General features: G+C 36.6%; 1 protein-coding gene across 5 annotated transcripts; it reads left to right on the top strand.

The window, feature by feature from the left end:
• The first annotated feature begins 52,576 nt into the window (after window positions 1–52,576).
• On the top strand, window positions 52,577–113,770 carry LOC121419790 (protein c-ets-1-B-like). 5 transcript variants are annotated; one of them, XM_041614249.1, is made up of 9 exons: window positions 52,577–52,704; window positions 54,293–54,514; window positions 75,407–75,560; window positions 91,985–92,101; window positions 92,640–92,840; window positions 93,840–94,046; window positions 98,065–98,361; window positions 103,293–103,493; window positions 112,410–113,770. In XM_041614249.1, exons 2-9 carry the CDS (start codon window positions 54,377–54,379, stop codon window positions 112,745–112,747), a joined length of 1,653 nt encoding a protein of 550 aa, XP_041470183.1. In that variant the 5' UTR covers window positions 52,577–52,704; window positions 54,293–54,376; the 3' UTR covers window positions 112,748–113,770. The 5 variants fall into 5 exon arrangements, with proteins under 5 accessions (XP_041470183.1, XP_041470184.1, XP_041470179.1 ...); XM_041614245.1 differs by lacking the exon at window positions 52,577–52,704 and adding an exon at window positions 52,718–53,055; XM_041614246.1 differs by lacking the exon at window positions 52,577–52,704 and adding an exon at window positions 52,718–53,020.
• Window positions 113,771–115,671: the final 1,901 nt, after the last annotated feature.

Below are 115,671 nucleotides of genomic sequence, written 5' to 3' on the forward strand. Positions count from 1 at the left end.
TCTGCACCCTGCAGGGTGGTTAAAAAAGATAATTGCACCCTTAAAGGTGCAGAAATTAACATATTAGCACTCCTTAGCACCCTAGGAACGCTGCTATATACCAATCCATGCTGTTTAAATTTGAACACCTGTGTGTAACCCCCCTCCACCTCTCTCTCTATCTACACTATAAAAAAATATTGGGTAAAAATGATACTCCATGAAGGTAATTATGTGTCCGACCAACATTGGGCGTTTCCTTTAGGCGATATTTATTAATACAGTGTAATGAAAATTTTGCCAAATCTTGGTAATTGCTGCTTATTTTTTTTAACCTTACTGGACAATATGCTTGGGTAAAATACTGCCCCGATTTAACACATAATTACCCTCATGGTGGTAAAAGAATTTACCCAATATTTTTACAGTGTATCCATTTATTTATTTATCCATCTATCTATCCGTCCATCAATCTATCTATTCATCCATTCATCTATCTATTTATTTATTTATTTATCTATCTATCTCTCCTTCTTACTTACCTCCGATTCCTCTTAATTTGTACCCTTTCTCACTTCTTTTCCCTTTCTCCATATTCATCATCCTACTATCTCACGTGTCAATAAACTTTTTCCCCGACGAATATGATGTACCCCTAACTATATTTCTCCTATCTTTCCTTGAATGCATACACCTCGATATCACATGAACGCCAAGCCAGGTCCGCGGGGTAACGCGGCGTAACGCTGGTCGCTCGCACGTACCAAAACGAACGCAAAAATCGTTATTTCAACTGACCCTCCCCACCTTAGCAAGACAAGTATGCAAATCAATGAATTAATTTCAATACTGCCTCGCTTTTATGTTTCATAAGTGATAACCCTTCATCGGTGTAATTTGCCGGGGTTCACAGAACTCTGATATTCTACAAAAGTACAGACGGACCAAAGATGGTTATCGGTAGAATCCAGTGCTGTATGATATCATTGTTTTGTACATTATCTCCTCTCTCTGCTTACCGTAGACGTAACTCTAACTCTTATTCAGTCATTTCTTTAAATATCTTGTTTGTCAAAACTTTTACTTCAGATAAAATGAGAGAAAATATGAGAGGTCTTTCCTTTCCTCTCGAATACTGGGGCTACGTTTGGGGGTTTTTTATCCACTTTTACTTTAAGCTAAAACCCTAGATTATATAATCACTCTCAATGACAACAACCAAAAAAAAAGGAAGAAACCGAAGAACTCACTTTTTTCTAGAATTTATTTTTCTCGCTATTGTTGTTATCATTATCACTATCACTATATTCATGATATTGATGATTGTGGAGCGTTATGGCCCAGTGGATTGGTCTTCTGACTTTGAAACAGAGGGTTGTGGGTTCGAATCACAGCCATGGCGTAATTTCCTTCAGAAAAAAATGTATCCACATTGTGCTGCACTAAAACCGGGTGAGGTGAATGGGTACCCTTGAATGCACTGAGCACTGAAAGGCAGCTCGATCTAACGCCGGGATAATAATAATAATAAACAATGCCCCTCAGAATAGATTATTTCTAGATAGATGGCGCTATATAAACGCCTATTATTATTATTATCATTATTATCATTACCATCTTTTTATTAATTTGTCCCGCTTAACAATTCCTTCTTGCGCTATAAAATTCAAATGTCGGTTCTCCATCGGTGCTTTAAGGTTAAATGCATTAATAGTCCAGGATATAAGATGCATAACCTTGTTTTTTTTCATATAAACAATATTTTTTATGGTTTCTTGTCAATGAGGGTGTTCATTGCGAATCTAAACGACGCCACTTGTGTAACCTTGAGCATTTTCTGCAAATTGGCAAAATCGAATATGGCAGCCAAAATATAAGCCAATTGATTTGATTTGATTTAATTATTTACTTCTGCAATTACATCATTCGTATATAATACATTTTCCATAACATAACAAACAATTGCACAAGGAAATCAAAAATGGCCCGCACATTGGCTACAAAATGCATGAAATTGTGTGGCAGGAGTGAAATACTCTCTGAAAATATAATTTTTAACAAAATATTTATTTTCTTAAAGGACAAGTCCACCCCAACAAAAAATTTGCATAAAAAGAGAAAAATTCAACAAGCATAACACTGAAAATTTCATTAAAATCGGATGTAAAATAAGAAAGTTATGGGATTTTAAAGTTTCGGCTCATTTCACAAAACAGTTGTATGCACATCTCGGTCGGTATGCAAAATGAGGAACTGATGACATCACTCACTATTTCTTTTGTTTTTTATTATATGAAATATTTTCATTTTGTCGTCATTATATTGTAAAATGAAGTTTCATTCCTCCCTGAACACGTGGAATTCCATTATTTTAGCATTTTGTTCTTCAGGCAAGGAGGTCCTGATCGTCAAATTCGTAAAAATTGAAATATTGAATAATTCAAACAATAAGAAAACAAAAGAAATAGTGAGTGAGTGACATCATCGACTCTCTCATTTGGATGTAACTGGCTCGTTCATATAACTATTTTGTTGAAAATAAGCGAAACTTTGAAATGTCATAACTTTCTTATTTTACATCCGAATTTGATGAAATTTTAAGCATTGTGCTTGACTGATTTTTCTCTATTGATTCAAATCAACATTTTTCTGAGCTGGACTTGACCTTTAATATTCAAAATGGCGGCCATAGCCCCCTGTATACTATATTATGTACAATATGAATAGGGAAGCATAATTTCTAACAAGATATCTATTTTTTCTGCCAGGTAGGTAATAAATACTGTAAGTGACCGCTATAGGCCCTTACGGTATTATGAACAATGTGAATGGGGATAAGTGATTTTAACAGATCTTGGCTTTGCTTGACTAAATGGTGTTGTATGAGTGAATTATTGTCTGAAAACATAATCTATAACAAAATATATCATATCATATGTAATTTAAGTGATAAATGCTATGTTTCGAAATTCGAAATGGCCGCCATATGCCATTTTAAGTTGTGAAAATTATCTGTCCTCATTCAAATTTTACATAATACGATAAGAGCCTATGGTGACCATTTTCATTTTTAAAATGCAGTATTTATCACCTTGATTACACAAGATAGGATGTATCTCGTTAGAAACCATGGTTCTAGACATTCATCACATAAAGCTTAGGCAAATTCTGTCAAAATTATATGTCTAAAGTTCCAATGTACATAATACTTTTAGGACCTATGGCAGCCATTTTGAATTTTAAAGTACAGCATTTATTACCTCCATGACCAATATGTGATGTTTTTAATTAGAAACCATGTTATAAGACAATGCTTTTACTCATACATCACAGTCACATGACAGTTACATGTATTTTATGATCCTTACTCTACGCATGTTACATAATTTAGTTAGGGCTTGTAGTGGCTATTTTGAAGGTCAAAAATACAAATTTATCACCTACATGGCAGAACAAAACGTTTTAATTCATGAAAATTATGTTTTCAGATAATATTTTACTCATACAGCAGTATGACATGGATGTCATAGTCAAGCAAATCCAAATTCTGTCAAAATAATATGTCCCCAATTACATTGTAGATAATACTCATATAGGGGCCATTTGAATTTCACAATACAGCATTTATCTCCTGCATGTAAAAAAAAGTGATCTTGCCAGAAAACCTTGAGAACATAGGTCCTAAATATAGGGCCTATGGCGGCCATTTTTAATTTCAAAATACATAATTTATCACTTCGATGGCATATTAGATTATTTATTTCGTTAACAATTATGTTTTAGTCAGTATTGTGAATTCTTTGGCCCCTATTGCCATTGTACATAATACTGTTTTTAAATATCAAAATACAGCAATTTTCCCATACATGACTAATAAATAATACATCTGGTTAGTAATGATGATTTTCATACATTACTTCGTTCACAGAATGATCACAATTACAGTCTGGTGCTCATTTTTTTTTCAAAGTGATTTTTCCTTATTTATATAATAGAGTATACAGGAGCCTATCGCGGCCATTTTGAATATCAAGAAAGTAAATATTTTATCAAAGATCTTTTTTTTCAGAGAGCATTTTAAAATTTCATGCATTCTGTAGCCAATGTGCGGGCAGTTTTATGATCTTCCTGGGTAATTGGTATATTTTGGCGGCCTATTGGAATTAGCCAATTAGCGGAAAATGCGTCCACGAGTGGCATCATTCAGAATCGTAATCAGCACCCTCGAATTGACAAGAACCAACATAAGGTAAGGTATATATGAAAAAAAAAGTTTAGTCAATTTTCTTTGGGGCCTATCCTGGAATATTAAAGGTAATTGGTAAAAAGAAAAAAGAAAAAAAATAAAATGGGAGGGGGGGGGATAAGGTGAATGTCCCTCATTAAACTGTCCCACATGTTTTTCTGTGTCGACAATCTTCATATATATTTTTTCATAATTTCACACATTTTCATGTACACAAGATGCTATTGACCGAATCAGTTGAAAAGACATGATCAAAAAAAAGTAAAAAGCACTGGAAAGCATTTTAAAATCATTACACTTTGCAAAAAAGGGCAATTATAACCATGGAATATTTTCACGAATTTTGACGTTTTTTTCTTCTTTTATTTCACTTTCGATCCAACCCCCCTCCCCCCCATACACATACCATATGCAACATGGCAAAAGAAAGCCGTCCGACGCCACCGGTCATTCGGATATAATCATGTATTTTTCTCCACTTCAACAATCATCATGATCGATATAAAGCTATCGATTTCTTTTTGTATTCCTCACGTTGTCTTTCTTTCCTTCTCAGTGATTTCCATAAGAGACTAATCGGCGAGAGTAATCGAACTTTTTCCAAACATTTTCTACAATTATTGAGAGTTTTTTTTCCGTGCTTCTCACCCCCTTCATTGAGTACGACTACAACATGTTTTATTGGTGTTTTTTTTGCTGTTCTTTTATATCTCGAAAATCTGAGCGATTAAAGTTCTTACATACCCTCAATTCATGTTTTAACGGTTCATATGTAGTCTGCAGGCACAGACCCTGATTGAAACTTTGATCAACAAGTGTGTCTCCACCCAGAGACTACAAAATTTGCTTAGAGAGAGGGCCTTCATGCAGTACACAAGGGATGAGTAGGCTGCAATTCAGACCCTTTACTCGAGTGAAGGTTTTGCCCAGCAGACTAGTTTAGATGCAGCGTATAACCAGCAACCAAAAAACATTTCGGGAATTCACAGAAGATCTCAAAAAATAAAAAAAACAAGAGGCCAATAAGTTTTCTCTCTCTCTCTCTCTCTGTATGTGTGTTCTTATTTTGTGGGAGTGTGTGTGCGTATGAGGGGGGTTAAAATCACAAAATGAGTGGAAAGTAATCCCTTCAAATATGATTTGTACAAATATGATCCCCCTCCCTCTCTTCTCCTCCTTCTTCTTCTCCCCCAATCCCCTCCCACCCCCCCCGCCCTCCCCCTCCTTCTCTCTCTCTCCCTCTCCCCTCCCTTACTCCCTCTCTCTCTTTCCCTCTTTCATTAATGCTTCCCTTCTCGATTTTCCTTTACGCCTGTCTCTTCTGCATTATTCTGAAATAATTAAATGCCTCATTATGCTAACCTTAAAAATAAATAAAATAAAATAAATAAACAATCACACTAATTTACGTTCAATCGCTGACCAGAAGAAATCTATTTAGTCTCACTTACTATGCATTCACCGGCCAATTGAACTTCATTTTCATAATTTGAGGGGTCGTTCGAAAATTTGCATTGATTCTCGCTTTGTTGTCTTCACTTACCCTTTCTTTTCATTCATATCCCAGTCCAGGCAAGTAAATCTGCATGTGTATTGTAATTATTGAGGTATAGAACATTGGATACGTATTGTTTAAGATCGATTAAAGGGGAAGTTCACCCTGACAAAAAGTTTATTGTAAAAATAGCAGAAAAAATAATAAAAAATATTGCCGAAGGTTTGAGAAAAATTCATCAAATAATTAAAAAGTTATTAGAATTTCAATTATTTGATTTGTGACGTCATATGCGAGCAGCATTCCTACATAGCGAATGGTAAAAAATCAATGAAATGTCATTTTCTCAGAAAATTGAAAATGGTTTTCACTGTACCTTTTTTATATCAATAGACCAATCATTTCACACCCGATCATGAATGGAAAACAAAATTAAGTCATCAGGAACCATACAAAATTTGAAATTCATGCATTTTATATTACATAACACATGGGGCAGCTGCTCGTTTATGACGTCACAAATCCAAAACTTTGAACTCTAATAACTTTCTTACTCTTTAACGGATTTTCCTCAAACCTTCACCAATATTTTTTACAATTTTTTCTGCTATTTTTACAACAAAGTTTTCTTCAGGGTGAACTTCCCCTTCGATTAAAGTACTTGCAGTAAAAACACTGATTTTTATTCAAATCTGTAAATCCGTAATTAAGTGCCACTAAATCAACGTAGATCTAGATATGGTGGGTGTTTCATAAAGCTGTTCGTAAGATACGAATGACTTTACGCATGACTGGTGATCCTTTCTTATGCTTTGCGATATCCCTATCATGCCTATGTAATCATGGTAATTGAGTTATGACCGAAGAACAGGTTCCAGTCGTGCGTAAAGTCGTTCGTAACTTTACGAACAAGCTTTATGAAACACCCACCTGGTACGGTTGTATCAACTGTACTTAACTGTAACTGGACTCAGATAAACACTTATTATCATGGAGAAATGTAGGCCCTATAAGTTTTGCTTGGAAAAACGGCACGATATCGGGCTGGAATTTCATTTTCTTAGTAATTACACTTTTTTCCAGAATCAGTTGGGCAATATGTAGAGGTACTGTGGATAAGTCTTCGCACTATAAACAACAAGGTCAATGGTTCAAATTCCACCACATCACATGCGTCCTTTGGCAAGGGGTTTTATCTGCCACTCTCCACCCAGGTGTAGTAAATGGGTACCCAGTAGGAAGGAATTCCTTGAATGCTCAATGCACCCGATCAGGGTGGCCGAGCAAAAGCCGGGGTAATAATAGTATGCCGCGGATAGAGACATACGTATTAAGCGCAGTTGCATTATCTTCTTATGTATACATTCATACACTTACACTGTACAAAATGAAGTGCTAATTTAGCACTTAAATTGCTTGTATATTGACTGCACAACGAGTGCTGATCTTCTAGTTCAAATCTAAACTAGAAAATCAGCACTCGTAGTGCAGCACTTCATCTTTTGCAGAGTAGGCGGTCATTTGATTGGATTCTGTAAGAATTACCCCTTTTGAAATCGTTACCACAGCAAGCATTTCTCTTAACAAATCCTGAATATTGATTTGTATTGTATTCCTCCGTATTATTTATGCAGGCCAACACACTTAAAAGTGAAATGTTAAATCAACAGTTGAAAGGTGGGGGAATGACAACTTTCTTTTATTTTGCAGTTGCCGCCTTAAATCGTTCAACCCAACAGTTAAACTGTAGGATTCAGCTTTAGGCAACGTTGCATATGACATGTGGAAAGGTTATCACTCCTCCAAATTTGCAATTGCTGATTTTACATGTCATTTTAGAGTATAGATTTTTTTAAATGAAAAAAAAAATCATCCCTGACACCTAAAACATGTAGAAGGAGAGGAAAAGAAGAAGATGATGATGAAAACGACGAAGAAGATGAAGGAGAAGAAGAGGAAGAAGAAGGAGAAGAAGAAGAAACAGAAAAAGAGGAAAGAAAGAAGAACAAGAAGGGAAAGAGAAGAAGAAGAAGAAGAAAAAGGAGAAAGAAAAGAAGAACAAGAAGAGAAAAAAGCAAGAGGAAGAAGAAAGAAAGAAAGAAAGAAAGAAAAAAAGAAAGAAAGAAAGAAAGAAAGAAAAAGAAAGGCAGAAAGAAAGAAAGAAAGAAAGAAAGAAAGAAAGAAAGAAAGAAAAAAGAAAGAAAAAGAAAAAGAAGGAGGTGGACATGGTGGAGAAGAAGACAAAAAAATGATTGTAGAGAAACAAATTTTGAAGCAAAGAGGAGCAGAACAGAAGCATTTTTGTTAAAATGTTGGAACATTTTTGTAATCCAAACGTCATGAATATCCACTCCAAGCGAATTCCCTTGCAATGGATCAGGATAGGGCGACGAGTGATATTAAGGTGTCTTTCACGTGATAAAAACAAAAAGAAAAGACATGTGATCTTTGATGAGTCAGTGTCTGTGGATTCTAAACCAATACATCATTAAGCCGTTGCTTCCGATTTTACAGGAGTCTCTAGACCAGTCGCCAAACAGGGAGGCAACAAATCTAAAGAGAGTTTTCAGCATTTTGTTCCAGAATCTTAGAATTTTAGAAATAGTAATTCCAAAAGTTCAGGACAATGAGGAAAAGTGGGTGATATCATCGGTCACCTCATTTGCATACTGAGCAGCATGTGCAAAAATTGTATAATTAAGCAAAACTTTAAGATATCATACTTCTTTCAATGTTTTACATCTACTTTTGATGACATTTTCAGTGTTGTCATGGTTGTGCTTGTTTGATTTTTCCTCTTTTGATTCAATCCAACTTTTTGCTGTGGTGGACTTGTCCGACAATTGTCAGTGGAATATTTTTTTGTCAAACGTACTGAAGGGGTGGAATATTGCATACTGGAGCGAATTAACAATGGTCAGATGGCGAAGCGATCGAACAAAAAAAAGGTCTTTTTTTAATGAAAATCGACTTTGTAAAGATTTATACTTCATGATATGTATACTAACCCTGATTCCCATTCGTATCTTTTTTCCTCTCTCTTGCATTTTCCCATTTTCGTATTTTTTTTTCTCGTTTGGAAATGTTGACTCGGCCTCCTTGCTGATGTCGAATCCATCACCGGGGACCCGTAACATAAATCTTAGCAATGATCGTAAAACATGTTGGTAAGATTGATTGAATTGACTACAAAAACAATGTACAATTAACATGATTAATCGTTAAAATCAAGCGTAGGATTATTCGTTAACCTTTGTGTTACCAGACAGAGGGCTGCGATAAAAGGTAATCAATATCCCTTGCATTGGCATTATTATTATTATCATTATTATTTGTTTGGCATCACCTGTGCCTGGGAGGCGAAAAGCGAACTGAATCACTATGACCCGCAGGTCTCTCCTCCCGATATAACAGATTGAGGGGAATGCAGGTGGACCACTACACCGGGGTTTCCCCTACTCTTATACGAATAGTGCATTGGGTTCTTAACGTGCAAAGGTGGTGACTCTTCTCTCCACGGGGCCTCCATTTAACGTCCTATCCGAGGGACGGAGTGTTTTCCATTGTAACATAGCCTGCATCTATTCGTCCATATACACTCCATATGTACCAATCAGAACCAATCTTTCGTATTATTTTCTTCCGATCCATCGGCCCAGAAATCAAAAGTAGACTTCAAGAAAGAAAATACATATATCAAGCCAGTGGCGGATCCATGTAGGGGCATGTCCGGCTCGTGCCCCCCCCCCCACCCCCTTAACAAATATTTCTTAGGGGAACGTGTCGTGCATATGCTAGGGAGGACCGATTTTTTTTTTTTCATTTCTATTTTGGCTCGTCATTCTTCTCCTGACATAAATCACCATCTATTGGGAGTTAATACCCTTTTTGCGGGGCTTGTTCATTTTTTTTATGCGTACGGGATCCGCCCCTGTATACAAGTCAATGAACTAAGATGTTGTCATCAGATCTTTCCAGGCATGCATGGCGGGCAGTACACTTACGTTTTGTGGGGCCTTGTGGATTTATCTTACACGGGTTTTGATTATAATGATAGAAAGTAGTAAAATTGTATTCTTTCAACCATTTTGCTTTGCTGCCGCTTGCATTTTTATTATTTGTACTTATTTGTATATGTGGATTATTTATATCATCTATTGTCATAATCTAAATGTTACAATTCATAACTTGATGTTTTTTAAATCATTATATACATTTATGCATTATGATGACTGTTATGTTATTTTTCGAATTATTAATATATGCAGAAACACCTAAAAAAAAGAGAAGTTCAACGTTTCAAAAGTGGATTCAAAGAACACTTCACGGTTGCACGGTTCTGATTTGTGTGTTATATCGCATTATTGAACTTATTTATCATGTTTATCAGTTTATGTTAGTTACCGAAACTTTAACCGAGCTTAAAGTTAGTTGTCATGTTTCTCAGGTGTTGAGGTTGTTGTTGTTGTTGTTGTTGCTCTATGATAGGAATTGAGTCATGTTGAATTTACTGAAACATCATTGGTCCTTTCTAATATTCTGTTTAAAACAAAAATACGAACTTATACAATACAAGACATATAATCTGAGAAACATCTGAGGAAAATGAAAATAACACACAATTTAAAACAACGTATAGCATATATAAAATACAAGTAATTTTTAATGGAATGTAGCAATAAGCAGACGTGGACAAATCCATATGATCATGATGCTAGTGACATTATAATAATTTTATTTAATTTCACTACTTTAACATTTTTTATCGGTATATACATCATTTTGTCATGCAGCCTTTGCTGAAATCGCCAATTTTCAAATTGCATTGATGAATTACGATATACTAAGCAATTAAACAAAAACATAATTGCAGTGCATCTCATGACATATAGGTAATACGTGTAGGTAATATGTTCTCTATTGTTGTCAGTGATTGTAGTGCTAGCTTTTGTATACCTTCTTTTTTACGAGGGAGAGACAAGAGAAAAGGTGATTCAGTTTAATTCTGACAGAATATCAGGCTAAATTATCTGTCCATTTCCCATGGAAAATCACCTGCCATTTTTTTTTTTTGTACAGTGACCGATCTTCGCCCTGACAACATTTCCCCTTTACGTCGAAATCTGTCTGAACGTTTTGTCACAAAAAACACAACTCCAATTAATGCTATTGTTGTCTGTGCGAAAAAATCACGAAATGAGACGTTCCTTTAAAAATAGATCCCAGTCATCATTTTCGTGGACATTTCTAAAATTTAAGAACCTGGGCTAGCCACAATAATTGTTCTTTAGAAAAAAGGTATAGCCATTTAGATACCAAATGTGATTTCAATAAATTCTTGACAGTACAAAAGATATAAAAGTTTGGAATGAAAATTATTGATTCCTCCCCCTTATTTCAGCCTTCAAAAACATAATTATGTTCCATAATTTGAAATACGTTGACATCTGAAACATGTTAAAGCGCTGAGAAGAAGCTGCGAGGAAACTCGGACACTCCAAAGTTTCCACCTTATTAAAGGAATGGTCCAGGCTGAAAATATTTATATCTCAATCAGTCAATAAAAAGAATGAAATTCACAGAGCAAAATGTTGAAAATTTGATCAACATGATCAAAATCGGACAACAAATAACAAAGTTATTGAATTATTAATATTTGCATTATTCCGGCGAAACAGTTCTAGGCACGTCTTTATGAATATCCATAATGTGGGCTGATAATGTCATATCCCTACTTGTTCTCTTGTATAATTCATTATTATATGAAATTAGGTTTCTTCATTTTTTTTCTAACAAGAACTAAAACAATTGGATTGACAACTGATTAAGTGCATTAGTTATTTATTGCCACAACTTATTTCTTCATAATGGAGACACATCATTTTCACATTTATGAAAAAAGGAAACATTTATGATTTCATAAATGTAATAACATAAAGAAAAGGAAAGTGAAGATTAGCCCCCCTAATGAATATTCAGGACAATGTGCATATAACTGTTTTTACAAAATATTGATAAACTTTAAAATTCAATAACTTTGTTACTTGTTATCCGATTTTGATGAAATTTGTAGCATTTTGCTTTTAAATTTTACTCTATTTATTTAGATATGAATATTTTCAGCCTGGACCATCCCTTTAAGCAGTTTTAGGTAAATGTATGGGTAAGCGCCCCCCCCCCGCGCATTGACCACCCCGTTCCTGCACACCTCGTTTCAGGTGTCAGTTCTTGAAGACCCCTGACAAATTCTTGTTCCCAATACCCCTATTTGAAGAGGCCCCTCTTTTCATAAAAACTTTAGTTTTTAAAGGACAATTCCACCCCAACAAAAACTTGATTCGAATAAAAAGAGAAAAATTCAACAAGCATAACACTGAAAATTTCATCAAAATCGGATGTAAAACAAGAAAGTTATGGCATTTTTAAGTTTCGCTGAATTCATTTCACAAACAGTTATATGCACATCTCGGTCGGTATGCAAATGAGGAACTGATGACATCACTCACTCACTTTTTCTTTTGTATTTGACTATATTTAATATGAAATATTTTTATTTTCTCGTCATTGTCATGTGAAATGAAGTTTCATTCCTCCCTGAACACGTGGATTCCATTATTTTAACATTTTGTGCTACAGGCAAGGCGGTTCTAATCGTCAAATTCGTAAAAATGAAATATTGCATAATTCAAACAATAAAACAACAAAAGAAATAGTGACTGAGTTACTTCATCGACTCTCTCATTTGGGTGTAACTGGCTCGTTCATATAACTATTTTGTTAATAATAAGCGAAACTTTGAAATGTCATAACTTTCTTATTTTACATCCGATTTTGATGAAATTTTTAGCATTGTGCTTGTCTGATTTTTGTCTATTGATTCAAATCAACATATTTCTGAGGTGGACTTGACCTTTGAAGGGAATTGTTTCAGATTTTTGGGCACCCCCCCCCCCCTGTCCCTACCACCCTCCCCCTCCCACCCCTCTCTCTCTTTCCCTCTCTCATTCTTTCCCTTGCTCTCCTCATCCTCGCCATCATCATCAAGGTGGAAGGGGAAAGCTTCATCTCTCATTCACACTACAAGGTCTTCTATTTATCGCCTTCACACCTTTCGTTTCCTGTATTTTTCGAAGGGGTAACATGGATACGCCCGCTGAGTGAGACATCTTATCATAAACATGAGATTATGCAAGGGCGGTGAGTGAAATGAGCGATCACTTTACCAAGCCATTTGCCCTCCGTGATCTATGGTGGCGTTAGCGTTGGACAGAGTGAGTGGAAAATAAAAATGTTTGAATCATTTGGACCAAACATGCGAAGAAAAGATTAACTGTAAAATCATGGAGCTATTAAACACAATAGCTCCACGGTAAGATACGTCAATTTCTCTTATTTTGCACTGCCCTACAGCGGGAAAAACGGGGGGATAATGAGATGTAGAAATCAAAGCTGTGCATATCAAAAAAGTGACGAAAATTTGCCTTATTTATCAAACCTGTTAGGATTGTTTATCACGGATTTGCCCAGCTTTATCTGCAGATATAAAACTTAGTTACAGTCTTTGTAAGAAATTTACAATTTTTAATAATTTGTCCTATATATGTTTAAAAACAGGCAGTGTGATTTTCAGAACACTGAAGAGCCAGAAATGGCATTTAAAAATAGTAGTTTACTGAAAGGTGAGTTTTCACTCGATTTTTGTTTGCAGGATTTCACAAAATGGAGGTGACTTTCAATTCATATTAGTTCGGAACTGAGGCATATCCTCTACAGAGTGAGTAAAAAAACGCATATCAATTTGTTTGCGCTCCTTTTTTGCAGTGCGTAGCGTGTTAAATTATTTCCCTATGGAGAATAATAGAAAATACGCCGTTTTTGACGGATTTGCTAAGATATCTCCCAAACGCGTCAACAAGGTGATCTATCAAAACAGAATAGAATAGAGCAGATTCTCACCTTGAACATGATATGATTTTCATTTAATTTTAGTCAAATTAAGTTCTGTCACTTTTGAGGTTTTTGGAACCTTTCTTGATGATTTTGGAAATCCATTTGTACATGAGCCAATGGGCAAGTGCTGGAAACGAAACGTTTGGTGCAACTTCACATTGTTGTAAAAAAAATATATACGTCACAATAGACCCTATCAAAAAAAGACATTTTGCAGAAAATGCTGTAGATTGCGAATACCTAAGAATTATTTTGATTGGATAAAAAAAACCTCTGTCACTTTTCACATTTGCAAAAGCTTTTGCAATAATTGGTCACTATAGTTTGGCGGATTCAGCCGATGGCATTGTGTGTACACAGTACACACGCATAGCTATGCAACGCAGCGAGTGAAGAATTTTGCAAGTTTTCATTATTCGTAGTACAGCGACGACTTGAGTGTATGTTGGATAGGACCGTACCATTTTTGACCGGGGGGTGTGCCAATGAATGCAAGTGATCAAGAAGAGTTACAAAACTGAAGGGAGTGAGAAAACAAGGAAAGTGAGAGGGAAATTTATGAAAACAAGTAATGCGAGGAAAAATGACAAGAAAAGGAGAAGTGAAAACACGCAGCTGAGTGCGCTCACGATATGTAAGTTGAACACCCCTGCACCGCAATGTAGCAGCCCGCCACTATACACGTAGACTGCCTGCACGATGCGAAGACAGGGGCGCGTATTAGTGACTGTGCGTTAAACGTCCCATTTCTATGCCTTATAAGAGGAGCGTTTTTTGTACACAACAAATTGATATGGGTAGTAATAGGGGGAACCGGTGATTTTAAATAGTTATTTTTCCAAATTCACCGTTCACTGATGTCACTATTGCAATTTATTATAAGCAGGGTGATCTTTACATTGATGGAATTGTTGATGTCATTTTATTTTATTTCTCGTTGCACCTTTTCATGTGTTACCTCTTGATAAATATGTCCAACTAAGCCGGAATTAGTTTTCAATATTCCTTTCATTGATTTTAGTTTATATTTTTGCATGCTTGTTCATTTTGTAAACATTCCCTACGCAGCTTGACTATTTATTATTTAGAGTTTATCAAGAGAGAGAGAGAGAGAGAGAGAGAGGGCAGTCACAACAAAACATCAAGAAACATTCATATTAGCGCAAATGCCGCCCTCTTGTGTCACATTTCGAAAATGGTTTGCAATGACCAGATCACCGGGGCATTTTTTTTTTCATAATACCTATTTCTGTATTCGTGCAGTAGTAAATACTCTTCTCCTTTACTTAGTGTTCTTTTTTATTACTCTACTTCTGAATGAGAGCTATTGATAATTATTGATGACTATTAGAACCAGTTTTTATAGGCGCATAAACACAATATGGATTTGAAGAATGAAAAATGGTGAACCAAACTTTATCATCAGAGACATCAGTGATTCTGTAAACGACTATGAATGTGTAGTTGTTCTAAATGATAATAATTAAATAGCGGGATATCTCGAGGTGGGAAAAGACAAAATAAAGGAAGGTATCATACAAGAATAGTAATGATAATAAGATAAATTTTATTTTCTAACAATTTTAGCATTGCGTTTGTTTGTATTATTTCCATATAAATATCATACCGAAATCACATTATCAAAATTGACATCTATACGATGGATAGCCATTTCAGGGGACATTAACATAATGGCATTGTTTTCCATGTTTGAATTATTGTCAATTTCGTTATTAATAATAATAATAATAATAATAGGCATTTATATAGCGCCATCTATCTATAAATATTCTATTCCGAGGCGCGTTGTTATTATTATTATTACCCCGGCTTTAGCTCGAGCTGCCTCTCAGCGCTCATGCATTCAAGGAATTAATCCTGCCGGGTACCCATTCACCTCACCTGGGTCGAGTGCAGCACAATGTGGATAAATTTCTTGCTGAAGGAAATTACGCCATGGCTGGGATTCGAACTATTACTACATGTTTCATTATTATTATTATAATTATTGTCATAACCATCACCATCATAATAAGACGGGCATTATTCTCAGATCAGATCTCTTTATTATTTCATTCGCTATCTCCCCCAATAAATAAAATTTGCGAAAAACACAAACTGCAGATAAAGATAATGATGAAATATAATTATCTAGAAGTCCTTCGTTCCCTTTTCCATCCTAATAACATAGCAATCATCTCAATTTTTCGTGAGCGACCCTTAAGTGGTGATAAGGGGTGCAAATACGGACCTCTGACAAGTTCAATCAGTCACGTCATTAGGTTAAAGACGACTTCCGGAGCCAGGAGGGGTGCAAAGAGTGGACGTATACCAGTCAGTCAGTGGTCGGAGGGGTACATGGGTGTGGTGAAGGGGGCACGCGCTGCAATTAGCATGGGGTTTGTTAGGCTATTGTAACGATCAGTTCAGGAAGTGGAGGTAAACTCGATGACGTATGTACGCTAATACGGTCGCGTGGCTATGAATTATCATCTCATTAACAGCCATAAAGGAATATCAAAGCGATAAGGCAGTACCAGCAAATCTACCGGTATTTTCACTAAAAACATTAACAAATGAAGAGAGTTGACTTATTTTTCAGGAATTGAAAGAATTCAGCAAACAATACACAAGTGGAACGGTCTCCTTAATTGCAGAGCAAAAATACTCTCCAAAAACAGTTGGTGAAAACATCAAAATGTGCTTGGTAACAGGGTCCAGGACAAATTGTTAGTGTATATTGTCAATTTTAAGCTCATTGTATTGTTGTGATTGTTTTTTTTTGACAAATGCCTTAAGTCGTGCGAAGTGTGCTGAAAGCTACTTCAAGTGATTGAAACAAATGTTCAAGAAAACGATAGTTAGGACATACTAGGAATCCTTGGATCAATGGAGAAACTTATAATAGTCCACGTATCTACTTCAATAATTTATATTTAGAAGGAGCGCGTTTTGTGGTTTTGTTATGAGTTGGTTTGTTCTTTCTGTCGTCATCCTCCGTGATAGGGTCCATGAATGCGTGCACCAAAATAATGTTTGGACATCGCATCGGGCTATGACGTCAGATAACCAATTTGGCACCACTTATAGGAACTAAACTTGACTACTTTTGTGCAAACGATTGCATTATAATAAGTGAAAAGGTAAACATTACAACGACGGATCTAAACTAGTGTTCCGAGGAAGTTCAACGCCAAGTGCGTCCACTTAACAAATATTTTGCTAAGAATTAGCTTCGTATTATTTTGTCAACATGCACCTTTAGAGATAAAGTCCATCCCAACAAAAAAATTGATTTCAGTCCTCATAGAAAAAAAGTGTAAATTAGTATTTTACTGGCAATTAATGTCAGAAAGGTCGATGGGATGTGAAATTTTTTTTTCACAAACTGACAAAATTTTCACAAATAAAAATAACATTTCAATTTATACGCACTGTTTCGACGTGGGTAATGTGCACGTGGAAAGCCGATGTTGTATGAAAGATGAATAGTTTTTTTGCCTGTCAAGCCCGTAGCCAGGTTGGATATTAGATTTAGATTCATACTGTTTGAATTTAAATATAGATAGATAGATAGATAATAGATAGATAGATAATTATACTTGCTTATATAGCGCTTAACACTTTGTCAGAAGTCTCTACAGTATATGCAGCATAATTTCCCTGGCTTTAGTTGTGCAGCTGTTACGCGCGCTGCGTTTCAAGGAATGAATTCCTGCCAGGTACCCATTTACCTCACCTGGGTTGAGTGCAGCACATTGTGGATCAATTTCTTGCTGAAGGAAATTACGCCATGGTTGGGATTCGAACCCACGACCCTCTGTTTCAGAGTCCGGAGACTAATCCACTGGGCCACATCGCTCCACAATATATAGATAGAGAGGAAGAGAGAGATATGGGGAGGGGAGAGGAGAGAGGGTAAGGGGTAGAGGGAGAGAGAAAAAGAGATAGGGGGTGTACAATAATGAAAAAGGAGATGATTTGCTGGGGTGTGTCTTCTTAATCAATTAAGGTTAAAGGCCTGGAAATAACAATGGCCGAAATTATGATTGCGCTGGTGGTGGTGATGGCGTCGCCGAAGATGACGATGATGATGATTATTATTATGATGATAATTATGATGATGATGGTGGTGGTGGTGGTGGTATTAGTGGTGGAGGAGGTGATGATGATGATGATGACAATAATGATGACGACGATGATGATTATGATGAAGAGGAGGTGGATGATGACGACTATTGTGATGATAAGGAGGAGGATGTTGATGACGATGATGATAGTAATTATAATGGTGATGCGGATCATAATGATGATGATAGTGGTGATGATTATGACGAGAATGATGATGACGATTGTGATGATGATGATGATGATGGTGATGATGATGAATACGATGACGTTGATGATGGCGATGTTCATATTGACGATGGTGAGGTAGAGTGAATCATGGGAGGATCTAGTCGATGATGACGAACTTGTCAGCCTAAATCACAGGTATTCAACAAGTTAAATCCAACGGATATCTGTCTCATATTCATTGCCCTAAATTTTTAACATGATATTCACTATAACAACTTCCTATTTCTAGGTAGAGCTACGTTATAAACAGAGACAAATAAACAATGACTCATATTGGCCAAGTTCACGACGAGGATGACTAAAAGTAAAAGTTTCACGACCACTTTACAACCTTTACCGTTACGTCATGAATGCCCCGCTAAGTGGGGTTTTTTTTGTTGAGCAATAAAAGAAAAGAAAGAGGCAGAAATAGGGGAAGTGCATTATTACGAAATTTTAAATCTTGTGAAATCGTGTGCAATTAGCCCCCCCCCCCACACACACACATACACAATTTATTTGACTGTTTGAAAAATAAAATCGATTCAATATCACTTACAAGTGTAAAAATAGACCATGTGCATTACACATCAAGATTACTATTTTAGAGATAAACTATACCTATATACGAAGATGATTTTAATCATCATAATGCTTTGAAAAAAACACAGTGACGTAATGAGTCACACAATTTGAGAGGCAAGATATAGCCTGTCGGACAAAATTCATAAAAAAAATTATAAGCGAGCGAGCAAACAATTCGATATTTTTATTACAAAAATCGAATCTGTGACAGATTTTGTTATAATATTTCACACTTCTCTCTTTCCTTTCCTTTCCTTTTTTTTCTTGGTCGTGAAAAAATGGGGCGGGGCAAGCGCCCCCTCAAGTCCCCCCTACTTTTTGTACGCCACAGTTAATACGTACATTGTGTTGATCTATCAGAACTGTTTTATTTTAAATAAGAAAGAGAAATGGAGGATAAATCCAAGAGAATTTTTTTTGGCGTGTTTTAGATGACGTCGAAGAGATCAGCACATTTTTTTTTTTGGGGGGGGTAAAAAAAAAGCGGTGATCTTAAAAAGATCGACCAAATTAGGCAATTAGCTGCAATAATTGGACCAATGTCTGAATCTCTAAGATTGCAAACTAACAAACTAAAGTTCTAACTTCAAGATTGTACGTTTTGATGAAACTTAACCCAAATTCAGAGAACAAAACAACGCACTCAGGTCGGAAGTGGGTGGTTACACGACGCCGTAAATTGACCTCGGCCGGAGGAGACGTTTCCACTTCCACAAAAATCTTGAACTGATTATTTCATCGGCATAGTTCGCATTCACTTTCACGACTGTACTGTCTTTTCAGTGTTGAGCTCAAGAGATGAGTACGTTCCCCACATTAAAAATGCGGCATGTGTGCCTTTATGGGAACGGTGCTTTTATCTGATGTACACACGCACGCGTAGCGCAACCACCCTGGCACACGACATTGTAATTGAGTTTCTCTCGCGAATTTACAAGAGTGGACCTGACTTTTGAGATGTCACGTTTCTTTCAACACCTTTGTGAAAGTAACAAAAATAATCGACCCCATCTCTCCCCGTCACCCCCCCCCCCCCTCTCTCTCTCTCTCCCTTTCACTCTTTCTCTCCTTCATTAATTCTCTCAATTTTATCAGATATGTCAGACAATGATGTTTGCCCTTTTTCTCTCTTCTTTTTATAAGGAGCAATATTTCGTTCGAAAGTAAGTTTTGCTTACGTTGAATATTAAAAAAAGATGTGATATTCCACAGCTATACACGACCGAACCAGTATCTGTTTTATAGACACTCTCTATCATGTCTGTTCTCATTTCTTTATTGCTTCCTCTGCAGGGGCGGAAATATCTCCCAATTGCTAAGGGGACAAGAGGCTGGGTAATTTGACAAGCAAAAAAAGTTATCATCCCCAAAGTAAGGTCACCTCGTCCTAAAAAACATGTTTAATTTCGATTTTGAATGATGTATTTCTTACCATCATAAAGGACCACAAATAGTAGGGGGACATTTGATACTGTGTTCCCGTAAAATTTTGAGTAGGGGGGACACGCCCCCCTGTCCTCTCTGGGATTTCCGCCTATATTCATCTGTATGCCTCGTTCCCCCTTGTTAACTTTTGAATAGATCTGAGGATGGTCGTCCTCTTTATTCCTTTCATCCCTTTCTCTTGTCTCTTTTTTTTTCTTTTTTTAGCACGTGCGGCTACCTTAGAGGGTGTTCGCCTCTGTCCACTGTTTTCTCTGTGTGCAAAGAGAGAGAGAAAGTTTTTCGCGGGCTTCGTTTTCACATTTTGGCCCCTAAACATGTTGTCTCCAGAATATGACCCCTAGAAAAGTTTTGTCTACTTGCTAACAATAAGCTTGAATAGAAAAAAAAATGGTATTCATGCTGGGTATTGCACCCCCCCCCCCCATCGCGAAGAACCCGAACACTTTTCAGAAACGAGGAGAAAAAGGCCCGGGGTTAGTCTGCTAAGCAGACTCTGAATGGCTCGTATGGTGGGATCGCAGCGCGCTGATGCTGGTTCCACGAAGCAAACCAGTCTGAGAGGGCGAGCGAAGCGAGCCATTTGTGCTATGCAAACTCGTTGAATCAGCTGTGGTGCACACACTGCAGATGTGGGTCTACATTATTTTGTAGACTACCCTAAACATGTTTGGCTAGTCTTGTAAAAATAAAACTTCGAAAAAATACCCTAAATACGTTTGACCCCGCAATTGACAATTGACCAGACTTTCAAAACCACCCGACCTCCCTTTTTTGGAAAATCGATACTTTGATACCCTTAACGTGAACACCCCTTTAAACGTGGTTTTTTTTTTTTTTTTTGCTCACGCATGTGTACAGCAATATATTAGACCCCCCCCCCCTGGGCGTATTGTGATATCTGCTTTAGCTTTTAAGGAGTTGCCTTTAAATTCAACATGTTTTTGCTGGGGTGCGGGGAGGCGGAGAATGTAATTGTCGACGAGAACGGCTTCCTCGAAAAAAAAAACTTGTTACTTAAATGTTAAGTAGTACAAACGTCACCAGGTGCACAAATAAAACAATATATACTTTATGGATTCATGGACTTTACAGTAATTGCTTAACAGCTTGAGCAAGTGTTTGAAACTAAAACAACAAATTTGTTTTTATATTCAATATTTAATGAATTAAGCATGGCTATTTAAATTTTCAAACCATACTACTACCACTAACACTACTACTACTACTGCTGCTGCTGCACTACTAATACTACTACTACTACTACTACTTCTACTACTACTGGTTCTTCTTCTTCTACTACTACTACTACTACTACTACTACTACTAATAATAATACTAATACTACTGCTACTGCTGCTGCTACTAATACTACTAGTACTACTACTACTACTACTGCTGCTACAACTGCTACTACTGCTGCTGCTACTACTACTACTACTAGTACTACTACTACTTCTACTAATACTACTGCTACAACTATACTACAAATACCACTAATACTACGACTTCTCACACTTCCACTTCTACTTATTACTACAACTACTAGTGCAGCTGCTGCTACTACTACTTCTATATTACAAATAAAAATGAATTACATGCCTACGTGTGTAGACCTACTTCTGAAAATTCATTCCAATATCAGGATTAAGCCAAGCACCTTCTCGCTGTTCATCCCAATACCCCGCAATCGTCACCATGATCTAAAATTAGCAACCCATTCCACGTACGGCCCTTCAAATATTTGAGCTGTTTTATCTACTTTCTTTTACGCGCAAAAGTTGTGCCAGTATTAATCCCGTTTGCTTTAATCACAAGCATTTTTAGGAACCCTGTCTGATCTGAGATTATCGATTGCTTCCTCTCACTCTAGATGATTTTTATCATTCAATCACGGGGAAAGCGCAGCTGCAGTGAAATATAATTCCTCATCGGGTTCTCAGAGAAAAAAAAAAAGAAAAAAGAAGAAGGGAGGGATTAGACAATTGCATTACAGCAAGGTTTATCATGTTTGTGTTGGCTAGAATGCAACAGTTCCGATATGATTGATGATGATTTATTCATTCATTTATTTATTTATTTATTTATTAATTAATTAATTAATTAATTTATTTATTTATTTATTTATTTATTTATTTATTTATTTATTCATTTATTTATTTATTTATTTGTTTATTCATTTATTTATATCAAATTTATTTATTTATTTATATATTTATTTATTTATTTATTCATTTATTTATTCATTTATTTATTTATTTTCTTATTTATTTATTCATTTTTATTTGTTTAGTATGTATGTATTTATTTATTCATGTGTTTATCAATGTATGAATTAATCAAATAACTTGTATTAATTAATCAGATCATTGATTAATTGATTTATTAATCAATAAATTGATTGATTAATTATTATTTTTACTTTTCATCTATTCATTTATTTAGTTATGTATTTATCCATTTTTGTTTGGGTTTTTTTTGGGGGGGGGGGCTGTTTGCTTTAATTCAGATTTATTTTATTTTTTCTATTAATTTTGAAAGCAGAAGCAATGGATCCAGAATTGTGGTTCACAGTCAATTCAATTAAATCTTCCACTTAAAAATCCCACACTAAATGGCTTATTGAAAATTACCCCTTGTGACAGCAAGTCCGGAGATCATAGGCGGCGGAAGCGGGGGGGGGGGGACATACCCCCCCCTAAATTTGAGGTGGGGGACGATCCTCCCTAAATTTGTTGTTTATAACCTTTTTCTTTCTACCTGTATCCATCACAAAATTTCAGGTGGACCCCCCTTAATTAATTTTGTTTGGCTTCCGCCGCCAATGCCGGAGATAATGAGAAAAATTTCAATCAACAAGTTTAAGTTTATAAATTATATCCAATGAGCGGTTGTAGTGGCAAATGACAAGAAAAAAATAAGGGGGAAAACGTGATGAATGGAACAAACTTTCTAAAAAAAAAAGAACAAAAAAATAAGCCGCTAGTGAGCGAAGCGAGTGGGCAAAAATTTGACTTTTTTTTAATATGATGAATATTGTGAATTTCTTGATACATTTACGTAATAAAATATATTCAAAATAATTACAGTATGCCAGCCTTTTTCATTTTTGTATTACCTTTTCTATTCTTTGTATTAAATGGTCATGGAACTTTCGGGGCACACACTCTCACACCCCGGCCCTATGGCAAGCCGTTTTAGCATTTATTCTATTTTCTTGATATCAAGAAATAGGATTAAATGATAAAACGGCTTGCCATACGACCCCTCCATCTATACCCAAGTGTGGTCAAATTAATCAGTCATGATTCTGCGAAAATGTACATTGATGAATGTGATGGGTTCTTTCATCACACACCGCAAAGTACCCAAATGAGGTGAGAATTGGCGATAAAGGTTTATTCTAATTGTACAAATTTATCACCCAGCGGACTAATGACTTTCCCATTCTTCGAGGCTAATTCACAATCAGAATCATTTTCATGAATCCGTGTAATGCAATCGGACACCAAGACCAACTAAATGGTGTGAAACGATCTAGATCACATTATTTTTTATTACTATTATCATTATCGATAATATTTATTTTATATAGGTTATCTTATTTGTATTCGTTTATTTATTAATTCATTCATTTATCTTTGTTATTTATAAAAATGTTTATTCATGCCGTGTGAGTAAAAAAGAATGACACCTTACAAATCCCCAATGTATGGAAAATATATGTGATGAACTCATATATATGACCCGAAAGAGTATGTTCTCCCAAATAATTTGATACCATATTTATGTGTTAGCGCTTGGATGACCAGGAGGTATTCTTTGCAGTGATGTAAATTTAGATTTGCTCCAAATTAAGGCATGACTGCTAGGATGAATGAAACCAGATGTTAATAATGTGATAATCCCATAAGGGTTGTATTAAAATCCATTTCAAAACACCTTTTCAGTAGGTTTGAATTAAAATTGTTTGAAAAACACATTTTAGAATCAATTCTCAAGCTAATTTCATTGAAAATGGATTAGCAAATATGTTCAGTAACCTATGTAGGATTTGACATCTTTGGCGTCATAGGCGGCGGGGGACGGGGGGACAGGTTCCCCCTAAATTTGAGGTGGGGGACGGCCCCCCCCCTAAATTTTCAATTGATAACCTTTTTTTTTTTTGCTTGTCAAATTATTTTTTACCTGTGTCCATCACAAAATTTCAGGTGGACCCCCCTAAATTTTTTTGGCTTCCGCCGCCAATGATTGGCGTCTGGATTCATTCATTGCAGTCATGCCTTACTTGGCATGGCGCAAGTCAAAATTTGCATCACTGCGAAGAATACCTATAATACTGATTATCATTGCGTGAAGACTACCACATAAACACGGTAACACATTATCTGGGAGAAAGGACTCTTTCAAGCCATATATAACGACTATGCATTCATGACATACTTTTCCCTTAAATTAGGGATTTGTGAGGTGCCAAGTTTTTATGTGTTTTTTTTTGTTTTTACTCACGCTAAAGTGGAGTTCAAAAGTTAGTGAACCCCGCCACAAAATGAAAATATTCAAAGTGTGTAGGTTCTGCCATGTTTGAGATATTTTAGATTATTTATTATATATGTATTTATTTATTTATTTACTTATTTATTATCTATCTATATATTAATTTTTGTTAATCTATTTATATATTTATTTCTATTCATTTATTTATGGTTCTGCACAACTCACATCTCTAGACATCTTTATTTTCTTATTGCTTTGCGGGGTAGGACTTGATTACTATATATGAATCTGCGAAGTGTTTGTTTTTTCCTTCCTCATTGTTCAAATCACTTGTTATTTAATTTGCCCTTTTTCCTTTCTACCTTTATATTTGACGCCATTTTCTTGTCTTGAATCATACCGAGTTTGATCGTGTAGTTATTTGCTAACGAAATGTAGCATACATCATATAGGCTTACTTAAATTACTGCAAATTAATTATGTAGCGAACAAGTAATAATTTCAAGGAATTGTCTATCGATACAAACCATAAATTTCTCTTTTACCCTCCTACACCTCTTTGGAGAAGGTTTTAAGTTGCACACACAGAACAGGGGCGGATCCAGGATTTTGAAATAGGGGGGGCGCCAGCGGCGAGGGAGCGAAGCGACCGAGCGGGGGGAGGGTGTGGGAGGGGGGATACCCCCCTCCCACGGCAAGGACTTTTTCAAAAAATCATGTCCAAAAGTCGTATTTTGAGAGCACCTTTAGAAGAAAAATGCACACTTAAATCACTGTAACTTCATGAATAAAAGACACATACTGACTCATTTAGGAGCTGGTTTCCAGTCACACACCGTACCGTATAAGCGGTCATTCAAAATATACATTTGGCAAAGGCTCTTCACTTGCTTGCATCGTGTGATTGAAACGTCAAATTTAAATGATACGAAACTGAGACTTGTAATCGATAAGTTCCGAATAATCCATTCTGTTTATTGTCATTTGTGTATTTACATTGTGTGTTTCAAACAAGAATTGTTTAGTCGTATGGCAACATGCATAAAATTTGGTTCTTTTTTCCCCAAAATGCACAGTAAATTGTTACAAACTACAGAAAAAAACGACATCATCTTCTGGTAATCAACCTTTTCCCTCGTATTATTTTCAAATCATCTTCAATAATCCAGTCATTCTGCACAACCTCAAAGTAATATAATGCTTCTTAAGGGGATTCTCATCATTTTTATTGTTTACGTTCAAAGTCTCTCATCGCGTTGCCATCTTAACTTATGACCAGCCAGGATGAAATTGTATTTATATTTATTTTAACATAAGATAATCAATTTTTTCGAAGCACTTGTTAAAACTATACCACAAATAATAAAATAAGGTCAATGATAAAATGCTAGAAAATACATGTAAGGAGCTTTGATATCCAGTCCATAATTGTATAAGTTATAAGTTACTTTTAACAATACACAATGTGTCCTCGAGACGTTTTTCCCCAGCACGAAAGTATTTTTATTCTCCCCCCCCAACCCCCACCCCCCCCCCTGTCACATAAAATCTTCGCTCCTTACGCTGACATATAGCTGCCTATACACAGCAAACGCGGAGTGGGGTCGACTGGTGATTGAGAATATACAATTTTGCTCCTTGATAATTCGTTGGAATGATTGCTTCGGCGAAACTTAGTTGGGGCGCCCTGGATAATATGCCTCTGAATCTACCAGAAAGTGTAAAAGTTAGTTTACATTAAATACAAATATGTCTGACCAGTGGCGTACCGTGGGTCACGGCATTGGGGGGGCACCAGCAAAAATTTCGGGTCACTTAGGGAGCGCGCGAAGCGCGCTCAGTTGTCAGGTATACTGACCTAATAGAGAAATTTTAAGGACATGCAGTGCCATCAAACGGATATGTATCTCACTGATTAAATAATGCGAGCGCGAAGCGCGAGCTGAAAATTTTTGATATTGACGGCTAAATATTGACATCATAAGCAAATTGGTTTGTAATCATGATACTTATCTGTCTCGCTAAACAAACAATGCGAGCGCGAAGCGCGAGCTAAAATTTTTGTATATATTGACCCTAAACAAGAAAATTTTAAGGATTATATTTTAGAATCCATTAAGAGTATAATTATCTCACCATAGTCATCTAATGCTATTGCCATCCTTTGCTGATTTTGTTAGAATTACTTGAACACAGTCATGAAGCACCTTTTGTAGTCATGTAATCATGATTATCATACGCATCTTACTAATCAAATACTGCAAGCGCAAAAGCGCGAGCTGAAAATTTAGGAAATATAGACCTGAAGAGGGGCATTCTAAGGGTTGTTTGTAGGAATTCTCTAAGACCCTACGTATTTGACTAACCAAATGATGCGAGCACGAAGCGCGAGCTGAATTTTTTTCTATATATTGACCACAAACATGGATATTTTAAGGACTATAGTTACGAATCCATTAAGACAGAGTATACATATCTCACCATAGTCATCTAATGCGAGTGCCAAGCGCTTGCTGATTTTGTTAGAATTACATCTAAACACATGGAGCACTTTTTGAAGTCATTGTAATCATGATTATTATACGCATCTCACTAATGAAATACTGCGAGCGCGAAGCGCGAGCTGAAAAATCTAGGAAATTCAGACATGAAGAGGGGCATTCCAAGGCTTGTTTGTAGGAATTCACTAAGACCCCACGTATTTCACTAACCTAATGATGCGAGCGCGAAGCGCGAGTTAAAATCTTTTGATATTCAGATCAGAAAAATTGACATTTTAATGACTGATTTTAGGAGTTCATGAAGAGCAAAAATCTCACCAATCCACTAATGCGAAAGTTAGCACGGACAGGAAATGTTTTATATTAAGACCTTAAAATAGGGCAATAACTTTCAGTAGTCATGAAAAATAAGAATATATCACTACTTAAAACAATAATAACTCTAATTGAGAGGAAATATATTATTTTGTTGTATATTGATTTGAAAACGGGAGGCTTTAGTACAGCAGGTTTATATATCTCGTTAAAAAGTCTATGCGAGCACCAGGAACAATGAAGACACAATTAAGCAAATAATGTTTCATAAAGTTGTGAAAAAATGCTTCGTATGTTATATAATATAACACTATGATAACAACAATTTCTTCTTTCCCCCACTACGTTTCTCTTCCTTTTTCCCTCTTTTTCTCCTTTTCCCCGTTTTTTTTTTTGGGGGGGGCCAGCCGATTGGGGGGGGCACGTGCCACCCATGCCCCCCGTAGTTACGCCACTGTGTCTGTACATTTCAGTGAAAACGTACATGACCAAGGCAGAATGATAATGCTGCGCACGTGGCGCCCGATATACGGCTTCATCTTTGAGTGAAGAATAATCTCGGGGATAGACATTATCATTCGCATCGTTGACACTTTCTCTCGCGATCTGTTACTTACAATTTACATGTATTTGCCATAAAGACGGACAAACGCATGTTACAAAAAACACAAAATTTCGGGAAAAAATGATATCCAATCCAACATCTTCACACTGGTCACTGCACTGCAACTCCCGATTACAAGTGGTGCAACTTTCCAACCAATCGACTTGCGCGCCCTGGAATTCCGGAATTTACATATTGCAATACAGTATGACAGAGGTGCATTTGTGCGAACACAAAGGCCATGAGCGTAAGTTAAAATATAGTTTTGACTAGATCTAGCCCTTGAAATTGACTACATTGTACCAATCCAGTAAATATAACCATCAAAAAAAAAAAAAAAAAAAAAATCCGGCGAAAAAAGGGGGGGGCGCGCGCCCGGGGCGCCCCCCTCTGGATCCGCCACTGCAGAATATAATGTGACAAGAAATAGGGGTTTGCCTAATATGGCGTAGGGGCAAACTTTCTTAAAAGTCGCGGTCGAGCATAGCGAGTCAGCAAAAAAAAAATCAAAAATAAAATCTAGCTATGTTAGATTTTGACTTAATATTCAGAAAATGGCTTCATACCCTATCCTTATCCTATTCCATTTTTTTTACATATCTTGACCAAAAAAGTTAATGCTATATTCGGGTTCTTTAATTTCTTGTTTTCTGATTTCAAGTTGATGGGAAAGATGTTTGCTACAAAATACAGCTTTAATCATAATCTCCACTGAATCTGAAACACCTGCAAAAATCGTACAGTAGGAGGGCAGGAGAATTTTGGGGACCCAAATCACATCTGATAATTGAATCCAATCATAAAAAATTGCACCCAACTATCAGGAATCAATTTATCTGGATAGTTACCATTTAAAGGCACAAATCTCCTTTAACATGGACACTTTGCTGCACACTGAAATTTACTGTTTCTTTTGATATTATTTCAACTCGAAGTAACATTATTTCTGACTTTATCTATACGCAACAGATTTACTTTATTTAAGTTTCAATCACTTGACCTTTGCGTCAACTACACCACTCATTTTCTGCCTTTGTTAACTGTTGTTCATTAAGCCCTATTTGTTTGTAGCTGTATTTCTACCAATTGCATTTGACATTTTACCAATGTTAATTCAGTTTATGTTTTATCTCTTATCATTGTATAATTATACTATCTCTGTTGATTTTTTTTGCTGCCTGTTTGATATTTGTTTTCAATAAACAAACCATAAACCATTTACCAACACATAACGGGCAGCGAAACTATTTCTCAAAGTGGAGGAAGGGGGGGGGGGGGGGCTGAACACTCGAATTATCGGAATCCGATGGTAATTTTTTACCATTTTTAAACACGAAAAAGTGGAGGGGCTGAAGTTCCCCCGATTCCGCGGCCCCTGTAAATGGTACGTAAGTCGAAGGTTTCATAATTTTCAACGTACAATGAAATGAGTGGGGCGGCCCTCAATCCAAAAAAGGCATTCCCCACCCCTACCCCCACCGCTACAGTGTTTGCATGGCCATTAGATTAGATGTAGGCTATATTCATACTGCATGTGTCCACTTTAATTAAGATCAGAGCAATACGTTTTAGTTTAGTTGCCTTTCTGCCTTCAACTCTCTCTCTATTCTCATTTTTTTTTTACACAGCAATTATTTTTTTAATGACTATAAGATTTCATTTCCCGTTAGTATCTACTATAGAATGCATGCTTTATTTCTTATGAAAACAAAATCAATGTAATTCTTATATTAGATGTGAAGGGGGCTTGCGCGCATTCGTCATTCAACGAAAGAGCTCTCGATGAATAAGACTGGTATTAACGCTTTTCAAGTCCGGGGCTTGTCGCGGTGTTTCACGCGAAAGGCGATGAAAGATCTCATGTGTAAGCACTCGATTGTGATCACCAGTTCCATGCTATTTGCAAGTCGATCGATCTACTCTCAATTCTGATTTATGAGGGGTTGCCCGTGTGTTTATAATTGTGTACAGTTCTGATGGGTTCGCATACATACAGATATATTTATGGGACTATTGTCGATTTTTAATCCCCCCCTTCTTCTGTACATAAAGCAATGAGTCAAAAATTTCGACGGGCCGAAGACTTGGCTTCTTGGGGGCAACATCTCTAAAGAACTGCGAGCGAGCGAAGCGACCGAGAAAAAAATTTCGAACTTTAAATGCAAAATAATAATAATAAGATTGTAATACATTGTGGCATAATGCTCAGATAATTACATCTAATTGTGTGCAATTTTGTTGGGTGTAAGCATGAAGTTAGATTTATGTGACTATTGTCAATTTTGAACCCTTCCTCCCCCTTTTCTTGGTCGTGACTTTTAGGGGGGTCTATTTGAGAACCCATTACCCCCCCCCCCGAGCCCTCCCATCTGTACGCCAATGTTCCCCTTACCATTGAGAGCCAATTTGTACTTAATCATTTGCTAACCTTTTTTCTCATTATGCCCTAAATCTTAGTTGTATATATTTTCTTTTCCTATTCCTTCATAAGTATAAGTAACTGACTTAACTCACTTTTCGCGATTTGCCCACCCCTCACCTCCCCCCCCCTGTCTCTGTCTCTTTCTCGTTGGAATATATGTCGACTAAAAAATCCCAGCACTTAGAACTTCGCTTCGTCAGTATATTAATTGGCCTATAGTACAAATATTCTTGTTTTCCGAACAACATTATTTTCTAGATTACAGATACAATATTTTATCTGATCGGCGGTAACTCTAAAGCTCCGAGTCTGAAAAAGGTATCTTATTTATCTATTTTTATATTCATTAAAACAAATCGGAAATTTGGCATGTTTGGTGAACTGTTACAAGTTGTTGACTTCTTAAAAAAGTTGGCCTCCGAGTCTCAACGAAGATCATTGGGGCTTACATGATGTTGAACATCGCTGAGCCCTCGCGGCGCCTTGCTGCTGAAAGAAAGAGCCCATGTCTTTCCCGTTGATGAATGGAAAAGGGCGTAAGTATATGTGATGAAAATAAACAGGGGTGCTGAACAGGGAATGGGGCGGAGGGTGGGGGCTCTATAAGTATGTAAAAAACCCTTAAATTACTTTCTGATTGTGTGCGGGGTTTTAATACATATGTTTTTTTGCATGGTCAGCACTAATGCACACAAATTCAAATTCAAAAGTTTATTGATATAAAATCCTGACATTGAAGGATCATCATAAAAAAAACAAAGAAACATAAGAAAACAAAAATAATATAACATAAGCATAACATAGTAACAGCGAGGGATTCAAAACAAAACCAAAAAATAAATAAAAAAATACAAATCTTGGATAACATGTTAGATGCGAGATAAATTTACATAATATACCTGAACATAATACACTCATACAAATATAATATCTTTTTCTTTCAAGCATCCTCATTCTCTCCACGTACATATAACTCATTCCTATAATACATATTTTGCTGATATCCATGTCATTGCTATCTAGTATCAATTGCAATTTGTTTTTGTTAGTTATTCTCATAATATTTGGCAGCACCTCCTTTAACCTGTTGAATTATTACATGAGAGGATGGGGCTGAGGTCGTGCCCCCCCCAAAAAAAAAAATGGTTCATAATTAAGGAAGAAAGGTGAAAGGAAAGACGGTGAAATATGACATTATTTCACCATTAAATTTTTATATTTTATATTTTTCCATTAAATTAATCCCCACTGGCATGCCTGCATGCTCTCTTAATAATTTGGATAATTCCTTGTTGATGGTCAGCAAATGATATACTAGTACCTTCTTTAAAAGGTTTTTTTTTCAAGCGTTCATTTCCTTTTTTTTTTCTTGGTCGTGAAACATTTGAGGCCATGGTCCCCAGCCCCCCCCCCCCGCATGCTTCCGATATTACTTTTAGAGATTTACCAAATCTTAAGATAGGCTTTAATTACATAATATCTATTTAAAGAAAAATACTTTTGTATAATGGTATTTTTAATCATGATTTGTTTCTTGCTCAAGCAAACACATTTTCATATGTCTTTTTTCACTATTATTTCGTGGTCCTGTGGTTATGACTCTCGTCTTTCAATCTGAGGGACGTTGGTTCGATTCCCATGGCCTGTTGTTCTTCTACAAAAACTTTACCCACATTCCGCTGCACTCAACCCAGGAGGGGTGAAGAAAGAAATTAAGCTTGCAGCACGGCTCTAGCTGGGGTTATAATGATGATATTATTCTAAATCGCAGTTGAGCATATAGAAATTGCGAAATATGTTTGTTTGTTTATTTATTTATTTATCTATTTATTCATTTATTCATTCATTCATTAAAATATCTTTATACAGGATAACAAGCTCAGATTGACTGTTTTTCAACACGGTCCTGTTACCATAAAATAACAATATATACATAAAAGATAAAAGTGTAACTTGGGTTCTGTACAAGTAATGAGTGAATTCAATAACATTTAAAATCAGAACTATTACTAATACAAAATTGTTCAAAGATAACATACACTACCAGTTACAATTCCCAGACTTTCCACTACCTGCCTCAGCCATGTACAACTATCATTATTATTATTATTATTTCAAGGGGGAAAAGAAATGCAAAAGTTACAAACAAACAGACAAACAAAATGGTTGGGAAATAGTGTTTCATTCGACCTTAAAGTCCGATTTCCATTTTCCTGATTTTTTTCCAAATGTCACTGCGATAAGGAGATGGTTTGGGAAGATTATAGTACTCACACAACAGAAAATACACCTACTAATAATTTTCCAATCAACATGATTAAAGGTTAAAAAAGTAAGAATCTTGAAAAAAATAACATTTCAAGATTAACAAGTCTCCTTGACTTGTCCTGGGGTCCTAATATGGAAAAAAAAGAGATAAGATTTAGCAGGAAATCATATTAAGTGTGTGTTCACAATGTGGAACAAATGTGAAATCAACAGATAATGTATTTTGTAAAGCCCATGATCATGATGATCAATGCGACCGCGAAGCGCAAATTTGAAAAATTTCAAATACTGACCTGAAAAGGGACCTGCTTAAAACTGTTTGAAGTGAACCATGAGGAGGATTCCTTTCTCACCAGTCGAATAATGCAAGCGCGATGCGCGAACTGAAAATATCCGATAATTCAACCTGAAAACTTAACTTTTTGCATTCTAAGTACTTTTTGTATCAGTGAATAGGATGGTTATCTAACTAAACAATTAATGCGAGCCCAAAGGACGAGCTGATTTTTATAAACTTTTTAACATGTAGAATAAAATGAACAAGCGCAAAGCACAAGCAATAAGAATTCGATTCAGGCCTGCTGATAGTAGCGTACCTAGGATTTTCCACAGGGGGGGGGGGCAAAACCGTCCAACGAAAATTTAAAAAGCAAAAAAAAAAGGTCTTCAAGCTCGTCAGGGGGAGGGCAAAATAGGTATTCAAGCTCGTCAAGGGGGGGGGGCAAAATAGTGTTTTCAAGCTCGTCAGGGGGGCAGGGATACGTCCTTTGCATGGGTTGTGACTCGTCAGGGGGGGGAGACTGCCCCCCTGCCCCCCCCCGTAGGTATACGTAGGATACGTATCTCGCCAATTAAAAATACGAGCGCGTATATTCTGCACTTTCTTTAAATCATAGACAAGATGGGTGTCTCGCTAAGAAAGATAATAATGAAAACTCGAATCTCGGGCAGAATAATTTGTGCATTCTAACTTAAAAACGCAATATTTTACGCTCGCTGTTGTTCTCTTGAGCGGATTATCACCCCACTCAAGGCAATTCGAGCGCGAAGCGTGAGCGAAATTATAGCGACCTACTTTTGTTTTTCTCAATCACTATCCTCACCATGTTTCATTCACTTTTTTCTCCTGTTATCTCTTCTTCCTTTGGTTTTCTTTCCTCCCTTTTTCTTTGCACGGTCAATGAGGGGGGGGGGGGATACCGCATGCCTGCTCCCTAAAATAAAACTAAAGTGAAAAAGAACAATAATTGTTTCCTTCCATTACATTTATTTTGACCGGTGACATAAAAATGGTTAAGAAAAATAAACAGAGAAATGGGGATTAAGCTTTAAAGTCGATGATGGATGGTCCCCAAGAAAAATAGAAGGGACCCTCCCCCTCGAATAGTTGTCTTTACTATTGAGTAAATCAGTGAAGTACGTAATGTTCTTCTTGTTTCAGCCCTGTGTAAACTTACGTCGAGTTGCTTCCTTCTTCCAATCAAGATCTACATTCTAAGAAAATTTTAGAATTGAATTTATGAAGGATATGATTTTAGAAAGAAATAACATTCAACACCGTGTAGAAACTAAACAGTTTTTTATTGTTATATTTGCTTATTTATTCATTTATTATTTATTTATGTATTTATTTATTTATGTATGTATGTATTTATTTATTTATTTACTTATTTATTTATCTATTCATTTGTTAATTCATCTATATATTTATTTATTTATTTAAAAACATATATGCCTACTCTAACAATGTCTAACGGATAGAATGTCAAGTTATGGGGGGGGGGGTTACTCAGCAAATATGCGTAAAAAGCAGCGTAATTACTGTTGCCTAGTCGATCTGTACTCTTTTTTTGAAGAATGAATAAAATGGATGGGTCAATTTCCTGACCTTGACAAAAGCATACAGATGGCGAGGGGTGGGGGGATAGGCGTAAATACGTGACGTCATGCTACCCAAGTGGGGGATGAAACAATAGAACACCCCCCTCCCGAACAATGGGTTGCCTGCTCTTATTAACGCCATTGGGGGCGAGGGGTGCTTGCCCCCCCTAACAAAATAATAATAATAATAATAATAATGGTAAATGAATGAATAAATACATAAATAAATAAATGAATAAATGAATAAATCAAAATAGATAAATGAACAAAAATAAAAATATCATATTTACAATCCTTTTTCTCAAGTTTACTTTCATTTAACGATAAAATTTGATTAAGTCAGTGTTTTGGTATTTATGCTATGATGTTATTTTGTGTTATTTTATGGACTCCTAATTGATTACATTGTGCATAATTTTGGTATAAACCTGTAACGTCTAATTTGCTAAATTAATTCCGTCGATCACGATTTTTTTTTCTTTTAAAGAATATTAAACAAATTGTTACACTATCTATAAATATAAAGAAAAATGCGAGTTGAGATAATGATATTCAACCGGAGCTCGTACAAATTCCATGGTCGTGGGAAGCGTGGGTGTTGAAGCACCTCAAGAAATCCTTGGGGGTGCTGCGTGTATTATTCTCCACAGGCAGCACCACCAGGTGTTCTGGAAAATCTGTAAAAAATTACAAGACAAGTCCACCCCAACAAAGAGTTCAATTGAAAAAGGGAGAAAAATCCTACAAGCAAAACATTGAAAATTTCATCAAAATCGGATGTAAAATAAGAAAGTTATGACATTTTAAAATTTCTCTTAATTTCACAAAAGAGTTATATGCGCATCCTGGTCGGTATGTAAATTGGCAGACTGATGACGTCCCTCACTCACTATTTCTTTTGTATTTTATTATATGAAATATGAAATATTCTAATTTTCTCCTCCGTGTCATGTGAAACAAAATTTTATTTCTCCCTGAACACGGGGAATTACCATTATCTTAACAGTTTATGGATAAGTTAAGTTGGTCCTTATTGTCAAATCTGTAAAATTGAAATATTGTATAATTCAAACAATAAAAAAAAAACTAAAGAAATAGTGAGTGAAGGACATTATCGACTATCTCATTTGCATATCGCTTAGTTGTGCATTTAACTGTTTTGTGTAAAATAAGCAAAATTTAAAAATGTCATAACTTTCTTATTTTACATCCGATTTCGATGAAACTTGCAGCGTTATGTTTGTTTGATTTTTCTCTATCGATTCAAATCAACAATTTTCTGGGGTGGACTTGATCTTTAAAAATGTAGGCCTAACCCAAATGACGTCAATATTTTTTAGTGAAACCTTTTATTTTCCTTCTTTTTTTTTTTTTTTTCAAATTCCTCGGGACCAATTACTTCCCCATTTTGAATTGAAAACTTTTTTTTCTGCTTGTCAAAAATTTCGGAACGAAGTTGATCACCAATTTGAATTGAAACCCCCCCCTTTTTTTGTTGCTTTTTGCTTTTCAAATTCACATCAGCAAATTCAGCAAAAAAAATCGTTCCCTGGGCCCTGACAGATTCCAATCAATTGGCCTTCTCCTGTGTCTGCATCTAAAAATAATGAATAAAAATAAATAACAATACGTATACCAAAAAATCTTGAAGAAAATAAGTAATACCTGAGAAATTAGCAAACTTTTAGCAAGAAATTCAAGCAAGTCGGATCACTCATTTTTTCAAGCAATAAGGATACACTATATGACATATGCTTATCTGTTTTGGGGATATCTAATATGGCCGATTTTTTTTTTGTTTCAGCCGTTTGGATCTCATGATTTCATAATAGGCCTATATGTTCAGATTAAGTGTAACGGCACCCGATCAAGATCCACGAATATCTAGTTCGTCTTTATTTATCCATATTGAAACTTTGTTTTGTTCACCACTCAAAGTCAATAAACATTAAAAAATGCCATATTTATTATAAAGCCATTAATAGTAATACATTTATAAGAATTATATAAAGTGGAAGTAAATACCCGTGGACATAAAGACTAAAATATCGTGACAGTTAAACTTTGTTTTACAGATTTTCTCATGATGAAACCGGGATGCACTGCAACTAATTTACTTTAATTTATCATTGACATGACGAGACATTGTTATTGTTATTGTACACGTCATTTTACTTTTCTACTGCTGGGAGGTGAACCCACAGATCAACTTCCGAAGACGAAATAGAGTGATCAGTGGGAATCCCCCAATTTTCTGTTGCCAATTTCCTAAATTTCCTGTTTTTATGAAAGTCACCCCAACATAACTATCCATAGCTATCACGTGATCAGTTTGTTACATGTCTGCATGTAGGCCCTATATGCCTTGCCGTCATTTTAGTAATCGACTACACTCTAAAAACAAATCAGTCAAAAATGACTGGTTAATAGGGTCAGTTGGGAGCAACTGTTATTCTAGTCATATTTGACTATTTTCTAGTCATATTTTACTAGAAAAGAGTTATTTCTGACTAGAATATATGTCAGAAATGTGAATATCAGTGATTGCCATATCAGTTGCTCCCAGCTGACTACTGGTCTAGTCAATTTGACTGATTTGTTTTAAGAGTGTATGAAGCGCATAATATTATGTTCTAAGTATAAGATTGATACTAAACCACAGGGGCATCCGGAGGAGGGGGGGGGGGGGTGGAAGCCGGCCAGTCCCTCCACCCCCTTTTGAGAGGCACAATTAAAATTTGTAATGTAAAAATGCTGTTAAAACAGAAGTGTGCCCCCCCCCCCTTGAAAAGTGAAGACCTCTTTTTTTTCCTCGGGAAAATGTCCCCCCCCCCTTTGGAAAATCCTGGATAATAACGTACACAGTAGGGCAATTATCAGTAACATTTTGAGGTGTTAACCATTGAAAATATTGGCCGAAAAAAATCTTAAAACTATCGCGAGTGAGCAAAAAATGTTAACATTTTAACAAATGACATGGTTTGACATGATGTGTTCAGAAAATAATGTAAAATTTTACTATATTTCCTTCTTTTTATTTACTAAATGTCTTTCTGTTTCTCCTTTGGTTTGGCGGTGGATTATTGTTGTTTATTTTTAGTGTATTCATTATCAATTGATTAATTTCTTTGTTTATTATCATTATTATTATTCATTCATATATTCACTTATTTATCTATCTATTATTATTATCCTTTTTTTTTGGGGGGGGGTCCATTGTTTTTGCTGAGTGTTTGGATGGCGGCCTGTAATTTGAAACACCTCTATTGTTGGACTTTTCTACCCCACCCCCTTGAACATGTTGATTTAATTCGAAATAAATAACGGGGGGGGGGATTCCTTATCTGCCTTATCATCTTATCATGCAGCTGCGTGATGATAAGCCATTAGAAGGAGCAACATGGCGTATGGTGGAAAATGTTGGTATCTTTAAAAATATAATTCTATTTTTTGTGACGGATCTCGCTGTAATATCTTATCAAAAAGATAATTTTTTCTCATTTTCTTTTCAAGTTGCCGTATGCACGAGGGCCGTAAGGGGGGGGGATCTGTGCCAGGCGCTGATCTGTATACAGGGCAATCGAACGATTTTTTTTTTTGACTTGGGGTGCTCATGTAAATTTGAAAAGCAAAAAAAAAGTTTTCACTACAAAATCAATGTCAATTTGGTTGCATCTTTCATTTTTTTTTCACATCCTCTAGAAAACCTGGGGGTGCTGCCTAAACGCAGCACCCCGTTTCACAGGACCATGTCTGTATTCAATCTAGAGTATTAAATCAGACATGTCAGAGGCGCCTAATATCTTAGATATTAGGCAACAGTTGTTATGGGCTAATAAAAACATTTTGTAAAAGAATAAGTGTGTTTTTTTGGAAGCATTGGGTATGCTCAGACATTTTTGTTATTGGAGATATTATTAACAGCGATGGACTATTGGATATACTGTGTATTCATGCAAAATTAAAGAAAAAGGAAATTATTCATATGAATCGAAATTGATTTGGAATTGTATGCCAGAAAAATGGAAAAACACTTTGGTTAAAGATAAACATTGCTCAAATCATTCAATTGTTAGCTACTTACAATTGAAGGCCCATGATTTAAATATAAAACAAAGTAAACATTTATCAATTACACTTTTCTAAAAGATTATACAATTTTCTTGTGGATAAAAAGTTTATAACCCCAAATGTTGAAAAATATTGGTCACTTTATTTCAAAGAAAATTTGATTTGGAACAATATCTGGCAAGAAAAAGTTACTTTCATTGAAGAATTTCGTTTAGCTGAATTCAATTTTAAATTTTTGTATAAACTTTTGATGTCAAATGAATATTTGTTTCGATTTAAATTGAGGGAATCTCCACTTTGTTATAAATGTAAAACTATTGACAACTATTATTACTTATTTTGTGATTGCCATCATTCTAGACTTTTGGTTAAAATTCAGTAACTTTTGTGTTACCATGGTTACCATTAATCTGAATACCAAAAATGTGGATATAAGTTATACAGATATTGTGATTGGTAGACACGGTGGTAACGGACACAACGTTATATATTCCTCTAATGTATTAATCAATTTAGCTTCTTATACAATTTTTCAAAAAAAAAATAAAATTTTAAAGAAATATTTGAAATATTCTTAGAAGAATTAAAATGAAGAGCAAATTTCAAATACAGTATTTTTGGAAAATTGCAAAACAAAGATTGAAAAGTCAATTTAGGCATTATGTTTGCTTACTATTGAACATGTTTATCTAAATTCTTTCTTGCTATATTTATATAATGTCAATTTTTATGTCGACTTCTAATGTATATCATATTGTTGTTTTATTTTTGTTTAATGTTAGTGACGATGTAAATGAGAACATACAAATAAAAAAAAATCAGAGGCGCCGGGTATACCAAGGAGGTTTCAAATGAGATGGAGTAACAGCAAACAAAATCTCTTTGAACAAGGATAAAAGCCGCCAGCAGAAAGTATGTCAGGCATGCACTTTGCTCAACATCTCTTGCAATTGTGTAGACAAAATGATTCCCGCATGACTCCGCAGCTATAGGTCATACATAAAGGGAAATGTGCTTTTGTGAATTACTTTTTCGCCGCATCTTGGTCTGGTTATAATTGTAGTACATAATTTGGAGGCATGCGAAAATAAACTATGCAACATGGCCTGAAATATGACTCAAATTTGCTCATCTGGCATATACAGTAATAATGAAGAACAATATTCCACCGACCACATTTGAAATTTTCATTCGCCGCAAACGATCGGAAAAGTGTTAAAATCTAGTTTCAATAAAGGTCAAATTCTTTCTTTTTTCACTAATTAAAGGTGATTGATATAATCTCGGCAAATATCTCGTCATAATAGTGCTTGGTTATTGATGTGTTGTCATGCATTCAAATTTCAGTTTGTTTATTAATATGAAAGATGGAAAAATGATACAAAATGGATATTCGTAAAATTTCACCCCTCGGATTTCTTCACTGAAACTGGCGTCTTCGAAGGCGGACATCATAAGGTCCTTATTGCCGTTTGTTCTTTCGTGCTTCTTTAGAAATGAACAGCTGCTTGGATAAATCTGTTTGGACTGTTGGAACTCCAGTCATAGAATCTTCTTGTGTATACCGATTTGGTTATGCAAGACAACACTCTTAAAACAAATCAGTCAAATTGACTAGACCAGTAGTCAGCTGGGAGCAACTGATATGGCAATCACTGATTCTCACATTTCTGACATATATTCTAGTCAGAAATAACTCTTTTCTAGTAAAATATGACTAGAAAATAGTCAAATATGACTAGAATGACAGTTGCTCCCAGCTGACCCTATTAACCAGTCATTTTTGACTGATTTGTTTTTAGAGTGAAGAGGCGAACAATCGTCGCGTGCCGTTCCTATAATATAGGCCTAAATGGCAAGAAAATAAAGTCCGGAAACTCCATTAAAATCACGAAATTAAGTCCCATCTTGCAGCAAAGGATTACCAGAAAATAGACCCCATATAATAAAAGGACGTAATTTTAAGATGCTAAATGGAGCTCGCGTGCAAATAGCTCCAACACCTTTTCATTGTACTGGAATGATCCGCTTTCAATAAAGAGGGAGATTTCTCGCAGACATCTTGGTGAAGGCATGAATAGGATGGTGACGTCACAATGATTCATAAAGTATTGTTGTCTTTGCTAAATCATGGATAGGGGCCAGTGTTAGTTGAATCCTCAAGAGGCTATGACCGTTGCGTGAAAAACAGAGTAGCCATGCTTTTTGAATGTATAGATGTGAATGTGAACATTACCGGATTCGGGCCGGATTCCAAATAGGGCCTAATGCATTCCTGGAGTGTATGCTTGCACGTCATAGTAAAGAACTTCAATTAGCAGAACTGCTCACTATATTCAAATTCCACGCATATTATATGTTTTAACCCCCCCAAAAAAAAATGGGGGGGGGGGGTGTTCTCACAAAGTGGAAGCCACTGGGAGTTTGCTTTACATTTAGTCCAGGATAGAAGAGGCATAACCTTGTTTTTTTATATATACAATATTTTTTGATGGTTTCTTGTCAATTCGAGGGTGCTGATTACGAATCTGAATGATGCCACTCGTGTAACCTTGAGCATTTTCCGCAAATTGGCAAAATCCAATATGGCCGCCAAAATATGCAAATTTCCCATGAAAATCATAAAATTGTCCGCACATTGGCTGTGAAATGCGTGAAATTGTGTGGCAGGAGTGAAATACAATCTTAAAAAATAATTTTTGACAAAAAAATATTTTTCTGATATTCAAAATGGCCGCCATAGGCCATTGTATACACTATCATGTACAATATGAATAGGGAAAACTAATTTTCACAAAAATGAGCACTAAACTGCAAAAAATCGCGATGTATGAACGAAGTAATATATGCAAATCACCATTACTAACGAGATATAGCATTTGTAATGTCATATATGGGAAAATTGCAGTATTTTGATATCTAAAATAGCCGCCACTGGCCCAAACAGTATTGCGTACAATGGCAATGGGGGCCAAAAAATTCTCAAGAGTGATCACTAAAATGCTTATTATGAAGATTAAACAGTTGAAATACTGACTATAAACATAATTATTAACGGAATATATTACTAATATGCCATGTATGTGGTGAATGTTGTATTCTGATATTCAAAATGGCTGCCAAAGGCCCTAAAAGTATTATACAGAAATGAGAAATGGGAGAAAAGAAATCACAAGAGTGAGCGCTAAAATGCATATATATGTGATAAATTAATTGGATACTGTCTAAAAACTTATTTTCTTACGAAATATATCATTCAGGTTTTAAGTTTGTGTTAAATATTGTATTTCGACTTTCAAAATGGCCGCCATCGACATTAACCGTATTATGTACAATGCAAAGTGGGAAACTAATATTCACAGGAGTGAGCACCATAAATGCACGTAATAGTGATCTATGAGTAAAATATTGTCTGAAAGCATAATTTCTATTAAGATATATCATTTATTCTGCCAGTTAGGTGATAAATACGGTTATTTTTAAGTTAAAATGGCCGCTACAGTCCCTTACGGTATTATACACAATATGAATGGGAACAAATCATTTGAACAGAATTTGGCTTTGCTTGGTCAAATGGTGATGTATGAGTGGAACGTTGTCTGAAAACATTATTTATAACAAAATATATATATCTTATGTAATTTAAGTGATAAATACTGTATTTCAACATTCAAAATGGCTGCCATATGCTCTTTTTGTGAACATGATTTGTCTCCACCCAAAATGTATATTATACGATAAGTGCCTATGGTGGCCATCATTACGAAAATGTCCCGTTTGATTCTCGACCTCACTTCGGACTGCAAACTGCGGTTTTATACCCCGATTCGCGTTTGGAAACTTTTCCAACCCGATAAACCCATCTTGGCCAGGTAATCCCCTTGTCTCGATTTCACCACCACGGGCCAGCTAAATGAGCGTTGAGCCAAGGACGAAATGATAAACAACGCTGTGCTATTACGTAAGACTTGTCTGCCTGTAGAAGGATCTTCGGAATGAAATTATTGTATTCGATATTAATCACGTTTTCAAAGGCATATTACATTCAGACATCCAATACTAGTCCATTTTCAATTTCGAACGAAGAAAATCGACCTTGAAATAAGGAAAGTAAGCGAATAAAAATTACGGTATGCTTAGCATGCAAGGACCGCGATGCATGCATAGTTTCTGTCCGTCCAGCAAGAAAATGGGTTCACTCGCGCAATGATACAGTCTTAACGTTCGAAAAATAGAAGTAATGGCATACCAACATACAAAGTATAATAATCATGCTGCTGACATGCACAAAAATATGAAATCATTATTTTTTTTTACCCCAAAGTCTTATTCATAATTTAAATACAAACTATGCCTGTAACTATTTTTTAATCGCAAACGTATTATTGCACCATACGTGGTTCTCCGGTAAACTGCCCATGTGCGCTGCATCCATTCCACCGTTTGTTTTGGGTCGTTTATACTTTTAGTTTCCACCATTAAATGTCTAACTTAGATATGTTGTGCTAATTTTTTTGTAAGTCAAAATGTTCATCGTTGGAGAGCGAGTTCAGGCGATTGATGAGTTGGGAAGATGGAGTGTTGGAAAGATCGATCACGTGTCTTAGTTTACAAAACCGCGTGCCCGTTGAACCCCGATCCCTTCAGTGCCCATTTTTAATATGTTCCCCTTCCTCAAGTACATCTTGTTGAATAATCACTTTAAAAAAAGTTGTTTTTTTGCCCCCCCCCCTTAATTAGCCCCCTTTTCATAGTGAAAGTTCCTTTGCAGTGTCCTTTTTTATCTTTGATCAAGCGACCCATTTGAACATGCCCATATTTGATTGTGATAAATGTCTGTTTTATTTTCTAGTTCAAAATTTATCATTCTGCTAATATGAGGTGATTAAAATTAGCGCCCTGTCCTTTTTGTCGGGAGAAAGAGAGAGAGAGAAATAGAGATGGGGTGGAATTTCCACCCCATCTCTATTTCTCTCTATATATCTTTAACAAGGGCGCCGGAAGCGAGGGGGGCAGGGGGCACTTGCCCCCCCCAAATAAATTTTTTGGGGGGCAAAACGAGATTTTGCCCCCCCCCATGTGCCCCCCTGAAAGTAGAAAAATGATAAATTTTTAAATAATTAAAGGACAAAAGTATACGATGAAGGCACTTTTATGCCCAAAAATTGTCATTTCTATTGTCAAAAATGAACAATTTTGCCCCTGACGGAGCAATGACATTATCATAGTAAGCCTGGCGTCTTTTGACGAACAGTTCCTCTGTGAAACATACCTTTTGTCACATGGAGACTCAAATAATAAAGATTCAACACATGCCATTTACCATAATGAACAATCATCAGGGTTTATTTAGCACAATTAGCATTAAGTGAATATATTGTCTCACTATCCATACATTATATACCTCACTCCAACAATGATGGGATTAGGCCCTGAATTAGCCTATCTATCCTTCACCATTTGGAATATAACTCTAGTACCTGTAGGAATGTTTAGATATCACTTGAGTACATAATTATTTCTCATAGCATCCTGCACTGTTAGTCAACTTTCAATTCGAATATCATAAGTTCTCTACACCCTTACTAATCATAGTGAGTTGTGACGGACACCAGAACTGTGTCGAGTTTGAACTCCTACAAACAACTTCCACAATCAGCTTCTACAATATGTTCAGTGCACGAACTCAACACATAGGCCTACTGGGCTACTCGCCATTCAACAATGAAAACATCGACAAAAACACATGTCTTTTCTGAAAATCAGTTTAGGTTTTCTTCACAAGATTGCCATCCTTTCTCTGTATAACAGTTTCATTTCAAGCATTATCTCGCTTTGATACAGCTCACCAGTTCAACGATTGATGACAGTCGGCCTGCAAATCGAAGGTTTGGAACTGCTGTGCGGGTGACTTTACTTCGATGTAGTTCAAACCGCCAACTCAGTCATCCAGATTGTGTATTTCGTCCTAAGTCCCAAGATCACGTGCCATCGATGGCTTGAGTTTCACAGGCTTGAAAAAAGTGTTAAGTTACACTGATGTAACAGGCTAACTCTTCTGCCTTTGGATTATAAAAATAGGTAGCTCTTGCATAATCTTAGCAAGTTCAGGAAGAAAAGTAAAACAAATTATCTTCAACTGTGTTTTTCAGAGCAGCCAAATTCGACTCTCCCTTCCTCATGGCGTTCAAGTTGAGGTGTGTCCACTCTCTGTACACCAGCAAGCCACATACAATGTATAAAACCCAATTAAGTGCATTGCTATGTCTCCTATTCAAAAGCCAAAATGCTAAACCAAGACAGGTATGTCTTGCACGGCTGAATAACTCCTCACCATCAATGGCACACTCAATAGACTCTCTCTCTCTCTCTCACTGACTTTGATTCAAAGATATTGCATTTTCAACGTGACACCTTTGAAAAGCCCCTTTTCCATCTTATTACAGTGTGATAACGTTTAACCTTTTAATGAATACATTTCAGACTAAAACGAATGGCAAGCTAATTTTCTTTAATATCTAAACCTACAAATTATGAAAAAGATGGATATCTTCTTAGATAAATGATTTGATTTTATATATTTCGATCCAAAAAAAGTGAAAAAAAATCAAGCACGTTTTGAAATAAAAAGATGGCTGTGTATTTATGCAAAGCGCAAGCAATTTTATTATTTTTATAACATGTCCTGAAAGTTTTCTTTTTTCCCAATTATTCACCTCCCTTCCATCATTCAACTTTCTTCCCGGTCCTATCTTTCTTCTTATTTTTCGCCTCACCTTCCGCCGCTTCGCCCCTTGATCTACCTATGATGACCCCTCCCACGGCAGGAATTTTGTGTAAAAATGGAGTATAAGTCTCGTTAATAGAGTGTTTAAAAACAAATTTGGGGGATAAAGCATAGTTACAGTTCATTGTGAAGGATTAATCATAACTCATGAAAACTATTCTTTATACTGAGTACGCAAACAATGAAAATATTCTCAGTATATTCCAAGTAAATTTGGAATAAAGGGAAAGTGAATTGGATTAACAAAGGTATGATTTTACTGGGTATGGAACATTCTCGTCTAACCGTCTATGCACTAAATTCAGAGGCGATTTTCTTTTTTCATCATTTTTATTAGTTATGAAATTGACAATGGCCATAGATGTCATCAATGTCATCACTCTTTGGCTGGTATAAAGGGCTAGATGAGAGTTGGAGAATAGTTGGGCCGGTATGCCTTTTCTTTTCCTAACCAAGTTCTTAACAAAAACTATCTGTTTATATATATTTCGAAATTCGAGGATATAATTTCGATTTGAAATTATGTATTTTTTCCATAATAAAAGAGCACAAATAGTAGGGGGACATTTGATATTATGTACCCCTTTCCAAAATGGTAGGGGGACGCGTCCCCCTGTCCCCCTGGGATTTCCGCCCATGGTGATGGGGGAGCTTTTGCATTTTCTAGAATAAAATTGAAAGATTTCGTGCACACTTTGGGTGAATTTTGCCCTCTCGATCGGTGGCCCCCGGATGCATACGGTCATGCATGTTTGTCATCTTAAAGTCTTTAAAAGGCCTATATTACATTGGTTTAAAACAATAGAGTTTGCAATAAGGCTCGTAATTTGCTGGAACTGCGACCCTGATCATGAAGAAACACCAGTCTGGGTCAGAAGGGAGGAAACAGGATCAAAAAGAACCCCAAGACTGTTTAATTCTCAAGAAATTTATTTTTGAATGCTCTTAGAAACGCAACTTTTACACTCAATTTTTACACCCTCAACCACACCCTCTCCCGCTCGATCGCTTCCGTATCTCACGCTTTCAAAAATATTGTGCCCCCTTCGGGATTTTGCCCCCCCCCCCAAAAAAAAAAAAAATGAAAGTGTTCCGGCACGCCTTGGTGGAAACAAATCTGAAAGAAAACATGAAACCAAGAAAGGTATTTCAGAGGGAGGTTTACCGTATACACAGGCTATAGGCCTACAAAATAAGAACAATAATGGGAGATAAAGAAGATCACCTGCTAATAACGCATGTGAATTAGAAAACGTTCTGAATAGATATGAATAGAACATTGAAATGCTATCCAAACATTGTGATTCATAATGCTGGTCTTTGTATTTTAATGTTCTATGTATAGGCCTACACCTCAGCTTTGAGAAAAGGACATTCATAGGCCTTACTACAGATATGATTGGCAAATGCACGTTCTTTAGAGGTGTAGATCAAAAGGGGGTGGATGAAGAAAATAAGTCTAGAAAGAAAAGAATTAGACAGCCAGACAGAGAGAAAGAAGGAAAGAAAGGAAGGAAGAAAATAAGTCTAGAAAGAAAAGAATTAGACAGCCAGACAGAGAGAAAGAAGGAAAGAAAGGAAGGAAGAAAGAAAGAAAGAAAGGAAGGAAGGAAGAGAGAGAGAAAGAAAGAAAGAAAAAAAGAAAGGAAGGAAGGAGAGAGAGAGAGAAAGAAAGAAAGAAAGAAAGAAGGAAAGAAAGAAAGAAAGAAAGAAAGAAAGAAAAAACTTTCTATCAACGCGTGTATACATCCATGGCCATGCGCTCGCCGGAACTACACACATTGCAATCCATCGTGTGTGGCCCCCTGCTGTGACCGTAGATGCTGGGGTGAATTATCTTCGCGGACCGAGGTCAAGAAACAGGTGTTTCTATACTTAAATTTAATCTCTTGAGGGCAATAGGATTTGTATTACTGGGAGAAGATATTTGTTGATAAGGAAGAATGGGGTATACAGCCCTCAAACGAGAGATTTTCGTCATGATTTTCAATTTAAAAATGCAGCATTTATCACCTTAATTACACAACATTATGATATATCTAGTTAGAAACCATGGTTTTAGACAATTATTCACCTTTACATCACAATTCACAATTATATGCAATATTTAGAGTCAAGCAAAGCCAAATTCTGTCAAAATTATATGTCCCATGTTACAATGTACACAATACTTTTAGGACCTATGGCAGCCATTTTGGATTTCAAAGTACACCATTTATTACCTCCACCATGTCCACGACCCATGTGATGTATTTAGTTAGAAATAATGTTTAAGACAATATCTTTACTCGTACATCACAGTTATATGCATTTTATGATTCTCACTCTTGTGAAAATTAGTTTCCCTGTTCGCATGTTACATAATTTAGTTAGGGCTTGTAGAGGTTATTTTGAATGTCAAAATACAGTATTTATCACCTATATGAAAGAAGAAATGCGATGATAAAAAAAATGTTTTCAAACAACGCTTTACTCATACAACAGGATTATATGGATGTCATAGTCAAGCAAATCCAAATTCGTACAAAATTATATGTCCCAATTCAGATTGTAGATAATACTGTTAGGGCCTATAGGGGCCATTTTGAATTTCATAATACAGTATTTATCTCATGCATGACAAAAGAAATGATATGTCTTGCTATAAAACATGTTGTCAGACAATATTTTACTCATAGATCACAATTACATGCATTTTATGTTTCTTACTCGTGTGAAAATTAGTTTCTCTATTCGCATTGTACATGATGAATATAGGGGCTATGGCGGCCATTTTGAATTTCAAAATACAGCATTTACCACATAAATGGCATATTTACAACTATGTTTTTAGTCAGTATTCCACTCGTTTATCTTAATAATATGCATTTTAATGTTCAATCTTCTCATTTCTTTGGCCTCGGTCATTGCCATTGTACATAATACTCTTTGGGCCAGTGGCGGCTATTTTAGATATCGAAATACAGCAATGTTCCCATATTTGACATAATAAGTAATATATCTCATTAGTAATGATGATTTGCATATATTACTTCGTTCATACATCGCGATTTTTGCAATTTAGTGCTCATTTTTGTGAAAATTAGTTTTCCCTATTCATATTGTACATGATAGTGTATACCATGGCCTATGGCGGCCATTTTGAATATCAGGAAGATAAATATTTTGTCAAAAATTATTTTTTAAGATTGTATTTCACTCCTGCCACACAATTTCATGCATTTCACAGCCAATGTGCGGACAATTTTATGAATTTCATGAGTGTTTTGCATATTTTGGCGGCCATATTGGATTTTGCCAATTTGCGGAAAATGCTCAAGGTTACACGAGTGGCATCATTCAGATTCGTAATCAGCACCCTCGAATTGACAAGAAACCATAAAAAAATATTGTATATATAAAAAAACAAGGTTTGGTCAATTTCCTATGGGGCCTATCCTGGACTAATTGCATCCAATCTGTACCTAATGTATTCCATTCCATTGAAACAAAGCGGTAGTGTTAAAGGGGGGAAAAGTATGCATAGTACTTGTGATAAGCTTTACATCTTGCATTCCTGAAGTGTTACCTATAGCGCCTATAGGATCTTCTATTAGCAGAACATTTTACTAAATGTAGACAAATTCCATGCATATTTTTTTATTAAAAAAATGAACTGGGAGCAAGCATGAGTTGCCATACAGTGCACCAATGACTTGATACCACAACCTGGACCCAATATATTCAGTCCATTAGCCAAAAATTGTAGGAATGTCTTATTCGTGTGTTAAATGAAAAGACATCGGGTTTTTTTTATTCTTTTATTTTTTTAAGTAGAACCAGATAAGAAAGTTTTGCTAGGGCTTCAAAATCAGGTACAGACCCTGATTGAAACTCTGATCAGCAAGTGTGTCTCCACGCAAAGACTAGCACATACAAAACTTGCTGTTTGAGGCTTCAGTACACAAGGCATGAGTAGGCTGCACATTCAGACCCTTATCTCGAGTGAAGGGTTTGCACAGCAGACTGGGGGGGGGGGGGAGGCTGGCCATGCAAAACACACAATCAGGTTGGCATTTTTACGTGTTTGTTCACGGTTGGGGAGGGGGATGTGGAGAGGGGGCTGAAGCCTGCCGAGCCCCCCCCCCGCTTCCGCGTCCCCTGATAACAACAGTTGTATGTTACAAGGGTGGTGAATGCTTTCTCAGATAAGTGTCGTCTGTACATCATTTATTAATGGTCTAGTCTGTTCAAAATCACTTTTAATAATGCCTACTTGTTAGACCTGCATTAGCTTCTCCGGCATCAGACAAGAAACAAAATAAATGAATAAAATAGGTTCGCAAGAGGCACCATTCAGGAAACAACTTTCTAATTTGAAATTAATTAGCCATTCAATTGATAAGTTGGCCAATAATAAGTTAATAAATCATATATAAAGGCTTGAAAATATGTATGCACAATTGTACGATGCTTGATCCATCGTTGGCATATTCTCCGAAAGAAATACTTAGGTTAATTATCTCATGGTATATATTCCCTTTGATATTTGATTTCCACAAGTTTTTAGACCAGAATAGCAATTTGTTTGTCTTTTTTTTTTAACTGGCCGTTTTGTATAGTGTTTTAGTATTATTTTCGTGTGATTTTTAAAAAGTGATTACCAACTTTCTGCTGGTTAGCTTAGCTTTGAATGTAACAAGGGGAAAATCATGATGACATCGGAACACGTTTTAAATAATATAGATAATGATTAATAATAAGTATAGTAACGAAACAAGTTTCTAAATAAGCCAGTTCGTAGTTCCTTTCTGCGCATGATCAAAAGATTCTCCGCATGATCAGAAGAAGGTAATTTGTACTAATGTGACATGGTGCTTTAAAATCTAATGAGATAAGCACCAACTTTGATGTCTTGATTATTCTATTCTTTTGAACTGTCGTTTTCATTTACATCCAAAAAAAAAACAATGCTTCCACGAACGACTGGTATTTCAGTTTGTCAAGTACATTGTGCAACATGCTAAGATATGCATTCAAAGTAGGAATGCAACAAATACCTTCATTAAGTGTTCATTTGTGTGCTATTCTAGTCACCTGGTCTATTCAATTTCTTCATCCTGCTATGTAAGGCAAGCTTACGTAATATCTTGCTTTGAAATCTGCCTATCATGATGAAAGAAATGAAAGGTCATTTGACCAAAATTGCCTATGAAGTAACTACGAACTGGTCTATTCATGAACAACTCAGGCTTGACGCTGAGACTACGATTTATCTTTGGGACTGCTTCCCCGATAGGAATTGGATGTCGCAACGTCATCGTTGCCATGGAAACTGATGAAAATCTCGAAAGTGAAGATGTAGATCAGATGCCAGAGGACAAAAGAAAGCGAGGGTGAAATCTTATATTATATCATATATGCTGTGAGGGAAAGCATGCAACAACAAGTGCACGCTGATACATATTTTTTTCTTCTACGCTCTTTTGCATTCATCATGTTCAGATTGATATTTCTCATTATTTTAGTCCTTCTTACTCTTCTTTAAATCATAAACATTCTTCATCTTATTAAAGGACAAGTCCACCCCAACAAAAACTTGATTTGAATATAAAGAGAAAAATTCAACAAGCATCCCACTGAAAATAAATAGACAGTGCATGAAAACCTCATCAGTCATGCCAGTCCTCTCATTTGCATTTCGACCTGGATGTGCACAACTATTGACTTTTCTGTGAAATTATCTAAGCGAAACTTTAAAATATCATAACTTTCTTATTTCATATCCGATTTTGATGAAATTTTCAGCGTTATGCTTGTTTAATTTGTCTCTTTTTATATTTGCTTGTGTTGTTTGGGTGGACTTGTCTTTAAGCAGAAAGTCCTCTCAAATACAAGACCTTGTTATGCCTCCTGTATAAACATGGTAATTTGTACCCTAAATTTACATCGTTTTTATCGAAGTAGAAAATTATTAAAAGTTTGGCGAAAACAGGGCCCCGCAGATATTCGATCTTTTTTATTCACGAAATTCATACAATTCTGAATAGACATACATAGTAAGTTCTGAATGTGTGAACGATGAGGTGATTTGGAATCGACCCTGCTTTCCAATTTCCAAATTCTAAATCAAGTGGGCGAAATATAACGTAAAAAAATATATCTGCCGCTATGGTGGGTCGTTTATGAATCGTATGATATGTATTTCTTTGTAGTGTGGGATGTCGGATGTTGTTATCGATATCATGAATATATTAAAATGCATTCGTGATGAATTCATTTTTCCTGTTTGAACGTTACTTTCATTTACATTTTATTGTCATAAATGTAATAGTATCCAGTAGGCGGTAAGCCAGATAACTATGATACCAATTTGCTGATCAGGAATTTGAGGTTCGTGTGGTTTATTTATATGGGCCTAACTTACTTTATTGTACTTGATAATTTCAAAATATTCCATGTTTATTCGAGTTTCATTCTACTTTACGTTTTTATTCAATTCATACAAGCGGGACGTACAGTAACCGCCGCTGTCCGCCCCCCCCCCGATCCACACCAGGGACAGCGGATTGGTTTTGAAAGTGTGTGTGGGGGGGGGGGGCTGGCCATGCAAAAAAACACAATCAGATGGCCATTTTTACGTTTATGTGCACGGTTTTGGGTTTTGGAAAACAAAAATGTGGGGGGGGGGGAGGGTGGGAGGATGAGGCTGAAGATCCCAGCCCCCACCGCTTCCGTTGCCCCTGCACAGTACCATATAATGGCCTTTGTGTCTATTTCGCACTTCTGAAAAAACTTTTCATAGCATTAATTCATTAAGAAACATAATTGTTGGATTTCTTTTAAAAAATCCATGCAGTATATTTTTTCATAATAGTATTTAATCAATATTATTCGGTGAATAAGAAAAAAATGAGTTAGGCCTACATGTTGGTTTTGATTTTGTGCAAATCAAATAGAATCTACTGTGTTCAGCTAATTAAAGCAATCAATTATGCATCGAACGATGATTGGTCGTATCGCCGTTTTATTATGACGTAGGCGTATTCATCACGTTGTTATCCAATGAGCGCACCGGAAAAAGACCCCAGCAAAGCATGTCGAGAGAAATTTTAATGAATGAATGAACTTGCGTGAGCTGAGAGCTCGCGCTCCTGTACTGTTGACTGTACATAATAGCGCGTGCATGCAAGATCAAGACTCGCCAATTGTTTACATCGCTACCGGCCGGCTACACAGCGAGCACCCTGCATGCGGTTTGGAATGCAAGTTTTGTGAAGAAAGATTTTTTTTTCGAACTTCTCAAGACAAATGAAGCGTAGCATCTCTTATAAAACGTACAGGTGAGCTTAAATTTGATCCATAGTGTAGTGGTGATTGATGCTTTTACATGCCTCCGGGGACCACATGAAATTCGCGTGGATTTTTTTTTGCTGCTTTTGAAAATGATGCAGCAAGTTTGTCCTTGTGCATCTTGACTGCAGCCGCCCGCCGTCTGCCGTCTTCAACTTGTTGCGCTGGATTGACTGTTCCTTCGCAAGCTTCGGCAAGTTGACTTCTCTGTACGTTGTGGAAGTCTTTATATTCAGCAAGGAAGTCGATTTGTTTCCTTCAGACTTTAGCCTTAGAGTGGAAGTTTTCTCAAGGATATAAACATTTGTGAGATTTTTATACATTTTCGTCGACATTACGAGGTTGAATTTTCGCTTCCTTTTTTAGTACTTAGTAGGCCTAGTCTTTTAAGTTGAGCTATGTTTTTAATCAATGTTTGATTAAAAAGTATAATGTCTCTCTCATCTCGGTCACGTCACTGTGTTGCGTGATGGTATCACTCTGTTTTTATGCCATCTTCATTCATTCATGATGTATTGATGGAGATGTGCATGCCGTTGGTATATATAGATTAGACTAAGTTATGGCATGTTAAGGAAGGGGGGGGGTAGCATGTGCCATCAACACAGGCAGGGTGATGCAATTTGGTGTGCATTCCTGACTGCGTTTGCATTGTGATGCAAAATCCAAGAATTTTTGAGATGGAGATGAATGCGGGGCCGGGATTGATGTGCAAAAAAGCGCACTTGGAACAATGACAAATGGGCATTATCCTGGTTTAAGTCGCCACTCCATTCACTGCTGTTCATTTCGTCAGTGGCGATGACTTCTTTCATCTCCCATTGACTTTGTACACAACGAGAGCACACACACGAGAAGAGAGGTGACTTATTTCAGGATAATGCCGACAAATGTTTTCATGTTTATTTATGCATCTTTCTTTATTCACAAGTTCTTAAGTGTTCAGGGAAAATATATACACAGGGCTGTCGCCAGGGGGGGGGGGGTGCGGAGGGTGCGAACGCACCCCCCTTCAGAACAAAAAAAAAAACACACAGACACCGAAACTGCATTGAGGAACAATAGGCATGTTGACCAGTATGTACTTTCTATATCCATTCTGGCCGGCGGGCTATATAACTGCATGAAATTGAGTTAATACGTTGTTTTTGTGTTTTTTTTTCATAAAAAGCACCCCCCTAGAAAAAAAGCTGGTGACGGCCCTGATACATGTAGCTCTTTCTCATTCTTAAGGTAGGCCCACAGGCTACAGGTACAGTAACTGCCTAAAAATAGTTGATTCCTCTCGTACCACAGAAATCTGCCCATCCTTTGGCTTGAGAATAGAACTCTTTGGAAGGGGTATGGTGGCCCTTAATATAAGTTCTAACACGTGTTGATTATTCTGGCCTAGAAACTTGCTGTGAGTTGGGCGAATTGTGAGTTGTTTTTCTGCTCTGAAGCGCCTTGAGCATCTAATCAAGATGGAAAGTGCACTTTATAAATTTTATGTATTATATTGTTATTATTACTTGTACTAGTTATAATGCAAGTTGAAATCACCCTAGAGCATCCCCTCATTTTGTCTCCCTTTTCCAGTATTACACCACGACCCACGTACAGAAGAAGTCAGAACTCTGGTCGACGTTGAGTTCGACCTCGAACAAGAGCCCGCAAGCACCAATGGCATCTATGCACTGTTCGTTTCCTGTGGATCTCCATGAACTGCAGCCTCGTCCCAGCATGCATCTGGATGAATGCTGTCAAGTTCCTGATGTGATGAACCACAAGAGGAGACCCCAAAAGCTTACCATACAGAAGGTGAGTTTCTTTTTGACACCAAAACTTTAAAACCTTAAAATGACAAGTCCGTCCCAACAAAACATTGATTTGAATAAAAAGAGAAATCCAACAAGCATAACAATGAAAATTTCATCAAAATCGGATGTATAAGAAATTTATGACATTCAAAAGTTTTGCTTAATTTCACAATTGACAGTTTATGTATTCACTCCGTGGTCGGTACCGGGCATGCTAATGGAGACTGATGACGTCATCCACTCACTATTTCTTTTTATTTTATTATGAAATATATTCTAATTCATTCTCATTGTCAAGTGAAACAATAATTAACTTTCATCCCTGAACATGTGAACAAAAATTGTAAAGTTGCTAATGACATTGCCAGAGTTTTTGGGACATAGCAACAAGGAATACTGGATCATTCAAAATTCTATTATAACTCGTTGAATTCACGAATGAAATATTTACAATGGGGAGTTTATGCATGAAGAATCCTCTCACTCAATGATTTTCGCTGGTCTTTTGATCTCGCCCAATCAGATGGAAGCATTTCAGTATTTAAAACAAATACGGTACTAGTGAAAACTGCTTTTTCTTTCATGAAATCTCTCCTGGTAATGGACTGTTCAGTCTTGGGGCTCATTTCATAAAGCTATTTGTATGCTACGAATGACTACAAAGGACTGACTTTACAAACGACTGGTTACCCTTTCTTGTGCTACAGTGTATATCCCTATGTAGCTGACTTAGAACATCTTCCAGTCGTATGTTAGGTTGTGCGTAACTTTGCAAACAGCTTTATGAAACACCCCCCTGTTTCAGCTTTCTTCACATCCTTGGGGTCCTTAGAGTCATTTATTTTGAAGAAACCAAAGTATTCAAGTTATTCCTTTCATGAATTAACCTGCAGGGATAAACCAGTACTGACCATAGTATACCTCTTGCAAGCGTAGAATTTAGTAATTGCACATTGTACAGTTCATTGTATGACAATTTCCATGGTGGAAATGTCTGTTTATCTGGAGTTCTGGACATTATTTTTTTTATCAAGCACCACTTCAAAAAGAGGAATGTCAATCAGGTGTCTGAAGCCTTGCAATTGAATAAGATGGCATGCTGAGACACAAGTCTGCTGGTATCTGAAGTGCAAGAATAAAATAATTTGGTTGTACATGTAGTTTTCGTGTATGCACAGGTGGTACATGTCTTTAGTATATGTAGGCCCCTTGCTGTAAATAGCTCCTCACTATTATTCAGCATAATCACTCGCTGCCTTTTAAAGTGGATTGAGCTTTATGCATAGAATTTGAACTGAATCGCATTTTATGCATTCAAACAAAGAGTCGGTTGCATTTTAATGTACTTTTCTCTATCACAGCAGAACTATGTGCTTCTTATTAATAGGCATTTTATAACAAAATTGGCAAGGAAATTGCTCATCCTGCACAATATACAAAGAGCAGGGAACTGTTTGTTAAATACAGTGCAAGCAGGATGAAAAGTCTTCAATAAAGTGTCCTGCTTTAGAAATTGCCAGGCTTTGGAAGTCCCCCCCCAATTTTCAAATTTAATGTACTTTTTGCATGGATTATGAATCCCTAATGACATTTTAATAGAAATTCTATGGGATAGAACAATTTCCCAGTTTCCAAGCTGTTTGTTCGCAGGGAAAAAACAAACAAATGCATTGAGAATCAAACCAGAAAAAACTCTTGACACACAAACCCATATCATTGGTAGCCATAATCTCCATTTTCACCATAACCCGATTTAACAATGCAATTTCTAGAGGTTACCGAGTTCATAGTCGGTTGAACTTTAAATGGCTGGTGAGGAAAATTGTACACAAAAACGTTGAGTTCAATGCAAGGTTTGTCATTAAAAATAGTTTTGTGGTAGAGGTGCAAGGGTATAGTGAGTTAGCGAGGCAGCGCATTCCATTGTTAATATCCCAGAAAAATAACTGCTTCTATAATTTGTGAGGCGCCAGCTTTTTAAGCAGCTTTTTGCTTGAAATTCATTGTGATGTCATGTTTTCTACTTGCGTTAAGTGCATGGTTTTGTTTTTATATAGCGTACATGTATTTTATTCATGGCCTTGTTTTTACGAGTTTACTAACGAGTTGCATTATTGTTCACAAACAAATATGGAGTCATTGGCTGTTTGAAATTCTAGTTATGCGCAAAAATTAATGTATTGTACATTTTCATAGATTTAATAGTTTTTTGGGGCATAATTTGCCTACTTTTCTTCTATACATTGTTGAAAAGTTTGGGTTATTTTACAGTTCTTCAGTCTTTTGTCAAGACAACTTGGTGTAATGACCGTATGGGTGGCGAGAGTTCCATTTTTTGTGCTTGGCATTTCCAACTTAATAGAGGTTCAGTCAACAGATTTGTATCAAGCACTATTGACTTCTATATGGTTAAAACTTAAAAGTCCCTCGAAGAACTTTGTCATAATAAAGAAATACATCTCTTTAATACTCCTACATGATAAAAGAGTGTTATTTGGGGGCCAAGGTGCACAAACAAATCTTGTGATTTGGGTGGGGGAGGGAGGGTAGCAGATCTTGTGGCTGGTATATATCCCTTATTGCCATACTATTACATGTGGGCAATTCCATAAAATATGTACGTCCAACCCCCTATTTGGGGTAGTTGAATTAAATTTTCTGTCTCTGATTTCTTGATCTCTTCATGCTCTCAAATGACCATGACATGGTTAGTTTATGAAAGGAAGTAAAAATTGAGAAAAATGGGGGTTGGACGTACAAAAAGGTTGACCATTTTATGGAATTGCCCATGTATTTTAACCATTAGAAAGGTGACAAAGTTTCATCCTTCGTATCTGTATGGGAATATCAAATTCATGTATGTACATGTATGCCTACTTCGTATAGCCAAGAGGCAGAACTCCAATTTGTCCTACACATGAAGGAGTTGAGATTATCCTCTTCAGATATTTAGTTTATTGTTGCAGTTTAAACAAGCGTTGAACCTTATCAATGGGTAGGTGTTTGAGTGGGGGAAGTGAATGTATTGATACAAACAGGGATTAGACTATGTAATCCATTGAGAGTTAAACATGCCACAGAAGGGGCAAGCAAACAATGGATAGATTTGGAAGTACAGTCAAGCTTGGTATGATCATGACTCCCCTTTCTTTTCATTCTTCTCAGCTCTTGAGTTGGGATTTTTTTCCCTGTTTGCTGAAAAGGAAAAGCTTTCGAAAGCTAACTGTGCCATTTATAGCGCTAAGCTGGTCATTCAACTTGGAAGCTTTACAGTAGTCATGACAGTTTTGTGCTGCAAAGGACTGTTGGATTCTCATGTTCACAGCAATAGCATAATTAATCTTTAAAGAGTGAATGATTTCTTAGCATCACTCAGAGAATGATATCTTATAGAAACATTTACTTTTCCTAGAACAAGTAAAGGCCTATTTACTTTTCGCTTAATATTCTGAGCAGTGCTGCAGTCCCCGTAATGTTTTTAACAAGTTTTTTAAAGCTCGAGAGTGGTCCAATTTTTTAGACTTACATGGTTGAAATATATGGTCCTGTCCCTGACCATTGGCCTAGTACTGGTAGGTCCATGCCCTGACTGAAACTCTACCCCAGGTAGAACTTTTGCTAACTATTTTCTTGACCCAACTTGAAGGCCTAATTTAATGTTATAGACAAAATACAAAAATAAAAGGGGAGATATTAATATGTACATGGATGCCTTTCTATCAACTTAAAAACTCTGAACCCCCCCAAAAAATAAATGCTTTTGATACCGTTATTATCAAAGATTTTGTGTAATTTCTATCGTGCTGATAATAATAGAACACATTGTGTACGTGATGAAATTAAGATGGTGTTTCCAGTGACATTGTATTTCACTTTTTTGAAGCACTAAATGATTTTCGGATGCGATTCGCTCTGGGCTTCATTTTTGTAACATATCACAGACACAGGCGACAAGTTGGACCTTGCAGCTCAGATTTTTAAAAAGTCGGATCAATGTTAGCCAATGCCTTTAGGTTGACTAGAGGATTAGGATCTTTGCTTGCAGCTTATTTGGTGCATTTGCTTTTATGTTGAGTATTTAAGCATGCAATGAGTATCGGCATGATCATGAATATTGGCCATAAACTTGGCCCTCTGCATAAACTCGTAAGGGTACACACTGTACACGTTTTTGGGTGGGGGAGGGGGCATACTTACAATGTACGCCAGCCCATGCACATGTAGGCCCTGTATGTAGGCCTATAAAAGTAGGCCTACATGTAGGTCTATGCATTGGATGCATTACATCAAGTGTAGTCCAAGGCTATGAGTTGGGGGTTTCAAGTTCATATTGACTGAGTAGCTAGCGTAGGAGTCCAAGGCGGGGGAAATCATTTCCTATTCATTTCCATAAAGAGAAATTGAGAAGTATCGAGAGAAACTAGGTAAGCTACTTTCGGCTACTCCATAGAACCCTTGGGAGGATGTATTGCATAAAACGTGTCAAGCACTGGCAACTATTAGTTTGATAAATCTACTGTAGGAACTCTCAAAACACTTGCTCAGTTTTGAATAGTTGATCCTTAGGATTTCCTTCCCCTGCTTAAGATTCAATTTCATGTTGTTTTTTCTCCAGCTTTGGGAAGGTCTAAAAATTAGCTCCTGTCTGTAAATCACAAAATAGCCCTTATTAACAAACATTTCTGTAGGCCTGCTCTATCCTCTAAAGTTCACCCTGACAAAAAGATTGTGGTCAAAATAGCAGAAATTGTTATTAGAATTTTACTTATTTAATTTGTGATGTCATATGCAGCTTTCTTACATTTATCATACTTATGGAAAAAAATCGATGAAATGTCATTTTCGCATAAAATTAATTTTTTTTTTTCAATACCTTCAGTATAGCAATAGACAATTCATTTCACACCCATTCCTAGAAGAAAAGAGTTATAACAACCCATTCAAAAATTGAAAATGCTCGCTTATGACGTATCACAATCCAAAACTTCAAATTCTAATAACTTTCTTAATCTTTGATGGCTTTCTTCATGCCTTCAATATTTTATATGATTTCTTTTCTGTTTTTACAACAAACTTTTCTTCAGTGTGAAGTGTGAACTTCCCCTTTAATCCTGAAATGAATGAAAGGATTCTAGAAGTAAATACTAATTTGTTGCCTTTCTTGACGACTATCGTGATGAATGCCTGCCCGACGAGCCTGCAATGATTTGTCAAGAAGACTTGTCTTGATTATTGCGACATCATAGTGGCGACAAGTCGTCACCGTGGGGATCACAGAGTCTTAGCAATGTAGGGATCATTCCTCATTAGGTAAACCTTTTAATCAGATGCTAGCTTTATTTTAGTGCAATATCCAGACTTTGTTGCTCATTTAAAAAAACAAAACGACAATTTGTTTTAATATGCCCGAGAAAGCAGGAATGAGAATAGAAAACCTAAAAAGAATGTTGAAACATGAATAGAGAAATGCCCCCCCCCAAAAAAAAATCAAAACCTAGTCTGCAAACACAGACTCATATTTGATACTTCAACCAATAATGGGTCTAGAGTGAAGACTAGACATGAATCTAGTCTCACTAATTCAGACTCTTCATTCCAAATTGTGAAAACTATTCAAGGGTCTAGACTACTCAACTGTCTAATGGTTCTCGGCAGTTTTTCAGCATCAAGTTGGAGAGGAGTACTACCAAATATACATAGTAAAAACAGAAGAGAACAACTCCAAGCTATGATATTGCGATGATTTTCAAATAGAGACCTTTACACTACAGTATGTGTTAGCCTTGCATCTATGTGAAAGGTTGGTCTGAAATGTTAGACTAATTCAGGAATATGTGTGATTGCAATCATTTTCTTCAAGCTGGCAAGGGAGTATAAGGACAGCTGTGCGATTTCTGAACGATAGTTTCCAATGGATTTCGTGATTTTTAACTCTGGCGTCATCTTTGAGATGTTGTGATTTGAGAAAGACTAGTGCGGTGGTGTATCATGCACAGCATTAGGCCTAGAAACACTCCAGAGCATGATCGGTTAAGGGTTCGCATTGAGGTGAAAAATTTTTTTTAAGGTACTTTTATCAAATTTGCTTTTAAAATAATCTTTGTTATCTCAGGTTTCAAAAAACTAAGTTTCATGAAGATTGATGATTCCGAAAGTACCGGAATAGTCCATTTTATTCATGGGGGTGCTGCTACCTCTCATCACGGACGGACATTTTTACTCAAATTAAATTCACTCTAGTTTTATTGTTTTTAAAGTTACTCTAATTTGGTTTGGATGTTCTTGCACTCTGAACATTTCTCTATTATCAGACATAATATAGTAGAAAAAAAATATTGGGAACTAATTTTTTTTGGTAGGTGTTAACATTTCCATTTTGAAATTTCCGTCCGTGATGGAAGAAAAGATGAAAAGTTTTTTTATTCTTTATCAGAGTAGAAATAAAAAATAAAAAGGTTTAGAGGTATCTCTCTAAACACTGTACATTATTTTATTTGAACATGGCTAAAATCCATACAGTTTATCCATATCATAAAGTCAGTCAAAAATGATCACGGACGGACATTAATTTGATCACGGACGGACAAAGTTAATTCACTCAAATTCATTTCACTCTAGTTTTATTGTTTTCAAAGTTACTCCAATTTTTTTAATGGTCTTGCTCTCTGAACATTAATCTATCATCAAACATAAATTAGTAGGGAAAAAATATGGGAAGTAAACTTTCCTTGTAGATGTTAACATTTCCGTCCGTCCATGATGAAATTAATGTCCGTCCGTGATCATTTTTATTAGGATAATGTCTATGGACTCAGCTTTTTATTCTTAATCAGAATAGAAACAGAAATAAAAGTGTGTAGAAGTATTTCACTGGACACTGTTCATCATTTTATTTGAACATAGCTAAAATCCATACATTTTATGCATTTAATAAATCAATGAAAAATGATCACAGACGGACATTAATTTCATCACGGACGGACGAGTGAAATACTTGTGGAAAGATTCATATATGCAAATGAGAAACTTTGCTGAGCAGATTATGAGTTTAATTTTAGCTTCTAATTGCAGTGAAAAATGGCTCTGAGAATTATTCAGAACTCAAATGGAATAAGCCTACAACTCTTCACAATTTTTTGTGATATCTTTGTTTGGCCGTTATTGGGGCTATATTGTTGTCAGGAAAATTGTTAAGCATTATTGGAATGCAGATAGAGTTGAAAAGCTGCATGTACATGTATATGCCAAAAAAGCGGGAAACAAAGTATGGCAAGAACAAGTCCAAAGCTGTAGATTTCATCAATTCAAGCTTGCAGAAAGTGATGGAGAAGAAGTAGAATGCAATGCATAATCTGATAAGCAGAAAAATCAATTTTTCCATGTTCAAACTTATGGATTCACAATGCTTCTAACAGAACATAGGTTTATGAAAATTACATGAATACCTTTTTTTCGAAGTCCATTTTGGAGCTAATTTTAAGCAAATCGCTTATCTGGTAAACTGTGAAAATGCATAAAGCTTGCAATGTAGTGTTTAGAAGTTAAGCTTTGGATTGGAATATCAATTTCAATTTTGGATTCGGTCAGGGCCTAAATACATGAGGGCTGTTGATGTTATGGGGTGTCTCCGCTTTGATATATGCAAAAGATGGATTTAAAGAGAGCCCCTGACAAGTGTTGATCAAACAAGCATAAGGATCAGTGACCTGTTAATCTTTTAGATTTAGTTTTTGGACCTTAAAAAAACATCTTTGCTCTTGGAAAATTAATGCCTAAAATCATCATGATCATAAAAATACTTGTATCAACATGATCAATAATGAACTAGCTGTTGATTTTGAACCTACTTGTATTCTACACTTTAAAAAGACAATAGGGGAAGGCGGGGTAAGTTGTGACACTTTTTGCATTTTGCACGTTAGAATTGATATGACTAGTAATATTGTAGAAATAAGTACCTTACCTTTAAATTTGATTCTTGGGAAATATTTTTCACTTATATATAACTTTCTACCCCACGCTGAATGTCATTGTGACCTTTGAAAAAAAGGATGTCAAATTGCTCAACTTGCCCCATCTGTGGGGTAAGTTGTGCCATCGTCTGGGGTAAGTTGAGCCACAAAAACTATGTAAAAAATGTGTGCGGGAAGAACCAGGATGTCAATTTTTCATTTAAAGTCTTTTCACTTGCTAATTCTCTATGAATACTAGCATCTTCTGAAAGTAAAAGGACTGTCATGTGAATTTGCTCCTTTCTGCCTGCATATCAATGGCTTTTTACGTTTTTTATTTTTTTATTATACAGTTGTACATCACCTATTCTTTACGTTCGATTTTGACAAGAAATGTGTTAAGAGCAATCGTATGTCTAGATTATACTGTGCGTCTAGCATAGAAATCAAGTTGCTACATCTTAAATCAAGTTGCAGCAACTTGATTGAAGTTGTAGCAACTTGATTGTGCAACTAATACTGTTTAATATTATTAAAATATGTACAAATCATCAAAACAATTGCATTTGTTTACCAAAAAAGTACTAAGAACTTTTTACAGAGTACTTCCATTGTATTTTAATTGTGTCCGTCCGTGATGTCCGTCCATGATGTCCGTCCGTGATGGAAAATATTTGCAATTCTCTCGGAAGTTTGATATTGGTTAAGAATTCAATATGCTGAACATAGAAGCTAACATACCTGAGTGTTAGGTGCATTAACAATAATTGGTCCATGTAAAGCTGTTTAGATAGAAACAATAAAAATGTACAAAAATTCTAAAAACCACATTTCTATCTTGTCCGTCCGTGATATGGCACATTTAGTGGATACCTGTGTTTGTAGGTAACCATGGCAACAAACTTTTTTAATCATTCAGCATACTATGTCCTACCCTTCACTATAAAACACAAAGGAACCTTGTTCATCTTATTTCTAATTTGTTACAAGCCTTCAAAACTTTCAAAATCTATCAAATGTCCGTCCGTGATGAACCGATCATGCTCACCAATGTTCATTTTAACTTTTATTGGGGGAAAAATGACTTGCACCGATTTGTAACCGGCATACTGTACAACCATGGCTTTATACATGTAGTATGCCACAGATAATTATCACATAGTGTTATGCTCAAAGTTATTGTAATATACATGTAGGTCTGATTAAAGAGAAATGCCAGTAGTTGCAGTAAACGCTGATTTCATGAGAAAGTCTGTAAAACCAGGCTTAATTGTCAGAATATAATCGAGGATCTAGCTCTGGTACAGTTTAATACATAAACTGAACTTTGTGAAATTTTGAAATCTACGCTGAAAAACGTTCACACTTAAGATTACCAACACAGATAGGCACACGTGGGACAGTGTATTATTATTGCTGAAATAAAGACCCGACGGAAGTGACCGAATCCGCGCTTATTTTGCTTATTTCTCAGCAATTACACAATTTCTCCCAGAATCCTTTGGCACATATTTTTTATTCATACAAACAGACACTTGAGTGGTCATTATATTAGATTCTGTAAAAAGTCATTTTGAGATTGTTACCAAAACTGGAATTTATCTTTAACAATATAGGTTTTATAAAAATGGACCATTTGTAATTCTTGGCCCTCCTCTTGATAAAGGTATTGACATAGGGTTTGGAATTTACTTTTTAATATCAATATTGGAATTTTTTCAAATTTAAATACAGAAAGTTAAATCTGCATAACATTTGGTCATGGGCTTCCATGTATTTGGTTATTCTGCAGTCACAGACCCTCATTAGAACTTTGATCAACAAGTGTGCCTCCACGCAAAGACTAGCACATACAAAACTTGCTATTCCAATACGGCCTTCAGTACACAAGGCATGAGCAGGCTGCACATTCAGACCCTTATTTCGAGTGAAGGGTTTGCCCAGCAGACTAGTATTTGGTCTACGTTTGCTTTCAATACATATTGATTTTAATACCAAGGACAAAACATTTAATGGCAAATTATAAAAGGAATATTGTATCCCACAGACCCACCCACCTATATACATGCATCTCTGAATTAAAGTCTGAAATTTATGAAGAATAAATACTTCCGCTACTATCGATCATGGTGTAGGTGGGTTGGTTGGCTAGGTCTATTTCACCTTTTGTCTGAAATGGGCCTAATCAATAATCGCCTATTGTGTGCAAGGGGGTAGGGATCCAAGCAAATCAATTTGAAAGAGCAGTTAAACTATTGGAGTCAATGTGGTTCTATTGAAAGGGATTCTTGCAAAGGATTAGGCCCAATGGTTTGACATCTATACCTCTTGAAGTTGATACATCTAGCTGTTGTCAAAGAAGATGGGCAGTATTGTCCCAAAGGCCCATTTACATTGCCCAAAACATGTGTTGACCAGGTACATGTAGACCCACAAGTAGTAAATGTTGACTTTTGAGCAAATCTAATCTATACATTTCTTGTACATTTTCACTTTCAATCACTTGAGTTTGTGGCTTTGTGTAATGATTGTTATTTTGCTTGACCTATTTTGGTATTTTGTTTTGTAATTATGTATTTGTGTGATTTTCATTCAATGAATCCATTCAACTTCCAATTTCTGCACGTAGGCCTAGATACATACAGTAATTGAAAACTTCTTTGTTTTCATTTCCCTTTAAAGGTTTTCGTTAAAGTCAACTTTCATTTTCAAGCTTAATCAATGCTTTGATTCTTAAGTTTTGCTTGAAATTCTTTCAATAATATTGCTGGTTAAATAAATCAACAAAAATATTTAGTGCACATAGTGTACCCCCATTATAGTGTGAATGAACCCAGCAAGAACAGGAAAGGGTTGAGAGATACAGAAAGTCGAGAAAGTGTATTGTGGATCAATGTGATGGAGCGTGACTTGTACTATTGTATCTTTGATCGTTTTGATGAATCACTTTCAAACACGTCTATGCCAAATGGAAGTATTTGTCCATTCGGTCAAGAATTCTTCTCTGCACTTTTGCGGTCATTCACCTGAAGATGCTATTCTTAGCACTTTGAGAGGTAGCAGGGCCTCTAACACAGAGGTTAGCGAGTAATCGTACGCTTGTTTTTCCATGATTGATTGTACATTGTAGTCAATGCAATCATTCGTAGAGAAATGTTTTACGATCATTGCTATGCTTTGTGTTATGGGCCCGATCTACTAATAGCCTATAGGCCTACATGTATGGATAATTTGTCTGTATTGAAATTTGAAATGGTTAAACATTAAATGTAACCCCCAGCCCCCATTTTGTTTCTTATTGATTTGTAGAATCAGGGCCCTCCGCCCAGCAAACATTGATGGGGAAAATGTGGGATAGTTTATGGAAAATTACATTAAAACATTATATGGAAAATTACATTACAACATTATGCTTTTCACACTGTACTTTATAACCCCGGGAAATTGGTAGGCCTAAGGGGGCCTTAGCCCCACAAATTTCCCGGGGTTAGGGCTAGCTCGGTAAATAGTATGGTACTATCTGGCCCTGCAAAAAGCAGGGTTAGCCGGCTTATTGTGGTGCTAGCACTACAATTGCGATTCTGAGAGATGTAGTGTGAAACGAAACTGGGCCAAGGAATAGTGGGGCTAAGCAATAGCCAATCACAGAAGTCGAAATTGCACGTTGATCATGCTCTGTATGGTAAGATCATCAATATTCATGAGCTGTGGGATAGTCCGGGGTTACAGCATTAACCCCGGCAAGGCAGATAGATGGGGTTTATAAGAAAGACGGTGTGAATCAAAAAACGATACTATAGGTGGTTTCAGACCGCCTCGAAGTTCGCCAGTTCCAGGTATTCTCTGATCGGGAAATTTACCCCGATCAGAAAATACCAGGTATTTTGGTAATGTGAAAGCAAACTACGCGTAATCTCCCCGAAAGAAAATACCCGCTAAATAGTAGGTACTTGGTGAAATTACGAGAAGTTTCGTGGGGATTTTTCCAAGGTCGCAGGTATTTTGGCGATGTGAAAGCAAATTACGGGAACTTTTATCCCAGCGTGTCGTTGGGCGCGGCGGCGTGGGTGGCTGCTGGGCTAGAGATTTTGAATCTCCCGCCATGCCTGCTTATCAGACCACACTGCGCATGCTCGTAACTTCGGGAACTTATCCCGAAGGATGTGTTTCGGGGCGGTGTGAATGCAGGAATAATTAACGGGTATTTTTTAGCCTTAAAAAGTTCTCGTAATGTAACGGGGATTCTTGTGATCGAGGCGGTTTGAAACCGCCTTATGGGGTAAAGGATAGTCCAAAGTTAAGGATAGTGTGGGGTTAAGGAAATGCGGTGTGAAGAGCATACTAGTTTACCCTGTGTACAATGTAGATTTTATGTCCACAATGTTCAATTTGAAATAGCATCTCCCAGTTGGGAGTCCAATATCACATGTTACTGTTTGTATCCCACTGGGCCCCACATAGCAAAGATATAACTTTGGCATAATTATAAGGCCTTAGTATTGTACTACAAAAATCAATGACAAAAATAATCATCAAGCTAAAATGACAGTAAACAAACAGACGAATAACGATAATAAAGGTACAGTGATTTAAAAGCAAAACATAAGTTAGAAAAAAAAATCCGTAAGGATTTATTTTGTTGATGAACACAGTATATAGTGTCTGCCTTTGTCTGCATAATTTAATTATGAAATGATATTGAGCAAGCCTTCATCATGCGTTATTTGCACTCAGGCCCAACCAACCACTTAACTTGGTCTCTTTATTTATAAAGTAGAGAGACAAATGTTGTAATATAGGCCTAGTATTAAACTACTGATTACCTTACTGCAATAGTGTTTCCCCCAATACCACAGAATACTGTAGTATGAAATAGTGGGGCAGCATCGATAATGAGTCAGTGTTTTCTGAAAAGTTCAGCAAGTTCATGAGGGGTCCCACAGAGGCCACTGCATTTAAAACTTTTTTCACTTTGTTTTCCAATTATTTTGTTTCTGAATTTTTTCTAAGTATACATGTACATGTAGACCCTATTCTTTTATTTCCTCTTGTGGTCTAATCCGGTTTTTTTTCACCCTTGACTTGTGCAGTTGAAGTGGTTTTTATCCAGTTTCAATTTGAATCCCATTAGTGTATGCTACACTTGATCTGGAAAGGGGGAGGCAAGGGGGGGGGGGCAGGGGGGAGGATAGGGGGGCGTAGAGAGGATAGGAGGGGCTGCGGGGAAGGGGTAGAGATTGGAGGGGGTAGACAGAAGGGGAAAGGCCATAAAAAAGGGGTTCGAAAGGAAAGGAAGAACAGGGCAGGGGTACAAGAGAGAGAGAGAGAGAGAGGGTACAGTAGTAAGTAAAAAAATATATTAGAAACCAGGACAATTACATGAAAGTTGCAAAAAAAATATTAAAAGAGGATGATAAAAGGGCAAAATAAAAATGGGGAAAGAGAAAAAGGAGATAGTACAATGAATGTTTGTGGGGGTTGTTCCCCATTTCTAATCTCTGTAAAGGCTATGTTGCACAAAAGTATTCAATTGTGATTACTTTTAATATTATTATTGCACGACATTCATGGAAAAAGGACTGGTATATACATGTATGACCCTGTATGTTTTCTCACAGGTCCTACATAGTATGTATGCCTATTCCCGGCCACTCGCTATTGACATTCAGAGGAGAATGCCAAGAGCAATTGCTGACTTTCTGTCAATGAAATATCCAATATTTTGACATTTTCCAGGAAAATTTACCTCCTGTGGCTAAGAACTGTTAAAAATAAAACATCTGGTCATGCTGTTCACGTGTGAAAAATTGCTGTGTGCTTTGTTTTGTGTGACGATGGGAGAGGTTCGCTGAACTTTTGTGAAAATGGTTAAAAAAAAGTGTAAATGGCACTCCAACAAAAAAAAAATATTAATGGTTCAGTTTGGTTTATTTTCATTTCAACTCGAGTCAATTTAACAGTAAAAGAAATAAATGAATATACAAATATATATAGTATGACAATACATGTATGACATACATGTAGATAAATAAATATTTACAATAGACACTAAACGATATGATAATCATATTTATACTATGGAGTGGAAGTTCTCCCGGAGATTAGGTTGGTTTTGATTAAAGTAAAAATCCCAGAGTTTTGGCTGAATTATTAAGAATTGAGACCAAATACAAGTACCGGTAATAACAGATTTCATGAGATCATTCATGCAGTTCACATTCCAGAAAATACGTGTACACCCTTTCTCAGATAATATTCCATGATTTAGGCCGTGTTTATGCTTCCACTTTTCAGGCCAAAATCAGCATTTCCAAACGTGATTAGTCGAAAACATGGTTGCGTCCATGCTTACTTTCATTTAAACGCTGTTTCAAAACGCCGATCGTAAACTCACAAAAGATGCGTTTGTAAACGTTGTTTGACCAGAATCATGCTTCCGGTGAGATGAAAATCCGCTGGCAAATACAGTCGCAGTGCTCCATGTTATCTCCATGTAATAACATCACTCGGGGGAAAAAAACGTTCGAAAAAAGGTGCTTTCCTTCTCAATGAAAATTAAGATGCAAACCCAGCTGGAGATCGTGATCTGAAAAGTTAAGCATAAACGGGACTACCAGAACCACGTTTACGATCAGCGTTTTGAATCGACGTTTGAAAACGCTGATTCTGTCGTCGCAATCGAAGCATAAAAACACCCTAATATAGGCCTATATACCTTTTTAAAAAAATATTACCAGTCTTCTGGATCCAATAAATATGGGAAATAATGCCATACATTTATGTAGCTGTAGAGCTACGGCTTGCATACTGTACACATCCAATACAAAACAAGATTTAGATGTATCTTTTGATATCTTTTATGCTTTCATCATAACCCAAACACCTTATCTTCAGGGTGAAATTTTAGTTTTAAACTTTAATTACATTTTCATTCTGTAGTCTGTACCTATAGATCTATAGTATTGGAATGGTTGTTATAGAAAATGAATAGATGTTAAAATGGAATTTATTGAAAGTTTACTGAAAATTCTGTCAGGCACTTGTTCTGAGCAGAAGGGTGTATGTGCTAATGTAGTCTGTAAACACAGACCCCTGGTTTTCACATAGTGAATAATTCAATCTGAACAGGGTCTGAAGTAGTGAGACTACATGTACATGTAGATTCAATATGTACTGTGGCTGGCTCTACCTAGTCTGCAGGCACAGACCCTCAGAACTTTGATCAACAAGTGTGCCTCCACGCGAAGACTAGCACATACAAAACTTGCGAGAGAGCCTTCAGTACACAAGGCATGAGTAGGCTGCACATTCAGACCCTTATTTCGAGTGAAGGGTTTGCCCAGCAGACTAGGCTCTACCCATTAATTGACACAGAGCCTTTGGATGCTAGTCTTTACTCTAGACCTGTTATTGGTTAAAATGTCAAATATTAGCCTATGCTTGCTGACTAGCCTTAATTCCATTTGAAAGGATGTGCAAGACTATTGGAGGCATTTTTCATGTTTTTACCCCCTACCATTCACGCTCAAATACCATTAACGGTTCAAAATGTACTTTTAGTAGTGACCGATATCAGCTTTTCTCATTAAAAAGTTGTTGACCGAATTGACAGAGTGTATGTGCTTTGTTCGATAATGAGAAAGAAATGCAAGTCTATTGGATTGCATTTGGCAAAGGGCAATAGCGAATTTTGCAGATGTTATATTATTTATATTGCATGGTGTGAAATTTGTATTGAATTATGTAGGTAGGAATTGGGTGTAGGTTAGCTCTGTAGATTCTGTGTGTGTAGGCAAGGAGATATCACCTCTAATCTCCTTGTACTGTAGAGCTCTAGGTCTTGCCCGTATGTAGCATGTTGCAACATTAATTTTGGTTGAAGTGAGTAATTGAGAGTTGCTGAAGTCGTGAGCCGCAACTATTCTACGAACAGGGGTTTTCATCTTGTTTGTGAATCGCTCATTAGCGGTTTAGGTGAGCGATGCAAAACAATGCTGGTCTGGGTGATTTGTAAGTTGCTGTTGACTTCTGATGTAAGTTGTTGTTATTGGGCTTGCTCTGTGTCTTTTATGATCATGGTTAAGGTATTGTGTAGGGTTGTCCTTTCTTGTTCTTGATGGGCTGCTAAGGAGAAGTTTCCTGTAGATAAATGGGCTAGTGTAAATTAGGTGAGATCACAGGAAAGTGGCGATTTCCCCCCTGGCTGATCAGCGCACAAAAGCCTCCCCTCGAAGTCCCATTGTCTAGCTCCCCCCTCTGTGGTAACAATGGAGCAGTCCTAAAACAGTTGGCCTCATTTGCATACAGGCTGACAAATGCCAATTAAGGTTAGACCAATGAGAAGCGGGGGTGATTCATGCAGGGCTGGCTTGTTTGAGGGCTCTGGCTGGATCAAGTTCTAGAGGTTAAAACTGTAGCAAAGTTTTATCAGAGCCACATGCGTTTGACCCCATTGCCGTGCTATTTGAGATAGCCTTTTTGATTTCTCCTTTGGGAATTTATAAAAAGGATTGCAAGCATATATGGTTCTCGGCGCGGGATCCAGCCACCGTTTTCGAAAGTGATTCTATTCTCAGTCTTTTCTGTATTTGATATTGGAGAAGGTTCTTTTTCAATCTTTGATCATTAAGTGGATACTTTGGATTAAAGAAATCGTCCTTTTCTTGTGTAAGAGGTAGGTACTGTAGTATCTCATTTATTTGCGTCTGTTCGGTATTGACATTTTGTATGTCTGTTAGGTCTTCATTGACCATAATCACATTCAAATACAAATTAGACATTTCTATTAACCTAGATCCAATACAAATAATAGAATTTAAACCAATGTTGTTGATGGACAATGTAATGAAATGTGTTTGCAAAAGACAGGCTGCAATGTATGTAAACATATATGCCTTAATATTTAGCGCTGATAGTTTCTACATGTACATGTACCTTTGGTGCAGAAATGACTACCTGTTGCATACCGACTTTCTATGTACATGTAGCATAGGTCATTTGCCAATAGTGTGTATTGAAAACAGATCGTATATTTTAATAATAAAGGCAATTCCTGGTTGCCTGGCCTGGCCAGGTCACTGATTTCCACTCATGATGGCAAGGGGGATGGGGGAGGGAGAGAGGGAGGGGGAGGAGGGTCGGGTGTGGTGGGGTTGTATATATTGCTATCCACTGTTCAGTGTTCAATTAATGTAGGCCTACCTGTATACATGTAGCCTACAAGTAGTCCTTCAAAGATTATTGCTATTAGGCTACATGTATGTCCACGGCTATACGTGTACAGTAGACATAGGCCTATGGTGTGTACCGTACAATATACAAGGTTTGTCATCATATCAATACAAAGAAACCAATGCATAGTAAAAGTGGGAAATACATGGAGGTCTACCAAATTGCAGCCAAGCTGTGAATGGCCTCTTATGAAAGGTCAAGTCCACCTCAGAAAATTGTTGATTTGAATCAATAGAGAAAAATCAGACAAGCACTATGCTGAAAAATTCATCAAAAGCGGATGTAAAATAAAGTTATGACATTTCAAAGTTTCGCTTATTTTTAACAAAATAGTTGTATGAATGAGCCAGTTACATCCAAATGAGAGAGTCGATGATGTCACTCACTCACTATTTCTTTTGTTTTTTATTGTTTGAATTGTACTATATTTCAATATTTATGAATTTTACGATTAGGACCTCCTTGCCTGAAGCACAAAATGTTAAAACAATGGAATTCCACGTTTTCAGGGAGGAATGAAACTTCATTTCACATGACAATGACGAGAAAAAAAAATATTTCATATATCAATTTTCATATAATAAAATACAAAAGAAGTAGTGAGTGAGTGATGTCATCAGTTCCCTCATTTGTGCATATAACTGTTTTGTGAAATTCAGCGAAACTTTGAAATGTAATAACTTTCTTATTTTACATCCGATTTTGATGAATTTTTCAGTGTTATGTTTGTTGAAATTTCCTCTTTTTATTCAAGTCAAGTTTTTGTTGGGGTGGACTTGTCCTTTAAGCAGGGGTTGTTCAAGGTGTTTATAAATTAAGTAGTTTGATTTTATGTCTATAATATGGACTAGTCTGCTATGCAGACTCGTTGAATCAGCTGAGGTACACACACTTCAGATGTGGGTCTACATTTGTAGACTAAATATGGACTGGCCATAAAGTTGTTTTGTGCTCAGAAATTATTTTGCATCATTATCCTGTGTTATTGCCCTTTTGATCAGACCACTTTTTTCCTCTAACTAGTATTATCCAGTCATCTGTTTTTTAACACCATTTGTGCAGCTGTGATGAGAGACATGCGCAGGTCTAATCCATGTTTGATAGTAGGAGTGTAGTCTACACTTTCAGACTTACATTGAAAACTCACTTCCATCGCAATGTACACTGTACGCATGGACAGTTTTGTTGTGAAAACTGTTCACTGGAGGAAAGTGGTGTGAATTTGTAGCCTACAGTACCTGGCAATGACCTGTGCGCAGAGGGTCCCTCCTGTAGTATGAGCTAGTTTTGTGCTATTAACTTGTGAAGACCCTCTTGTTGATCAATCGGGATCTGTGCAGGCCTGCAGAATACAACAACTCTAGGCCTATATCATATCATAGACAATGTTTTATCGGGAAATTAACATCCATATTTTTATAAATGATATTGCCCCTTGCCTGACAATGTGACACCTAAGGAATGGCAGACTGTATCCTAATTATTGAAGTTCAGATTTAGCCCATCAACACTTGTAGCATTGAACCAAGACTAAGTCTAGAGCTACATGTAGCTGTAAATGTTTTATGGAAATTAAAATGTTTAGGCTGCACCAAATTTATCTGTGATGTTCCCTGGTTGGCTGGTATAACGTGCATGCATTAATATTAGGATGCTTTTTTTTACTCTCCCTCCTCACACGGCTGGTCTTATCCTCCCTGTCCTCCCCACCCCACTTCATCCCTTCCCCCTCACCTAGGGGGGGCACTCGACCAAAAAAGTGGTGGGGGTGTGCTGCGGGCGAGACAAAAAACGGGGGCTTTGGAGCGGGCTTATTGTAAAAAGGAGGGTCCTCGGAACGGGCCTTGGAACGACAAATGTTTGTGAAAACGGGGGTCCTTGGAACGGATCGCCGGTGTGTGAGTGCGTATGCATCCCTATGGAACGGTCATACAGCTAGCGGGGCCTCCGCTGGGTGAGCTCTGCGGCCGCTTTTCACCAAAATTGCAGCTCATTGTAGCAGATCGATGCGATCGGAACGGCGTAACGAAAAAAAGGCGATGCTTTGGAGTGGATTTCTCTCTTTTTTCTCGATAAGAAGAAAATGCTATGCCTTGGAGCGGCTTTCTTCTTTTTCTCAACAAGATAAAAATGCTATGCCTCGGAATGGAAATTTGAGTGTAAAAATGGGGGTCCCCTCCGCGGCACATACCCACTATGCATTATACACCGAGTGCCCCCCCCCCTCCATACTCCTATCTGTCCTTCATCTTGCTTTCTGTTATCTAGTTGGTACATGTAATATTGTTTTTTTTCTTCAAATTTTCTTGGAAATCATATATGCATATGACTGCCAGTGATCATTAGACATCAAACAATCTGTAATTGTCCCCAAGGATGAAAAGTGCATTGACACTGCACAGATGTTGCTCTTCAGGGGTTGGAGGAAGGAGAGCCAAGTTATTACATCACTGACTCAAGCACACATAACCAGTATCGTGTCCACAGTAATACCACTTCATGTACATTACATTATCTACACGAATGTCAATACATGTACATGGGTCCATTTTCCAAAGACTTGAATCAGGACACCCTGGGCCTCAATAAATAACAGATTTGTTTCTTTCTTAATATCATTAAACTCTTAGCAGGCCTCGGACACATTTTCGTACAAATTGTTATCCATACAATCGTAATAAATCCTTTTCTCTTTAATGATATCTTTACTGGCTTTTGAAAACAATCTTTCCTGTATTGTGTCTGTGGATTAATCTCCAGTCATTAGCACCAAGCATGGCTTATGATTATCCATGCTTTCTAAAATTACAAAAGAAAATCCATGATTTTTCAATACAAATTAATGTGCCGTGTTTCGAGTTTAAATCAACTTACATGTAGCTTATCCAAACAGATTGTCATTTTACCCCACTTGCTTGGGTTGGGACCAGCACAGCGTAGAGTGAATATTGTGCTGAGTGAAGATTTGGATTCAAACCCAAATTCTTCTGATTGCAGGGCAAGGGTTAAAACCACTAGATCACAGCTCTTCACTATAACATCAAATAACTTGAAAACGTAGGATGGTTTTTCATTTTCAATCAGCTTCCTAAACAGAAGTTTAATTGAAGGAGTTTATAATTGACTTTTATCCAAAAATGATTTTGTTTATTCAACATTACCATGGAAACTATGTTATTTCTTCGTTTCTTCTTCTCCCTCCATTCATATCTTCGACCACAAGATTGTCAATGTCAGCCCACAGAGATGTTATTGCCATTCTGTAAATAAATTTGCCATGTTAATTGAACAGGATACAATTAGAGTCTTCATGTGGGCAGAGTGTACATACTTGAAGATTTAGTTACTGTATTTAATTAAAAGTAAATATTTCTGAAATTTTATTTATTAGCCCCATGCAAGAAAAAAAATTAATGTGCCACTTTTATGGTCGTGCAGTATAAACTGATACAAGTTAAGTATTCAAAATTAATGGTTTTGAGCATATCGAGGCTTGTCTATATTAAAAAAGTAATCACCTATATACATGAATTTTGAGCTGTGGATATAATTCAGGTATAATATGTGATATGACAGTTGAAGGAGGCCTACGTATGTTTGTTGCTCATTTGCTCCCACATAGATCAATGTTGAATAAAGGAATATTACGGTATGAATATACCAGTTATCAATGTAATAATGTTTTAATTAAAATTTCTTTCTTCTGACAGCTTGGATACCCCGACGGTCTGCTATCGAAAGATCTGACGAGGTATAACATTATGATTGGCGGTCCGGAGGCATTGAGAATCAAGACAGAACCCAAGGCACAAGAAGTTCCCACAGGTTTTGAGCTACCAGACGAGCTTTCGGGGAGTCCCATAGGTAGGTGATCTGTTTTTTAATGGTACCTGATTCTTCAGGAACATTCCTGACACAAAAAGTTGTGCATGGGACCAAAGAACATACCCGACACAAAAGTCAGTATGTGGGACCGATGTCTTTAATAGCTCCATGGTACATACCCTTGTCACAAAAAAGGAGTAAATAGGACATTTTAATACTGACACAAAATGTAGTATATGGGACCAAAGCACCCGCTCATATGTGACAGGAAAGTCAGTGTATGGGACCACATCATACCGTAAGAATGTGTCAAAAACACAAAAATTTGCCCGTAAAAAAATCTGGAACTGAACCCATTCTAGCTGCTATGGAGGATTGAATACAAGTGCGGAAAATTCCCAAACAGTTTGTTTCATTCAGTACTGCTCCCATCTACGAATTAAGAAATTCATTTGTTTCAGTATAAAAAAAATGAAATAAAAATAAACCATTAAAAAGGAGGAATACAAATCTACATGAATTTTGCCACAAAATTATTTAATGTAAGGTGTACACTAGATACATTCAGCACAACATGGATATGTAGGTTTCTGTAATCTACATATATCAGGGAGGGTTTACATTCACTGCCAAACGACTTTAATCCACTGTGATTTGATACTAGAGACATGTGATGGGCAACCGCTGCTGAACTAATTCCAATGCCATAACAAAACACTGCTTCCCTCAGGCACGCTGCCAGCGGAATAGAAAAGCAATTTGGCTAATGAACTCTTGCGTGTTTTGACCTAAAATGTATTAGTATACTAAAATAAACATTTTACTGTAAGAAGAATATCTTTTCTCTGTAACGTTTTTATTCAGTGTACATGTATATCAGGAAAAATATGCATTGGGCATGCAGGGTATTCACCCCTAGCTCCTAACGTGCCCCCCAAGCCCTTAAAAACTGCATAATGTATAAAAAAGAGAGAATTCCATAGGATCCAATTTAAATTGTACAATATAATATTTTTAGTGACGTGTAACATTTTTTTTGTTCTCCCGAGTTATATAATCAAGAGAACCATCTTTACGTCTTAACCTTGAATTCTCTCATCTTCTGATTAGTTCTTTTTGATAATAATAGTGTCCATCTGATTAATTAGCGACATCAAGGGAATGTGATCTAATTTCAGTTTGTTATATCACTGTGCACAGATTTCATTTTATGGTGGTTTTAATTTCATAATGTCAGAGATACGTGTATTTGCAAAATACACTAAAAAAAAGAAGTTTATTGACCAGATTAGTAGCCTGGCGAGCTTGGTGAAGCTGATACATAGCCTATATTAAAGGTCAAGTCCACCTCGGAAAAATGTTGATTTGAATCAATAGAGAAAAATCAGACAAGCACAATGCTGAAAATTTCATCAAAATCGGATGTAAAATAAGAAAGTTATGACATTTCAAAGTTTCGCTTATTTTCAACAAAATAGTTATATGAACGAGCCAGTTACATCCAAATGAGAGAGTCGATGATGTCACTCACTCACTATTTCTTTTGCTTTTTATTGTTTGAATTATACAATATTTCAATTTTTACGAATTTGACGATTAGGACCTCCTTGCCTGAAGCACAAAATGTTAAAATAATGGAATTCCACATGTTCAGGGAGGAATGAAACCTCATTTCACATGACAATGACGAGAAAATAAAAATATTTCATATTTCATATAATAAAATACAAAAGAAATAGTGAGTTAGTGATGTCATCAGTTCCTCATTTGCATACCGACCGAGATGTGCATTAAAACTGTTTTGTGATATGAAGTGAAAAGTTCTTTAAAATGCCATACATGTAACTTATTTTACATCCGATTTTGATAAAATTTTCAGTGTTATGCTTGTTGAATTTTTCTCTTTTTATTCAAATCAAGTTTTCGTTGGAGTGGACTTGTCCTTTAAACAACAATCTAGTCATCATATTATTTTCTATTCAGAATTGACTCTTCTGGCCAAATTTGACTACTTTAATTACCAGTGCATACTCTTTACAATTTTTTTTAATCTGGCTAACTTAGATTAAAACAAATCTGCCATTGCCTTTTAGGAAACTATAAGTTTGTTAGAACATGATTTATAGATCTATCATTTGATATCATTTTGTACAGCCCCGAAAGTCATTTGAATTTTAGAGTAATTCATTAAATTCCCAGTTCTTGGAATATAGAATGGTAATTTTGTCATCAGTGCATGACAATGTTGATTTTGATTGGCTGATGTCAATTAGTTGCTATCATATACTTATAGGTTCGTGCAGGTCTTCTCATTATCAAAGGACAAGTCCACCCCCCAAAAAGATGATTTGAATAAAAAGAGAAAAATCCAACAAGTATGACATTGAAAATTTCATCAAAGTCGGATGCAAAATTCAAGAAAGTTTTGACATTTTAAAGTTTCGCTTATTTTTCACGAAACATATTTTAATATGGTTCATTAAAAAAAGGTGTGGCAATGTCATCTTAGATATAGAAAAAAAATGTGCATTTTCCTAAATGCGCCTACTGTACATGTGCACATGCCTAGCCCACGATATACAATACACATCCACAAATAAGAATGCGTAGAAAAACAAGTACGCCTATAATGCAATAAAACTATAAAAGGAAATATGGAATAAAGTTGAACAATTTTCCGAAAGACCATATGTTTTTTTATTAATATTTGTCATAAATATTACGCCAACGTAAACATGTACTATTTATATGCATGTGGATTTTTTTCAGTTCATCAAAAAGTAATAGCTCAAATCTAAAATAAACTTTTTTTCAGGCATTTGTCATGTCCAGGTAGAAGTTAAAAAAACCCCTCAAATTCAGTTGTCCTGTAAGTTAATGACCACCCCCCCCCCCTGCAAAGTGCACTTCTCATGCTGAGTGTTCAATGTAGACCATAACGAGGGAATTGAACACTGCAATGTATGGCAAGCCCAGAAAAATAAACTAATTTATTGAATGTCATATTATGTCCTGACCTCCCAATTCACTGCATGTATGTAAAACATGACAGAACTTGATAAGTTCATTTTCTGAAAGCAGCGTTCACTAACTTTTGAGCACCACCGTATTATATTACAAGTGTGTACTAGGATGTGGTGCTATCATACAAGAGTCTGGATATTGCAGACTAGCTAGCATTTGCTCTAAACAGGGCAAGAAATTGAAAGCGTCCTCTGAAAACCTGCGATTAATGACAGAAATCATTGCGAGGCCGAACAGGAGGAATAGAGACGTAAGTCACTATCCGTTTTTGTCTCTATCTGTAGTCCCGATCAGACAGGGGGGCCCCCTGCTCTTGAATTTTGAACAGAGAAATAGTCACAGAATCGTGCAGCAGCAGCAGTATTAGTAGTATTGCATGTCCTTGTTTCAATTGCTTCAGAGTTTGAGGATGTTAACACTGAGGGCAGGATTTTGCGTGGATGCATTCAATTTGGGGCCGAATTCGATACAATATCAACTGCGTTGAGAGATGAGATTTTAACACACTCGTAGGGGTCTGTGCATAAGAACGTATATAGGCCCTAATAAAGTGGCCAAGAGTCGGAAATGATTGAAAAAAGGATGAAAACATCCAAATTACATGCACCATCAGATAACATTAAATGGCCTATACATGTACTATCTGTTCATTGTTCTTTAGAAAGGGCGTGGGGGGTTTAAAGTAACTTCCCAGTAATAACGAGTCTACTCCATTATATAGCCTCTCTACATGTAGTTCATGTTCTGTTCCATGCAGGAAAGACATTTCAGTTTGCAAACTGCAAGACAATAGAGCAATGGAAAAACAACATTTGATGAATCTTCTAATTTTTTTAAAAATTGAATTACACGTACTATACATCTGCTTATTAACAAACAAATTTGAATTGGGTCAAATTCATCAAAAATTCAAACTCCAACAGGGCAAGAGGGTTTTTCATTAGACCTTTCATGTACATCGATGTACTTGCAAGTCTCAGGCTCAAGATAGTCAAGTTTGGGGTCATTAAAAGGGGAATAAACCGGTATTTTTAGAGATAATCATTTGGGGTTACCCCAGGCCAAAGTTAAGTTCAAGGGTAGATTAAAAAACCATCTGTTTGTGGTGACGAAAAAAGGCTGGAATCTCTTGTAAATCTTCCTGATATAGACATATGAGTGAAGCATATCCCAGACACCTGCTCAAACACTTAAAATTTGTAAATATCTAATAGCAAGTCTATCCCGTTCCAAAACATCCTCTTCGCGTGGAGTGACAATGATACTCGGTGTTAAATGTCATGTTTCTGGGTAGAATGTTGGCCTAAAATCTTGCTAAAAACCTTCAATTCAATAAATTGCAATAAATTAATTAAGCTTTTATATTTAATGTCTGGAGATATAATTCATGTTTCTGGGTAGACATGTATACTGAAATTCATATTGTAAACATCTTTATTTTAGAAAATAATTTCAGGTCTCGCAACATGGTTTTTTCTGAATACTGTGAATTACACATTGTTCATGATAATAATGCCTGTAATTCTTAATAATCTGGATGCGCATTGATTGTATAGATTGGCATAAAATGTTCTAATAATCTGACCCAACATGTTTCATAAAGGGAAATGCATATAAGATTTATTTCTACTTATTTTATATTTTAGCTCTGGATGTAGGATATTTCAAAAGGGGTTCATTTTGTCACCCCCCCAAAAAAATGAAAAAGAAAATGAAAAACAGAAAAAAGAAAAGTTATGACTCACACAGGAATGGCATTTCATCTCCAGAAGAAAAAAAATGACGAGCATAAAAAAATACAAATAAAGTCATCACTCCCAAAGCAAGGCATATTTGCTTCTTTTGTTGCACTTTGCAGACACCTTCCGCCCCCCCCCCCCCCCCCCTCAGTCTGTGCCCGATATTCAGTGTCCCTATGAAACGAGGCACCTCTTGCTTCACCAAAATTAATTAATGTCTGATGAGAAGACTACCCTTATTTAAATTTGAACCTTGAAGTCAATGAGCTTTGTCTTAATAGCTTTGAGTCATTCAACTTTCATTGAGTTATTTTGTCATAAAAGCAACCTACATTATACAGTACATGTAGTTGGCTACATGTATTACATTACAGGTTACATGTGCCCTGTTCTTCCGCTTCACTGTCTGCATCCAAGACTACAAGTTGTCAGAAAGTTTTGGCTGGGCTCATGGTGAACCTGTAGAGTGTAGTCTACATATTCATACCCGGTAGCTTATGTTTACAGCACTGTGAAATAGTAGAAAATTCACCATGGTCCTAGAGGTAGGCCCATGATCACACAGACCACAGATCATCTACCGTTTCATTCCCCAAGACAATTGTGACCATGTCACTGAAAGGAGTCTACTGATAATAGGACATGATAAGAGCCTTGTTTGTTAATGGTTTAAAAATAGAGTCAGGACAAAGAGACTACCAAACTTTGGTGAGGGTGAAGGCAGTGACGTGATTGGTTGGTTGTTTTGGCCTGATGTGGTCTGCATGTAGAGGAGTGAGGGAATCTGATAAGTGTGCTGTGGATAACTGGGTGGTGGTTCTATCTTAGCGGCACACCTGCTTCCGCCAAATCCTGTTTTTGTCAGCGTTGCCAAAGTCGGAGAGTGACAGAAAGAAGGAGAGAGAGGAAGATAGGCTGGTGGAAAAAAGTAGGAAGTAGTTTATCAGAAAATGGGGGGGGGGGGGTGGTGTTGCTAAATGTGGAAGAGGGTTTGATACATGAAGAGGATTGAGAGAGGGGAGGGGTGGGTTGGAAAGAAGAGATGAGGAAATAATGCTAGAAAAATTGATTAATGGCATTCAGAGTTCTGAGGTAGGCTTAGTCTAGGTGCTATGCAAACCCTTCGCTCAAGATTACATGGGTCTGAATGCAAAGCCAACTATGGTGACTTGTGTACGAAAGGCTAGACTTTGTGTGAAGTTCCACTTGTTGATAAAAGTTTCAATCAGGGTCTGTGCCTGCAGACTAGGTTTAGGCTTCATTGATACTAAATTATATCTTTATTTTTTAATTAATTGAATGAGAGGTGTAATGCGTGTAAAAATAAGGTGGTTTGTGCATGGAAGCTCTCGTGAAAAAAAGCAACAGTGAGAAAGAGAGAAAAAGAGAGAGAAATATTGATAGAGAGATATGACAATTTTTATGGGGGGGGGGATGAATAAAGCTCTGACCTTTTAATTCTAGAGTGTTTTGGAAAAGTTATGACTGGTTTGGGGAAAAAACAAAGTGATTAATATGAGTGGTTCATTCATAAAAATTTGACCTTTTTAGTTTCCCTTCTCTTCCAGGCTGTGTGCCTAGTCTATTTCTTAATTTTGTACTTGCATGTATCATTTCATCCCATCTACAATACAGGCCAAGTCCTCCAAAGTAATATATTTTTTTTCAAATGTCATAAAATGCACATTGTCCATATCTATACTTGTATGTTCTGTCTGTAGGGAAAAATGTAAATATCTCTGAACTGACTATTTTCCGCCTTATACATTTTTTATTCAACTTTTCCTGTTTGTATTGTACATGTAGGTTACTTGTTTATTACAAAGCGACAAGTCATTTAAATGTTTAAACAACTTGTTTAAAAGTTTAAACGACCTTTATCTCGTTTAAACATTGAAACTATTCAAAGAATTTTGAACAACTCGTTGAAAGTTTAGTAACTTGTATTGCAGTTTAAGCAGTTTGTTTAAAAATTTTACAATGCTCTTAGATATTTTAACAGTACAATGTTTTTAGTCTGATTTTTAAAAAATACTGTTTTCACACTGCCGAAACTGAATATCCATGCCGTTATATTTCATGACACTCGCTTTCAAAACGCTTCCAAAATCAGCGCTTCTGGTTTCTGTTCACACTGAACCAATGAAGTCAGTTTTTAGTGAAAGCTTAATATTACGGTGTGACAGAGTGCGGAAATATTCCATTACCCATCATGCACTTTGCTATCTCTTAGCTGTATTCAAATTCGGTTTAATATTGTGGTGATGGCATTTTCCTTTACGATGCTTAATATGTTTCTGAAGATGAGAGGTCAGTGTTCATACAATTGCATTTTTTTTCTTCCAAAAAATGTTTTTGTTCTGTCATTTGTTTGGTGTGAAAGTGGTATATTAAAGTCATTGCTGAGTCATAGAGTGGTAAGAAAATTAGCCTGTCTTTTTATATCTGATGTCAATCTACCAAGGGTATTTGCCTTGCTTCAATCTTCATCAATCTAGTCAAGTCATTGTCATGGAAAAAAACTGACATTTTGAGACATTGATGCTGGAATAAACTCTTCCAGCCCCCCCCCCCCACTCCCCCATCTCCCCCTGTACATAGGCATGTGCCTATATTCTTAACATTCATCAATAAAAAAAGAATATAATCTATTAATATGCAACTAACATAATAGGTCTTTGCAGGCGCGGATCCAGGGGGGGGGGATACGAAATCCCCTTAATCTGTGGTTGAAAACCTTTTTTTTTTTTTGCTCATCAAATTTTTTCGGGTACAAAATATCCTTTTTTTTTTTTTTGGGGGGGGGGCTTGTCAAAATTTTTCTTTAAAGAAATTGCCCCCCCCCTTTCGGAAAATCCTGGATCCCCGCCCCTGTGTCTTTGTGTGTTGTACAATTATGGGGAGGGTGAAAATTTTATCTATAATTTCTCTGAATCTGATTTCCATATTCATATTGCAAAAGTGATCCTGACACTAGCCATTCATTATATTCTCCAGTATGAAATTATTTAAAGGTAAAAAAAAAGTGTTCAAAATTTTACCATAACATGTTTTGCGGGCTCGTTTTGACGGGGGGGGCTGGGATCTAATGTTCCAAGGGCATGGTAGTGGTACAGGTATGTTTGGCCTCGCCTTTCTTTGAAAATTAACTTTTTTCTGACTGAATGTGGGACTTTTTACGAGATATATCCATGCCGATGTTGCAATAAATTATTCATCATAGATGATCTGTAAAGAGCTCGTTTACAGAATTATACAGATCTACCAGTAGGAATACTCTCTGTGTAGCTGATGTGTTACGTACATTGTACACCAGAAATGATGACGAATTGGATACGTTTTGAATCAACAACTTTGATATAAATCATTGTGGTTTTTAGCCAACAAAGAGGGGGAGTTATTAACTTGAGCAACTGTAGGACTAAAAGGGAAATGATTGGCACTTTGAATAGGCCACGTCCCAATTAGAAGGTGGTGATCAATCAAAACGCGTCATTCACTATACTGAGACAAGGAGAGGATTTGAAGCATCCAAAAGGGGATATCTTCGATAGTGGAGTGTAAAATGGATTTATGATTTTTGTGCACAAGTTGTTCATTTTTTTTTTTTTACTTCACTCCATGTTTGAGAATGTGCTATATACAACGCCTCTCCCTAAAATGAAAACCTGAATTGTTATTTTGACAATATGCAATTTTACATTGATGATAAATTTTACCACTGATGTTAGATTTTAGATTTTGGAATTTTTGTATGATTACACTACTCCCAATTAAGTACAAATGATAATTAATGAAATATTTTGTGGTATGCGCACACACACTTCCATTTATTTTCTACAACAAAGATTCAAATTAAAAATACGTTTTATTTGGATTTTCCAAGACTTCATGCAGGCATTGATGTAATTGATTGATTCGGGTCAAGCGTCGGGCCGACATTCAAAGCAGTAATAATACACTGTCCCCTGTGCGCTTATCTGTGTTGGTGATCTTCAGTGTGGACATTTTCAGCGTAGATTTCAAGATTTCACAAAGTTCAGTTAAACTGTCCCAGATCTAGATCCTCGATGATATAATGACAATTAAGCCTGGTTTTACAGACTTTCTCGTGAAATCAGTGTTTACTGCAACTACTTTTATTTATCTTTAAGGTGTGAAATGCAACAATTGGAAAAGGTTGTCACTCCGACATTTCAAATGTTGATTTGACATTTCATTTTTGAGATTGTACAGTAGTGATAAATTACAGTACAAGTTGGATGTGAGAAAAAGGTTCTCTAGGGCCCTGTCTTACAAAGAGTTATGATTGATCCAATCAATTGTGACTCTATGGAAATCCATCGGTGTGGAAATGTTTTTTTTTCTGCAGGAAATTTGCAAAAAGTCCTTTGTAAACAAAGGAGAAGATACCATATTGTCAAGAAATCAATGAATTTACGGATATATGTATACATTCATTTTTTTTTGGTGAGCAAATATGCATTTTATATGTTAACTTTGCTGGCTTTCCATACTTGCGATTGATCGGATCAATCACAACTCTTTGTAAGACGGGCCCCAGGGTTGTACAAACTAATGCCACATGTTGACTGACGAATTCGAAACAAGCACTCTTATTTGCTGATAATTGGTTCTAATGTGCTAGGAACGTGAGAGATACCCCTCCAAAATCGCCAACGGCGCAGAATCGATAGCCTTTACAATGCTTTGAGAATATCTAGGGTGTGTTCCATAGATTTTTTCGAAAGCCGTATTCACAATAATCACAAAGTTTTATGTGAGTACAAACTGTGTTCAAGCAATGTTTGAGTAACACTGTAATTTACTTTTGTGAAACCCACATTAAAGGTCAATAAGTGTGGCCGAGGAAGTACAAGCCAACTGGGGATGTAGGCCTACTTTAAAGGAGAATGAAACCTTTGGAACAAGTAGGCTTGTGTCGAAACAGCAAAATCAAAGAATAAGAACAAAGAAAGTTTGAGAAAAATCGGACAAATAATGAGAAAGTTATGAGCATTTGAATATTGCAATCTCTAATGCTATGGAGATCCTCCCATTGGCAACGCAACAAGGATGTGTGATGTCACACATGAACAACTTTCCCTTTGATGGACTATGAAATACCCTGAAAATGTGTCTTTTTGCTTTTTCGTATGGTGATACAAACTCTTTATCCATGATGTATTCTTTAATATTCTGTATTACATGCCCTCCTATAGAAAGAATACATGTTCTACTGATAGATGTAATAAAAGAGGCAATTTAAGTGAAATATATACTAAAGTAATGGGGAGAGTTGTTCAAGAGTGACATCACACATCTTTGTCGCATTGCCAATGTGAGGATCTCCATAGCATTAGTGATTGCAATATTCAAAAGCTCATAACTTTCTCATTACTTGTTCGATTTTTCTCAAACTTTCATTGATCTGTTTTCTTTGATTTTTCTGTTTTCACACAAGCTATCTTGGTCCAAAGGTTTCATTCATTTCATTTACCACAGTCATGGTAGTGTACAATCAATGGTAAGAATTGATTATATGATCAATCAGAGCGTTTCTAATACCCCTTTCATACTGCCCTCTTCATTTTTCACCGGTGAACTTCCCCGGCGAAGTTCTCCGCCTCGCATTCCTCACTTCACCGGCGAAGAAAAAAATTTACCCTTTCGCACTGACATTTCTTCCCCGGCCATAGAATTCAGCTGAGCTTGCAACTTATCGCGTGCGGAATCTCGGTAAAGGGGACTTCGGGAGAAAAAGAAAGACCTCTGACGTCATTAAAGAGAAGTTCTCCGGTTTCCTTTCATACTGGCTGTTTCACCGGTGAAGTTCGCCGGTGAAACTTTTCACCGGCGAAGTTCTCCACCTCTAGAGGTGGAGAAGTTCGAACTTCATCGGTGAAGTTCTCCTGTGTACCTCTCATACTGGACACTTTTCCCTTCGCTGGCGAACTTCGCCGGTGAAAAGCGCAATATGAAAGGGGTATAAAGTAATAAAAAGCTTGTTGGTTGAAGGCAGTATAGACATAGTTATAAATCGATCTCTTAACCTGAGCTGCTTTAGAAATCATTGGTTACAGTCAACCCATCAATCTAGTTTTTGATAAGCTTGTTTTGTTGCAACTCTTTTCCGGATTGTGGTTAATATTTCATAGCCCTCTGGTTATAGTGACCTCTATTAATAGGTAAACGTCTGCCCCCTTTTGGTCTCAATGACCGAGTGCATAAATTACCCCCCTCTCACCCCTGAAGTGAGGATTAAGGCCATCTTTTCTGGCATTAGTAAACCAAAAATCTTGTTGCAGCCCAGTTAAAAAACTAAAAGAGGCAAACAAGATCATTATGGCCGGTTGCAATTCATAATTAGTGTACATGTAAACTGCTTCTATTTTCTTTAGGTCTACATTTTTGCTTAAAGGCAGATGTTAAAGGCAAAGTATTTTGCCTGGACTTAAAATACACTAATTGATTTTGTAAGTGCACAAACAGGATGAATTCTCATGAATAACTCATGGTTTAATCATACTAATGATTATTCAATCATGCCTGAATTGATTTGATTTTTTTGGGGAAAATATGCAGATGTTAGAATTGTTGCAAAAACTAGTAAACCCTAGCAGAATGATTAAAAAGAATTATAAATAGAAATAAAACCCCAGGCGAAAACTTGGAGAGATTTTCAAAAGTGAGTGATCATCCTCATACATGTATTCAATTTTACAATTAAGCTTTAAATTGGGCTTTTTTGTGACTATTCATACGATAGGGACTTTCACACTATTCAATCTTACCCCTTATGATCTTTCACTTATCTTTATTTTCCACTCTTTATCTCCTTTTCTTGTGGTTGAAGATGCCCTGTTCCGCATGATAGCCCCTTACACTGAAATAAATGAACCAAGGAGACACATCAAAAGAAGAAATCGATAGTGTCCTCCCACTGGTCACAATAGAAATAATAGAAATAATAGCATTTGTGCTGCTTTAATTTATCTGGTTGTGTGTCCTGTGTAGTCTGTTAAATAGTTTTTAGTTGTCAAGTAAAAGTTGAACTTTTTAAAAATGGTTTAAATTTTATTCTCTTTGCTCCAATATGGATTTATTACTCTCAGTATCTCATTATTTATAGAGACACTATCTGGTCCATTTTCTTCCTACGCTAACTTCTTCTAAACCATTTTTTCTGGTTTTATTTTTTTACTTTGATTGAGAAATGGGTCTGGATCCATAGACTAGGTATTTAACAAGCTTTGAAAGGGTTTGGGAGTCATGGCTCATGATTTTGCGCTTAGCGTAGTCGGTGTTGTGAGCGTTATCCCACAAAGGCCAGTGACCTGGAGTTCATTATGGTCAAAGGCGGAGTCCAGATGGAGCGGTTACCATGGCGAAAGAGGAAGGTGTGGTTTATGGCGTCACCGAGCACAATATTGAATAACACAGTACATCTACATCGTACATGTGTCTTTCTCTGCAGTGTTCATAAATGTAGTAGTGTTTGCTATTTTTTTCATGAGCAATAAAGCCTGCAGTTATATACATACTTCATAAGCTGTGAATTCTAAAGGCCCATTCCATTCCACGTACAGAACACATTCATGCTCATCCCATTAAGGTCTTATCATTCTCGTCCCCTACCCCTCGGCCCCTCCTAATAGTAGCAAGTTAACGCCTGTTTTATTGATTAAGTATTGTCTTGTTAATCAATCACTGTGATCATTATCATGTAAAATTATCTACTTCATTCCATAACTCTTTCATTAGTTGATGAAATAGTTTTGGAATGGAGATGCAATCAGGGTGTTTTTTTAGGACTGTTTATTTGTAGGACTTTCTTGTTAGCCAACCTTGAACTTTCCAGATTTTCTGATCTCCAGAAATAGTGCAGAATGTAAAAAAATGCCATTATTTGAAATAGGCCTATAGTTGAAAGACGGATGGATAAGCTAATGAATCGAATCCATTAATAGAAAATATTCAAAGTGAATTTCAGAAGGAAGGATGTGTGGAATAAGTAGCTATCATACTTAAATTTACCCCCGAAATAACGTTTACTTTCATACACAGGATATGTTTCCCTATTCAAGTCAATGCACTTTGTTTTCAAACTGCAGCTGTTTGAATTGCCTTTTCAAGAAACACTTGTACATTTTCTGCGTTCACAATACATGATCAACATCGGTGCCTGGTCTTACAAAACGCAACAACCGATCATGCAGTTGATACCTACAAGCGATTGCACATTTTGGTCACTGCACTCGATTGTCCAAGTTGATTCTACATGTACATTGATTGTTATGTTTTGTGTAACAAGCCCCCGATGCACTAATAAGATAGTATTATCCAAGGAGAAACATCTAACAGCTGTTTAACATGTTGGACGACTCATGAATGCGTTCATTCTGTTTATCTGTTTTCTTATTACTAGAAAATCGTTTCTCTCTCCCTTTCTTATCAAGCAAATCTTTTGTTATTTGATATTATGGCTCCATCCATATTACATGCAATTGCTGTAGGCCTACATGTAGATCTATGCAAAATCGGACTCAGATTATGAATGATCCAAGTTCCTTTCACTTATCAACACATTTCAAAATAAGATGCAATGTACCAAAAACTGTGCACGTACATGGAGATAACATGTCTGCCTACATCAGTACATGTGCATGTACATGTATGCGGCCAATAATAGATGAGAAAGTGTGCAAAGGGAAATTCCCTACAAATGAAGAGACTCTTCTGGTAATGAATGCATCAAGCATCGCATGGTTATTATCATAGTGCACTTTCTAGCATTCTTTCTCCACATATCACGCCTCTTCATGATCTTGTACTTTCTGAAAATATTTAACCTTTTTACCTGTTTGTGCCTCGCTATCTCTCCTTTTTTTCTTTATTTCTGCCCTCTCCTGGGGCCCGTCTTTCAAAGAGTTGCGATTGATCCGATCAATCGCAAGTATGGAAAGCCAGCAAAGTCAACGTATAAAATGCACGTTTGTTCAAAACAAAATTCTAGATATGAATGTGCATATGAATGTATATCCGTAAATTCATTGATTTCTTGACAATATGGGGTGTTCTCAATTGTTTACAAAGGACATTTTGCAAATTTCCTGCACAAAAAATTATGACACTTATGGATTTCCAGAGTTACGATTGATTGGATCAATCGTAACTCTTTGTAAGACGGGGCCCATATCTGTTTCCTTCTGTTTTAGTTCCCTTCCCCTTCCAACCTCTTTTCCTCTCCTCTTTTCCTCCCTTCTCATTTCACTCCACCCTCTCTCCTACAAATTCGTAATTTCTTTACAGTGAGTGCTATCTTCTCTTTGACCAAACTCCAAGACCCTTGCCCTTACAAACAAACAAGTATAGCCTTGTCATTATAATGACTCAGATGAAGAGATGATTTTATTTTGGACCCATGCATTAATTAATATGTCCTTATGCAAAGCCGGAAGCATATGACGCTAGAGTGGTAATTATTACATGTAAAGTTGTAAACAACTTTCAGACATACATGTGTTCTATTAGTACAGTTTTAATGACTCTGAATGCATTTCTGACCTCATGGAATAGATTAAACGAAAAACAAAATGGCGATGAAAATACGATCGGGGGATGTGGGGGTGTGGGGAAGGGAATGAATTTCTTTTTCATAAAAGATACATATAAATAAAATGTGTTTGCTTGCTCCTGTGGACTTGTGCCTTTATGTTAAAAATCAATTATTAATATCATTGCTTGTATTTGCTGCCTGTAGGGTCACAAAATATCTGCGAGAATATATTACTTATGATTCATAAGTGGAGGAGTTTTGTATCTTTGGTGTTAGTAGTTCATATTTACATAACTCTCCTAAGATATTTGCAAATATTCAATCAATTTGATAAGCACTGAAGCAGGCAATTACATTGGATATAATAATGAAGTAAGAAAACAAATATTTAAATACTTTAATGTGTTTGCCTGCAATAAATGGTAATTCACATTGCTATCTGAGTGCCTTATTGGCTTATCCATACTGTAATCATGGTAGGGTCCATACTGTAATGATTGTGGAGTGCTCGGAATGTTGTGCATTGACAGACAAGGCGGTGCTGCACCAGCCCGAGATTGCTCAATCTCAAGGTTTAAAGGCATGGTCACACCGCCCGAGCGTCGTTGGAGCGGTCGTGGAGCGGCAGGGAAAGAGGGACGAATTTCGCTTTCAAAATTGGGGGGAAAATCAAACAAAAATCGAAAACATAAAAAAACAAAAAAAACAATCGAAATTGAATATGGTGAACGGTAGCGAGCGGTGATGATTTTTTTCTCTCCGCTCCAACAACGCTCGGGCAGTGTGACCATGCCTTTAGCCCGATCATCCCTCTGCGATTATTCTCTTAATTCTTGAGCAGGAAAATTTGTAGATAGTGCGCTATTTCCATATGCTTCCTTTGACTATTCCATGTGAATTTTTCATTAGTCTATTTTGCTTGTAACACTTAAGAACAATCAATGTGATAAAATATCAATTCATGAGGTTGTGCAACCGAAAGTATCTGAATTATTCAGTATCTTTCTTTTAATCTAAACATATTCATCTTAATGATTTTATAAAGTATAATGTACATTTCCGTATTTCAACTTCAGTTGTTTGTGCTGTAGCTATGTGAGCACTGATCGTCAGAATTTTTATGGCTTTTCAAGTTGTTGTCATTTGCATTCTTAAGTTTTCATGAAAAGGATCTAATGTTTCGTAAACTGAGATGTTTTTTTTATGTTTCATTTCCATACCCTACATGTACATGAACATCTGCTGCTCTTTTGTAAAGCTTTTGAATATGAACTCCCCAATGAGTGAATTGAGAAAGGTTGTCATTTAAACTTCATTTACATGTATGTATCACCCAGTTTACCTACACATTTATTAATGCAATGCTTCATTCTTCGTGTATCAAGTTATCTTTGTAAGACACATTAGCTTGTGGGCATTCAACTTTTTCGTTTATACTCTCATTCTTATCAGTATTTTTCTCTTTTTTCCCCCTAAATCCTCTTGCTTTCTATTAACCACACACTAGCTTTCTTTAATCATATCCCGGGTTAAGAGAAGTAAACATTTGTCAATATATTGAAACTACATGTACTTAGGCTGTGTTTATGCTTCCACTTTTCAGGCCAGAATCGGCGTTTCCAAACTTGATTAGTCCAAAACACGGTTGCGTCCATGCTTACTTTCATTTAAACGCTGTTTCAAAACGCCGATCTTAAACTCACAAAAAGGTGCGTTTGTAAACGTCGTTTGACCAGAATCAGGCTTTCTGGGGAAGTATAAACAGAACCACGATCGTAAACGTGTTTAAATGACGTCATTTGGTACATGCTTCCGGTGAGATGAAAATCCGCGGGCAAATACAGTCGTATTGCTCCATGTTATCTCCACGTAATAACAATCGGAAAAAAAACTTTCGAAAAAAGGCGCGCCCAATTTGACCTCGCTTTACGATGCGAAGCCAGCTGGAGATCATGATTTGCTCTGAAAAGTTAAGCATAAACAGCACTCCCAGAACCACGTTTACGATCAGCGTTTTGAATCAACGTTTGAAATCGCTGATTCTGTCCTCGCAATGGAAGCATAAACACACCCTTAGGCAAACCAGAGCATACATCAGAGCTGATATTGCATTTTTTTGCTTGAATTTTCTTTTTCTGTAGATCTTCACCCAGCCGTCCCCCCGCCTACGCCAGGCACCAACGCTCTGATGAACGCATGCCTAAGAGAAAGCTTTAGCAGTTTTAAGAAGGAACAAGAAAGGCTAGGAATTCCAAAAGGTACGTCTTTCCTCAATATGGATGTTCTGTATAGTCCCGGAGAAATGAGAGTAAATGATTTGTTGATATGATAAACTTTAGATTTTCTCGCTCAGTTTTTATGGCCCCCCCCCCCCCCCTCCCCCCTTTATCTTGGACCCAGTGACATTATGGTTGCCCTCAGTTGATCATATTCCAAGAATAGCAGCATTGAGCTTTATTTTTGAAAAATGTTCATGTGCTGATTCGTTATATGAAAATACTTCTTTGGGCAGTCTGTTCAGGAGTTGATATAATCAATATATTAGCCATTTTAATTTTAATCAGTCAATATGTGTATTCAAACTTGTGATGAATAAGAGGAATTGTTAGTGTAAATCTTTCTAGTGCAACTGTTTGACACTTACGTGACACCTGCTTTGGCAGTGTTAAAAACTTAATCTATCAGCTGTGCAACTGTGATAGTAAAATTACATGTATATTGTCTTTTGTTCAGAGAATAAAGTATCCTTTTAATAAAAAAAAACTGCATTTAATTTTTTTTTCTCCTGTTTTAAAGACCCTTCAAAATGGTCAGAATGTCAAGTAGTTGCCTGGGTTCTCTGGGCCATAAAGGAGTTCAGTCTGGAAGGCGTGTCGGTTGGCAACTTCCGAATCATCGGCCGCGACCTTTGCACCCTCCCGAAGGCAGACTTCCTTAGCAGGGCGCCCCCTTTCATGGGCGACATCCTCTGGGAGCACATCGATATGCTTCGAAAAGGTGAGGGTCTCGGGAGGGCTTGTTTTGATGGGGAGGAACCGTGGGTTGTGTTTTGGTCTAGGGTAGTCTCTATATGTATTTGTGTCTGTTCTGTCTAGCCAATTGGATGTTGGTCTATGTCATTGACTGGCCATTGGTGGCTTTTGTTGAATTTTGTCCTGTTTCCTCTCTTATCTCCTCTTCTCTTCCTCCCTTCCTTTTGTCATTCTTCTCTTCCTGTAGCTGTCTGCAATTTGTGTCTCAATTTCTTTCTTTTCGTCGTCTGTATTCTGTTGCCAAATGATATTTCATTCTAGTTAAAGTTCGAACTTGTTTAGAGATTGTAAAACCACAACTGTCAAATTTATCTTTATTTCATATATCGTCGGCCTTATGCCAAAAGGGCCTTAACCCGATTTTAGGGGTTCTGAATATTTTATAATTTATCACATTTCATGTAAAACTTAATAACTTAACACGTTTATCGAAATTGGCTTCAAAAGCAAAAAAACGACCACAAACTTTTGATTATTAGAGAGGCCAAAACCTTTAAACGCCATTATCTCGGAATGGCCAAAAGCAGTTAAGGCCCTTTCGGCATCAGGCCGACGATATATTGCATGTACAATAAGGTTGTATGGTCAATGCTCTGTTCTAACATTTAAAAGTCAGAAGGCACATAACCCATATTTACAATAACATAAGATATTTTGAAAAAAAAAATTCTTGAATTTTGACATAGATATAACACAACTTGTGAGTGTATGTGTGTGGGGGGGGGTGTGAGTGACTTTGAGAGCGCTTTTACCAACGTAATCCAACCAGGGCTGGAACCTCGAACCTCTGCATCAACTTGTAAATTCTACATGAAGCTTGGATAACAGGCGCACACCACACATCCCAGTGCATTTCTTGTAGTCTGTTGTTCAGACCACTGACATTTTCAAGAGATTCGAAGCCACGGAGCTGATACTCCCGTATCAATTAGATCACAACTTTTCTTTCCCAATGTGACTTCAGAATGCGATCCCTCCAACATTCCAGCACAGTCCTCATCCTCCACAACCTCCACCACGTCCTCGTCGGCGTCCACGCCCATTTCAGTTACCACGACAACCACCACAACGCCCTCGTCCTCGTCCCAGTCAATCAAACTGGAAAGCGCCAGCTCTGGCTATCTAAACGCAACATCATGTATTCCAAGATTAGATGACTTTCTAGCACAAGGTAAGGATCACATCGGGTAGTGTGTGTTATGTATCTTTTTTCTTTCTTTGCATATGTTTATTCACCCATATTCTGAAGTTAGGTTTAACTAAGACCACGGTCTATTACTCTGTGCTAAAATTATGGAAAGCCAAAAATGTCAAAACCTTCCTTGCATTGTATGTTTCTTATCTTTACTGGTTTCTTTTCTGACTTGTTAGTTTTGAAGAAAGCTATCTTATTGATAATATCCTTTAGAAATTTGAATAGTTAAGAATGATTTGAGAGAGTAATGAGCTGATACATTGAAATTCCATTATTGGCAATCCTAATTCAACCACAACTTTAAACCAGAGTTCAAATTGAACCCGACTTCAGAATACGGGCCATTGTATGTATCTGTAAAGTGGAAATTAGAGAACGATGTTGTAATTTTGACTTTGTAACAAAGCTGAAAGTTTTTCAAGGTTTCATGGAATAGGGACTGAGCCTCACACTACGAATTTATTCAAATACTTGGGTGTTCCCAGTTTTGAGAAAGCTTTCCTGAAAAAATTGTAAATTTTAAAAGCGCTAAATGTATGTAGCCATTGGGGATAGAAAAATGTGATAAATGGATAACATCGGACTATAGTTTGGGACCGGATGTTTTGCAGGAAACAATAAGTTCAAGTTCTAGATAGATATCTCTTAGTTATTCAAGGTTTTCAAGAATAAGTAAAAAATCAATGATCTATTTGAAACTTATAATGAGTGAATTTCATGAAAAGTATCATTTTTCCTTGTATCTTTCCATGCATGTGCATGTATTTTGTCCTTTGAGAGCAAGAAGGATGTACTGGAACCACAACTTTTTTGCTCTTAACTTACGATACCCTATACAGACGATGGTAAGATTACCAAGTCTTCTCATCTCCCCATGTCAATAACATCAATATGTAATGGCATACTTTGCTTCTGAAATGTAGGCGATAGTGTTTCTTTGCAACTAAAAAGACATCTTAATTGGCTCTTCCTGTCTTGTCAAAGTCAAACCCGTATCAAACCATTCTTGTGTTACTTGGAAAGCATTAACTTCTTACTGAGTTGGGGAGAATTTTTGAGGCAAGTATCGCAAGATTTTGTTCAGGGTTTTTTTGCAGATAGTGAGTTTTCCTTTTAAAACATTTTTCTTTAGTTTGTTTTGATATCAATCGAGTGATTCGTTAACATGTATTTGAAAATGATTTATATCGTAGATACGATCAGTTCAAAGGCTTGGCTTTGTTTTGTCAAACTCAGTATTTTGGATTTCCAGAGCATATCAGCAACAGAGAATATGGGTTACTCGGCAGATTGCTTTGCGTATGATATTGAAAAAGGCAAAGAATGGGCAGTTAGTAATTATTAAACAGAAGAACAAATTTAATTTTCATGGGTTTATTCTATGGCTGAACATCATAAGAATGTTTAGGTTTCAATAGTCATTCTAAGCCAAACCTATTCTACAAAATGTTAACATTCTGATTGAAATGCCTTTTTGGTTTGTATTAAAATGTTTATATAATGTAAAATGATATGAAACCGAGAGGGAGAGAGAGATCAAGTATTACTTTTTTTAAGCTGGCAAATGTGCATACCAAAGTATTAATTAACAGTTATTGTATGATTAAAACTAATTCAGTTGTCCAATTCTTTTATAATGTTGATCATGACAAATCTTGGAATAAGTGCTTCACAGTTTATAGCCTGTTTGATTTATTGGCACTGACTTCTAATCTTTGACCTAAACCACATGTATGTGACAAATTTATTAAAGTAGCTGAACTATCATTTACTTTGAAAACGGGTCCCCACTATGTGTGTGTGTGTTTGGATGGGGGGGGGGGGGGGGGTAATGGAGCTACATGTACCTGTTACTTCCTTGATCAAAGATTATCCTTTTATTTGATTTTCATGGAGAAGCTTGAGGAAATAAAACATAGTTAATCATAATTAATCTTAAGCTTCTACTTATGGTGCAGTTGGTTGGCTAAGCTTAATCCTAAAGTTGTTATAAATGGACAGTAAGACATTTGACTAAAAAGCTGTTTTTTTTAACAATTGTAGGCAAAGCTATTAAGCACCAGAAACTTAAAAACCATACAGTCTCCCCAAATTATTGTTTATATATATCAACAATATTTTGGGGAGACTGTCTAGTTTGTAAAGTATTAGAAAAGTGAGTGATTTGTTTGCCCCCCCCCCCCCTCTTTTTCATGAGTTCAATGGTCACATTTTTTTTTTTTACTTTGTGGTCACCAGCACGTTTTAAGAACCCGGCAGGAAGGCAAAAGAAAACAAAATATTCATTTGGAAAGCCAAACAGAGCAGTCTGTTTTTGTTACGCGAATAGGAGTTGTATTTCCCTTTTGGTAAACACCCACCAAAGTTGAGGCCAATACCAGTGACTGGCAAGAGGAAGTGCAGTTCCTGGACGTCAAATTGTTCCAGTAAACATTTACAAAAGAGGGCAATGGTAAAAAATATAGACCTGTCGAGTTTGGGGATGTTGAACAGGAAAGAGTGGGTATGGGTGATAGTAGGATTAATTTCACCTAGAAGATCATTTTATCTGTCTGTGGATTGGCGCTCAGCCCTCTTTTCCTTAGTTTTACCACGAAAGACGAGGAACTACATTACAAAATAGAATTAGATTGATGGGTAAAACAATAGGTGTTTTGTGTGTGTGTGTGGCTACTTTTTTCTTACTTATCTCAGTAGTGGCATGATTGTGATGTGTTGGTTTGGATTACCCCAGATCTAAGCTTCTATCTTTCCATTGCCATGGTCTTTGGTATTACATCTAGCATATCGGTCTGACACAGAGGGTCTTTGGTAGTTCATCCTGTTGCAGTCGGGTTTCGATTAAAACTTCATGCCAGTTTATTCAGTGGCGTTTGTGTGTGTTCACTCGGAGGATAATTCCATTTTTCTGCTGTGATATAATGAAATACCAGATACTGCATCGATTGTCGCTTGTAAAGTGAATGGTTGGACATCTAGGCTCACCTTGGTGAAGCATCCTCTGCGTTACTACGCAATACCGTGTTGATTGTAAGAGTGGATGGTTGAGATTAACCTCTTCTGCACGGTGTATCCATCTCCTGGATCTTGCAACATCGTCCTGCCACACCTTTTAGAATTCTTTCCCACAGTTCTCGAAACTTTCTTGCCGAAACATTCCTCTCTCCCTTCAGTGAGAGTTGTTAGACAGGCAAGGGTCATTGGTAATTACTCCCGATGTCTCTTCCGTTTCCCCATCAAATACCAAGGATGCATCCTGCTCCGGGATACTACAGTACATGTAGGTTATTCTCATGTTTTTAGCTGAAGGAAGTCCACATCCTCCGTTTTTATGGCTTCATCATTATATTTGACCTGATACAGTTCTAAACCAATCCAATCTGCTTAACTTGAGCGTGTGTTCTAATTGATTTTGCTGTTTTTTTTTTGTTTTTTTTAAGATGATGAGGAATATCAGTGGGAGGATTTTTTGTGGAACTGTTCATTCATATGGTTTCATTCCTACCACGGCTTGCAGCTAAATGCTAATACATGTATCTCACGCAATCAGGTTATCTACATGTATCAAGACTGGCATAATCTCCCCTCCCATTCATTTTATTATTGATCTAATTCCACCTTGGTGTCTCCACAGATCAGTCACCAGTTTTTCCAATGCTGCTCTTTTGGAAGGGGCTTGCTGCCTCACCCGATTGATAGTTATTTATGCAACAGAAGGGCAAAATAGCAAATGAAAGTGGAAGTAAATAGCTCCTTTGAAGGACATTCTAGCTTTGTTTTCTTGCTTTGAATACTTGAAGACACCATTGCCCATTGCAGCTGTTCTTTCAAGTGCAAGTGGAGCAATTTTTCCATCTACAACGTCCATCCAGAAGACATCATCTTATTCTGAGAAAACGATAATGTTCTGAATCCAAAGCTTTTTGAAGCCTCAATTCTCAACTTTGTTGTTACAATTGAAGACACCATATACCACTTGTTTCCCTCATGCCAGGTTTCTCTGTAGACCAACCCCAAGCCGTCCCCGTCTCCGCACCCCAGTGCACCGGCTTCAGCGACGGAATGTACCAGGTGTCCGAGTCTCTCCAGACCCTGAATGAATTCAACGCAGAAGACATCCTCAACATCAAACAAGAGGACACGGGTAGCAGCTCCGACTACTACAGCCTAGAATCCTCGCCGAACTCAAACCAGCATTTCTTGGAGACGCCGACACCGGAAATCTACAATAACCCCCACATCTACGATCCCCCAATGCCATACTTTAACAACGGACACAGTACATTCAAAGGTAGGTCTTGCATCTCGTTAACCCTCTAAATGCCAAGGGTGCCGGCCTAATTACACATCCCACAGGGCTGCCATGCCTCTAGCATGCTAAGAGTTATGTTCTTTTCATTCATGGATGAAAATCACAAATGGGTGCATGATGTATTGAGATGCTTCTTGAATTAAAAAGATATTACAATGTATTTTCAATTGCATGAAGTTGAACTGAACTGTAATTTTAGAATTAGTTTCCATGGCTGCTTGTTGTCCATCTGAAATATATTTTCCAATCTACTGTTGCCTGATTTATCCAATATTCCCAGCCGTATTTGTTACAATATAATTTTAAAGTAACCCAGGGCCCCCCTATGGAGAATGAACAGTACAGGGCAAGTGCAAGAAATTTTCCAATGTTAATCAGGTATAATCAAGCAGTCATGGAAATTTGTTTTGGTTTCATTTGAATTGTAAGTTAAAAAGAACTATGAAGTATGATTGTTGCATCAGAATATTAAAAAACAAAGCAAAAAACTTTTGTTCATCCCACCCATCACTTTTTTTTACAAATGCATATCTGAGTCTGAAAAAAACTAGATATGAAAACAAATTCTGTTTTGTAAAGCTGGTTTGGTTATTTTTATGACTTCGATAGAAAGGCCTGGGGGGGGGGGGCAAGGTATAAGTAACAAGTTCAATAGTAGCGTCTATTTCATCCATTCAGTGTCATGCCCTTATTAGGATTTTTTAAATTTTTTTGCATAGAGCGATAAAGTTGAGTTAACCTGTTGAAAACTGAATTCTATTATTCCCATAGGCTTTGTACAGGGCCCACCTGGTTCTGGTAGGCTACTGGTTAAGACCACTGTCAGTTTTTGGCTGTAGTGATCACTGACACTGTGGGTGTGTGTCATCTCTTGTTTATTGGACACGGCTTTACTCCATGGTCCAGAGTTCACCCTGAAAATCCCCCTGAAATTAGAACCCAAATCCATTCCACCAAACTGCAATAGCCATGCTAAGCCCTGACACAGCTATAAATAGTGCGCCATCAACAGACTTCCATTCCTTAATTAACGAGTTCCTTTCGCGGGTAAACCCGAAGAGGAAAGCTCCACGAATGCAGCGAAAACAAGCCGAGAGAAGGTCGGAGCTATGCTAAATCCGTGCCCGTCGTAATGGTTTTTAAAGCGATCTTGAGAGCTTAGTCGTTCGTGAACTCGACAGAAAGGCTAGGAAGGGGGAAAACAAGGGTTAAGTGATGAGTTAGTGATGTCAATTTCATTCATTCAGCTACAAGTCCTGCCCTTATATGGAAGTTGAGAAGGAAGTGACGTGCAAGGCGTTTGCTGTGCCAGGCTTCCTGCCGATCGGTTTCCCTTTTCCTGCTTTCATTTTTATCTAATATTGAATTCTCATGCTTGTAATGACAGACTGCCTGCAGCTATGTACAATTTCCATTATGATCGGTGCATGGGTAGAGCTAGCCACTCCTGCGAAGTGCCAGTGAAATGTGTCTTAGGATGTGTAATGGCAATGGGACGGTTGTGTGTTGTGGAGGATATCTTCCGGAAGCTACTTCCACGTATGATCTATGAAATCCTGCTTTAGTATACATGTATATCACATGACATAATACATTCATAATCATAATATGAATGAATGAATGAATTTTACTTCAGAGAAAACAGCATGGTGGGGAAAACATCCATAGCCAATTGAAGCATATTTAAAGATTTTAATAACCAAAGTTTTAAAGCAGAAAATATCCAGAATATAAGAAAGGAGCATATGAGCTTCAATGAAAGAGCAGAATTTGAACTGATTGTTTTATGATTTCATGAAACCCTTCAAGAAATTTGTTTTTAATCACTTGTTCAATGAGGACTCGCATTAGAGGGTGTCCATCCTGCTACCAGATTCAGCATTGCCTCGATTATGTATTCAACCTGATTTTTCTGAAAATTATTTTATTCAAACATCTTGTTTTGGATGATCTTTAGGGCCTTGAATAATTCTCTGTGGGATTCCTTGTTTGGAAATGTCAAAATGCCCTTCTTCCCTCCTCTCCTTTCCCTCCTACACACATCATTGGATATCCCCCAAGGATCAGTCCTAGGTCCTCTTTTCTTTCTAACTGGCTGCTGTTTCCATCACCACCTCTGAATCAGGCATAGGCCCACGGGAACTCTGCCCATCTCTTCCTGTTTTCTCTCCTAAAATGGCCGTCCATCTTTTTGGTCTCAAAAGTACACTCGCAAGATGACAACGTCAAGATTTCTTAGTCATCATTCTTTTTCCATTCATGAAAAATTTCCTTTTCGACATTCTTTATAAGGTGGAGTTAAATGTTGCTCCCACACATTACAAACCTTGCCCTATATGAACCATTTATATTGAAAGTTTTATGGCCTCACCGTTGTTAAGAAACTTTAGTTATATTTTATAATTATTCTGAAAAGAAAAGATGAATCACTTTTAAAGTTTCATGGCCTCATTAGTTAGGAAACTTGAGTTATACCTTTATTCTGGAAAGAACAGAGAATTGTAATGTTAAATTGATAAACATTGGTTTAACACCTAGCCTCTTTTCCCTAAGTTAGAGTAGTATGTCTCGTGGACCTTGAATGTGCAACCTTAGGCCATGTAGTTACGAAATTAAAAACAGTGCACTGTACTAGCACAATGTAGGTAGACGCTACCACTGGTGGATTGTGCAGTGTATAAACAGCGGAAAGTTGCTGCATTTCCTGTGTTCTAAATTTAAGCCCTTGTGACCTTCGATGAGAACATAAACACTACGTCCGTCTGACGCTCAAACGAGATAACTCTTTTTTTAAAGAGTTGGCCGACTCAAGGTTTGACTGACTGACAATTTATATTTTTTAACAACCTTATTGTTTTATTGCCATCTGTGAGAATAATGTTGGAAATTTGCTTTGGTAGTGGAAGGTTCACATCAGTACAGACAATGACAAACTTATACTAGAATTCCAAACTGTTGGGCTTGGATGTTTAGGTGCACTACATGTATGTATTTCCACATGTATGTTTGGCAAGATAGTTTCCAAAATTGAGACTAATTGGATTAACAGATTGTATTCCAGAAGTAAGACGGGTTTATGTTTAAGGCATTTGCATCTTAAAGCGGGCTTTGCTGGCTAGCTTCACCTACTTTCATTAAAGATTCTGTCAAATGTCTCATAAATTGAACATGTCTTGTATCTTTAATGGAGGGAAAGATAAAAAGTTTGAGTGAGGTTTACTCGTTGGCAAGGCACCAAAAATAGCTCATCCTCCGTCGGAGCTGCCGTAGATAGACCCAATGCCTGTGGAATATATGCAAGGCTCAGTCGGAAGCCACGATATAGCCAAGAGATATATGTGTAGTCGATTTGGTGCCTTCGTAAAACGTGTCCATCAGCGCCTCCTTTTAACCTTTCCGACTGAAGTGATTATTTTGGTCAAATGACTCGTCCCTACTTAACTTTTGTATGATTTTAAAGCTTTTGGCTAGTTTGTTGAACAAGTGAGTAGGTATCTGATTCTGTGGTGCAAGAATATCTGAACTGTTTTTCGTTTCTTTAGAACATATAATAGCGTTGTTCTACATTAAAGGTATTGTTTAACTTTGTGAGTAGCCAATTTAAAAAATTCTCAAACCAAGATGAAACATGTGTACAAGTGCATGTATTAGAACTAATAAACCCTGAAAACAACCATTATTGAGAATGAAAGGCTAAAACTACAAGGCAAACCCCGATTTTGTAAATAGGCGTCTTATAGACACCTAAATACTACACATAAGTGTATGGGATAAAATTAAGATGGTGTTTCCGGTCACTCTATATTTCAATTTTTGAAGCACTAAATAATTATTTTCGAACGCAATTTTTTCTGGGCTTCATTTTTGTAACATATCACAGACACATGTGACAAGTGTGACCTTCTAGCTCAGATTTTTTAAAAGTCAAACCAATGTTAACCAATCACTTTAAAGCTGAATGGTCCCAGCATGATATACTGCTGGAAATAATTTAAAAGGTATTTTCATGAAACATCGCCGCAAGAAATAAACTTTCCCTTGGATTAATCTCCCTATTTTATTTTATTATTTTCTTGTTTATTTTCATGCATTTCAGTTGTCTGCCTTCCCCATCCATTCCCTCACCTTTATGCTAGCGTTGCACTGGTGAAACTCGACTCCAGACTGGCCAAGGCTCTTATAGTATTCAGATCATTTATGCCTAGTCTCATCTCCCCTACATTGGCTGTACGGCGAGTCAGAAATGGCCTTAATGTTTTTTGTAACCAGCTGCATGTAGGTGGTTTGAATAAAAATGAATAAAACTGCTGTTTTCAACTCGCTGTACAGCTGTCGTAGGGAAAATGTGACTGGTTAAAGGAGTCTCTTTTACTGGTGTGACTGGAACTGTAACATTTCCTTGTAACTATTTCAGGATGAAGCTCCTGATTTTTTTTATTTTGCTCGATAAATTTTGAGTCTGAGCCTAAAAAATTTCAAAAAGTCATACAAAATCTAAAAAGTAATGAATTAAACCCTATGTTTATCAACGCCAAAGTCAATTCTAAGACCACTTTTATTGCGTCATTATTTTTTTGGGGGGGTTGGTTACAAGCTAACAAAAGGGTTCAAAGAAAATTTTATAAAAATCTTTAAATTTGCATTCAATTTTGCAATCTGATTACTTTCTCAGATTAAGCATATTGGCAAGTGTGTAATTAAAAAAAGGGGTTTCATCATTCTCTATTCACATCTCATACTTAATAAAAAGGGAACTGTAGTAATGAAAAACAAAATATTTTTCTCTATTTGAATAAATCAACAGTGATTAAAATAAGACTTCAAGTAATTAATTATCCTTCACTCTCACCCACATTAATCATGCCTGCTCCTTGTTTTTGTTTTGTTTCCTTTTCTTTTTTCTCATGTAGGCAACCAGTTTTCATCCTATGATTATGAAGGGCATGCATCAGGCCCCGCCCCCTACCAACAGGTCCCGCGCTCGCTTTCCGACAGCTGCACAAGCTCCGACTTAGGGAGCATTGGAGGGGCGTCGCGGTCCGACTCACCCCTCGCAGGCGATGTGGTATCAAACCCCGTTATCCCCGCGGCCGTACTAGCTGGTTATTCCGGTAAGAGACTTAGATTATGGCATTCATTGGCCTGCTGCAGGTTTGCGACGCAACATGTGCAACATATTCACATGGCAAAAATACTGTTTGCACAGATCACCCGCACTCTTGTCGTGCCCACGTGCTTGATGATATTTTTTGCCAATTACGTTTTAAACAGATGTTGCGTGACAAATCTTCCTAATATTGGTGGCATTGGCGTACGAATAGGGGGTTGGAGGAGGGGGGGGGAATCATGACCAAGAAAAATATTTTAAAAAGGGGAAAAAAAGGAAAGAGGAAAGTGAAATACATTTTTTTGAATATGTGAAAAATATATCCCTAAAATTTTGGCATTGCCGGCTTTTTTTGGTTGATCTAATCAATCACAACTCTTTGTGACAGGGGACTCAATGCTTCATAATGTTCATTCATTGTGCCTTGACTGTGTCCAGACTACACGCAGTGACAACAAAATGTACTTTCCATATACGTAGGGTGTGGCGACCTGTGCCTTGGTGTTCAACTCTGAAAAGGATATACATGTAGAACATGATGCATAGTGGCTACCTCGTTGCCTACCTATATGTATATTGGCAATATATTTTCACAACAAACTTTTGGCATACGGAATTTGTTAATTGGTGCTGGCAAGTCATCAAAGTTTGTCCCTACCTGTAAACCTGACATTGGCAGTTAACTGTTGTTGTAGTCACAGTTAAAAGGGAATTTCACCCAAACGTTAAGTTGGTTTTAAACAAAACAAGGGAAGTTGATGCAAACATATTGTTGATAAAGGATTGGTAAAAATCCATCAAAGAAGAAGGCTTATGAATTATTAATGATTCAACGTGAAAATATAAAACCATTTTCTTAAATGGATTTCCTTCATACCTTCATTGATATTATTATCTTTTGAAATTTCTGCTTTTGTCAAAACCAACTTATGATAAGGGCGAGCTTCCCCTTTAAAGCAAGAGAGGTTTTAAATGAAGTTGTGGGTCATCACCGCAATCAGGGTGGAACTGCCTATTCCTGGAATCCTTGTGTGGTTTCGCGTGCACATGATGTGCATTTTTGTTGGTGATAAACGTGAGGACTTGATTTAGCCCCGGGCGTCACTGCCTTACCCCTCATTCTTTTCTCATTAATTGCTTTTGAGATTAATTAGCACTTTGGAGATACTGTAATTCATTGCATGTTTTCCATGTTTTCAACTCGTCCATGAGTGTAGGAGCTCGGGAGAGTGTATTTGAGGTTGAATGAACGGAATGTGCCTTCTGTTGAATATTACCTGACCTAGCAACAAAAGAACTATCTCTCTAATAAGAACATATATTTGATTTAAGATGATTAACTTGTCATTGGGGGGTGTCGTGGTCTAGTGGTTATGACTCTTGTCTTTCAATATGAAGGACGTGGGTTTGAATCCCAGCCATGGCGTGTTTTTCCTTCAAGAAATTGACCCACATTGTGCCGCACTCGACCCAGGTGAGGTTAATGGGTATCTTGCAGGATGTATTCCTTGAATGCGTTAGCGCCTATACAGCGGTTTAGCTACAGCCAGGGTAATATGATACCAAGTATCAAGCACAGTAGAGTGTGTGCGATTATAGTAGCTGCGCTATACAAATGGAACATATTATTATCATAAAATCATGATACCATTGGATTTTTTCTTAAACGGCATATTTGTAAAATAAAGGATGAATCTCGGTTTATAAACAAAAAACAGTGCTTCATTGAATGTGACGAGGTGTAGTTTAGATAAGGGTTTATGAAAAGTAGCATTCGAAAAGAAAGCATTTCTTATCACTACTTGGAAAAACAATCTTCAAGCAAGTTTACAATTCAACTGATTTCCAATGTCTTGTGTGGGAATGCAGTAAGGACAGATTACCCCTGCTCAGAACTGAATCGCTTAACCTTTCAAGTACTGGCTTATATGTTAACTTGATTCCATATGAGTTTCCGCCATAATCTGCCCTATATTTCCTCTCATGATTCGTTCATAATGCATTGAACACCTGTGACGGATTCCCCTCTGGTCCCTATCATAAGTTTTTAAGTTGGATGGAACGTGTTGATCTGTCCATTCACAACCTGTTACATACCTCACTAGATATGAACAATGCTCTAGTGGAAACAACACCTACATGAACTTCATTTCAAAGATATTAAAACCACACGTTTGAAATAAAGTTTTGATAAGCCAGACTTCGTCAGAAACAATGCAGTTGAGTTGATAATGCCTTGGTTTTTCCAGCCATGGGTTTGGGAGCTGAAGGTTAATTCATTTTACAGTCTGGATTTCCATTTCCATTTGCAGTGTCATTAATTAGTAAAGTACATTCCACTTGTTTTCTCACATTATTTACAATCAACGAATTTACATTAATGGAGTGATTCAACTTATTTGCTGGTATGCATACCATTGAAGTTGTGACAAAAAGGGAAAAAATGAAATTAAAGTTTCCCAGAAATAGATCTTGAAATTACTTTGGTGTTGAATACTAAGGCCGACATAATTTGAAGATTTCTCTTTCAGCACCGGTAAACACGTTTCTATTTCTTTTTGCCACATCTTAACTTGTACCGGCAAAAAAGTTTAATCACTCCCTAATGTAAATAAATAAATTTTTAAATGAGAATAGTCCCAGCTTTTTTATGGTGAATAAAATGAAAAAAATTTTCTTTGTCAACTTGGCTTGGCTGAGAATGATATAAATCACATGAATAATATCACATTCATGTTAAAAATATTTAGGCCACATTTACTCTGTTTGTGCCTCATACACAATCCGTATAATGATACAAATATATATACCTACATTCCTACACGTTCTTTAATACATGACAGTTGTGAATGCATTCAGATTTGCAAAGCAATTAAGAAGAATAAGAATATTATTTGATAAAGAAAAAAGTGATGATAATGGTATTGATTAAAAAATTAAAATAAAAAGAGTAAATCATGATAGTAAGTTTGATGATAACAATAACAACACTAGTATAGCATAAAGTGTTAAGAAGCATTTATTTGTTACTGGGTGAGCCAGTGAACTTTGTTCTGTTGAATTCATGAGGAAAAAAAACATTGGATCACGTTTAGGTTTAATTCTTGACCATAATGCAGAGGAAACCGCAAACTCGCCCTGCTTTCGTTTTCACATGGGATATGATTCATGTAGTTTAAAGGTAAAAGCTTGGTTTGGTAACGATATCAAAATGAGTTCATACAGAATCCAATGAAATGACCACCAAAGTGTCTGTTTGTATAAATAAAATGCATGTGCCAAAGGATTCTGGAAGAAATTGTGTAATTGCTGAGAAAATAACAAATAAGCACAGGATTCGGGTAAATTGTAGAGCGTCGGGCCTGACGCTCTAAGAATAATTATACATTGTCCCCTGTGCGCTTATCTGTGTTGGGGATCTTCGGTGTGAACATTTTTTAGCGTAGATTTCAAGATTCACAAAGTTCAGTTAACGTAACTGTACCAGATCTAGATCCTCGATGATATACTGACAATTAAGCCTTGTTTTACAGACTTTCTCATGAAATCAGTGTTTACTGCAACTACTGGAATTTCTCTTTAAAGTGTACTATGACTGTGTACAGTTGCTGTGTCATTCTAACAACAAACATTGCACAATTACAGTGATATGTGCAAGTTCAGACGTAGAGTGCTTGTCTCTGCATGGTTTCCTCATTTTACACGATTTACAGCTTGATTTTGTTCTCTCTTTTTTTTGTGGCTACACGCTGATTTTGCGATTTTTTATTTTTATTTTGATAGAAGACCACCAATTTTTGTTTTAGCACTTTCTTGCTGGAGTAAGAAAAGTCGGCTGTACATGTATTCCAAATTCAGTTTTGAAAAAATCAGTGCTTCACACTTTCACAGGACTAAACATACATGTAGGAAACATTTAAAAAAAAAATAAAATGACCTTCAAATTACTTATATCGCTTGCTGATGTTTTATGCAACCCAAACATATTTGAAATTATAGTTTTTATTATAGTTATGATAATGGAAATTATGATGATATAAGAATCTTTTTACATGTAAGACCCCTTTAAAACTGCAAATAAAAAAAAAAGAAAACCTATTGATATTTACTCTGATCTATTCTTTGAGTGAAACCAAGTACTTTGGCTGACATACAATTGACAGAAGCCTTGCATGTAGTTTGAACAATTAATAACATCTCAATATAGGTATGTTGTCAGCTTCCTAAAGTGGATGACACTTAGAGTTTATAGAAGTGAGTGTTTCAATGGCCCTGCCTATCATAAAAAGGCGAATCTCCATTAGTCTAAGTTCGTCAATCTAAGGATTCTAGCCCTGTCAACATCAATAATAATATTAGGCATTTATATAGCGGCATCTACATGTATCTAGAAATATTCTATTCCAAGGCGCGATATTATTATTACCCCGGTTTTAGCTCGAGCTGCCTTTCAGCGCTCATGCATTCAAGGAAGTAATTCTCACCTGGGTTGAGTGCAGCACAATGTGAATGAATTTCTTGCTGAAGGAAATTACGCCATGGCTGGGATTCGAACCCACGACCCTCTGTTTCAAAGGCAGAAGACTGGGCCACAATGCTCCACAAATTCTATTTATTTCATGTCTTTGAATAGGGGTAGTGATTTCCATTAAAAAAAATCAGTTTCTGAAACCTGTACTCCTGTTTCTAGCTTGACCTATATATAGTGGAAGTTACATGTATGCAAGGTCATAGAAAATGTGCATGGCAAACAAGTGTGGATTCCATTTTGCAAGACAAAATAAATTTTCACACAGGATGTTAAAGAGAAATGCCAGTAGTTGCAGTAAACACTGATTTCATGAGAAAGTCTGTAAAACCAGGCTTAATTGTCAGAATATCATCGAGGATCTAGATCTGGTACAGTTACATAAACTGAACTTTGTGAAATCTCGAAATCTACGCTGAAAAACGTTCACACTGAAGATCCCCAACACAGATAGGCACACATGGGACAGTGTATTATTATTGCTGGAATAAAGACCCGACGGAAGTGACCGAATCCGTGCTTATTTTACTTATTTCTCAGCAATTACACAATTTCTCGCAGAATCCTTTGGCACATATTTTTTTATTCATACAAACAGACACTTGGGTGGTCATTATATTAGATTCTGTAAAAAGTCATTTTGAGATTGTTACCAAAACTGGAATTTATCTTTAAAGAACCAGGGGCCCGTTTTATAAAGGAATTGCAACTGTTGTAACTTTGCCATTATGCCATTTTTTTTACACGCAGAAGGGCGTTACATCATGTTAACATCGAGCATGCCACCTTCTGCTTCTAAAAAGATGATCGACTCAAAATTTTATTCTAAAGTTTCTGGCTTGTTTTCCCCTTTTTTGAAAGTGTGGCAATTGTGGTTTCAGTCAAGGCGAGGGCAAGGCTTGTGGAGGGAGACTCTTCGTCTCTCTACGGGGCATGCCTCGGCAGATACACACAATACCTTGCCAATTTTACTAAGGTAAAGTCCTAGCAAATCATATTGGGATGATGCCCCTATTTTGTGTCTGTTTGAGATTCATTTGTTTTGGCCCCAGTCAGGTCGTTATCCACTTTGAGAACAAGGTTGGTGATAGCATTGTCTTTACTTGTTCAGCCATTGCAGAGTATGTTTTTGCTACGCTTGTTGTTCATCCTTTTATTCTTGCCTAAAATTTGTGGGCAATTATTCATGCATTGGTGATTCTTTGAGCTCAATTAGTTTGATCAGGCTTGTTTGTTGCTATTGATTTTGATCTTCCCCCTTCGTGATTTTTTTTATAAATATTATGAGGTTTTTTTTCACAATTTTCTCTATTTCTCTTATCTATATCTATATATATATCTATCTTATCTATCTATCTATTCATCCATCTACCTATCTATCTACCTATCTATCTATCTATATTTCTATCTGTCTATCTATCTATATTTCTATATGTCTGTTTATCTATCTATCTATTTATCTATTTATCTTTCTATCTTTCTATCTATCTATCTTAGATCTATCTATCTATCATAGATCTATATCTATCACTTATGTCTGTCTTTCTGTCTATCGTCTATCTATCTCTGTATAATATTTCGACCTTCTTTATATCTTATCCATATGTCTTATTGAACCATTTCCTGCAAGATCTACCCGTTTAATATAGTTATTTCATTGTATTTCATTTACATAGCAAAAATGAATTGTACTTTTCATTACCATTGTCAAGGGGCCATTTCCTTGACAAATGTATAGGCCTACAAAATGCATTTGTCTGTTTAAATTCCATTAGCCACTACAAAGAATACCTATTTTCTGAAAGACAATGGAGATTAGATCATTGGCCCATCCTTGACTCATGAAAGTACTCATTATTACAACATAGGTGCGTTCCCATGGATAAGTGCAAAATATATTCAATGGTGGTGCACAACCCCTATACATAAAGGGGAGAGAGATCACACAACTCGGTCAGGTTCGCTCAGAGTTTAGATTTTTTTTTAGATCGTTGACTGAACAGGGGGCCTATGTGATAATTTTATCGTCTTTTCCTTTACTTACCCTTCCTATTGGTAATTACAACGAGGAAGACAATCTTATTTCCAGACAGTTAGGAATGATGTGAACATGTAGCTCCATGATCTGAATGTCAAATGAGCTGCTTAATCACAATTGGCTATCAATATGTAAACCACAACTTAAAGGGGAATCCAGCCTTGGCCATAAAATGTTGTGTTGGGAAGGAGAAAAATAAATTAAACAGAATGGCGAAAGTTTGAAAGAAATTGGTCAGGCAATAAGAAAGTTATAGCTGCTTTAAAATTGAGATCACTAATACTATGTAGATTTCAAATTGGCAACTGGGTAAGTAAATTATGACGAGGGGCAAGGACAACTATCCCATAGGCCATGTACTTTATTATCAGAGATTTGTGGTTTTCTCCTAATTACCCATTCCCGTGGGGCAGTAATCTAAATATAACCCATGTAGAATATTGTTTTATGTCCTCATGAAAGAAAAATATAATTTGAAATTAAACTTTTGGGAAAAATGACATTTTAGCCATAATATGTATTGGAGTATACATGGAAGAGTAGTCCTTGCCTTACATCACTATGACATCCCATATGCGGCCAATTTGAAATCTCCATGGGTATAGTGATTACCAATATTTACAACTTTTAAAAATTCATATCTTTCTTTTTGTTTGTCCAATATTGTTCAAACTTTCACCTATCAACTTGTCTGATTTTTCTTTACCTTATAAAAACAAGTTTTTATTTGGGTTGGATTCCCCTTTAACACGAGTTTAAATAACACCTGACTTTAGAATACAGGCATCTGTGTATGAATTCATAATGGTTCCTTCCCATAATCTTCTAACTTCTTTCCCTCTTTCTCTCTCTCTCTTCCTCTCTTCTTTCACCATCTTCTCCCCTTTGTATTTTCCATTATTCTCTGTATCCCTTTTAAAGGGATGGTCCGGGCTGAAAATATTTATATCTTAATACACAGAGTAGAATTCACTGAGCAAAATGCCGAAAATTTCATCAAAATCGGATAACAAATAATACAGTTATTGAAGTTTACAGTTTAGCAATATTTTGTGATAACAGTCGTCATGAATATTCATTAGGTGGGCTGATAATGTCACATCTCCATTTTCTGTTTTCTTATGTTATTACATAAAATCATAATTTTTTTCATTATTTCATACTTGTGTGAATAATATGTCTCCCTTACAATGAATTAAGTTGCAGCAATAAATATCTAATGCACTAAATCAGTTGTCAATCCAATTTTTCTAGTTCTTGGAGGAAAAAATTTGAATAAACCTCATTTCATATAATAAAATAAAAAAGAACAAGTGGACATGTGACATCATCAGTCCACCTAATGAATATTCATCGAACTGTTTTAAAAAAATACTGCTAAACTTTAAAATTCAAGAACTTTGTTATTTGTTATCCGATTTTTGATGAAATTTTCCGCATTTTGCTCAGTGAATTCTACTCTATTTATCATACTTTCAATCCGGACCAGCCCTTTTAGTTACCGGCAGTGGGAACGTTCTATGGAATAGGTGTTAATCAAAGGGAATATTATTGTGGTGTCCACGTCATAATCCTCCATAGTGCTTTACCAGCCATAAATGAGTCAGTCAGTCACACACCACAAATGGCCGGCCGTATAAACCCTCTCGCCATATGACTAGCATGTGTTCTTCCCAACTGCTGACTAGGATAAAGAGAGAAAGAGTAAAACACAATGAAGATGGGTTGGGGGCAGCAACGCATGGGCCCCCAGTTTGCTTACAGGTTCAGTCCTATTTAGCTGTAGGGTTTTGTATGCATCTGCTGACCGAGCTGCATGACTTATTGAGCATGTGTGCTGTGGTCAGGAAGGAGGCCTTAAAAGGGCTGATGGAATAGGGAAGAAATGAGAAGTGTAATCGTATTGGTGCAAAGCATGAAAAGCATAAGAACACCATCTCACACAAAATTCTTATGTAATCAAAGCTTTCAAAATTGGGTCTATATTTCATGATACAATTATGAAATTCATGGATTTTTTTTTCTACTTGGTTACCTGCTCAGATGTCCTGTTGATAAGTTGCTATGTCAGTAATACCTTTTGCAAGATTTCCAGCTTTGAAGAGCAAGCTTTGTTAAGCCAGTTTTAAAACAGTGCATGCTGGTTAATGTGTAAGAGCATAAAATCTATCTGTGGTATATTATAATTTTTTTTCATTTTCTCTTTGATGTGGCTGTGTCAGGGAAAACTTGAGCAAGCTTTGGATAACTATCTTTCGTTGCAAAAAAAAGAAGTGTAAGAGCTTCTGGATTCATATGTTTCAGTTCCCTCATTTATCACTTTTATCTTTCTGATCCCCCAATGTCCCGTGCAGGAAGCGGACCCATTCAACTCTGGCAATTTCTCCTGGAGCTTCTGACCGACAAGACTTGCCAGCACATCATCAGTTGGACGGGCGATGGCTGGGAATTCAAGTTGTCCGACCCCGATGAGGTTGCCCGACGATGGGGCAAGCGCAAGAACAAGCCCAAGATGAACTATGAGAAGCTGAGCCGCGGACTGCGCTATTATTACGACAAGAACATCATCCACAAGACGGCGGGCAAGCGCTACGTCTACCGCTTCGTCTGCGACCTGCAGAGCCTGCTGGGATACTCGCCCGAGGAGCTGCACGAGATGGTCGGCGTCAGCCCCGCGCGAGACGACGACTGAGAACTCGGCAACGTGCGTTGCGAAAGAACATTGGACTTTTTGAAGCTGCGTATTTCATAGTGGACATGGCTTTGATGAAAAGTTGTGTTCTGTTATTTGAAAGGTTATTCATAGAGGTGATATTCATGAGGTGGGAGGACCAACCTCTTGTAGAAACGTTACACATTTGTTGTAATTAACTTTTTAAAACAACCCTTGATATATCTGTCATGTCATGAAATTCAATTTGCACAAGTGCAATTAGCATAATTCAAAACTTTTTTACAAAAAGTGAGAACAAGTTAAATTTGCATTTGATTCTGCCACTTAATTCGTCCAATCCTGTATTTCATGCCTTAATTTTTAGCCTTTTTTAAGAAGGAATTTTCGAATGAAATTTTGACAATTCGTAGACCTTTATGTGAGGTTGTTAGCCTACGAGAAATGTACTTAATCATGTATAAAATGAACATTTATTGTTGCATGCGTTTTCATATAATTGTGATGTGAAATCCAAGGAAAAAAGAAGTTAAGTCATCTGGAATGACATTGTAGATTGCCGAACCAGTTCTCTCCTTTTTAAAAGTGAAAATGTACTATTATAGATATTAAAGTCCTATGAATTTCTGTGCTTCTAAAAATTGATGCAAAATGCAAAGATATTGTCCAAAAAATGAATTTTGAAGGCAAGCCACATTTTATATTCCAACTGCATATCATATTATATTTGCAAAAAAAAAATGATGTGACTGTTGAAGAATATTTGAATACCACGTGGATGTTGTGGGGTTTTTAGATGAGAAGTGAGACCTGTGTCTTGTTATTTGCAAAAAAATCATCTGAAAGCGCATTTTGAAGACCAGCGACATTTGTACCATTTGCATATTTGATTTGCTTTGCGAAGATCTTGATGTGACCAAACATTTTCTTTTACTGGAGCCATGAAACTTTATTATTAAAAAACTAACCAAGGCCATTTGGTGTGTCCTCAAGGGCTAAGAGCTTTCAATTTGATTTCATTCTAACCTTTTTGATTTACATTCGGTAGAAAAACATTCCAATGTCATATGGACTTTAGTTTTATATATCTTTATTTTTTTTCATTGTTGAATGATGGTTATCAGTAATCTTATATCAGTCTTTGCGGGTTTATACTTATAATTCACCAATTTGATGCAAGCTATTTTTTTAAATTTCATATAGTTAGAATGGTATACAACAATAGGTGCTATTTTGTATGGGGTTTTGTGATATTTTTGTTTGAGTATCTTTCACAAGAACCGGGGTCTGTTTCATAAAACTTGTTATAATAACAAATTTGCAAGTACAGCTTATAGATACCGAAATCATTTGATTTGATTGGCCGATATTGAACCTGCTATAGAAATTGTGCATCTGTTGTTATACCAAGTCAAGATGAAACAGCCCCTGAATCCTTCATGGGCTTTGTGCAAAAGTTGTGTATGATTTTCTTTTTGTATTATATATTTTGTACGTTTCAGAGTGATAGGAAAAAAACATTTTGGAATTTATCGACTCCTGGAGTTTTTGGGTTTGATTTATTATTTTTGTAAAACTATGGGCTGAATATTCTACTTTTAGTCTTCATGTTTGTCAACTTCCACAGACTGTATTTTCTTGAACACCCTCTTTTCAATGTGTATTACCCTCTAATGTGCACATTGTATAGAGTGTCATGTTTTTATAAGCACCTGATATTGGTGTTAGCACCTGAAGTAGCATTCAGCATTGTGTTCACAAGAGTGATATTATTTGTACAAGTAAGCACTTTGTGTTTGATAATACCTTAGCACTATGTCAGTGATGACTCCTTTTAGAATCCAAGTGTTGTGTAAGCCCTTCTTGTTATTCCTGGCTCTTACCCGCTAACTGTTTACGTATCCGTCCCAAAGTTTTGAGGGATAGCGTGTTAAAAGGTGTTGGCAAGCACATTTATGGATTTGTGCTATACAAGTGTATTTGATGTTGTGAAGTAACTACTTGCTATGGTTTGTCACAACTGCATAATTGGATCCTTGTATACAGTTTGGAAGGTGTAGGCTGCTTGATGTTAGATGCATTTCCAATTGAGCATGAGATAATGTATCACATGTACCATAGAGCCTTTTGCTTCTTATGCGAGGGGCAGAAGGATGTCCAAACTTGCCATTTATATGAATCATGAAGTTTCATGTAAGTGAACGAACAATGAAATGTGTCGTTTGAAGACTTGACTTGGGTGTACTGAAACATGTTCCAGATATGGAAATGCTAGGAACCATTTTGGGAGGAATGTGCTTCATTTTTGTAAATGATGGGTTTTGAGACCTACGCACCATCAAACTTGCCTTGTTAGCTTTAAAAAAAATTGACAGTTGGTTTTTTTTTCAGTTTGGTTAGTTTTTCTTTGTCTTCACATTGATGTGCCTTGGTGTCTTGTCACATGAAAAAGATATGCCTTCTAGAAAATGTACTGCAGAAATTTATGATGATTCTAGAACGTAGCAGAAAAAAAAATGAAAGCACTTTTTTATATTTGTACTTACACTTGTTCCTGTGTATAGAATGAGGCATGTGCTTCGTTATTACCGCAGAATGTACATGCATTTCTTATTGTATGTGAGAGAGAAAGAGAGTGTGTGTGTGTGTGTGTATAGTGCAAACAAAGCCTTTTTGTGTATACATGTAAGTTTTCTAGAGAGTGCAATTTGTGCTTTTTTATATATGTGCGTGCGAGTGAGGCAAGAGAGACTTAAATGAGGGGGAATTCTCGAATGTGCTTTATTGTATGTAATTTTAATCTAACACGGTGGAAAGTAGTGACTGAGCAAATAGAGCTCTTTTTGTCTTAACAAAACGGAAATATCCCTAGCCGTGGGTACCATGTACATTACTTTGAGATGACCTTTGACACGAAAAGTGCTACTGAATATTTTGTAAATAGA

This window comes from Lytechinus variegatus, chromosome 8, assembly GCF_018143015.1.
Source record: "Lytechinus variegatus isolate NC3 chromosome 8, Lvar_3.0, whole genome shotgun sequence".
Lineage (NCBI taxonomy): Eukaryota > Metazoa > Echinodermata > Echinoidea > Temnopleuroida > Toxopneustidae > Lytechinus > Lytechinus variegatus.

Excerpts from the sequence above, each read along its gene's own strand:
- LOC121419790 (XM_041614249.1), top strand. The coding sequence starts at position 54,377 with ATGGCATCTATGCACTGTTCGTTTCCTGTGGATCTCCATGAACTGCAG. Across the intron at positions 98,362-103,292 it reads CGGACACAGTACATTCAAAG|GCAACCAGTTTTCATCCTAT; the intron begins GTAGGTCTTGCA and ends TTTCTCATGTAG. Across the intron at positions 103,494-112,409 it reads CGTACTAGCTGGTTATTCCG|GAAGCGGACCCATTCAACTC; the intron begins GTAAGAGACTTA and ends TGTCCCGTGCAG.